General features: G+C 41.3%; 2 protein-coding genes across 3 annotated transcripts; one reads left to right on the top strand and one right to left on the bottom strand.

Moving 5' to 3' along the window:
• Positions 1-4,351: 4,351 nt before the first annotated feature.
• LOC308611604 (exonuclease GOR-like) lies at positions 4,352-17,211 on the top strand (the record flags this gene model as incomplete). Its single annotated transcript, XM_081260324.1, has 5 exons — positions 4,352-4,448; positions 6,770-6,832; positions 9,886-9,986; positions 12,760-12,833; positions 14,743-17,211. Coding segments are annotated over 5 exons (372 nt in total), but the record flags the coding sequence as incomplete, so codon positions are not given.
• Positions 17,212-23,786: 6,575 nt separating this feature from the next.
• Positions 23,787-90,389, bottom strand: LOC308611605 (angiopoietin-1 receptor). Of its 2 annotated transcripts, XM_081260325.1 has the most exons (22): positions 90,094-90,389; positions 76,505-76,615; positions 75,488-75,640; positions 72,103-72,234; positions 71,262-71,402; positions 68,431-68,559; positions 65,222-65,373; positions 63,110-63,254; positions 57,479-57,640; positions 55,560-55,694; positions 51,570-51,857; positions 49,549-49,848; positions 41,362-41,516; positions 39,622-39,832; positions 37,153-37,263; positions 34,657-34,847; positions 33,996-34,109; positions 29,279-29,349; positions 28,270-28,310; positions 27,285-27,381; positions 25,642-25,741; positions 23,787-24,793 (listed from the first exon to the last, which is right to left on the bottom strand). In XM_081260325.1, exons 1-22 carry the CDS (start codon positions 90,386-90,388, stop codon positions 24,719-24,721), a joined length of 3,309 nt encoding a protein of 1,102 aa, XP_081116451.1. In that variant the 5' UTR covers position 90,389; the 3' UTR covers positions 23,787-24,718. The 2 variants fall into 2 exon arrangements, with proteins under 2 accessions (XP_081116451.1, XP_081116452.1); XM_081260326.1 differs by lacking the exons at positions 76,505-76,615; positions 90,094-90,389 and having other exon boundaries at positions 68,421-68,559; positions 75,488-75,617.
• Between the last annotated feature and the right edge of the window lie 53,790 nt (positions 90,390-144,179).

Genomic DNA, 144,179 nt, shown 5'->3' on the forward strand with positions numbered 1-144,179 from the left:
CATATTTGTTTATAGTCATTATGTCTTTCTGATAGATTAACACTCTTATCATTATAAAATGTCTTTGTCTCTAGTGACAACTTCTGTTTTAAAGATTATACTGTCTGACATTAGTGCAACCACTCCAACTATCTTTAATTAGTGCTTACAAAGTATCTCTCTTTTCTTCCTTTTGCTTTCAACCTATTTGGTCTTTGAATTTAGTGTGTGTCTTGTAGACGGCATACAGTTGACCCATATTTTCCCCCATTCTTCCAAATGTAAATGGAGTGTTTAATCCATTTACATTTAATGCAGTGACTCATAACTAATAAAGTAGGATTTATTTATACATCATCCATTTTGCAATGTGACTTTTATGTCTTGTGTCTTTTTATTTCCTCTACAAGTATTGCTTTGTTTTGGGTTAAATATTTTCTAGTATACCATTTAAATGCCCATGTCATTTCTTTGACTATATCTTTTGAATTATTTTCTTAATGTTTATAGTAAGGATTACAATTACCATCTTAATTTGTGACAATCTGGTTCAAACTAAAACTAACTTAATTTCAATAGTTTTCAAAAATTTACACCAGTATATTTCTTTCTACCCCTCCTTTATACCATTACTGTCATATAAATTACATCATTATATATTATAAAACCTGTAATTCAATTTTATAATTCTTCCTTTATGTTATTATCTTAAAATAGATGAAAAAGAAATAGATTACAAACAAATACATATTTATTCTCTTATATATTTTCCTGTGAAGTTACATTTACCAGTATTCTTTATTTCTTCATGTGGATTCAAATTACCATCTAGTGTCCTTCTCAGACTTAAGGAATCCCTTTAGCAATTCTTGGAGGATAGATCTGCTAATGACAAATTCCCTCAGAGTTTATCTGGGAATGTTTTCATTTCTCCTCCATTGTAAGGAAAAATTTAGTTGAGTATAGAATTCTTGGTTAACAGTCTTTTTCTTTCAACACTTTGAGATGTCATTCCACTGTTTCCATGGTTTCTGATGAGAAATCAGCTTTTAATCTTATTAAAGATCCTTTGTACATAATGTCATTTTTCTCTTACTATTGATATTTTCAAGATTTTCTTTTTGTCTTTGACTTTCATCAGTTTGACTGTGACATGTCTAAGTGTGGCTCTCTGTGAATAAATTCTACTTGGAGTTTGTTGAGCTTCATGGATGTATGGGTTAATATTTTACATAATATTTGGGAAGTTTTGGGCAATTATTTCTTCAATATTTTTTCTGCTCCTTTCTTTCTCCTTTTCCTCTGGAACTCACATTATGTGAATGTAGGTATGTTTGATGGTGTCCCACAGGCGTCTGAGGCTTTGTTCATTTTATCTTTTTCTTTTTTCTTCTCCTGAAGCTGAATCATCTCTATTGATCCATCTTTAGGTTCCCTGATTATTTCTTCTGCTAGCTCATATCTGTGGTTGAGCCCCTATGGTGAATTGTTCATGTAATTTTTGTACTTTTTAACTCCACAACTTCAATTTTTTTTTCTATTTTTATTTCTCTTTATTGGTACTATGTATTTGATGAAATATCATTTTCACACTTTCCTTTAATCCTCTAGACATCATTCCATTAATTTTTAAAACATATTTACAATAGCTGATTTAAAGTCTGTGTCTACTAAGTCCCAAATCTGGACTTTCTCAGGAGTATTTTCTCTTGGCTGCTTTTTTTCTTCCTGTTAGTGGTATACTTTCCTGTTTCTTTACATGTCTCATGATTTTTTGTAGAAAACTATACAGTTAAATAATGTATCATAATAACTCTAGGGTCGGGTCAGATAGGTATTTATTTTGTTGCTAGGTTCTTGTAATTGTTTTTCTTGTTGCTACTTACTTCCTTACTGACTTTTCTGAACTAATTCTGTAGATTCTGTATTGCTTCCAGTGTATGGACACTTAAGTCCTCTGGTGGCATTTTTTTAAGTTCTTTTATTATTTATTTTAGGAGTCATCCTGTGTCAGTACAATTTAGTGCTCAGCCAATGACTTGTTAGAAAAGTATCTTAAATGCCTTGTCTGTATGTCTTCCACCCTTTTTATCCCTTCCCACAAGAGGATCTATGTGCCTTCGAACTTGTTGCAGTTTATAAGACAGCCTTAGCTTTTACTTCCTGGTTGTGCAGGGTTTCAAGGTCAGCCACTAGTGAGTTATTGGGAGCTTCTCTTTTCCCAGGTCTTTCTTGGGTCACCTTTTTTTTTTTTTAAAGAAGGTGCTGGGGGTAGGAGTTTATTAATTTACTAATTTATTTTTGCTGTGTTGGGTCTTCGTTCCGGTGAGAGGGCTTTCTCTAGTTGTGGCAAGTGGGGGCCACTCTTCATCACAGTGTGCGGGCCTCTCACTATCGCGGCCTCTCTTGTTGCAGAGCACAGGCTCCAGACGCACAGGCTCAGTAGTTGTGGCTCACGGGCCTAGTTGCTCCACAGCATGTTGGATCTTCCCAGACCAGGGCTCGAATCCATGTCCCCTGCATTAGCAGGCAGACTCTCAACCACTGCTCCACCAGGGAAGCCCCCTTGGGTCACCTTTTACACCCTAAGAATATGTCAGAGCTTTTCAAAGTTTCAAAATCTAGTTCTCCAAGATTTCCTTTTAAATTCCTAGTTAGGTTTTTGTTTACCCGCCTGAAATCATAGCCTTAGGTAGCTGCCATATTGCCACCCATTTACTATTGTTTTGATAGTACTCTGGGGATAGGTTGTTTTTTTTTTTTTTCTCCCATGATCTGAACTCTGAGTCCACAAATACCCATGGCACTCTGGGAATAGAGATTTTTCCAGGAACTGCTTGTTCGGACAAAATACTGACTGTGCTCTGGGGATGATGCCTTTAATGTAGCTCTAAAAGAGTTCTGTCCTTTCTGTGGGCTATCTGGCTGCCAATTTTTTGCAGCTATGGTGCCACTAAGCTGGGGAGAAAGGCGGGTGGGAATAGCCTCAAGCTAAAATGTTAGAGACACCACTGTCTTACCAAGGTTCAGTAGTTTCTCTTAGACAATTTTCAGTTTTCTTCTGTGGCTTTGGTTAATTTTCCGCATTTTGAAATGGTTGGTTTTAGTTGTTTTGCCAGTATTTGTATTGTTTTTGTGGGACAGTTTGTGAAGGTTCTTGTCCTACCATTCCAGAAGTCTGTCTCCTCTAGGATTCTGTATAAGTTAAAGAATAATGACAAAGCAAAGAAACAAAAAAGGAGCCTCTTAAAGAGAAATGTTACCCTTTTTCTTCCAGCTTTGTCTTTTTCTGTATCCCTGTCTTGTCTTCTGTACTGTCTTCCAACCTCCCTATGGCATTCACTCTGGGATGGTTTAGTGTAGTGAGGAGAGTCTTGGCTTCGGAACTTGGGCACACCTGGATTCCATTTCTAGCTCTGCAACAGTAAGCAAGATACTGACTCCTTTGGTCTCAGTTTCCTCATATAAATTGGTGATCCTCATAGAATCACAATAAAGATTAAATGAGAAAACTTTTAACGAGCTTATTCCAGACCTGTACCTACTAGGTGCACAATAAATTATTAATATAATATACAATTTATTATTCATTTGGTTCTCTCGTTTCATCCCTTTTTACTGACCTATCTTAATGAGTTTTGGTGTAAAAATAGTAATTAATGGATTTAGGAAAGTAACTTATAGAAGAAAGATAATGAAAAGAGAATCATGTCTTTTCTTTGCTGTGTGATCTTAAGAAAATTATTTAGCCACTTTGAGCCTTAGTGTCCTCACCCTTTTTTTTTTTTTTGCGGTACGCGGGCCTCTCACTGCTGTGGCCTTTGCCGTTGCGGAGCACAGGCTCCGGATGCGCAGGCTCAGCAGCCGTGGCTCACGGGCCCAGCCGCTCCGTGGCATGTGGGATCTTCCCGGACCGGGGCATGAACCCGGGTCCCCTGCATCGGCAGGCGGACTCTCAATCACTGCACCACCAAGGAAGCCCAGTGTCCTCACCTTTTAAATGAGAATACTAGTATGTGCCTCTGATAATGTCAGGGCCTTGCTTTGAGACTCACATGAGTTCATGACACTGTAGGCTTGTGGAGGCTTTGCACCATGCACTGTCTGCAAACATACAGTGGTCTCTAGTTTGTGAAGATAAGTGGCTGGTTCTTGGATTAAATTCATGGGATTAAGTTTGCTTTTTTTTTCTTCTCACAAAACATAAACATAGAATGTAAAATAAGTTGCTTATTATTTGTGGCACCATTTCCCCCATCTTTTGAGTTAGATAAGTATTTTGCCATATTTATCCATTATATAGCAAATGACATTTATTGTTCATAGACTTTGGATTTAATATTTTCATTTAATTATTCACTTTGTGATTTAGGCTAAAATAGAAGAAAAGGCCATTTATGAGTGCTGTAGCAGTCGAAATATGTATGTGAACATAGCAAGAAATACTCTGAAGAAGCTGAGAGACCAAGGTAATATCTTTTCAATTAAGTGATAAGATAAAAAGTTGTGATTAACACCTGACACTGAATGTGTTTTCTTCATTAGCAGGGTTGTTTTTAGATATTCAATGAAATGTATGTTTTAAATATTCTGTTGAGTCGAACATGCAGGTGGCATTTTTTTGTTGAAAGTAACAAGTTAGCCTTGAACTTAGATGTAAATATAACCTCACTGAAAGAGGTTATCACTGATATATTTAAATTTGATTTCTGGTTATAAAAGTAATTCACCTCCATGTGGAATAGTATCAGTACTTCTCAACTTTTTAAAAATCAATATTTTTCCCCTAATAAACCTATTTTTTCTACCTCCTTCACCCCCAGTAAAATGAAGTACTGAGGGATAATATTTTATCAGTTAAATTGGGTTTTGTAAAGCCACATACTATTGTAATAGCTAAGATTTTTTTCATTCCTCAAGAGCCAATTTTACTCCTCTGGGGGCAGTACCACCCCAGTTGAGAATACGTGGCATGAGTTCAAATAATACAGAAAAACATCTTTTAAAAAAACAGTCAAAGACAACTGTCTTCCACATCTCTTATATAGACCCTCCTTTACATGACTACAGAGATATATATAATATTCATGAATACAATCATTTTATATACAGTGTGTCTAACTTTTTTTACTCAGTAAGGTATCATAGAAGTCTTTTGTCAGTTAACCTGGAATCCACGTTCATATCTAGATCTGTATCATATTTTTTAAAGACTGCATGAAACTCTATTGTATACAACCTATACTATAAATATTCCAATATATGGAATCTATAATATAGATGAACTAAACGCCTTTGGGTATTTAGATTGCTTACATTTTTTTTTGAGTATAAATTCTGTGATAAATATGTGTGGGCATGTTAACACATTAACATTTACTTAAACCCGAACATATGTATCTTTAGCATAAATTCCTATACACAGAGAAGCTAGCAGAAAGGGTCTGTATGTTTAAAATTGGTAAATATTGGATTTTTTTGTTTTTTTGTTTTTTTTTTGGCTGCATTGGGTCTTCATTGCTGCGCGAGGGCTTTTCTCTAGTTGCGGCAAGTGGGGGCTACTCTTCATTGCAGTGCATGGGCTTCTTATTGCGGTGGCTTCTCTTGTTGCAGAGCACAGGCCCTAGGCTCATGGGTTTCAGTAGTTGTGGCATGCGGGCTCAGTAGTTGTGGCTCATGGGCTCTAGAGCACAGGCTCAGTAATTGTGGCACACGGGCTTAGTTGTTCCGCAGCATGTGGGATCTTCCCGGACCAGGGCTCGAACCCTTCTCCCCTGCATTGGCAGGCGGATTCTTAACCACTGTGCCACCAGGGAAGCCCTGGTAAATATTGTTAACTACCCCAGAAAGGGTTTGTCCATTTACATCGCCCACTAATGGTGGAGTATGTGGTTTTCCTCATACCCTGCCAAACTTTCTTATTTATCCTATTTCAGAGTATGAAGGTATATTTTTAAAAAGGTTATTTTAATATCTTTTATTCCTACGAAGTTGAAGATGTTTATTTCTCTCTCTTTTTAAGTTTGTTCGTTGTATCCTTCTGCCCCCCCTTTATAAATTGTCCTATTCATTTGGGACAGCCTTTTACATATTCTCTTTTAATATACTGCAGATATTTTCTTCAGTTTGTCACTTGCGCATCAGCCTTGTTTATACTTTTTTTTATAATATAGAGGTTATTTTCAAAGTGTAATCAATCTCTTTTTTATTGGTTTCTGGGTTTTGTGTCATGCTTTGAAAGTCTTTTCCATTCTCAAGAATATAAAAAGTGTTCATCTGTGGTTCCTTTATGGCATTTTTTTTAATGTACAGCACTTTAAGTAGACTTAAATACATGTATTAAAATATACGAGATCTCTTAGATTAGTATTTTCATGGCATTCTAGCTTCCCCCCCCTCTTTTCTCATACTAAATATAGCCCATGGAAATAGAACATGCAGGTCTAAGTACATATTTTAAATATTCCCAATGAAAATAGAAATGGTTTGCAAGCTGTTACAGTTGTGGTAAATGATGGTATAAAACTCAGTGACTCAAATTTAGACACACTTTATCCAGTAGTCAAAATGTATTAGTTTTAGCAAATGTGAAATCCTGATCTTTTTAGTAGTTGAGTAGATATGACTTTTTCCCAGTTTGGAATTGGTTATGAAGATGTTTGCCCTCACATGGATGTTTTAAAAGAAAAAGAAATATTTCATTATACTGTAGACCTTTTTATGTTCTGTATGTTTTTATGAAGTAGATAAAAATAGTTCATCTCAGGAGAAAAGTTCTTATATGTTTTAGATGTGTCTGGAAGCAGTAACAACAATAAGACAACTGGATTGAAAAAGAAGGAAAAGAAAAACGGTAAGCTTACTGTGATAATGATAGGCCCTTGCAGTTGTGACCTTAAAGGGGAAGTAAATTTGGTAGACTGCAGCTATTAAACTGTTGTGTTTGTGAAGGATCAGCTGCATACTTTGTACATGTGCTATCCTTTTTAAAAGCTTGTATAAATTGGAGATGAAAAAATGGACTTTGATTTAAGTAATATTTGGATAGAATTCTCAACTTTGTTTTTTCTTTTGGTAGTTAACATGTGTCTAGTCAGCAAGAGTAGTGCTGCTCAAATTTTCAAACTCTACCTGCATTGGAATTACCTGGAAATCTTGTTAAAAATGCAGATTCTGATTCAGTGGGTCTGGGTACAGCCTCAAAGTCTGAATTTATAACAAGAAAGAAGGTAGAGAAAACAATTTGGTTGTATTTTGAATAAAACCAGATGGTTGTGCTTCTCTTTAAAAAAAAAAGCCTCATGTAAGAATTGAAACAACATAGATGCTTTTAGAATCTCTTAATACTTCTCGTAACAAAGTTTTTCGTTTTACAAAAGAGTTTGCTAAAGCATGTCTAGTAAATTCTGCTAAAGCTTTTAATAATAAATTAGAGAAACTTTCTCCAGAGCTCATTAGAGTGAGGGGATCTGGGACTGGGTTACTGGTGTTGGGAAGAGATCTTTGAGCTATTTTGCCTTTGTGAGAGTCATCAGGGTTCCCATTGCCTCCTGCTTGTAAGACTTTGTACTTTTCTTATCTGAGTGAGTATTAAGAACTGTTACGCAAGATCTCGAACCAGAAGGCCTGGGTTTGTGTATCAACTGTGCTGTGTGACTTTGTTCATATGTCCTTACTTTTCTGAGCCTCATCTAATTCATCTGTAAAAGTGAAGTCAGTTCACTTGCCATTCTGGCTTAATGTAAAGTTTAAATCAACATGCTTAGAACAGGTTTTGGCCTGCTTAATATGCACCAGCTATTACTGATATAATTTTAACTTTCCCATCTCTCGCCCAAAGCTTAGGACATCACATGATCCAGGAAACAATATTGATTTGTTGTGGCTCTTATTGAAGGACACGAAGACTTGGATTCTTTTAGACTACTGTCATACTTAATGTTAGGCAGAATCCTAGCATTTCATATCTAAAAGGGTTAGTAGATTCTAACCTTACCACTACTTAAAAAGGAAAAAAAAAGCAATTTAAATTTTATTGAACAGCTTTTCTTTTTCTCTTAGTGCTCATAGGAATTATTCTCTACAGACATCTTAAAGACTACCTTCTAACTGAAGAACAGTTCCGTGAAAATAACTACCCCCAACCCAACCCTGACAAACCAGGAAATATTCTTTTAAACCCAGGCATGACAAAAACTCTTGTAAATGATCGTATGTATATGGGTCCAACAATTATCCTTTCTACACACTAAGACTGGAGCCCTAAAAGTCCCAGTGTTCTGGGACTTCCCTGGTGGTCCAGTGGCTAAGACTCCACGCTCCCAATGCAGGGGGCCCAGGTTTGATCCCTGGTCAGGGAACTAGAGCCCATGTGCCACAACTAAGTCCCATGCTCTAACTGAAGATCCTGCATGCGACAATGAAGATCCCACGTGCCACAACTAAGACCCAGTGCAGCCAAATAAATAAATATGAAAAATAAATAAAAATAAAAGTCCCAGTGTTCTGACATTTTCTAATGGAAAGAAGATTTGTGGCCAGCCATGGCCACAAATGATGGCCAGCATCATTAGGCTACAGGTAAAAAAGCATTGTTGCATTTCATTTTCTTTCCCTTTCCATTTCATTTTATTCCCAGTATCTAAGTGCTTTATTTATGTAATCAGTTTTATTAAATCTTAGCAGCCATTTCAGGTAAGTACTGTTACCACCTCCATTTATACAAATGAAGAAACTAAGGTTCGGAGAGGTCAAATAATTTATCAAAGGTCACTCAGAAAATAAGTGGTAGAGCCAGGATTTGAACCCAAGGAGTCTGACTCTGGAGCTTCTGCTTTTACCCCTAGACATATGTAGGCAGTGCTGTGTACTGTATACTTCATACCCTTTCACTAGGAATTCTTAGAAAAAGACTTACAGTTAGTCTTATTATTTTGCCTTTTCTCCAAATACTGGGCATAGTTAGTTAATATATTTATCCCACTCCCTCTCCCCCGAGAAAAGAGATAACAAGAGAATATTTAACATTAACACAACTGTCAAATGTTAGGTCCATCAGAGTTTGAAATGCAGTTATAGAAGTATTTTTCATTGGCTAGAAGATATTTAGCTTCATCTCTTGCATCTTTAGAACTTCTCTCTTGGGATTATTTTCGCCATTTGCTTTACCTTTCTTTAAATCCTCTCATTGGAAGGCAGTACACTTAACAGTTAAGAACCGGGGCTCTGAAGGAGAAAGGCAAATCTGGGTCGGGGTGCTGGGTAAGTCATGGGTCACTCTCCCAGTGTCGGCTTCCCCACTCTGAATAATGAGATGATGGTAGCTGCCCCATCAGTAGCTATGAGAATCCGTTAAAATAGTGCATCTGAAGTGCTTGGTGCAGTGCCTGCCTCATCATCGCATAACAGACACCCAAATAAAAGAGTTGCTGTCATCATCGTCCTCAGAGCCAGTTTGAGGGTCATTAATAAAAACAAGTATTCATAAACGGGTCTAGCGAAAAGCCCAGATACACTCTCAGTGACAATAAACAAACAGATCACTATGTGTCTAAAAGGAAGACATGGGTCCTAATTCAGGAGTTACTATGTACTAGAGTAGATGACAGATCAAGTTGGTGACAGTCAACTTGTGGTGCTAAAACCACAATTACCTGGCGTTGGGCTGACTCTGGAAGCAGGTGGGAGAATGCCTGTTTGAGCAGTGGCAGCCCTGATGCAGGAAGCAGTTCACCTGCACACACTCCTTTGCATAATTCTGTTCCTTTTCCTGTTACTTCGAGATCACACTGAGTGTGTGCTCACGACAGGATCAGGAATGCAAAGGCAAGTCTCTGCATTCAGGTCCTCATTTCCGCCCCCCCCCGCATCTATTCATGAATAACTCTACTTCGTGTTCTGTTTCAGCTCCTAGGAAGATGTGCTGTCGATGTGGGAAGATCTATGGCGTGGCTCCTGCAGGCAAACACAGCAGCAGAGAGGAATGTCACTACCACCTTGGCCGACTGGTGAGTCATAAAGGCAAGTATCTGGTCATTCCATTTCATTTACTTGACGAGCTGGTGCCAAAGCGCTGGGGAGAAAAGTGGAATAAAGTATTCAGTTCAGTGTGTATTTGTTAAATACAGCCCAGTAAAGAGAAACTGTATTGATTCAAAAGTTTCCATTACAAACACTCCCAACCATCACTTCTTAACTTTGGAGCTCGCTGGCTCAAGAAGTATGGCTGTGATGATTCTTCCGCCTTTTTAAGACCTCAGGTCAATCAGCTACCTCCTGACTTCACCTGCTTTTCACAGGCCAGCATTAGAATAATTGCTTACGGCTTCAGTTCCTTGGCCCCTGCCCTGCACTGAGTGAGGATGAATACCTGCTTCCTCACCCCCAACCCAGCCCCCATTTCTTCTCCAGCACAGTAAATTCCCTACAGTCCACTCAGATGGGTTTTTTCCCCTACTCAGACCAAAAAAAACCTGGGTGCAGTCACCACTGTCTCCCCTCGGTGCACCCTCCCCCACCCCCATTCAAGGCCTTTGTTTTGTTTTTCCCTTTTTTCTTTTTTTCTGCCTATGCCAGCGCCCTTAGTTCCCCCACCAAGGATTGAATCCAGGCCACGGCACTGAGGGCACCGAGTCCTAACCACTGGACCGCCAGGGAACTCCCTGGTGCGCCCTTTCATCTCAGCGGTGTCCACGTCCCATTTGTTCTGTTACCTCCAAAGTGTCTCTTCTCCACCTCTGCTGCCCCCCACCAGGGCCACAAGACCCTCATCTCCTTCCCAAGCTACTGCAGCATCCTCCCAGTCTTACACTCCCCTGCCCCAAGCTACTTCTCAGCCAACAACCCCCAGAATAATTTTTAAATCACAGTTCTGTTTACATCACTCCCTTGCTTTAATGAAAACTCTTCAATAACTTTGTCAACCCTGCCGAATTTGGCCTCTTTCCCCTATCTTGTACCCTTTCCACAGTTTCCTTCCTATCACACTGGCCAACTTTCTGGAACCTTCTAACCTGCTGTCTCCTCTCCTTTTCACACGGCTGGTTCCTTCTCATCCTTTAGGTCTCTCCTTAAATGTGACCTACTCAAGGTTCTTTCGCGACCCCGTGATCTAAAATAGGTCCTCCCTCTTCTGTCACAACCTTTGAGGGCCTTTGACTGTCACTGCCTTTGACAGCACCCAACTGCATTTTGTAATGATTTAGCGATTTATCCGCCATCTTCAAAAGACTGTAAGCTCTCGGAGGGACCGAATGTCTCCCCGGCACTTAGCATGGTACCTAATGCGTACAGGCTGTCAATATCTGCGTGGATAGATGGGTGAACAGATGAATTATTTATGCAGATACGGAAATGAATATGAAAGCTATTATAATAACTGCTATGAAGAAAATAAAGCAGGGCAGAGGAAGTAGAGAGGAACAGTGGATGTGATTGAATTATAGAATAAATATAAAAATAATGGATCAATAGTAAAGTAAATCAGACAAGTTTGACTTAAGTGTTTAGGGCTTAGTTTTAGTGGGTGGGGAGACTATAAATTCCAAAAGGGAAGAAAAATAGGAAGACACTGTAGGAGAATAAAAGTAGCAGATTAACTACTGTGTGGAATAACTAGACGACACAGCGTAATGAACAGAATGGGACTTTGGAGCTGGCGGACCTGAGATTTTGGGCTGTTTCACCACTTACTTTCTCTGAGACCTTGAGCAGGTTTCTGAAGCTCTCTGAGCTTTTGTTTCCATATTCATAGAATGAGCTTTGTGTGGCAGTTTAGTGAGCTGATGTGTCCAATTCCTGGCTTATAACAGATGCTCTGCTAATACTGGTTCTCAGCCTCCCTTTCTCATCACAGGAGAAGGTAAGATAAAGCCGTGAGATGTCAGGATTGGATGAGTAATAGAAGGTTGGTTAAGCAAGAGTCTTCAGTGCCAGCCTGAGAAATCGGCATTTGATCAGCAATGTACAAGTGAAGCATTTGAGGAAAGTGATGTAATGAAAAATGTGCTTGAGGAAGATTAATCTAACCACATTTTATAGGAAGACTGGTGCAAAACCTACTGCAGGCAGAGGGGTTTTTAGGGAGCAGTTGGGAGAATATTACCTTAGGCCAGAGGGAAGAAGGGCTTGGGGTAGGTAAGGGTACAGGTGAGATGGAAGGTGTGAGAGAGATAAAAGAGAGAAGAAGGCTTAGGCTTGTTGCTGTGAAAATGTGCAAAGTGTCTGGCCAAGGAAAATGGAAGAAGAGGGTGTCGGGATTTCAGAGGTCCAGCCAGGGTTGGAGACAACATCTTTATTACGGTCTCAGTCTACGTAACTGGGTGACGTTGCTCAGGTCACATGCAGGAAGGGAGAGGGCGGTAGCTGGAGCCCATCATCCAGGGGCTTCAGCAAAGAGGGAAGGTCAGGGAGGAGAATATTTTGAAAGGATGGTTGACATAGAGTTAAAGCAGAATAAAGAAGTGACATCAGGAGAGGAGCTGAGGGGCCCGGCCACGTTATGGGGAAGCAAAGGGAGGAAGGGAAGAAAGGCATTCAAGACACTGGTAATTATAATTCACCTTCAAAGTGCAGCCTCTGAGAACTCGGCTTCTAGGAGTCAGTGTTTCCTGTTTGTTACATAATAGCTAGAAAAGCAACCATGCAGAGTTTTAGACTTTACATCAGATCGCTTGCATGGTGCGGTCTTAAAGATGCTTGTGAGTGAGACGCTCTGGGAGTTAGCCACTCCGCCTTGTCAAGCTTGCCTGTTTTGATTTTTACTTTTCGTGTGGTTTGCAGTTCTTGGTGGCTCAGAAAGGCGGCACAGCTGTTGTGAAGGTATCCTTGGATCCCCCGGGTGTCAGGTTGCCAAGGTAGGGCTTGTTCCCCAGAATGCTGCTTGTTTCAGAACCAGAGTTGCTGCCTCCTGCGCAGACCTTGGGGATCCATAAGCATTTGGTATAATCCACTAATTTTCAGTTGATGAAATTTTTATGAGCTTAGTTGCTCTTGCCAAAACGTACAGTAACTTATTTGGCAGTGTTTGCTTCAGCTTCACGTTCATGACCAAAAAGAAAACCTAGAAGGCTTTGTGAAGACTTCTGTCAAGTTCCCACCCTGCAGCGGGAATCACGGTGTATTTGCCGTGAATTGTGAGGTGGTACGCTGGTGGTATGTTTTGCCTTATTTATGCATGTGTAAAGAACGTTCCCAGGCTCGCTCTCTCAGTCCCACACAGCGCTGTGATGTTGTTCACACATTTTCAGATGAAGCAACTGAAGCTGAAAAGAGTTAAGTGACTTGGTGGGATACCTGCACTTGGTGATGGAGCCAGGAGTTGGCCCATGATCCTCTTTCTTTTACTTATTAATTTTTCTTTATATATAGTCACTGCTTGTCCTACTCATTACATTGCTGAAATTACACCGGTGGAAAATGTTATGAGTACTACTGTTATCCCCCAAATCAGCATAAAAGCTTTAATTTTTAAAAAACTATTGTTTTTATAGAGACAGTAAAATATTTATAGGGAGTTATCTTCTTTCATATGAGAATCAATACTAAACAGTAGGGGAAAAACAGAACTTGGAATCATGAGACCTCGGAAGCTCCACTGCTTATCAGGCAAGTCTCCCGGATGCTCCAATCTGTAAATTATGAGGTTAATAACAATCCGACAGTGATGGTGAGAATCAGATACACTAATATATGGCAAAGTGCTTTGTATATGTCGAACATTATGTGAACAGTCATCTTTAACAAAACATAAAATTAAATTTTTGTTCCCTGTGGCATATTTGGAAAGCAGATTTGTGGAGTTTTTAAGCTTAGATTTTTAATTGCAGACAATGAAAGCTGCTTCTGGCTTAGAAATCAAATGATTTTTTTTTCATTCAACAAGGTTTATAACTGCATTGTCCACTATGGTATCCACTAGCAAACAAACATGTCGGTATAGAGAACAGAGTAGCAGTTACCAGAGGGGAAGCGGGGGAGGGCAAAATGGGTAAAGGGGGTCAACTGTATGGTGATGAATGAAAACAAAATTTTTGGTGGTGCAGTGTGCTGTAGTGTTTATAGAAGTCAAAATATAATGTTGTACACATGAAACTTATATAATGTTATAAAACAATGTTACCTCAATAAAAAATTAAATTAAATTAAAAATTTAGGGCTTCCCTGATGGCGCAGTGGTTGAGAGTCCGCCTGCTGATGCAGGGCACATGGGTTCGTGCCCCGGACCAGGAAGATCCCACATGCCGCGGAGCGGCTAGGCCCGTGAGCCATGGCCGCTGAGCCTGCGCGTCCGGAGCCTGTGCTCCGCAACGGGAGAGGCCACAACAATGAGAAGCCCGCGTACTGCAAAAAGGAAAAAAAAACAATTAAAAATTTAGTTCCTCAGTCATAGTAGCCATATTTCACATACTCAATCCCCACTTGTGGCTGGTGGCTACCATATTGGACAGGACAGAAATAGAACATTTCATCTTCACAGAAGGTTCTTTTGGATAGCACTGACCTCTAATGAAAATAATTGTAAAGCCTAAGCCAAGAAAATGAAATTATTTTTATTAGCAGAAATATTACCAACATTAAGGAAAAAATTAAAGCTTGGATCATCTTTTATATGACCATCAGATCCACACACTGGCTTTTGTTAGCAAAACTGAATGATAGGGTTAGATTGTATATTCCAGTTAGAAATATTCCTTTAAGATATCTAAGATGTTAAAATATGTTTGCCCAATATGATGTTTAAATTTAATAGTTCCATCTTTATAGTGCTATACAGCCAAAGGTTTGGAACTTACTCAAGTGACAGTGGTTGATCCCAGCCTCCAGGTGGACTATGATACATTTGTGAAACCAGATGAAGAAGTCATTGACTGTAACAGTAGGTATGCATTATACACAGGGGTTTGTTTTTGAAATTATAGAACATTGAACATGTACTTTGAGTTTTAGCCTAGGTACTTTTATTTGATTCAACTTTAGCGCATGAGTTAACACTGTTTTCTTTTAATTAATCTGTTTATTCAAAACTATTCATGTTCTGTTGAGTACCTTGCTAAAATTATGTAGACACTGTATTAGGCCCTGGGTAACAACCCTAAATTAGAGATACGGCCTCAGCACTCATGTTGTTTACATGTTGGAATGGTAGGTAGGAGGCTAGAGAGACAGACAAAAATATTGAACACGTTATTTATTCATTCAATCATTAATCAGTTTCTTCTGAAAATACCATACTATTCCCATTGGATGAAAATTTCTATAATCCTGTAAACGTGTCGCTGAGTATACGTAGCTTTGATATAGCATACAGAACACTGGTTCAGTGCAAATTCTATTTTACTGTTATTAAAGTAGGACATGTTTCTGATCCAAATTCAATGCTAACTTGAGATAGTGTGATATAGATGTGCCTTTAATTTTTAAAAAGCTCATATAAAACACCCGATAATATCATTGATTAATTGAATTGGATTTCCTAAAGGCATATAAGCCATATGACATGACATATTTATATATTTATTTAAATATATCTATTTAAATATAAAATAGAAGACATTGATCTTATTCTACAATGAAAATTTAGAAGTGTTAATTACTGGTGTGACTGTATTTATTCAATCTTCTTTAAATAAATTCTCCAATGGTACTTAATATGACGTGTGTGTGTATACATGCACACATATATACATACATTTGTATATGTATATATGAACAAATATGACTTGATACACATATACACGTGTATATTACATGCATTATATACTATAGTACATAGTTTATAGTATTATAGTATATATAGTATACATAATATATATTATATATGTGTACGTCCATAATTTTGGAGCACAGTAAGGCAAGGTGGTCAAGTGAATTAAAAGTTGTTGTGATAAATTTTGAGAATAATTGTAAAGAATTCTGCTAACAAGAATTTTTTAACCTGAATTTCCTCATGGTTCATAAAAATGGTTGAATACGTAAAAACTCAGTAAAAGTTGCTGTTATCAGAAAATGCATTTTGTTACTAATCTCTCTCCTGAGCTCATTTGATTTTTTTTCCTACTCATTTTGGCCATATCCTAATAGCCCCAGCTATTTTATATTTTACTCTTTTTTTTTTTTACTTTATTGAGCTATAACTGACAAAATTGTACTATATTTAAAGTTACTGTACTCTTATTGGTTCTTGTTCTTCCATGGGTTTAGCGGAATCTTCTAACTCCTTTTTGGAACAAGTCAGGAAATGCTTTGCTAATTACTGATACTCATAGCAACAAAATGAGAACTGCAGGTCTTGCTTTAAAAATAAAAACTTGAATCTTTAAAGAAAAAGTCAAAAGGGGGCTTCCCTGGTGGCGCAGTGGTTGAGAGTCCGCCTGCCGATGCAGGGGACACGGGTTCGTGCCCCGGTCTGGGAAGATCCCACATGCTGCGGAGCGGCTGGGCCCGTGAGCCATGGCCGCTGAGCCTGCGCGTCTGGAGCCTGTGCTCCGAGACGGGAGAGGCCAAAGCAGTGAGAGGCCCGTGTACCGCAAAAAAAACAAAACAAAGCTCTATGTGCTAATGTGGTAGTCATTATCATTGTGTTATCACTGTTGCTTGATTTGCCCTTTTAGACAAAACAAGATAAGAATCACTGTGCTGATGACTTTGTCCAACTCTTGTAAACCAGAAGCAGTATAAGATGCCCAAGTCATTTGGCTAAACAGGTCAGAAAGAAAGTCCATCATCAATTGTGATGAAACCAAAATCGTTGTTTTGACATGGTCTTAGATCATTGTCTTTAATATTCAAGTGGGTAAAACTACGTTTATCTAATAGGTTATTATAGTCACGTCCTGGAAGATAACTTTTTCATATTAAGTCAGGTAGACTTATAAAGCCTACCTATAAGGTAGGCTCAAAATCAAATGGCATGTTCATTTTTCTTGGCATGATAGACTTGAAAATCTCCCCCTTAATACTCCAGGTTAAAATGGTCTGTTCTTTGCTCCATGTCCTAGAACAGGTGTCAGCACACTATGGTCCATGTTAGCCACCTGTTTTTGCAACTATTTTTATTGGAACAGAGCCACCACACCCACTCACTGATGTATTTTCTATCGCTGCTTTCATACTACAGTGGCATTGTTGAGTAGTTATAACAGAAGTGGTATGGCCTGCAAGCCTAAACTATTTATAACTCGGAAGAGAGTTTGGTGGCCACCCCCGATCTAGAACAGTGCTCTGCAACAGAACTCTCCGTTCTACATGTTCACTATCCAATATGGTAGACACTAGCCACATGTGGCTAGTGAGCACTTAAAATGTGTCTAATGTGACCGAGAAAACTATTTTTTCATTTTGCTTACTTAATTTCAATAGTTACATGTGGCTGGTGGCTACCACATTGCACAGCACAACTCTAGAACTTTGGGGACCTTGACTGTTTGTTTCAGCCACCCCTAGGACTTACCTTCATGCTGAGAAGGGCTAGTTCTTCTTTAGTGTAAGAATGTAAGTAAGGCCATTTAATTTTCCTGAGTATCCACCTCTTTCCCTGCAAAGCTGGTACCATAGTATAGATAGTTGTTTCACACAGCACTGTTGTCTGTGCATGTGACAGATGAGACTGGAATGTGCTTCCACCAGACCCCACCCAAGTGTGAGCAAAGACAGCTGGGGACGTAAGCTTTCTGTAAGAAAGCTCTTCACAGGGGTGTCCTTCTGACACCTCAGCGACAGCTTGTCTCAGACTCAGTTTCTCACCATGACTTTCCTGTCTCTCATTTTCCAGGAACCGTTCTGTTTCACTTGTCTCCCAGACCAGAAAATTTGAAACCACTGTGTTTTTTTATTCCTTGTAATCAGTCTGTTTCTTTCACCCAGATTACTCGTAGATTTCTCTATTTCCCCCACCACCTTCTTTTATGTGCTCAGTATTCTGCAGCCAGGAACCAGTGTCTAGGAGGTGGCTGACACATTAAAAGTGAGAATTTAAAGCGTTTATGGATGGGGCGTAGTAGGTGCTAAACATTAAACTTCCAACCCCTTTCTTCTTCTTTTTTATTCATTTATTTAATTTTTGGCTGCATTGGGTCTTTGTTGCTGCGCACGGGCTTTCTCTAGTTGCTGAGAGCGGGGTCTACTCTTCATTGCGGTGCGTGGGCTTCTCATTGCGGTGGCTTCTCTTGTTGGGGAGCATTGGCTCTAGGTGCGCGAGCTTCAGTAGTTGTGGCATGTGGGCTCAGTAGTTCTGGCTTGCGGGCTCCAGAGCACAGGCTCAGTAGTTGTGGCGCACAGGCCCAGTTGCTCAGCGGCATGTGGGATCTTCCCGGACCAGGGTTCGAACCCGTGTCCCCTGCATTGGCAGGCAGACTCCCAACCAGTGCACCACCAGGGAAGTCCCAACCCCCTCTCTTCTTGATCAGTCTTTAAATTACTCTTGTCCTGAGGCTAATCTTCTTCAATGCTTTTTCAAAGTACAGCTCTTCTAACGAGGAATCCAAACTGGTAGCTGACAGTCCAGGCTCTCAGTTATCTGACCCCTCTCTTATTGTATCACTATTTCCTACTTTATTAAATCTCAGGAAAAATTTATTCACCTTCTTCCATGTGTAAGCAGAGGGGATTTGGACCTAGATGGGACTAATCCTTGTCCATGCCCCCTCCCCAGGGACAGACAAACCACTGAAATGGGCCTTGCACTAGAGTGAGGTGTGCCTGCACCTCCGCTGAGTCACAAGGTGGGAGGAGCCTGGCTCACCCTTTACCGCCCCTCACCCCGCCAGTAATTATTGGAACTGCTCTGAGCTCATGCTGCCCCCTGGTGGTGCTCCCTTGGTAGGAAAGTGGACTTGGAAGTCAGGCTGCTGAGATTGGATTTCCTTCTACCCTGCTGACTCAGCTTAGGCAACTTTCTTAACCTCTCGAAGCCTCAGTTTCCTTGGCTGTAAAAAGGGACAATAAAATACCTACCTTGCTAGGTTACTCTGCAGGTTGTAGTGAAATAATCCAAGTAAAGTGCCTAGTGACTGGCCTGTTGTAACTGCTCATGTCACTTGCTTTTGTAGCCTAGTTACTGCTGCTACAGTTACTGTTGCTGCCATCAGTTTCCTTATTCTTTGGGAAGAACGTCTAAAGAGTTTTCCTCTTTCCTTTGACAGTTAATTCATACTTCAATTGTGGACACGACAGTTGTGTTTCCTCATCGGCTAGGCTTGCCTCACAAAAGATCCCTTAAAAGCCTAGTGGCCGACTACCTGCGGAGAATCATTCAGGATGATGGTAAGAGCCTGCTTGTTCGTGATAAATATCAGGATCCTAAGTCTGACTTGAGTAAACCATGAGGTTCATGGTAAAGGTCTACTGTTTGAAATGCTGCCCTGTGGGTTCTCTTCTTGGGTAGAGAATCCCAAAGCTTCTGCTTAAGTAAAAAGTGTTCCATGCTCACTGCCTGGTATAGTCCTAGATGTTCCACAGGCATCAAAATAGCAATTAAACTGAGACTGGTGACCACATCATGGTTCAGCAAGTTGCCTGACCTTGGAATTCATGCATAAAACTTTTGTTGGGGCTTCCCTGGTGGCGCAGTGGTTGAGAGTCCGCCTGCCGATGCAGGGGACACGGGTTCGTGCCCCGGTCCGGGAGGATCCCACATGCCGCGGAGCGGCTGGGCCCGTGAACCATGGCCGCTGAGCCTGCGCATCCGGAGCCTGTGCTCCGCAATGGGAGAGGCCACAACAGTGAGAGGCCTGCGTATCTCAAAAAAAAAAAAAAAAAACTTTTGTTGGTGTAGATCTAATTCCATTCTAAATTTTGCTGTGTACCTCCTTTCATATGTGATTTTCGTTAAGCCTAAAGAGATTCTAAAATTGTTTGGGTCCAAGTTCTCTCACCCAGGGTAAATAGTGTGCATTGCGTAAGAAGAAGTATAGCTCAAATTCAATACATTCATGCGTGCACTTGCTCTGTAGTGGATTGGTACAGAGGTTTTGCTCTCAGAACTTTTTTTTCTTTTTGGTTTTTCTGATGAAAAATACCCAACATTAAACAAGTTAACCTAATACAACAAGTACAGCCACCAACTATCCTGTTAGTGGCATTGTGATATGCATGAGATATGTGTCTGGCTTGGAATGGAGGTTAGTTACTCTGTACATTTCATGTATACCCATATAGGCCCCACTTTTGCACAAGAGGGAGAAGAAAGTTAATTTTGAGTATGTTAAAATTATGTTATAATGCTGTATGTTTCTACAGATGCTCCGCTGATCATGCCATTTATTGTACAAAATACAGATTTTACTTTATGGTCTTTACTCTTTCATTCTCTGTTTATTAGACACTACGCAATACCATCTTGCAGAAAATCTTTAATTTACATTATCTGCTTTGTTAAAAATATTCATATCTCAAATTCCCAGAAAATGCTCTTATCAAATTTGTAATGTGTTCTACTGAAAACAATCTGGAACCATGGACACAAAAATATTTCACCTAACAAAAAATACCCTATGTAAAACAAAATCTTCGAAAAGCTATATAATACCACAGTTCTCTCAGAATAACACAAGTAAACAATAATATACCATTTTAGAATTGTGGTCCATATGATTTTTCTCATTTAATCTCGGATGTCATTTATTATTTTCACCAGAACTGTAGGCTTGATATTTTGGGTAGATTTCATCTACTTTTTAAAACCATGTCATTTTGTATCTAAGGTCACTCTTTGTCTGGAGAGGTGTACTTTTTCTAGCGTCCCTTATTTCTGGCTTCTTTTTTTTTTTAATTTTTTAATTTTTTTATTATTATTATTATTTTTTTTTTTTTGCAGTACACGGGCCTCTCACTGCTGTGACTTCTCCCGTTGCGGAGCACAGGCTCCGGACGTGCAGGCTCAGCGGCCATGGCTCACAGGCCCAGCCGCTCCGCGGCATGGGGGATCCTCCCGGACCGGGGCATGAACCCGTGTCCCCTGCATCGGCAGGCGGACTCTCAACCACTGCGCCACCAGGGAAGCCCATTTCTGGCTTCTTGTCAGATCTCTGTCGTTCAGTGGTACCTGTCACTTTGTTGTTGTATCTCCCTGGAAACGAGGTTCATGGAGAAAGTACTGATGTGCTATCCAGTCATAGCAATGTAGTGACCACATGACTGAGGACAGGTTACATAGAGAAAGGGAGATGCTTGTTCATCTGGATTTATGTAAAACATTTCTAAAGCAACCAGTAGGGGTTGTCCTAGGTATGAAATAATGAAATATTGATAAGTGGCCAGTGGTAATTTTGTTTCAAACTCAAGACTTCGTTTTGAGACCATCCGTGGGTAACAGCACAGAGTTGTCTATGTCTAATGTGCTATTTTATATTCTATACTATTTGAAGGTCACAATTCAAGTGAAAATGCAACCGCCTGCATGGAACTGGTACTCTGGAAGGTAAAAGACGACCTGAAAGGAAAGAAGTAACCACTTTGCCCAAGAATATCTTAAACCTCTGCATTGCTTCCGTGACTACTTGGCCTCCACTGCTGGCAGTAGAGTTTGGTCTATAATAACATGAGGTTTCTCCATGCTTTCAAAGAGAAGAGGAGAAGGACAAGCACTGTTGAGGTCTATTTATTACATTTTAAAGGTTAAATTTCCACAGTGATTTCTAAAGTTGTGACTGGGGACGAGCGGGGGAAGGAATTAGGTTTTCTGGAATTTGACTCATCTTTGTAGGCAGTGTACAAATAACAGTGGAAGATGGTTTGAAGTTGAAGTAATGGGTCCAGGACTTTCACAAAGGTCGTTTCTCAGGTTACTTAAATTCCTTTTTCTCTCTAAATACTTAGAACCATTATGCTGCTTGGAGATAGAAACATCTTTACCTAACAAAATTGTAAGTTTTCTTTAGATCATCTATATAGAAACAGAAGTGGAGATTTTCCTCACAAACTATATGGAAGTAAATGTAAACTTTTCAGTGTACTATTAACATAAAAGTTCTGGTCATTTGGCTACTGTGTAATGTGTTTTTAATCTAACTGGTGTATTCTTACTTGATATCAACAACTCACTGATTTTTTTTTTTAAGGCAGTGTCCTATGGCTCTTCTAAACACACTGAAATCTAATCTATATACCCAGTACTGGAATTGTCTAATTCCTTTAAGGCGTTGGTTCTTTCCTTCTTAATTGCTTTTTGATGATGTGGAAACTGGCCCATGGAAATGACATGACTTTATTCAATTTGACTATCGACCTTTGAGTAAGTATGAATCTTTAATATTAATGCTGTTAACATGCTACAAAACTACAAAGGTTTCTCTGCCAATGGTAGGGATGAGACCCAGAGCTGTCAATCGTATGGTCTCCGTGCCAGGAGTAAATTCAAGTTGATGGTGATGATGTGCCCTCAGTAAGAACACCTCAGGTTTGCTGCTTTGGTACTTTGAATTTACAAGTAAATCTTAAGTATCACTGAATTCGTTTTTCTTTTTTCTTTTTAATTATTTATTTTTGGCTGCATTGGGTCTTTGTTGCTGTGCGCGGGTTTTCTTTAGTTGCTGCAGGCGGGGGCTACTCTTCGTTGTTTGCGGTGTGCGGGCGTCTCATTGCGGTGGCTTCTCTTGCTGCAGAGCACGGGCTCTAGGCGCGCAGGCTTCAGTAGTTGTCGCGCACAGGCTTAGTTGCTCCACAGCATGTGGGATCTTCCCAGACCAGGGCTCGAACCCATGTCCCCTGCATTGGCAGGCGGGTTCTTATCCACTCTGCCACCAGGGAAGTCCAGTTCCTTTTTCTTGATACCGTAAGTACTTCCTTAGTCATCTCTTATACTTGACATGAAGTAAATTTGTAATGATGTAAATTTAAAGTATTTTAAATATATGTAATCAAGAAGGTCAGGCTGCTATAGAAAAAGCAGCTGTTATTATGTATTCCAAAGCCACATGCAAAATTTGAAGACATTATCTACATTTTTCAGATCATCCTTGTTCTTGTTCAGTTCCATGTACATGCAAACCAAGAGCTGTCAGGAGTATCTCCACAACATTTGGGTAAAAAGCAAAATGGAACTATTCACATATATATACATATATACACATATATCTATACATATATATGTATAGATAAATAGTGTGTATATATAGTTTATATATATGTGTGTGTATATATGTGTGTGTGTATATATATGTGTGTGTGTATATATATGTGTGTATATATATATATATGTGTGTATATATATATATATGTGTGTATATATATATGTGTGTGTGTGTGTGTGTGTGTATATATATATATGTGTGTGTGTGTGTGTGTGTGTGTGTATATATATGTGTATATATATATATATATATATATTTGGACCTACTTTCAATGGCTCTTCATTTGAGCCCCTACTTAGTTGATGCAATAAACGCTGCGACAGCCGTCTTGCTTTTGTTTTGTCTCCACTGCATATGCTGTTGTGGATGAAGAGCGTTTGGGACAAATACAATTTCCTGGTCATTGTTTCTGATGCATAAAGTTGAGCAGATGGCAGGAATATGGAACATTATGCGGTATGGCGAACTGTTAACATTGCAGCACAATTAAAAGGGATTCTAGTTCTAAGCCCTCAGTTCACATGGGAATACTACCAGAGGTGCAAGAAAACAGATTAGACAGTAGGATACTTCTGGAAGACATTTCTAATCTTGTGAGCTTGAGATACGTCTGGTGGCATATACCCACCAACTGCTCTCTGCATATTACCAACAAGGTAGAGGATGATAATTTAAGGTGTTTTTCTCAAAAGTATAATACAGACATTTGGCAATACCTATGAGACACATTCCTGGACAAAATGTGGGTAGGCAAGACATTTATTCACTTACTATATGATCTCAGTGTAGCATGTGCCTACAGTATAAATGGTAAACTCACAAATGATCAAAACTAAAACTTTTTACAATGTGTAATACAGGTAGGGATGTTAATCTGATATGATGTCACATGTCTCCCAAATATAACTAACTAACTCCAAGCTTCCTATTTTAATTTCTTAATAAACACATCAATGTTATCAAAGAAACTAAAACTAAATCCTATTAATTGATCAAACTTATACTTCTCTCAAAGTTCTTAGGCATCTAAGGAACGAGATTTAAATCTGTTTTTCAGGGTTAGCATTCTGGACTGACTTGTGGGCTCTGGAAACACCTGACAAAGTTGTCAAATTATGAAATGAAATTGGGGTGGCTTCCACAGGTGAGGGGGAAATTTTAGAGATAGAAGAAGCTCTTTTATATTGCTTAGGTACAGACTTAAATCCATGTCCTGTAAGAATTCATACATTTCCCCTACTTTTCTCACCTGTGCTATCAGGGTCAGGTTTACAATATTTTCTTCTACACAGCAAGACATAACATCCAATATATAGGTAAATATCAAAAATATCTGGGACAATAATGAGTTATGCACTACAGTAATTGTACTCTCACACCTTCCTGTAAAGTCCATGTTTTTAGAAAAATATATTATTGCATATGAAACCACAGGCATTCTGATTCCAGCACATTCTTACTCAAAATAGTATATATACAGTCCTAATAGAGGGTACTATAGATTCACACACAGGGGTCTTACGGTGAATGTCCCAGACAGACAGCAATCTATATACACGTCCATATTCTATGTCACCTCTCTTGACAGAGACTTGCTTGCTTGGCATCAAGTTCTCAAGGGTCTCTCATGCTGGTGAAGCGAAAACGGAATATACAGCTGAAGATGGTCTGTCCTAGGCTGCTTCTTCGGCAGAACAGTCGATTCCTGCGTAGGTAAACTTCTCATAAAGCGTGGTATTCACGTAGGTCTAGAAGAACAAGAGTGGTTCAGAGACACAAACTGGCTCAGTCCTGCCTCTGCCAGGGGCAGTTACAGTAATACCCCAGTTTCCTTAGCTTGTTTCAACTCAGATGCGGATACTTGGGGGGTAGTTTTCTATCCTTATTCCCTCTGTTGTGTTTAACAACTTTCTTCCTGAAAAGCATCCCCTGACTTCTGCAAGTAGGATTGCTTCCTCTCACCTGTTTCAGTCTCCGGCTTCTCTTTCTCATGGTCTCTCACTGGTCCCTCCTGACACGCCCCACATCCTCTAAGGCCCCTTCCTCTGTCTGCTTCTCACCTCCTGCTGTGTGACCTCACCCACATCTTTGGTTTAATTACCAACTGGGTTTTGATGACGTTCAACATCTACTTCCCTAACCTAGATTTGTCTTTCGAACCTCAGGTCTGTATAGTCAACTACTTTCTAGAAATTTTGATAGAATGCCTGACCCTCCCCATAGTAACCTGTAGACCACGCTATGTTGTCTACCTGCTGTTTGTCCTTGGGCAAGTCACTTTTCACCCTTCTACGTCTGTTTCTTCCTCTATAAAATTAAAGGGTCAGGCTGTATGACTGATGAGATTTAAGATTGCTTCTAGCTCGAATAAGCCAGTTGTATATGTTGTGCTACTGTGTGTGACTGTATCTTATATAGGAATCTTATGTCCTCCAAAATTGTAACTTCCTCAAAGTTGGGTCCACATCCTTATGTCCCTCTAGCACCTAGGGTCATGCTCAGGAGAACCTGTTGACTTGTATCAACTTTTTATTAACCACAATAGACACATGAGGAATTCCACTTAAAGAACCCCTGCTTTGATCTCCATACTCACCTTTCGTTCTTCTAACATCCTGTTTAAGGACACCAGGATCTGGGCAAATGAGGGCCTTTCATAAGGCTTCTCCCGCCAGCATTGTCTCATGAGATCATACCTTTTGAAAACAGTGAAAGGGTTAAGTCTACAACTGTGCTTCAGGCCTGCGCACAGCCAGGTGTAGGGTATGGCAAAAAAGAGAATGTAGCCACCCAACGCATGGTCATCACGCTTAGCCAGCAAAAGACAAAAGTACGGCACCTAGGAAGATTCTGTTAGGCCTCCCATCTCCCCATCCAAGTCCCCTTTCTTCTCCCACTAGATCTAGTGCCTGCTTTAGTTACCACTCCCATGGGATCTTGGTCTCAGCTATTCTGATTATCTGGAAAGAACTGAGTTACATGTCTAGGGCAGCATGTCCCTTGGAATACCACACCTCTCAAAATGTCAGGGTTTTATTTTTTTTAAATGGCCCCATGCTCAAATAAATTTGCAAAATGCCACCCATGGCATCTTCCTCTTAGGGATCGACCCAGGAAAATCTTGAGAAGTCATTCCATTAAAAACAAGCTACCTTTTTAACCAGGTTTAACCTAGAAGCTTCCCAGACATAACTGATCACAGAACTCTGTGTCATTTATTTACGTCTCACACTTTCCACCTAGCTTAGGAAGTGCTGGTCTAAGTCAGTACTTTCTCAAATGTGGCCAGAACTACTTGTTAAAATGCAGATTCCTGGGACGCACCCTAGATGTACAGAATCATGTCTGGGAATGGGGCTCAAGATTTCACATGCTGACCAGGTGACTCAGGGGACCTGTAGTGCACAGAGGGCTCTCAACCATCAGCCTGGGGTGTTAGAGATTCTATCAATAGAACAGTTTGTACTTTAACAGAAGTTTCATAAGGGCTGAAAATATCACTCCTTATGGAATGAATCTCAAAAGATGACATTTTAGGGACTTTGTCCAATGATGGTTCAGGTACATCCAGGTTTTCCCAGGATGGTCTAGTTTTATATCTCTTGTACCATAACAATAACAGCACCCTATTTCACTCTTAGAAGTGGCTTGGTTTGGATGATAAATTACTTGCTCAGCCTAGAGCCTTGCACTCTTCAAATCATGCCAGTTAGGCAGCAACTACATTGGTTAGTTCTGGGAATGGCAACATCGCTAAAGATAATCATTATTCCCCTGAGAAGAATACTTATTCCTGGAAAATAATCCTCATAGAAGTAAGATTTTATGAAGAAAAATCTGTCTTTCTTAATATAACAGCTCTGAAATCTCTGTCCCCAAAGTTAGTCTCAAGGTTTCATACATTTAATTCATGGATAATTTCATGAATTTATTTCAGATCTTTTCTGCCTTTGTTGCCCTTTCTCCTTTCAACCTTAAGATTCAACCAAGAATCATCACCTTAAATTCCTCCTGGATTTCTATGCCTAGAAAGCTGTTATTCCCTGCCCATTGCATCACAGTCTTAGTTTCAAGAACCCCCTTGTTTCTGACTATATGGGGTGTGCATGTGTGCGTGCGTGTGTGCACATATAGGTAAACATACGTGTATGTATCAGATAGCTCCTTCACTAGAGTCAGTCCAAGAAAGGTACAGGGAGAAAGTCAGGATAAAATGGCCCCGGGTGAGGCCTGACTTACACCTCATCATCACAGTTTAGCGGCTTCTCCAATCTGTAGCCCTGGGGCAGCTTCTCGTAGAGTTCTGCACACGTCATCCCACAGTAAGGGGTGCCACCTGGAAGACAGGAAACGGTGCACCCTAAGCCCCCTCGGATGCAGAAGTCAGCATCTCCTGCCCTGAGGCTATACAGCCAAGGGGCTGGGAGAAAGACGGGGTGTGTCAAGCGATGCTGAGCACCCGTGGTGATCTTCCTCCGGAGCAAGCCTACCGCACATCACAGCTGGACTTCGGCTACAGACCGTGCTTTCGTGCGGCCACTCCTTAGTGCAGAGATCCACCACAGTCTCCTTCCTTCTGGTGCTATTCCTCTTCCCCAAGTCTGTCTACACACAGCACGTCTATTGTACCAATGACATGGATCTTTTTCCTAATTGGAAGTCTGTATTTATGTTATGCAATTCCTATTTTATCTATCAATGTTAATTAGAAAAGCAATACATGTTTACTGTGGAAAATACAAAAAATAATGCAGAAAAAAACTACATTTTAAAAAATCCTTCTGTGTGGTCCTCCCAGTTTTTTTCATGTGTAATATTTATAAAACCGGGATTATGGGAATTTTTTCTGGTTTTTGGCATGCACATTTTCACGTGGTATTAAATGGCCTTAGAAAATGTGACTTTTCATAATATACTGTCTTCAAGTTGTAGAAGTAAACTTATGACAGCTCTGTGACATCTGTGCACAAGCAGAGACAACTCAGAATGAAGTTCTTGACCACCAGGTTATTAGTATTAAATATGACATTAAACACAGGGCTTTCATAAAGAGAACCATGGGAATAAACACACTCAAACATGGAAACCCGTAAGGTTCTTTTCCCAAGTGGCGTCTGTTGGCACTGAGTACACGTTACCCATGAGATTATACGGTAAAGGAGTCCGGGAGGGGCCCACTCGCTTTGCCTAGAGCCTCACCTGGTAGGTAGACATGGATACTCACCTAAGCTAACAATCTCCCATAGTAACACGCCATAGGACCATCTGCAGAGGAACAAAAGAGAAACCAATAACCAGCACGTATGTTGCCCAGTCAACTTTCTGCCCAGAAAGCCAGGGCGACTAAGCCTAGGTCAGAAAAGGAAAAGTTACATGTCTGTTTCCTAGGCTAGGGCCTTGCACACAGCATGCATTTATCTCCTCTTCGGCCAGTGGAAGGATTATAACAGGGAAAGAGTGTTAGCTCTGCCAGAGCTCCCACTCGCTTTAGGTAGCGAATGCAAGGTGGAAAGCTGGAAAGCAGGAGATTCTAAGCCAGACAGACCTATGTCAGATCCCATCTCTGCCACCTGATACTTGTGTGACCTGAGACAAGTGACTAGAACTCCTGAGGCCTCTTAGTGTATTCTTCCAAAAGTGAGGACACCAATTTCTTAAAGTTATGCAGAGATGATGTGAGATAACATATAAAGGCACACACTGAAGACACAGGAACACTCGGGGCCTCAGTTCTTCCTCCTGAAAAGAGGGAACCTGAGCAAGAGGGCTCAGGCCTCAATCCCAACCCTTCCTTCCCCCGCCAGCCTGAGACTTGTCATGCAGGCTGCAAGCAGAGATGGTTCCCACTGTGTCTGTCTGCTTTCCATCCCTGCCACCTCTGATCCCCAGCAGCTACTGTGGGGCCACCTCCTCTGATCTAGGTCCTCGTGCTGAGGTCAGTCTGGGGAGTGGAGCCATGGGAAGGCTGGGATGCCCCTTGCTCCTCTGGAGATGAGGGATTCACCACTTGAGGTCACTCCTCGACATGCAGAAAGAAACCCAAAGCCTGCCACCAGGGAAAACTGTCCCCTCTGTGGCTTCATTTAGTCTGTGATTTCCTGGGATTAGTGATTAGCTTTATTCCCCAGACGGATACAATATTTCTGCTTCTCTTTAAAACCTCTGTCAAATGGATATTTTTCTGGGACAAAAAAAGAAAAAAAAATCCCTCAGCAGTGAGAGGCTTTACTTACACGTCACTGTTGGTTGTATACACGCTGTAATTTAGTGACTCGATCGCCATCCAGCGCACGGGGAGCCGTCCCTGGAGAGAACGAGGTGAGATGCCGCTTAGGCTGGACAGGGCCCCTTCCCAAGGCTCGCCGCTGGCGTGAAGCTGGGACTCACCCAAGTCCCCGGGGAGGTCCCCAGACAGAAGGCGTGGCAGACTCAGGAACTGTTTTGCACATGTCCCACCCACAAGTGTGCTTTTAAATTCAAAGACTTGCAAATTGTGTGAGTCCCACTTACCTCAAGGGGCCCCTACCACAGTTTCACATAAAGAAAAATAACGATGTGTGCAGACGTGTGTGTGTGGATGTGTGTGTCCTTTCGCTAGTCACTCAGTTATTCCCTTTGTGGCTGTCAGAGGCACTCAGAGGTGTGAAAGGAGAGACAGGCCTAGGAAGTAAGCTGTAATGCAGGAAAGGCTAAAGTGATGGGAGGAGACCGCGTGTGCCTGGAGGGGATTGTGCAGGAGTTTCCAGAGGAGGGGACACATGAGTTCGGTTCTGTAAGATGTGTAGGCACCATCAGGTGTATGGGGGAGGAAAGAGCATTTCAGGCCAAAGGGAAGAGTATGCCCGTGATTCACAGAGAAGGTGATGACTTCTAGCCAGTGCCACGTGCATTGGGTTTGGAGACAGGATGAGAGACACTTGCCCACCCTTTGGGTGCCTGGCCCCGACTCCCTCCAGGTTTGCCCCATTTCTTGGCTTATTGAGTCCAGGCTGGGGAAAATGAGATGTGGACTGGAAAATGTGAAGTTTGACTTCTGAGTTTTATTCCTAGTTTCCTCAAATTTGCTATGAATTTGGGTTCCTTTCCTCTCGACCCACCCCAGGAATACATGAACCCTACTGAGAGATGGATCCCTCCCTCCCAGAGATCTGTCCAAGCTCTAACAGTGGCATTTCAGCTTACATTAGCCAGTGGGTGGGGCAAAATCAGGAGTATTTAGGGGATCTTTCTCAGCCCCCCTCAAAACCAGAGCAGGCATTCTCCCAGACTCCCCTTCCATGAGACCAGCCCCGACCTGGATCCCAAGGATTATTCCTGAATGTGAAATTCTCTCCCAGTTCTGTATTTACTGGCACTATTTTGAAGCTCTTTCTGACCATAAATCCCAAATGGTTGTCCTGTACTTTAAGGTTTAAATATAAAAGTATCCTTTCTCAAAAAAGATCCATGGTTGCTAGGGGTGGGGTCGGATCTGGGGTCTGAATAGGCAGAAAACAGGATTTTTAGGGCGGTGAAAATGTGTAAGATACCATAATGAAGGACATAGGTCCTTATAAATTTCTCCAAACCCATAGAATGTACAACACCGGGAGTGAGCTTTGATGTAAACTATAAACTTTGGGTGATTATGGCATGTCAATGCAGGTCCATTGGCTGTAACAAAGGTACCTCTGTGGCAGAGGATGTTGATGATGGGGGAGGGTATGCATGTGTGGGGTAGGGAGTATATGGGAAATCGCTGTGCCTTCCTCTCCATTTTGTTGTGAACCTAAAACTGCTCTAAAAAAAAATAGTCTTCTTTTAAAAAAGGATCCTTTCTCACATCTACATCTTCAGTGTTCTCCTCAACATCCACGCCTCCCTTCTCTCTATGTCCACCCCACCCCATCTGTCACCTGTTTTTCTCTCTTCCCCTTCACAGCTATGGAACGGAAAGAGTTGTCTCCATTTCCTGTTGGGTCTTTGCTCTCATTTACTCCCAACCAGCTGACCTCTGACCTCGTACCTCCTAATGACTGATTTCCATGCACACTTCTTCCTTTCTGTTTTATTTGACTGCTTTTGGATCTGCCCACATGTGTCTGTCCCTACTGCTATCACCTTGGTGCAGGCCACCATCATCTCCTGCCTGATGAAACCACCACCTCTCCACGGATCTCCCAGCCTCTAGTTTCACCCCGATGACCTGTTCTCCACACCACAATCACTCTAAATGGCAAGTACAACCATGTGGTTCCCTTCCTTAAAGTTCTTTAATGTCCCAAGATCCCCAATACTTAGGTGAGTCCCCAGATCCTTAGCTGGCATCCAAAGCTCTTCAGGACCTTATCCCCACTTGCGTTTTAACTCCAACCTTGCATTTTATTTTTTACTTATGGCCTTCCACAAGCATACACTCTTTTCCATAGTTACAATCACAGTGAACCTAACCATTCTGGAACTTTCCACACTCCCTTGGAAAGTCCCAGCCTTGCATTTTAACTCTCCCTTTTTTCTGCATCACACTCCAGCCATACTGAATTACTTAATGGCCAAAGGTTCCATGCTTTCCTTTGCCTCTCGATTTTTATATATACCACATCCTCCAGGTCATCCACTTCATTCTGACATCTCCAATATCTATTTGACATTTACTGTAAAGCTTCAGTGTGCTTCCTCTGAGTTCCCATGGCACTGGCACTTTCCTCATCCTCAGCCTCATCCACTGTGACGATTGTTCATTATGGGTCTCTGAGCTCTTTGAAGGAGAACACTGTGTCTGAATTATATTATCCCCAAACCTAGCACAAGCATGAAACATTATAGTAATAAATAAATCCATGCTGACGGGATCGATATATTAATCAATGATAGTAAAACCCCAAATCACTTAAGTACGTTAGTTTGCTACACTTCCAGTATTAGCATCGCCTGGGGGAATTTAAAAAAAAAAAACTGATGCAGGATGCCCTCCCCAGAATAACTGAATCAGAATATCTAAGCCATAGGACTCAGCATCTGTATTTTTTTTAATTTCCCCGGACGACTCTAGGTACAATAGGAATTGAATCTCTCTGACTTAAATAATAGGCCAGAGAAAGTGGCTCCTCTGCCCTCTGGTGGTGTCTTGCTATACTGCACCCTTCTTGCCGGGAGCTTGCTCCTCTCCAGTCCCTTCTCTTTTCTTCCCCTACCCTCACCCTGTCCTTTTCCTCCCCAGACCCCATGCTGCCACTGCACACTTTGCCCTTCCACTGGGAGATAGACTTGAGCCCTACCTGTGCTCCGCCCCTCTAAGCACTCCTCCTAAGCTCCCCAATATACAGAAATCCCTACCCTTGATGAAATGTCGAGCAAACCAACCTTAGCTTTGGGGGCCTAAGGAAAGCAACCAAATAAAATGCGTGGATTACGGGGCTAACCTGTGTTAACCTCTCTTGCCCCTCATCTGGGGCAAACCCCCGCCCCGCCCACTCCAGAGTGAAGGAAGGAGAGGGATTCTGTGATGGAGATAAGAGGATTCTAAGGAGGATGCTCCCAGGAGGAGTGGGGAGAGCCAGAGTAGATGGGTGAGTGGTGGTAGGTCCTGCTTCTTTAAGACCAGCCCAGCTCCTTCCCAGAGAAAAGTCTGCTTTGAGTGGGGCAAATCTGAAGAGTTTAGGGGAAAAAAAAATATTACCTGGAAACCAGCCCTCAGGGAGGCATCTCTGGCTTCCAAAAAGTGCTGATGTTAATAAGTATACAGGACCAGGGGCATGGTGGTCTCTAAGAACCAAAGGAGACTAACTTCAAAACCTCATCCAAAAAGAGAGTGGGAAGTTCCAAAGTGGTTAGGTTCACTGTGATTGTAACTATGGAAAAGAATGTATGCCTGTGGAAGGCCATAAGTAAAGAATAAAATAAATTAATCGTGTCCAGGTTGTGAACTGTGGACCATTTCCTCTTGAAAGCATTCTTGAGTATTATTTCTGTGTTATCTTGTCAGTAACTAAAATAAGTATGTTGAAGAGAAAGGAAACCTGAGCTTGAGGATAAACACAGAAGCCTGAGCCTTGCTAGGAGGCAATTTGGTACCCACAAAAGTAAAAGGACCCTCTATATGTTATAAGAACTGGAGTCATCCCAAGAAAGCTGAGCCCAGGTAATGCTGGGAGAGCCAGGCCAGTGGAGTGGACCTACCCAACACGTGCAAAGACTACAGGGTGTGTCACCCCCAACGCCCTACATTGCCCACCCGCTCAGGGAAAGCAGAGGGTGGTGGCATGTTGTCGGCACAGCACTAATGTCCAGGAATGTGGCATGTCCAGGGCTTTATGATTCTAGGGTGGACAAAAGTAGCAGAATGAGTCCAGCTTCTCTCTTCTAACACTGTGGTGAGGTTCTCCCAGGAGCTTGTATTTGAAGATAAAATATGAATGTTTAGGAGACTAGGTATCATTAGGTGAAAGTGGATTTGATTGGGGCTTGAAGAGTGAGCAGAGAACTTTTGGCAAAGAGGGAAATTTTGTATGAGCATTTAGAAGTTATGAGTTTCTCTCTAGAGCATCCTTGTGATTTAGGAACCTCATTAATTGATTTCCTTGATGTTTTAGAAGGTATATTAAGTGTCTTTTCCCCCCTCCTAAGTTTGCTGTGCAAAAGGGGACTGTGGGAGCTCTCCAGAGGTTTCTGAGTGAGACCAGACCTCAGGGTCTGGGCTGGATGTAGACCTGAGTCCCTGCAGCACTAGGCTTGCACGTTCAATTACTTGGCCACATGTGACAGGGCCTTCTTCATTGGTAAATGTCGACCCTCCAGTCATTTTAGGAATCAAAAATGAGAAAGGATGTTTGCTGGGCCAGGGCATTATCCAATGGGGAAAATGGTCAGAGGCCTCAGTCATCACAGAAAGATGGTATTCTAAGAGAAACAACATCAGGAGAGGGAGGGGTGCCCCAGAAAGGATCTCATCAGTGTCTGTTCTGAACTTACCATCGTCTTTTTCACATACACTTCTTGACCTCGGGACAATCCAAAATCGGCTATTTTGGCTACATAGTTTTCACCAACTAAAATGTTCCTGGCAGCCAGGTCCCTGTGAATAAACTGAAATTTAAAAAAAAAATCATGTATTTTCAGCATCGCATTTGCTTTTTCACTCCATTTTGTTTCTTGCGTAGGGGCAAGAGCTTTGGGAAACAGAGAGGTCAGTGTGAAAAGGGGTTTTCAAAAGTCACCAGAATCCAGTTCCCTTAAAGTTCCTCTCCTAAATGCTCAGTGAGTGGATTCTGCCAAATGACCCACATGTCTCTGGAGGAGCAACCTGGAAGAAAAACCAGGTCATGAAATCTTCCAGTTGCCGTGAATGGCCTCTGCTACTATGCATTATTTAGAGCCACACCAAGCTTAGATCGGTGAAGGCACCTCACCAAATATACATGATAAGAGTCACTAGATAAACATACCGTCAGTGTTGGGCATTAACTTCTATATAAAGAGATGACATATTAGCAAAGATATGAAAGTTAGAAGATTGTAAGAAGGAATTAAGGAAGAGACAGCGACCAAAAACAAATGTACAAACTTATCTAAACTCTGATTCCAGAGAGACTTTCAGAGGAAAGATGTCCAAAGCAAGATCCTCAGGACGAACCTGTTTTTGGCTCAAGTAGTCCATTCCCCGGGCCACATCTGCTGCAAAGTGGAGGAGCTGCTGGGAGGACAGCGTGGAGGCGGTGCTGTTAGCGATGGCGAACGCAGGGTCCGTCTCCAGCACGCGGCTCTTGCGCAGGAAGTCAAGGAGGTTGCCGTGGGGGGCATACTCGATGGCCAGGTACAGGTAGCCTGGGCAGGAAGGGAGACAGCACCACTTTATCGGTAACCCTAAGCTGCCGTGATATTTCTGAGATGTGCTATGATTCTCAGGAACCGCTTATACACCTCTGTTTTATCGTAAAGTTACACACCTAGTGGTACCGACCTCGGTAATGCTGGGGCCAGGAGGAAGACAAGTGACATCATTCCTGCAATACTTAAAGTGCTTGCTCTCAGGGTTCCCCTCCCCACCTCTACCAAACATAGAGGGCTTCCTGTCACCTACTCGGTGACACTAGTAGAATGAAATCAAAGCATTTGCTTCCAGACGATCTAAGACAGCTAGTCCACATCACCTGTCATTTTTTTATTCAATCAATATTGAATATCAAGAACCTAATATGAGCCAGGCATGTTATTCCAGTATGAATCTAGCTTTTTTTTTTTTTTTTTGTGGTACGAGGGCCTCTCACTGTTGCGGCCCCTCCCGCTGTGGAGCACAGGCTCCGGACGCGCAGACTCAGCGGCCATGGCTCACGGGCCCAGCCGCTCCGCGGCATGTGGGATCTTCCCAGACCGGGGCACGAACCCGTGTCCCCTGCATCGGCAGACGGACTCCCAACCACTGCGCCACCAGGGAAGCCCGAGGTTATATTTTTTTAATCAAAAAACAATGATAAAATATCCATAGCAGAAGAGGACCCACACCAGGTAACTTTCTCTCTCTCCTGCCTTCTGCTCCTCCCTAAAATCTGGAATAAGTCACTATATTGCTGAGTAGGTCACTAGTCAGCAGAGCCTAGTGTCAGGGATTGCATTTTTGCTTACAGAAACCAGAAAACTCAACCTTTTAGGAAAAAAATAAAACAAAATAGTTCCTAGAGGAAACTATGGTGCAGTGTCTTATTTTTATTCCAAATTGCTTTCTCCTTTTCCCTTTTTAATAAAATGTAAGCTGCTTTGATAAAAACATTGATCTTTGGAGCCAATGAAAAGTAAAGTGGTTTTACTGTCTTTTAAAGGTGAATTATTTGGTCTTTTTTTAATGTTGAAGGAATTTAAACTTCAAAGATATTCTAAGGAAGTGAAATTCTCAAAAATTAAAAAAATCTAGCACTGAATCCTGTTGTACTATAAGGAAAGATATACTTCAATTCTGGTATGAATGTGCTTTCTCACTTCTTTACTGAATTATAAATTTTAAGAGCCAACCAATAATGTGACGATAGAGCAAAATATTAAAAGATATACATTCTTCTGTTGTTGTCGGTTTCTTTTTTTTTTTTTTAACTTTCATTTACTGCTGTCCCATGCTGATTACTGTTCTCAGGAAATAGCTCAAAAATAAATGTCATTACTTCATTATCTAACCTAAGAGACATGATCTGGCTTTCAGAATTACACCCTTATTGGATCACAGAATGATACATTGTTTGAAGTACCAGTATTTTTAGTTTAATAAATTGAGGAAAAGGAAGGAGTCTCTTTTCCATTGTTGGTATTTGTGCTGCAAAGTCAACAAGAGGTTGTCAAGTCTGTAAATAATTACTGTGTGGAGCTTTTTTGTTGGAGCAAATTTTTCCACGAGAAATTAAGATTAAGCATAGATTTAGACCTACAAACCCAGGTAGCAAGCAGAGGTAAAGCCATGAAAGATTTCTTGTTACCTACTCATTCACAGCTAATTACATGCATTACAATAGGAAATACTCAATAAATACTTGAATTAATAATGTAAGTTGGACTTAAGAGTATGTGTGACATAGGATAGTTGTAAAACTTCAGTGTTATTGTACAGGACATTGTTTTGGATAAAAACAAAGTATTGATACTATTAGATATAAGCTTATTATTATTATTTTAACCTAAGCATCACCAGTGCTTTCACATTACAGTAGATTAATGGCATCCACAGATTTAACATTCAGAATATCAGTTCCTTGGGTTTGGAGGGAAAATGAAAAGGTAGGCAACTAACAAGAACCAATCTACTTCACTCTTCCTGGTGCTGAGGGCTGCCTCAATCCACTTAGTAGTAGCTGAGAAAACCTCTGGATTAGCAAAGGTGGAGGCATGTAGGAGCCATGGATATTTTGGGGCAGTACTAGCTGAACCACATCAGAGGCCAAAAGATTCAGCCTTGGGATCTACCTTCAAAAAGGTACTAAATCTCAGCATGATCTATTAATGGGACCAGACATTCAGACTGAAACTGCAACTTAAAAAAAAATAGATAACAATCTTAGATGACTGTCTTTCCTAATTTCAATATGGAATGTGCCTGTTTTAAAAAAAAAAAAAATCTGGCAGGAAAGACAGGAAAAGAACATCTTACCACGATGTTCACACGCTCCCAAGAGATTGATGATGTTTGGGTGGTGTCCAAGTTTACAAAGCACCTCCAGTTCCCCAGCGAAGTCCCTGTGGTCATCTTTGGAAGCATATTCTGGGAAGAAAGTAAAGAGTAGTGATCCCTTTCTGTTACACCTCTTCAGAAACAACTGTCCCCCCTCTGCTTCCCAGAACCTTCAGGTACACTCAGCCACCATTAGGTCTGGAAAACTGTATAGAAATCAGAGATGACTATAATGCAGATGCTTCTTTATTGTTGGGGGCTGTCCTGTACAAAGTAGGATGTTTGGCTGCACCTCTGACCTGACCCACTAGATACCAGTAGCCCAACTGAAAATGTATCCAGAAATCACCAAATGTCCCCCCTGGGGGAAAAATCACCCCTGCTTGAGAACCACTGCTCTGAAGTTTTCCTGTTGAAGCTCTCAAATATCCAGGGAAATGATTTGGTCGAGATGGAGCTGCATCCATTCTTAGACTCTGGCTCTCCCAGCTAACTCTACCGTCCAGAGACAAATATGCTCAGGGATAAAAACAAAGTTGTAGTGAAACATCAGCAGTAGTGTACACACCTTGCTTTATTATAATAACTTTACTTTTTTCATAAACCAGTCCTACTGAAAAAATTCAAATCTCAATGTCATTTTCATAGAAGTTGCTTGGTAGTCAGGAAACAGTTGCATTTATTTCTGTTCCTTTCATTCCATCTGTCCACTAGCACTTTGATCAGAGGGAGAACCACCAGTCAGGCTGAAGAGAAAGCTCTTTGGCTGATGCACAACTGGCTGATCAGCCTTGAGTCAGTGACAGTATACTATTATGGCTTTTTGAAGAAATAACATTGGGGGAAAGGGTGAGAAGGGAGCTGGTAGCCATGTGAATGCCTGAACATGCTTGGAAATTATGGGAATGTTTCATATGGGCTAAGGGTACCCATAAGGCTGATAAGTAGGCAATTCCAAGTCGAGGACCCTGTTTATACCACAGGGACCTGAGGGTCAATACCTTGGAAGCATTTAAAAAGCAAAGCTCTTTATAATAAGGTTGTCAGTAGCTGCCCTCTTTGCATGCATGATTTTTCCTGCAAAAATTGTCTGCCCTGGTGCCCTGTTAAGCTATTCTACCTCTTCACATGGGCATGAGATAGACAATCAGCTCAGGTCAGATGCCAGTAAAAACTGATGCTACAAAGTTCTACACCCTCTCTCCTCTCACTATTTTTACTGCTTCCTAAAGCTCCCTGTAACTAAAGTAGCAAAATGAAAAAGGGATTTCTGGATGCTAAGCAAGGGGTGTGTGTGTGTGTGTGTGTGTGTGTGTGTGTGTGGTTTGAAACATTACTGTCTCTAAGCATAAATAATACTGTGTTTATTTTGTTTTGTTCATTTTCTGACATAGTGTTTTCTAGCAATGTGGAAAACAGCGATGATTTAAAAAGATTTAGGGTTAATTGTCATCTTAGGCTTAATATTGCAGTCAAAAAGAAGGAAAACCCATCAGCAACCTCAGAGAGTCCTTACAATGGAGCTGCCCAATGCAACTAGTAATTACATTGCTGGCTCTAATACGCCACTTTTCAAGCCTGTGTGCTGTAAAAGCAACAGTGCAGCTTCGCAATCAAGTCATTTCTAAACTGCCATTTCACCTGGAAGAGAAGACAGCTAGTATTGCCAGGGAACAAGTCATTCTGCTTTCTCAGAAGATCTGATTAAATGGATAGGCCCCAAGCAGTCTTTTTTTCTTTTTCTTCCCCCAAGCAGTCTTGAACACAACTGGAAAAGATCTAGTTCCTGTGACCATACATCAAGGGTTTTCAAACTTGAGTGTACAGAAGAGCCACTGAGCAAGCTTAAAAACATAGATTTTTCATGCACCATCCCAGAAATTAGAATACAGTAGAACCATGAGAAGGAGAAACCCAAGTAGATGCATTTCTAACAATATTTCTAGGAATGTTGATGCAGATAATCCATGAAGATAGTGGTTTGCCAAGTGTGGTCTCCCAAGCCTCAGAATCAGCATCACATGGGAACTAATTAGAAATCCAAGTTCTCTGGCCCTGCGCCAGACTTACTGTATCAGAAACTGTGGGGTGGAGCTGAAGAATCTGGTTTTTTAACAAGCCTTCCAGGTGATTCGGATGCATGCTCAATTTTGAGGACCACTGGATTAAGAAAAATAATGCTCCCCCAAAGTCAGCAGGGTATGACAGAGAATCTGTATTCTCACATCCCAAGGAATCAAGACAGTGGTATCTAAATAGCTTATGCCTTCATGTTTACACCCTGACCCTCAAAGGAAACATCACCTTCAGTTGCACATAACAGCTCTATCTGACACCACGCCAACTTTTTCTTTAAAGAGCGTAAGACCTTAGAGGAAAGATTCAACAGGAAGTCAAGCTGTCCCCCCACCCTAATAAAATGCTGACTCGAGCAGTCCAAGCACTGACCTTTCATTCTCTTGATGGCAGCGTCCATCCGTAACCCATCCTTCTTGATGCGAGCTTTCAGAACCTGGCCAAAATTACCCTCCCCAATCACATCTTGAAATTTGATGTCATTCCAGTCAAGCACTGGATAAATTGTAGGATCTGGGTTGTTTTTGGCCTTCCTGTTCAGGGCCAGAGTTCCTGAGTTGAACTGCACAGCTGGTTCTTCCCGCTAGAAAAATAATGGTTTTGTGTCAGGATTTTTCGTAATTTTAAGGTACATAATACCTCCTGATTTGTACCCACACTGGGTGAAAAAAGAAATACTGTATCCAATTCTAGAATGAAAACGGAAATAGGGTTCATTGAACAGGCCCACTCAGATGAAGTGGCTGCCTATAGAGCTGCATGGGCACGATCACAGGCCTCAGTGGCAAAGCACGCCACAATCAATTAGTTATGTCTGCAGAGGTGAGGGAGGGGAGGATAACAGCATGTATGCCACGAAATAGCATATTCCTGAGTTAGTCACACTTGAGTTTCTACTCTGCTGTGGAATGAGCAGGCGTTGAGTTCTGATCTGGAGAAGAACTCAGAGATCGATATGAGTCAATCACAGGACACACCTCTGTGAGAGCTTTGTTTCCTAGCGTCATCTTGGTCTATTCTTGGCTCTTACTCAACTTGTCCTAAAGCTCAGAATCTCTCAAGCCCACTCTGGCACAGACACTGGCCCCAAGATGACTGATGCTTAGAGTAAAACCCAACAGGGTGTCTCCTTTTCTCCTGAGTTTCAGTGGCTGCTGATGGTATCAGAACAAAGCATCAGTAGTACCATGATGCGCTCTAGCACTCTCTACCACCTTGTTGGTCCTTCCTCTACAGGGACAGCCTGAGTTGAGCCAGCTCTGGCAAGGAGTCGGATTACAGAGCTTCCCTTGTTCTGTACTGGAGGGAATCTCAGGGACTCATGTACAGGAAGGTATACTTCATTTGGAATATGTAATTGTACTCAATGTTTCATATACAGAATCAATAAAGTTGGGTACAGATTAATTTTACAGGGCTTGAAACCACAAACTAGAGAAATGTTCAGGCTGTAGTATAGCAAAGGACTCAAATGGGGTGCCTATAGGTAAAGTATGATTTTCTAAACTTTTTACTGGTCAAAATTCCTAGATGAAAGAAAGAGGCCGTGCCAAGCACCATGAACTATGGCTGCAGACCGAAGGGTGCACAGGAATGGAGATACACACGTATAGGTAATCCATACATATAGGAGGGATAATAGAATTGAAAGAGATATTAGAAGTACAAAATGGAAACTGGAAACAGGGAAACGTGGGGAACACTGGTCTAGTGCAAATCTTCATTACCTATCACTCTGAGGTCTGGTTACCCTTCTGCCATTCATTACCAAAAATGTTCAGTTCTTTATATTACAAGATTACCCTTGCTGGTGACTTATTACTAGTATGACTGTATTCTCTTTCTGATGGGGCAGTAGTCCTGCTTTAGGCTTGGTTTCCTGCATACTTATTAAGAGCAGCCTTTTCACTCTTAGAATTGTTCTGATTTGGACAAGAAATTATATAGTCATGCTATTTATCTCCCATTTCATAATGGAAGACAAAGAAAAGACGAAACTTGCCTAAGGGAAATATTTGCTTTACAGGTAAAATTTTTGACCCACGTCTTTAAAATGAAGGTTCTGCATATATGTGGAATTGCACTTATTACTATTAGGAAGATGAGACATACCACGTTTTGGAAGGCTTGGGCCATTCTTCTTTGGACGTTTGCCCTCTTCAACTGCAACATGATCAGAAAGGCCAACAGCACCGTCAGGCAGGTCATTCCCGCTGAGCCAAGGATGGCAATCAGCAGCATCTTCCCGCTTCCGAGGTCTGCTGGGGCTGTGCCGGAGAACACAGGAGAAGGAGCAGGTTAGTCTAGGTAGAGAGAGAGGCCAAGACCATCTGCAGGAGAAGTCACAGTGTAATGGGAAAGTAATGGCAGCCTGAGCCCAGCCTGAGCCCTGCTAGGTGACCTTGGGCTACTCATTTATTTTCTGGAGCTCAGTGGAGATGAGTCTGACTCACAGGGCTGTTATAAGTTCAAAGAAATGTGCAAAAGACCTTTTTAAATGGCAACATGCTAATCACTAATTGTTGTCCTTTGTTCAACTTTCACTTCCAAGTACAGGCCCAAGCAGATGAATATTATCAAGTAATAGTGAGAATGACTAACTAGATCTATGACTTTGGGTAAGTGACTAAACCTCCCTGCACAATTTAACCACCTAGAAAAGCTTTAAAGCTCTGCAACTCTAAGGAGCATAGCGTCTGTAAGATATTTGGCTTTGGCTTTTTTCTTGTTTTAAAGAGCTAATGGAGATTTTCTTACTACGCACTCTGATCTGAAGTGCCAGATGCAAGGCCTCTGCATGAAGCACCCTGTGAACAACTGAAACTAGACGAAGCACAAAGGAAAACAAAACAAAACAAAACAAAAAGACAATCTGCAAAACCTCTGAAAAAAAAGCCTCTGCACCTCTAGCTCTTGTGGAGGTTGGCATCTTCAGTGGAGGCTCCTATTGCAGGGGGACCTTCAAGATGGTGGAGGAGTAAGATATAGAGATCACCTTCCTCCCCACAAATACATCAAAAATACATCTACATGTGGAACAACTCCTACAGAACACGTACTGAACGCTGGCAGAAGACCTCACACTTCCCAAAAGGCAAGAAAATCCCCCCCATACCTGACCACGTGGCTGACAGGGTCTTGGTGCTCTGGCCTGGTGTGAGGCCTGAGCCTCTGAGGTGGGAGAGCCGAGTTCAGGATATTGGACCACCAGAGACTGCCTGGCCCCACGTAATATCAATTGGCAAGAGCTCTCCCAGAGATCTCCATCTCAACGCTAAGACCCAGCTCCACCCAACAGCCAACAAGCTCCAGTGCTTGACGCCCCATGCCAAACAACTAGCAAGACAGGAACACAACACAACCCATTAGGAAAGAGGCTGCCTAAAATCATACTAAGTTCACAGACACCAGAAAACACACCACTGAACATGGCCCTGCCCAACAGAAAGACAAGATCCAGCCTCATCCACCAGAACACAGGCACCAGTCCCCTACACCAGGAAGCCTACACAAGCCACTGACCCAACCTCACCCACTGTGGGCAGACACCAAAAAAAACCAGGAACTACGAATGTGCAGCCTGTGAAAAGGAGACCCCAAAAACAGTAAGTTAAGCAAAATGAGAAGACAGAGAAATATGCAGCAGATGTAGGAACAAGGTAAAAACCCACCATACCAAACAAATGAAGAGGAAATAGGCAGTCTACCTGAAAAAGAAGTCAGAGGAATAATAGTAAAGATGATCCAAAATCTTGGAAATAGAATGGAGAAAATACAGGAAACGTTTAACCAGGACCTAGAAGAACTAAAGGGCAAGCAAACAATGCTGAACAACACAATAAATGAAATTAAAAATACTCTAGAAGGAATCAATAGCAGAATAACTGAGGCAGAAGAATGGGTAAGTGTCCTGGAAGATAAAATAGTGGAAATAACTACCACAGAGCAGAATAAAGAAAAAAGAATGAAAAGAATTGAGGACAGTCTCAGAGACCTCTGGGACAACATTAAATGCACCAACATTTGAATTATAGGGGTCCCAGAAGAAGAAGAGAAAAAGAAAGGGTCTGAGAAAATATTTGAAAAGATTACAGTTGAAAACTTCCCTAACATGGGAAAGGAAATAAGTCCAGGAAGTGCAGAGAGTCCCATACAGGATAAAGCCAAGGAGAAACATGCCAAGACACATATTAATCAAACTATCAAAAATTAAATACAAAGAAAAATTATGAAAAGCAGCAAGGGAAAAGCAACAAATAACATACGAGGGAATCCCCATAAGGTTAACAGCTGATCTTTCAGCAGAAACTCTGCAGGCCAGCAGGGAGTGGCAAGACATATTTAAGTGATGAAAGTGAAAAACCTACAACCAAGATTACTCTACCTAGCAAGGATCTCATTCAGATTCAACAGAGAAATTAAAACCTTTACAGACAAGCAAAAGCTAAGAGAATTCAGCACCACCAAACCAGCTCTACAACAAATGCTAAAGGAACTTCTCTAGGCAGGAAATACAAGAGAAGGAAAGACCTACGAAAACAAACTCAAAACAACTAAGAAAATGGTAATAGGAACATACATACTGATAATTTCCTTAAAAGTAAATGGATTAAATGCTCCAACCAAAAGACACAGACTGGCTGAATGGATACAAAAACAAGACCTGTATGTATGCTGTCTACAAGAGACCCACTTCAGACCTAGGGACACATACAGACTGAAAGTGAGGGGATGGAAAAAGATATTCCATGCAAATGGAAAGCAAAAGAAACCTGGAGTAGCAATTCTCATATCAGACAAAATAGACTTTAAAATAAAGACTATTCCAAGAGACAACGAAGGACACTACATAATGATCAAGGGATCAATCCAAGAAGAAGATATAACAACTGTAAATATTTATGCATCCAACATAGGAGCACCTCAATACACAAGGCAAATGCTAACAGCCATAAAAGGGGAAATGGACAGTCACAATTTAATAGTAGGGGACTTTAACACCCCACTTTCACCAATGGACAGGTCATCCAGAATGAAAATAAAGAAGGAAACACAAGCTTTAAATGACACATTAGACAAGATGGACTTAATTGATATTTATAAGAGATTCCATCCAATAAAAACAGAATACACTTTCTTTTCAAGGGCTCATGGAACATTCTCCAGGATAGATCATATCTTGGGTCACAAATTGAGCCTTGGTAAATTTAAGAAAACTGAAATCATATCAAGTATCTTTTCTGAGCACAACACGATGAGACTAGATATCAATTACAGGGAAAAAACTGTAAAAAATACAAACATATGGAGGCTAAACAATACACTACTAAATAACCAAGACATCATTGAAGAAATCAAAGAGAAAATCAAAAAGTACCTAGAAACAAATGACAATGAAAACACGATGACCCAAAACCTATGGGATGCAGCAAAAGCAGTTCTAAGAGGGAAGTTTACAGCAATACAATACTACCTGAAGAAACTAAAAAAATCTCAAATAAACAACCTAATCTTACAACTAAAGCAATGAGAGAAAGAAGAACAAAAAAAAAACCCTCAAAATTAGCAGAGGAAAAGAAATCATAAAGATCAGATCAGAAATAAATGAAAAAGAAATGAAGGAAATGATAGCAAAGATCAATAAAACTAAAAGCGGGTTCTTTGAGAAGATAAACAAAATTAATAAACCATTAGCCAGACTCATCAAGAAGAAAGGGAGAAGACTCAAATCAATAGAATTAGAAATGAAAAAGAGGTAACAACTGACACTGCAGAAATACAAAGGATCATGAGAGATTACTACAAGCAACTATGTGAATAAAATGGACAACCTGGAAGAAATGGACAAATTCTTAGAATAGCACAATCTTCTGAGACTGAACCAGGAAGAAATGGAAAGTATAAACAGACCAATCACAAGCACTGAAATTGAAACTGTGATTAAAGATCTTCCAACAAACAAACGCCCAGGACCAGATGGCTTCACAGGAGAATTCTATCAAACATTTAGAGAAGAGCTAACACCTATCCTTCTCAAACTCTTCCAAAATATAGCAGAGGGAGAAACACTCCGAAACTCATTCTAGGACACCACCATCAGCCTGATACCAAAACCAGGCAAAGATGTCGCAAAGAAAGGAAACTACAGGCCAATATCACTGATGAACATAGATGCAAATCTCCTCAACAAAATACTAGCAAACAGAATCCAACAGCACATTAAAAGGATCACACACCATGATCAAGTGGGGTTTATCCCAGGAATGCAAGGATTCTTCAATATATGCAAATCAATCAATGTGATACACCATATTAACAAATTGAAGGAGAAAAACCATATGATCATCTCAATAGATGCAGAAAAAGCTTTTGACAAAATTCAACACCTATTTATGATAAAAACTCTCCATAAAGAGGCATAGAGGGAACCTACCTCAACATAATAAAGGCCATATATGAAAAACCCACAGCCAATACCATCCTTAATGGTGGAAAATTGAAACCATTTCCACTAAGATCAGGAAAAAGACAAGGTTGCCCACTCTCACCACTATTATTCAACATTGTTTTGGAATTTTTAGCCACAGCAATCAGAGAAGAAAAAGAAATAAAAGGAATCCAAATCAGAAAAGAAGTAAAGCTGTCACTGTTTGCAGATGACATGATATTATACATAGAGAATCCTAAAGATGCTCCCAGAAAACTACTAGAGCTAATCAATGAATTTGGTAAAGTTGCAGGATACAAAATTAATGCACAGAAATCTCTTGCATTCCTATACACTAATGATGAAAAATCTGAAAGGGAAATTAAGGAAGCACTTCCATTTACCATTGCAACAAAAAGAATAAAATAACTAGGAATAAACCTACCTAAGAAGACAAAAGACCTGTATGCAGAAAACAATAAGACACTGATGAAAGAAATTAAAGATGATACAAACAGATGGAGAGATATATGATGTTCTTTCATTGGAAGAATCAACATTGTGAAAATGACTATACCACCTAAAGCAACCTACAAATTCAGTGCAATCCCTATCAAACTACCAATGGCATTTTTCACAGAACTAGAACAAAAAATTTCACAATTTGTATGTAAACACAAAAGATCCTGAATAGCCAAAGCCATCCTGAGAAAGGAAAAAAGGAGCTGGAGCAATCAGGCTCCCTGACTTCAGTACAGGTAAAAGCTACAGTAATCAAGACAGTATGGTACTGGCACAAAAACAGAAATATAGATCAATAGAACAGGATAGAAAGCCCAGAGATAAACCCACGCACATATGGTCACCTTATCTTTAATAAAGGGAGCAAGAGTATAAAATGGAGAAAAGATACCCTCTTCAATAAGTGGCACTGGGAAAACTGGACAGGTACATGTAAAAGAATGAAATTAGAACACTTCCTAACACCATATACAAAAATAAACTCAAAATGGATTAAAGTCCTAAATGTAAGGCCAGACACTATAAAACTCTTAGAGGAAAACATAGGCAGAACACTCTATGACATAAATCACAGCAAGATCCTTTTTGACCCACCTCCTAGAGAAATGGAAATAAAAACAAAAATAAACAAATGGGACCTAATGAAACTTCAAAGCTTTTGTACAGCAAAGGAAACCATAAACAAGATGAAAAGACAACCCTCAGAATGGAAGAAAATATTTGCAGATGAAGCAACTAACAAAGGTTTCATCTCCAAAATATACAAGCAGCTCATGTAGCTCAATATCAAAAAAACAAACAACCCAGTCCAAAAATGGGCAGAAGACCTAAGTAGACATTTCTTCAAAGAAGATGTACAGATTGCCAATAAACACATGAAAGGATGCTCAACATCACTAATAATTAGAGAAATGCAAATCAAAACTGCAATGAGGTATCACCTCACACTGGTCAGAATAGCCATCATCAAAAAATCTAGAAACAATAAATGCTGGAGAGGGTGTGGAGGAAAGGGAACCCTCCTGCACTGTTGGTGGGAATGTAAATTGATACAGCCACTATGGAGAACAGTATGGAGGTTCCTTAAAAACGAAAAATAGAACTACCATATGACCCGGCAATACCACTACTGGGCATATACCCTGAGAAAACCATAATTCAAAAAGAGACATGTACCACAATGTTCACTGAAGCACTATTTACAATAGCCAGGACATGGAAGCAACCTAATCAACAGATGAGTGGATAAAGAAGATGTGGCACATACGTACAATGGAATATTACTCAGCCATAAAAACAAACAAACTACAGTCTGTCATACAGAGTGAAGTAAGTCAGAAAGAGAAAAACAAATACCATATGCTAACACATATATATGGAATCTAAAAAAAAATCGTTTTGATGAACCTAGGAGCAGGACAGGAATAAAGACGTAGACGTAGAGAATGGACTTGAGGACATGGGGAGGGGGAAGGGTAAGCTGGGGCAAAGTGAGAGAGTAGCCTTGACATATATACACTACCAAATAGATAGCTAGTGGGAAGCAGCTGCATAGCACAGGGAGATCAGCTTGGTGCTTTGTGACCACCTAGAGGGGCGGGATAGGGAGGGTGGGAGGGAGACGCAAGAGGGAGGAGATATGGGGATATATATATATACATATAGCTGATTCACTTTGTTATACAGCAGAAACTAACACAACATTGTAAAGCAATTATACTACAATAAACATGTTAAAAAAAAAGAGCTGATGGAGAAAACCTGAGGACACCAATGGGACAAGGAAAGAAGGAAGGAAAGAAGAGAGAGAGAGAAAAACCATTAAGTTTTGGGCTCAGGTCAAAATAAACTATTAAAGACTATGGTATAACCTCTCCACTTCTTTCCCTTATTTAAATTCAAATAAAGATAAATTCAATGTATTTTTATGAGAAATAGCATGTAGAGCATGATCCTATCTTTTAACAATTATTCTTTTGTGATTAGCTACCTTTCCTTCTATCTCCGTTTTATATGTGCATAAAGAGATGTCTGAAATGGGATGATAAGGGCTTTCTAGTTTTGTTACATCTTGTCTTTAAATTTTTCTCTTTGTGTTTTATTTATAACTTGGATTTAGGGCCTGTACATGTTTTACCAAAACACAAGTAACTATAGAAATTATGCATTTATTAAGAGTGTCATGTGAAAACTACTGCATACAAGTCTCTATAATTGGCAGACCCATCATTCCTTGCAGATTTCAAACATGTTCCAAAGAATCATCACTGAGAACAGGGCTTGCTTGATTTTATTTCTTAAGCCCTAGGGAGGCCTCAAGAGAACCAAGAAGTTTTTAGTGCTATAACATTTTCTGTAAAAATACTCTGGTCTGAATTATAAATTTGCAGAAATCACCATTTCCTTCTAATGTCCCTCTAGGTACATTGCCTTGCACAAGCTGTATAGTGCAGAGCGCGAGGAAGTGCAATTTCAGACAGAACTCAGAGGGAAGGCTCTCCAGGAGCTGCAGTTCTTCCCACCCCCCGGGGTCCTTGTTCACTAATTACATTCAACAGGTTTTACCAATCACAAACACTGGAGAGGATTAAGAGGTACAACCCTCCAGTTATGAAATAAATAAGCCACGGGGATGTAATATACAGCATATGGAATGTAGTCAATAATATTGTAATCACTTTGTATGGAGACAAATGATTACTAGCCTTATTGTGGTGATCATTTCATAATATATGCAAATGTCAAATCACTATGTAGTGCTCTTGAAACTAACATAATATGGTACATTACATCAACTATATTTCAATTTCAAAAAATCTCAAACACTGCGCCTCGTGTGCTTGGCACTCTGAGCGATTTCTATCTCAAAGGGCTTATTCTCTCTGGAGTGGGGGTTAGCGGTGGACGTGGAGACATCATAACCTGGATCTGAAAAGTAAAAGAAAACTCGGACTAGCATAGTGTCATCCAAGCTAAAAGAGGGTTCGTTCTGAGAAAGAGTGGAGTGTGGTTCCTGGAGTGCCCACTGAAGCACCACGCAGGGCTGTCTCCACTAAGCTGGGTCCTCTGTCTTCCTTCTGCATGGAATCACATTCATATCCCTCAGAGTTTCAATTGCTGGGTGGGGAGTGCTGATGGGCTAAGTTCACCTAAGTTTTCATGATAGATAACAGATCAACGGGCTATCCTTCCAAGGGGCATTTTCATTCCAAGGACCTCTTTAGAGATGGTGACGCCTACCAGCCCATTATGTCACATGATGCGAATATGGGGTAAATATCTAAGACAGTGGGGCTTTTCTGATACTCTCCAGAAATAATTCTATGTAAATACCTGTCCACTCTACCAACCTTGAGATTCAGAAAGAGTCATCAGTTCATGAGAAAAGGTTGGATTGCTTGACCCTATGTTGTTCTCTGCAAAGATGTCCACCTGGTAAGCTGTTTGGGGCTCTAGGCCCTTGAGCTGATACTGGGTGATGGTGGCATTCTTGATCTTCACATCAATGTGCTGGTCTTCATTCTTGCCCTGAACCTTGTAACGGATGATAATAGAAGAAATAGAATAGCCATCCAGGATTGTCCAAGAGATCACAGCTGAGGAGTCTGTGATGTTGGAAATCTTGATGTTTTCTGGTTGAGGAGGGAGAACTAGAAATTTAAAACAAACAAACAATATTTTACTTAAGATATATTACCATCTCTATGATTAATATGCTTTTGAGAGAGAGTTAATATCAGCTCATAAACCATGAATGGCTAGTAAGTGTTATCTCAGAGGGTAACTCCAACCAGTTGGTAGTGGACTCGACGCAGACTTGACAAGTGGCTGCAGACAGGAAAATGGCAACACACACACATCACATATTTGCCATCCTTAAACTAAATTAAGACCTCGGAAATTCTGTTACTCCACAAACTGCTATTACACTGTTTTTGATACTAAGGAAAAATGTTGAGAGCTGACATTTATAGAGGCCCTTCCATATAGTAACTCATTGACTCCTCATAACAATCTTACTGTAAGTATTGAGGCTCAGAGAGATTAAGTGACTTGGCTGAGGTCACACAGCTTTTAAGAAATAGATTCAAGTAGAAGAAATAAGATTCCTGTTAGTCTGCAGTTAGCCACTGGTCCATAGGGCCTATCCGTATTAAGCACTTGTTAGAAAATATGTTAAGCACTTAGCAGACATATTCAAAAAGCAAGATGGAGACTATATATGCATATGCACACTTATGGATGTACTTAATGTATTAAAATTATACAACATTGAATGGAAAGATACATAATAAACTCATAATTTTGGTTGTCTCTGGGGAGAGGGGAGAGAATTAGATTGGGGATGATGGTCAAAGAGGATTTTGATATATCTGTATTGTGGAATTACTTCCACAAAAAGGCTGAAAGCAAATATGACAAAATGTTGAGTTGTTAATTCTGTGTGGTAGAAATGTAGGTTTTTGTTGTATTATTCTCTGCATTGTCCTATAACTTCTAAATGTCAGAATTTTTTAAAGATGAAGAAGACATCCCTAAACACAGACAAAACCGTTGAGACTTCCCCATGTTATTGATACAAGAGAGTGCCTGGAAAAACAAGAGCCAGTTTACACACCTGTTACTGGCGAGGTGGCAACTCAGCTGCAGAAAAGAACCTCAGACTTTGGGAGTTGACAAGAGACCACAGGATGCTAGCATAAGTGACGGTTGGTGTGACCCAGAAACACCTAATCTTTCCAAGGACTCCAAAATGCACAGACAGTTCTAATGCAGTGAATCAAAATAGAACTCTCTGGTTCATGATGAAAAAGCTTTCAATTCTACAAAGAAATCCTAGAAGTTCCAACTAATTTTTAATGACCAATATGAGATTGAGAGAAGCCTGAACTGAAGAATATTTTGAAAGAAAAGTTGTTTTATTACTCTCAAATATAGACTGTAATGCCAAGAATTGTCTGTTTTGAAGATTTTTCAAGCAGAGTTCTTTGGCTTTTAAGATTAGATGAATTAGATGAATCATCATCTGTGTGCAACAATCCTAAAAACTGTCATATAACAGACTCAACAAGCCCTAGAAAACCTTATTCATGTTATTAATTTACTTAATAAGTAACTCTATAGAAAGGAAAGGTAAATTTTAGCACAGTCCTGCCTGAATTATCACAAATCCAAACACATGAAGAGTTGGTATATATTGCAGGTTGCTAAAATGATTTGATGTGTTGGTGGGGGGCACTAATGAGCCTCCATTCACAACTAACTACCTTTTATGGTTTCTAAGAAGCAGACTTGAAGTGACGGGAGCTAAGTCTAAACAGCAGCAGCCAAGTGTCATTCAGGCAAGGCTGGGGCATCATGAGGTACTTACTGTCGCTAAGGGTCCAAGCGATGAGATCTTTGCTCCATTCCCCCTGGGCCTTGGTGTTGACTCTGGCTCGGACTATGTACTGCTCCCTGGGCTGTAAATTGTTAAGGAGCACTGAAGTCAAGTTGCCTGGCACTTTAATATTCTGCTGATCACTATTCATTAGCACAGACCTCCTCTCAACTTCAACATAAAAGTCATCTTCTGAGCTTGGAAATATGGGTTGCCAGGTCAAATTTAGAGTGGTCTGACTTTTTGGCAGGAGACTGAGACCTCTTGGAGGAGGAAGACCTAGGAGAAACCAGAATAATCATTGTTTTTATATAGGGTGAAGGTAACAACAGCCCCGAAGGACAGCTTTATAGGATAACCTTGGCTCCTAGAATAATATAGACTTTCACAAGCTATCAAAGAAACACACGCTACCAGCCAGGTAATACTTTTTCTTTTTCCTACCAGAACAGCAAAGCTTTAAAATATTCTAGGATGTAGCTTGAGTAATTGTAAGACAGGAATACAACCCCTTTGAAGGACAACTTGGGAATATTTTCCAAGAACTCTAGAAATGATCATATACTTTGGGAGAAGAGTCTGACTACCAAGGATTTATCCTGAAGAAACAACTCAAAGGAAGCGAAAAGCTAGGTGCATGAAGATGTCCATTACAACATTGTTTATAATAACAAACACTCATAAGAAACCAAAATGCTCAAAATAGGAAAATGCTTTAATAAATTATGATATAGCCATCCAAGGGATTAAAAGTTTATTGGAAAAAGTACAAAAGCCTCTCCAAAACTTATAACACACGAGAAAAAACTCTGCTTACCACTTGGTAAAAGCCATGTCTACAACTGGTGAAAAAGGAAGGAAACTGATGAAAATGGAAACACTGGATTTGCCAAGGTCCTGGGGTTGTAGGTTCAGTGTTTCTGTTCCCATTTTGAGTAATATATTGTAAAGCAATTTCAGGGTTACTTCCCCTTAGCAAGGACAATTTCAGACATGACAACACTGTGATGGCTGGGCCAGGCTCCACACTGCTCTGATCACAGCAAGGTTTGGCTCTGACCACACGCCGTGTGGCCATAATCACCCCCAAGAACCTGGGCTACCAGAGAGGTAACTGAATGGAAACAATATGGGTTTTGAAATCAAGGAGGCAGGATCATGCCCCTTTAGTTTTGTGACCTTGGGAAAATTCATAACCTCTCCGAGTTCACATGTAGCATGAAATGAAAATACTCATCTTCCAGACTCAGGAAGAGAAATGAGATAGTGAAGGTGAAAATGCTTGGAAGGTGTTAGGGGCTCTGTCAACATTTTCTCTCTCTCTTCCTTCCTTCCTTCATAAAATATATTGGGCCAATGGACAGTGGAGGAATCTGTAAATTTTCAGCTAATAATAGTATATTGATATTTTAAACTTCAGATATAAAGTATTTTCAAAACATAGAATAGTGATCCTCTACTCATGCATTCTTGGTGGGGACATTATTGCCCCTAAGGGGGCAAAAATTGGTTCTTGGGGTATGAGAAAATTTTAGATAATGACAATTGTTTATGAAGGGCCACAATATATAAACAGATCTGTGGTATTACAATTCATGGCAGAAGAGACATTAAGACAAAACAGAGATTTTGTCTTAAGGACAAAACTATCTAAGAAGCTCTTTAGAGGGTGATAATTTAAAAAATTACAATAAGGTAAAGAATCTGAAAAAGAATGAATATACGTATAACAATCACTTTCCTGTACACCTGAAACTAACACAACATTGTATATCAACTATATTCCAATAAAATGAAAAAAAAAGTTTAAAAAAAATTAAAAATAAAAAGGTTGAGAAACTTGGTTAGAGGTGAGAGGAAGGGTCTGTTTCCACCCAGTGGGAGAGGGACTCTCACTGGCCAGTTCTGACCACCCTTAGATGAGGGAGAACCAGCAATCAGGTCCTGCCACCTGCTGGGCATTATGCTACAGGTCTTATTGGTCTTTTCTCCATAACCTTTGCAAATTGAGAGAGGTGATGTCACCTCCTTTTGCTCTTCTCTAAAGTTGAAGTTCCAAAATAAGCCACCTGGAGTGGGTAGATAGGCTTACGATGACAGCAGACAGAGGGCGGACTGATGGTGTGCAGCAAACATGTAAACCTTCTAAGCCTGTGCCTGGTACAGAGAAGCAAGCCCATAAATGGTCATTTCCTTCCCTTTGGGAGCATGACTTACCCTTCACCCCTCCCAACCTGCCCTCTCTCTGCCATGTGTTCAGAGTATCTTCTCTCCCCTCCCCTCCTGGCCTTCCCAGCCTTTATCACTCAACCAACACATTTATAAATAGTGCAGCTGCCAAATGAATTTAAAAACAAACATCAGCAAAATTCAAACGCTGGGAAAAGATGAACCTTCAAGAATTCCCTTCCCGCCCACCCCTGAGAACTACTTTGAAATATATTCCAAGACATCTCTAAATACATCCTGGCTGGAACATATTCTGAGAGCTGAAGACAGCACAGGACGGGTCTGTGAAGTGTTTGATGTTCTGTTCCATAAACACTTTCCATCTGAGTCAGATTATGGCCTTCCCCTTTTGATTCATCAGCACTGCTCTAAGAGAGAATTAACTACTATTTGCCTTTTAGCAGCAACCTGATGACATATTAGGGGCCCCTTGGATCATAGTCATGGAGATTCCTTTATGCTCTAAGTCATACGTAGTCTCCAGTGTTATTTTTGGTATTTACTACCTGGTGGGTTCCCAGGAAGCCATTCCTTACTTGTGCAATGCTTCTACAAGCATCAGAGTAGCTACTGAGTTTCATTTGGTTCTTTAAGGATGCTGCTGGTCAGATGCACCCTAGGTGGGGAGTGTGGAGGGGAGAGTCTCTGTTAGGGATACACAACCCCTGCAGAAGAGCCTGATGCTCTTCCTAGCTTCTCAGTAAATCATTCCATATCCTTCTGCTTTTAGTAAATGGACTAAAAATAGGAAAACTCATCAACTGGGATAAGGACATCGTGCCTTTGGACTCCCAGGTAAAAAATACCTGGATATTTTGTTTCTCCCAGGAGAAACAAAAAGATATCAAGTCTGAAGATCTAGTATGGCAATGTACCCAATGCATTACCATGGGCAAGTTATTAACCACTCTGGGACTCTACTTTCTCCAGTTGCGGCGAGGGGGGGGCCTCTCTTCATTGCGGTGCGTGGGCTGCTCATTGCAGTGGCTTCTCTTGTTGTGGAATGCGGGCTCTAGGCTCATGGGCTTCAGTAGTTGTGGCACGTGGGCTCAGGAGTTGTGGCACACAGGCTTCAGTAGTTGTGGCTTGCAGGCTCTAGAGTGCAGGCTCAGTAGTTGTGGCACACGGGCTTAGCTGCTCCGCAGCATGTGGGATCTTCCAGAGCCAGGACTCAAAGCTGTGTCCCCTGCATTGGCAGGTGGATTCTTAACCACTGCGCCATCAGGGAAGCCCAGAACTGCTGTTCTACAGGTAAAAGCCTTTCATTCTATTTGATGTTTTCACTATGTGCGTGAATGACTTCGAAAAACTAGAAATTCCTTTTTAAAGTAAATAAACTGGGATTTCTGGAGTACGTATGCGGCAAGAGCCTGTCTTGGGCCCTTAAGATGGAAACAGGAAGCTGGTGGTAAAACTCGGGAGCCAAGACGGAGCACAGTTGCTGCTAAGTAAATCCCAACTCCTAAGGGATGTCCCTGCCTTCCTGAAGGGTCATCTGCTTCCTTCTCTGTCCCAGTGGATTGCTGCAGACCCCCTCCCCCAGGGAGACAGACCAGGAGTGCAGCCCAAATAAAGGACCGGTTTGGCTCCAAGTTGCTAGCCTTCCTGTCACTTTCCCACCCATTCAAAAGCAAACCCCTTTCCACCACCATCCCACTCACCCACCACCACCCTTCCTGGTCTTCCTTCCTCTTTCCCCTTCCTCCCCCACCCACCCAGCTCCTGAATAAATGCCTGTTTGCTTCAACTGACCGATGGAAGCTGTTGTGAACCGCCTCACGGGTCCAGGATGCCCTTCCCCGCCCTCTCCACGCCGGACCAGCTGCACGCAGAGCTCGTATTCTGTCCGAGGTTCCAAATAGTTGAGGGTAACAATCTCATTTGTCACTGAGAAGAGGGAAAGTTCAGGAAACTTCAGTTGGCAATCTTTTACATTCTTTAAACTGGAATGTTGTTATTGTGAGGTGAACTAATGTTTGGTTTTTAAAAATACAATGTCTGAGTAGAACAGAGAGGCAATCCCATCTTCAGGGCCTCAGTGTCCCTAATATAAGGAAAATAAGGCTTTTTCATGTAAGTATCTCTGTGCCACTTACACATTTCTGCTCTAGTGTGTTTGTCTTTTCATTTGTAGAGTAAAACCACGCAAATCTTCAACTATATGGAATACCAATCAGATTTAGAGGAAAAACTCAATTAGAATAATATTAAATAACTTCTGTTTTCAAGTACTTACAGTGATGGCAATCAAGCTATCAAGAGAAGAGACCCTTGACGGTATGCTTACAAGGACTAGACAGTGAACTTGTGACACTCATGTCATAACAAATGAAGCGTTCTGAAGTACTTGAAAATAGATCCCATAAGCAAATGACATATGCTTCTTTTCTCCTTAGCTATTCTATTTTGCCACCCTGTTTCTCCGTGGATATTGCAAAGGTAGATTTTTGCCTTACCATATGATAAATTCCTAGTCGGTAAGAAAACGTATTGGACTGTGTTTAAGGTTTTTTAGAAGACCACTTCATAGATGTCCACAAAGAGATGATGGATTATTAACACCATGTTTTTTTAAAAAGACCTAGCCATCCACAACAGAAACAGCAATCCATTAAATTAGCCTTATGTTGCTGGGATTCTGAATTTTGGCTGAAGCTTTAAAAGAATGTGAAGAGCTCAGTAATGATACCAAGACATTATTCAATATACCCAAATCAGCTAGTATTATTAAGCCAAAAACCCTCTTTTTCTTCTCCTTTTTTGTAACTTTGATTATCGACATCTCATGGGTAGAGGGCGCTTTTTAGGAAGTCACAGGCATAGTGAGACTAAAGTACTGGTGGAGGGCTGCACATTCCCTACAAGCATGACAGTGGCAGGTCTCGCTATAAGATGGTGCAATTAAAGCAGCTGGCTCAATAGATGATGCTCAGCTTTCTTTTTTTAAAAAATGTGATTTTTACATCATCATGCAACAAACAGAACTGTCATTTGTGTTTCAAAATAAATTTAATTTACAAATAAATAAATTTAACTGCATGAACTTTTGACATTTTATTACATTTTGGGGTGTTTTTCCCAAAAGTTGGGGGAGGGGCATGTACCTCTCTTTGCCCACATCCTCTCCTCTTCCTGCCACAGCCCAAACACTCTGGTCCAAAGTCCTCTCAAAACCTCTGTGAGTTAGGAGCCTGCAGGCAGGGCAAGACTCAAATACTAAAAACAATAAACTTGATACAGCAGGAACAATCACCCTTCAGATGTAAGCAAATTAAGTCTCTGCCTTTCCAGCAGGCCCTGGATTTTCCTCTTACCATATTCATGGCATAAGCTTGTATCTTTCACCGTGACCAAGCAAGATAGAGTCAAAAAGGGATTAGAGATCCAGAGAAGCCTGGAAAGAAAATATTGATGCAGATAGTAACTCCTGACACAGGCGTGTTCTGTGTCCCATTTTACATCATGACTTCCGAAAAGATAGCCCCAGAACTCAGAGGACCACCTCCTGCCCCCCAACTCCTTCTTGAATACTCTGAAATGGAATCCACTGCTACAGCCCCTACCTTGGGGTAGAGGGTTGAGACTGGGAGAGAGGATTTCTATATTTGGGGAAAAATTAGTTTTTCGTGGTGCCCCATCTCCAGCTGGAGCCTTTCCTTTCCAAACCTTACCTTGAATATGCCGCCAAGCCTCATAATGATTAACAGGTTTGTAGAGAAGCTTCTTGGATTTGATTGGTCCATCCCCAAAGTAAGGCTCAGAGCTGATGTTGATGACAGCAAAGTTATGTCCGGTGTCAATCACGTTTGGGGCATTCAAGGGCTTTGGAAGAACTAAATAAAGTGTCAAGAATCAGATCAGTCCTTACACTTTGGGGTTTTACTGCTGTTCTGAGATGGGGGTAGAGGATGAGTACCTTTACACTCCCAACAAAGCCCTCTTAGCGTTCTCTGCTCAGGTTCCATGTAGTTGCCGTCTCTGTGATCTCCTGGTTTGCTCTTGCCCCTCCAACTCACTATCCACAAAGTGCTTTCTTAAAATACGAGCACTCCTCTGCTCAAGACCTTTCAATGGGTTTCCACTATGTTTCAAATAAAATCTAAAATTCATACCAAGACCTGCCAGGGACGATAGAGCCCCTGCCTCCTCTTCAGCTTCCTCGTTCCCTCACCTAATACCCTCCAGTCCCAGTGACCTTTCAGTTCATTCAACTAACAATGCACCAGGCTCCTTTCTGTCTCCGGTTCTTTGTTGAGGCTGTTCTCCTGCAAGGAATGGTGTAGACTTCCCATGATTCTGCAGTTAACTCTTACTCATCATTCATCTCTCAGCTCTCATGTGACTTCCTCACAGGGGCTATCCCAGAACCTTGGTTAGGCTCACGTGTCACACCCTTCCACAGAACCTTTTCCTTCACTGCAATTTTCAGAATTTATTATTCTTAGTGATTTGGTGTGATTATTGAATACCAGTCTTCCTACTAGGCCACCAGACTAAGTCTGTCCTTCTGTCTGTCTGTCTCTCTCTGCTTAGAACAACATCAAGTTATTCTCTTACAGCTCCGGAGGTCAGAAGTCAGACATGGGTCTCACCGGGCTAAGATTAAGGTGTTAACAAGGGCTGTGTTCCTTTCTGGAGGTTCTAAGGGAGAATTTGTTTCCTTCTTTTCAGCTTCTAAAAAACATCTGTATTCCTTGACTCATGGTCCCTTCCTCCATCTTCAAAGACAACAAAGTCATGTGTCTCTGACCCTTCTTCCATTGTGAGATCACTTTCTGACAGTCTTTAAAGACTCCTGTGATTAGAGTGGGTTCACCCAGATAATCCAGAATCATCTACCCATCTCAAAGACCATGTATTCCCAATGGGACTGAAAAAGCACTCCCAACAAGGTGAAAATTGGTTCTTGGGGAAAGAAAAATTCTTGGATATTACAATGGTTTGTGGCCTTCCTAAGGGCCACAGTATATAAATAGATTTATAGTATGTCCACAATATTAAGCAAGTTCTGGTTTGAAAGGAAAGGACATCTTGTCAGGCTGTCAGTATCCCCATTTATTCAATTGTAGAAGTAGCCCAACTAACTTTGTACTTGCTTTGAGTCTTAACTGAGCTCCTGTGAATCAGAGGTCCACCAGAATCCTGTGCCCTGGGTCATCAAGAACACTTATGGGAATGGGGTGGCCAAGAAAGAAGACAGATAGTGAGTCTATCTCTTCTGCTCATGCGCACACTCCATTGTGTCACTGGACTTCACTTACGAAAGTCAAAGATAAAATTTCAAGTTGAAGACAACAGAACATTAAACCAAGTGCGGGGCCCTGTGTGGACAGGTCATAATCCCATGAAGCCAGCCCTGCACATCACTCTTCCTGTATGAGAGGAGGGTTGCTGGGTCCAGCTCACATGCAAGGGGAAGCGGTTACACAAGGTCATGAATTCCACAAGGCAGGGGTCATTAAGGGACACGTTAGATACTTCCTACCTCATCCAATATCACTTTTCTCTTTTGACTTGTTCCCTTCTCCCTTGCACTCTATAAACAGCACCTATATTTGGAGATAGGGTCTTTAAAGAAGAAATTAAGTTACAATGAGGTCTACAGTCATTCCTAATCCAATATGACTGTTGTCCTTATAAGAAGATTAAATTAGGACACACACACAGAAGGAAGACCATGAGAAGATACAGGGAGAAGACAGCTGTCTACAAGCCAAGGAGCAAGGCCTCAGAAGAAACTCACTCTGCCAACACCTTGATCTCAGATCAAGGTCAGATTACCTTGATCATCTAGCCTCCAGAACATCGAGAAAATTAATTTCTGTTTTTTTGGTTTTTTTGTTTTTTTGCGGTACGCGGGCCTCTCACTGTTGTGGCCTCTCCCGTTGCGGAGCACAGGCTCCAGACGCGCAGGCTCAGCGGCCATGGCTCACAGGCCCAGCCGCTCCGCGGCATGTGGGATCTTCCCGGACCGGGGCACGAACCCGCGTCCCCTGCATCGGCAGGCGGACTCTCAACCACTGCGCCACCAGGGAAGCCCCTAATTTCTGTTGTTTGAGCCACTCAGTCTAGGGTACTTTGCTACAGCAGCCCTAGCAAACTATTACATGTGAATATAACACAATTTACTTATCCTTTCTAACGTTGATGGATATTTGGGCTATTAGGAATAAAACTCCTCAGAACATTACTGAAGTGTATTTGCTTTTAACATATGCACTCATTTCTTTTGAGCATAAACCTAGGTGTAGAATTATCAGGTCACAGTGTAGGTGTATGCTTAGCTTTAATATATATTGCCAGTTTTCCAAAGTGGTTGCTCCAGTATGTACTCTGGTAGTAAAGTCTAGTACAGTCAGCCTTCTGTATTCAGGTTCTGCATCTGCAGATTCAACCAAGAGCAGATCAACATTCAGGGGGAAAATTTTAAAAAACTCCAGAAAGATCTAAAAAGCAAAGCTTGAAATTTGCCATGTGCCAGCAACTATTTACAAAGTATTTACATTATAGTTACTATTTACATAGTATTTACATTGTATTAGGTGTTACAATAGTCCCCCTTATCTTCAGTTGATATATTCAAAGACCCCAGTGGATGCCTGAAACTGCAGACAGTACCAAACCCTATATACACTATGCTTTTTCCTATACATACATACATATGGTAAAATTTAACTTATAAATTAGGCACAGTAAGGGAATATTCAAATTGCCAGCATCACATTAGGTTAAATAAACGTTACTTGAACGTAAGCACTGTGATACCATGACAGATGATATGGTAACTTAGACATCTTCTAAGTGACTAATGGGTGGCATGCACGAGACAAAGGGAGGATTCACATCCCTGGCAGGATGGAGTGGAACAGTGTGAGATTTCATTATGCTGCTCAGAACAGTACACAATTTAAAACTTATGAATTGTTTATTTCTGGAATTTTCCATTTAATTTTTTGGGCTGCAGTTGACCGTGGGTAACTTAAACCGTGGAAAGTGAAACCACAGATAAGGGGGGACTATTGTTTAAGTAATCTAGAGATGATTCAAAATATACAGGAGGATGTGCGTAGGTTGAACGCAAATACTATGCCATTTTATATAAGGGACTTGAGCATCAATGGAGTTTGGTATACAGGGAGGTCCTAGAACCAATCCCCTACAGATACTGAAGGGCAACTGTATCTCTGTATCTATATATTTTTTTAAATACTATGATTAAAGACACTGCTTAATTTACCTAATGGCTATTTCCATTTTATATGTCAATATGACAGTGAAGAGGCATCAGTGACTTAGAACTAGAGAGGTTTCTGTGCACTGATGTTGTGTGCTGTGTCTTTTATTTAAAAAATAAAAATTAGGGGCTTCCCTGGTGGCGCAGTGGTTGAGAGTCCACCTGCTGATGCAGGGGACACAGGTTCGTGCCCCGGTCCGGGAGGATCCCACATGCCGCAGAGTGGCTGGGCACGTGAGCCATGGCTGCTGAGCCTGTGCGTCCGGAGCCTGTGCTCCGCAACGGGAGAGGCCACAACAGTGACAGGCCCGCGTACGGCAAAATAAATAAATAAATAATGAATAAATAAATAAATAAAATTAGAATCAGTACCTCTTCTGAATCTTAGCAACATGGTTTTTTACTTATTATTATTTACTTTCTATGGGCAGCAAACATTTCAAGAAGCTTAAAAATAACATAATTTGTCTTGTCTGTATATCATTTCCTTTCTTCCAAGAACATGTATGATGTAAGAAATTATTTTGATCGTGTTAATGTTCTACTGAATAAAATAGATTTGGGATTTTCCAGTAATCCAAAAAAATATTAAAGATTCTGAGGTGTTTTATATGGGTTCTCAGGGCAGAGAATCCAACTCTATGAGGCTGTATTTATGCTCCTACTATTCTTGACCTTTTTTTAAAAAATTATGCTCTGGGTGATTACATTCAGTTCATTTACAGAAATTACCTCTGGGATCACCCAAAGATTCCTAATCAGGTAGTGAAATAGTTTACATACTAATCAGCTTCTGTTATCTTGCTTCCTTATCTGTAACACAAGAGTCTCAGAAGGCAAAATGATCTACAAAAGATGATGCAGGGTTTAGAGTCAAGACCAGGTTCAAAACTAAGATTGGCTGTTTGCCAGATGTGTTACCTTAGACAAGTCACCTAAACCTTCTGAACCTGTTTATTGAAAGATAAAGTGGGGATAACAATACTACTGTACATTGTACTCATAAAATTTAAATAAGATGAATAAGCACTTAGCTCAGTGCCTTCCTAGAGTATATACCACAGAGTTGTTAGGTGTTTTTGTCTAAATGGATTAAAAAGTAACTTCCAAATTTAAAATTCTTTGTTGTATCTTTGTACACCAACCAAGCTAACTTGGATTTACTTCCACTTTATTTCTTCCCTGCACGCCTCAAAGGTACACGCATCCACTTAGAATAACTCTGAATTTTGAAATACTAATTCATAGTAGGAAGAATATTCAGAACTCTGAATATGGGAGAAAATCATTCATGTTAATTGTATAGCATAGCCTGGGCTTCATATTAAGTGAGTAGTCCTCAAAATGAAGATTCTCCAAATTATTCTCTACAGTGAATAGGAAGTCACGACAATGATAAGGTTAAACTTTTTACAAAATAAAATCACTACCAGACACTTTATGCCAGACACAATTCCACTATTTAACAAATCTTCTCAATAACCCTCAGTGGTAGATAAACTAAGCTGTGTTTACAAATAAAGAAAGGCTCAGAGAGGTCAAATTCATTTGCTCAGGGCCACACCCAAGTTTACTAGCTGTTAGCAATGAAAATCAAACCCAGGTCTATGTAACTCCAAAGGGCATAAACTTAATCCCTCCTTTCCATTTTAATGCACACAATTTTTTTTTTAACTAAACTTTTATTGTTTGTTTGTTTGTTTACTTTTTTTTTTTGCGGTACGCGGGCCTCTCACTGTTGTGGCCTCTCCCGTTGCGGAGCACAGGCTCCGGACGCGCAGGCTCAGCGGACATGGCTCACGGGCCCAGCCGCTCCGCGGCATGTGGGATCTTCCCGGACCGGGGCACGATCCCGCGTCCCCTGCATCGGCAGGCGGACTCTCAACCACTGTGCCACCAGGGAAGCCCCGATAATTTTTTTTTTTTTTTTTAAGGCTTAGTATCCTGGAGAACATCCAAAAGGCATTTTAGTGGTCAGAGAGCATTTCTGTTTAGAAGCAGCACCCAGTGATACATAAACACAGCACCATCAAGTTTACAACCTCTTTCCCTGGAAAATGGACCTTACCTTTAACAGAAAGGTTGAAAGGCTTTTCCACCATCCCAGCCACCGTGTTCACACTGCAAACCCAGACTCCTGAGTCAGGGGGCAGGATCCGGTGGATCGTGAAGGTGGCCACTGAGAGATGACCCGTGTGGTTAAAGTCTTTTGGCTGGAAAGGTCAAAAAAAAAAAGCTTCTAGATATGTATAAACACAAAGGTTCTTAACACTGACCCCATCGCATTGTTAAATAAGGAGTTTTCTAGGGGAGATCAAGAAGATCATTGCAATGCTTGTATAAGCATTGGCTTATTTCCAAAGCTATTGTAGTAGCCCTGAAAGTTTACGTTGGATTGATGCCCTCGCAGATCCTGCTGTTGTATTTATGTGTTTGGGAGTGTGGGGCAAACACTTCCAAGCAAAGAGTCTAAGTCCTTCTAAACTGCTTCTGGTAACATTTGTTCCTTTCTGGTCCAATACAGAGATGGTTGGGTGAGAAGACAAAATGGCTTCTTAAAGTGTTTGAGGGGCTGCCGAGTATGGTATTGTGGAAAAAGTCAGGGCTCGGCAGACACACAGACCTGAGTTCACATCCCAGCTCTGCCACTTTTGACCAATTCCTTAGTTACTTAACTTCACGCAGCCAGTTTCCACTTCTGCAAAAAGAGGACAGGTAATGTAAAGTAAGATGTGTATAGTATGGTCAGCCCTCACTAGATGGTAGCTGTGACTTCCACTGACGCGTGGATACGCCAACAAGACTTTGGAAGCTGTCAGTTGGCTTCTACTACCTAATGGATTATTTGAGTGGAATCAGGGACATCTGATGTGTGAACATTCTACATATCCTGCCCTCAAGAGGTCATTTGGATCTGCCTTCTGGTCAAGTTGATTTTCAGTCAGCTTTGAGAGAAAAATAAGATGACTATTTCAAAATCTTAGATAAGAAAATACATCCATTTCCTGAAGATCACTTGTGACACAGAGAAATTTGAGGTAGTTCCTGTCTCTGCTGCCTTTGGGATTGCTGGGACAGGGAAGGGAAACGTACCGGAAGAGTAGCTTGTTCCTTTCCAGCAAAGAAGACCGCTGTGATAGCACCCTAACCAGTGGTGGACACCAACAGTGAGGACAAAGTGCAGAGGCAGAGACCCAGGGTATGTATTCAGACCGAAGGGAGTCTGTGGGTCACAGGTTCTGGAGTGGAGGTGTGGGATCAGGTCTATCTAGAGTCAAATGGATTATGCTGAACTCTCCTCTGCTTTCTGTCAAAGCTAACAACACCCTAGCTTAGGAGGATGCAAGCCATGAATGGAATCCAGCCTTTAGCAGGGTGAGTGCTACACTGAAAATATCTAGTAGTCTAAGGAGGTCAGATTAAGAAAACAGCCACTACGTAGAACAGTATGGAGGTTCCTTAGAAAACCAAAAATAGAGCTCCCGTATGATCCTGCAATCTTACTCCTGGGCATATATCTGGAGAAAACGACAATTCGAAAAGATACATGCACCCCAATGTTCATTGCAGCACTATTTTCAGTAGCCAAGACATGGAAGCAACCTAAATGTCCATTGACAGATGAATGGATAAAGAAGATGTGGTATATTTATACAATGGAATATTACTCAGCCATAAAAAAATGAAATAATGCCATTCACAGAAACATGGATGGACCTAGAGATTATCATACTAAGTGAAGTAAATCAGACAGAGAAATACAAATATCATATGATATCCCTTATATGTGGAATCTAAAACATGACACAAATGAACTTATGTATGAAGCAGAAACAGACTCATAGACATAGAAAACAAACTTATGCTTTAGAAAACAAACTTATGGTTACCAAAGGGAAAAGGGGGAAGGGGAGGGATAAATAAGGAGCTTGGGACTAGCAGATACAAACTACTATATATAAAATAGATAAACAACAAGGATTTACTGTATAACAGGGAACTACATTCAATATCTTGTAATAACTTATAATGGAAAAGAATCTGAAAGAAATATATATGTATAACTGAATTACTTTGCTGTACACCTGAAACTAACACAACATTGTAAATCAACTATACTTCAATTTATAAAAAGGCTATAATTTGTTCTACAGAAGAAAAGAAAAAGAATAACTCTTACATGGAGCACTGTCCCATCTGGCTTCACCAGGGTCATTTCTTCATTAGCAGGTAGCGGCCAGCCAGATGCTTTGCAGATGGGGTTAAATTTACCACTGTTTACTTCTATGTGATCTGGCAAATCCTCTATCTTTGGGGTCATCCTTGGCATGCCTGAATGAAGGAAAGAGCACTGTGAAATCTAATCTTTAACACAGCAGAAATAGAAATAATAAAAGTAGCTACCGTTTAGTAAGTCATGCACTGGGCAAGAACTTGGCAAATATTATATTGTTTTATCATCACATGATAAACTTGCGGGGTGGGTGCTATTCCCATTTTAAAGATGAGGAGACTGAGGCTCTGAGTTCAGGTTCAAGCTCAGATCTTTATGACTCCAGAATTCACACTCTTTGGCCATAATGATGTACTTTCTCAGTGGACCTAGGAGATACAGTCTCAATATTGAAAAAATCATCAGCACCACATCTCTGCAGATCTTACTGTCCACTCCCCCTCTTGCTTTTTAAGGGAATTTTTTTTACAAAAACAAAAACTAGTTCTTCCTTCACTCTGCAAGCCCCCAATACTGCCGATCAACAATATGTCAAGTTTTGATATCTGAGGGATGTCTCATTAATTGGGAAGTCTGCAAGTGGCCGATGATTAATTATATTCACATTTACATTGAAGAAGTAAAGTGGAATAAAACTCCCCCAAATCAATTTCCCATCAATAGCCAAATAAAAAATACTGCTGCCAACATGGAAAGGAAAAAATGTCTCTGGTATCAACAAAGGTATCAGGAGCCCTTGCTTATTATCTGCAGAGTAGAGAATGAATAATCCTGAAATGTAACAATTTTATTCTGAACTGTAAGGTCTTAGAGAATTTTGGAACATGTGTAACTAAATGTAAGACGTGACTGAAAACAGTCCAACACTTAGTAAAGAATGTAGGAGACGGAGATGCACTTAAAGCAAATAAGGGAAACATTGGAAAAGTGGCTTAGTCCTTTCCAGCAAAAAAGAACAGCAGTCACCTACATGCTGTTCCATATCAGCGGTGGGTCAAGGTAAACACATCAATATTGATATTTTATATTGATATCCTATTTCTCAGGCCTCGAATGAAACAGGTGAAGTGTATGGAACAGGAGGGAAAAAGATCTAATAGCCACAAAGATAATTCCTTGATGTATCTGCAGACTTGGAGAGATTGTGATTAGAAAATTTGCCAGACTGTTCAGCCTACATAATTATTGCCATCGGAATTCTTCAACGTGCTTTGACATTTTCACACCATATCTTTCCTTCATTGTCCCCTTGCAGTTTCTGCAGCTGGATGGGGGTGGAGGAACAGCTAGAGGGTGGAAGAGGGTGTGAGGGAAAGGGAGCTGCTCCCCAGAAGCCCGGAACCTGGTTCTAAGTTTGAGATTCTCACACTTTTTGTAACATCAGCCTTGGAACAGAAAGGAGGAAGTGGTGCAGAAAATCCAAATCATTAAGCTTGTTTATTGCCCACTTTCAATCCATGTTCTGGCCCATAGCCTTTCCTTCCCTTCCTAGACCCTCCCAGATTCCCGCCCTGTAACAAAGTCCAAACGCTGGGGAAGAGGAGAAAGTATAAAGCTGACAAGCTAAAGCCTTTGAGAAAACAGTTGCTATTTCCCCACATATTTGTTCTGAGTTTTAAAACTCACAGGCAGAAGACCATAAATGTCTTATTACTCTGAGTGTAGATTTCACTGGACATATGTTATTTATATTTGACTGAAAAAGTAATATATGTTTATTATTTTTAAATTTTGAAAGTATGCTTCTTCAGATTTTAAAAAGTATATTCTAGGGTAAGCATTAGCAAACTTTCTTGAAAGGACAAGATAATAAATATTTTCAGCTTTGCAAGCCATATGTTCTCCGTGGTAACTCCTCAACCCTGTTGTGTAAGAGCAACCTTACACGATATATTGTAAACAAATGGGCATGGCTGTATTCCAATAATTTTTTTTTATGAGAACAGATAGATGGTTGGGCAATAAAAAGGAATGAGATACATACTGACATGTGCTACAATACAGATAAACCTCAAAAAAAGTATGGTAAGTGAGAAAAGCCAGCCACAAAAGACTATGTATTGTGTGATGCTATTTATAGAATAGGGAATATCAAGAATAAGTAAATCTGTACAGGCAGAGAGTAACTTAATGGCTGCCAGGTGCTGGGAGGAGGAAAGAATGGGAGTTACTGCTAATAGGTACACACTTTCTTTTGGTAAAATGAAAACATTCTAGATTATGGTGATGGTTGCACAACTCTGTAAAAGCATCCAATTTTACGTTTTAAAGGGATGAACACTTCATGGTATAAAAATTATACCTCAATAAAACTGTTCAAAAAAAAAGTACGCAAGGGACTTTCCTGGTGGCACAGTGGTTAAGAATTCGCTTACCAATTCAGGGGACATGGGTTCGAGCCCTGGTCCGGGAAGATCCCACGTGCTGCAGAGCAACTAAGCGCATGCGCCACAACTACTTAACCTGAGCTCTAGAGCCAGGAGCCACAACTACTGAAGCCCACATGCCTAGAGCCCATGCTCTGCAACCAGAGAAGCCACTGCAATGAGAAGCCCATGCACCGCAACAAAGAGTAGCCCCCGCTTGCCTCACATGCACAGCAACAAAGACCCAGCACAGCCAAAAATAAATAAATAGATAAAATAAATTTATTAAAAAGAAATTGTACACCAGATTTGGTCTGTGGGTCAGTGTTTGCTGACTTCTGCCCTACAGTAATTCTGAACTAGAATTATTTAAAACTTCATTTTGAGGATAATACTTTTCATTTTTTCCTTTCATTATATCTTTCTTTTTAAAAATATCTTTTATCCAAATCCATTCCACATAATTCTTCCACTGTTGTGGATATCCAGGGAAAAGGCTGGTCCTAGAGAAGAGAGCAAAAGCAAAAGGCAGAGTTCTCAGCTGGCCAGTTATCACTTAATGTGCTACAAAGAACATATGGTTTATTCCGTAGTGGAAAGGCCAGTGTGAGAGTCCATAGAAAAGATTCAGAAAGCTGTCCTTTAGAACATGGTATATATTCTTCCCTACTTCAGGATGGAAACAGAAGGAGTTTAAGAATCTTGGGCTAGTGGGGCAAGAATTATGCCAGGAAAGCTTGGTTCAGACATGCTGAACCTGGCCCTGACTACCGTGTTACCTTGCTTTACCTTCTTTCTCACACTGGAGCCCTTGGTGTCCTGGAGAGCAGAGGCATCCTTGGAACCGATCACACATCTCCCCATTGGTGCAACTGCACCTAAGCTTACAGTCTGGTCCATAATAACCAGGCTGGCATGCTGTAAACAAAGACATCAAAAACCAGCGTTAAGATAGGGAAGGAGGAAAACTCAGGCTATAGGTGGCTAGTTTTACTTCTTTTCTCCAAGCTACCAAGTAGTATTATTTATCTGAATTACCAAGAAGTTAAAGGGTTGAGGAATTCTGCTTCCAGGACAGTTGAATAAGCTCCTATCAGGTCACCCTTCTCAAAAATAACAACTCTATTTTAAAAACAACTACCTGAAAGCACTGAAGAGTGATGGGAGGAGGGACAGAGGGGACCATGCAGGTTCTGAGGGGAACTGAAATTTGGAAGATGGGAATGGTGTGCTCCCCATTTTTCAGCTTTTAGTCTAATGGTTGGTACAGTTGACATTATGTGGGGAAGCTAGGACCCCAAAGAAAACCTGTAGTCTTACAGACAGAGGAATCTTAGAGGACAGAGTCAAAGCAACTACAGCCTCTGGAAAGTGAGAGGGAAAATCTAGAAAGGAAGAGCCAGAGGGAGGAAGTCCCAAATCTTTGGCTGACCCCAGAACCACACATGTTAAGTGCAGACTTGAAGCAACCCAGCTAAGGCTAAAAGGAATGAACTGGGTTTGAGTTGATGCCTGAGAGTCAGAGTTTGCAGTTTGAGTCTTGCCAAGCTGATTGCCTGATAGGACATAATGAAACAAAATCAACATTCTTCAGAGAAATATATCATATTCCAAGTCTCCTCAATGTAATATTCACAATGCCCAAAATACAATCAACATAAGAAGAAATGGAAAAGTCTGACCCATTCCCAAGGGAAAAGAAAATCAACAGAGACCAACCTGGATGAACCAGATGTTGGAAATAGCAACTACAATAACTATGCTCAGTGAAGTAAAGGAAAATATGCTCACAACAAATGAAACAATTAGAAATTTCAGCAGAGAAATATAAACTCTAAAACATAACCAAAAAGGCACTCTAGAATTGAAAAACATAATATTTGAAATAAAGATTTCACTGTAGGGATGTAGCAACAGAATGGAGATGACAGAAGAGTCAATGAACTTAAAGCTAGATCAGTAGGTATTCAGTCTGAAGAATACAGATAGGGAAAAAGAAATAAATGATTGGAACCTCAGGGACCTAAGGGACAATATCAAAAGGTCTAACATACATGTAATTGTAGGTCCAAGGAAGGAGTCTGGGAGAACACTAAAATATCTCAATTCATAAAATCTTAGTGATTTCTTGAGCCAGATGTGGGCTGGGATGTTAATAAAGGTACTCCTATAAATCTGGGTCTAGAGACATATTCACCATGAAGTTAATGAAGCTTATGTTCTAGACTCCTCACGTGCATGTATCCCTTCTGGGGCCTAGCAAAGTTTTCATATATGCACATGTTTTTTAAAATTTGTGTATGATTTTTTAATAGTCTTTAAGGAGGAACTGGATCTACCCCTACTCGGAGGCACCTTTTACTTTAAGGTGTACATTTCTGAGACCATGTGGGATTCCTCTACAGCTAAGGCTCCCTCAGTGTTCCACAGGGGGCAGATACAGCATTTAGAAGGAACTGAGTGAGGTTTTGCAGGTAGTTGAAGCTTACTTTTGTGTAACTCTCCTCTTTGTCCTCTTACTCTAAGCCCCTAGAGCTATGCTGTCCAGTATGGTAGCTGCTAGCCATGGATGGCTATTGAGCTCTTAAAATATGGCTAATCCAAATTGAGATTTCAAAGACTCAGTATGAAAAGAGGAATGTAAAACATCTCACTAATATTTTTTCTATTGATTACATGTTGCTATGGTAATATTTTTGATATATTGGGTTAACTGAAATATTACAATTATTTCAACTGAAATATTACAATTATTTCACCTGTTTCTCTTACTTTTTTAATGTGGATACTAGAATAATTTAAATTACATACGTGGTTTGTTTATATTTCTACTGAACTGCTCTGTCCTAGTGCACTGTTATCAAGTGGCTGGAGACCCCATCACAGCTCCCAAGAATGCCAGATGTGGAAAAAGCTGATTTTGTGAGGCAAATACTGAAACACCATTGAGCTCTGCCTAATTCACCAGATTAGCATTCATTAGGGAAGGTCTAGCATATTTGGCCACAGGTTCATGTTAAGTTACTGTGTGATAGTTGATGTGAAAAGCTTATTGGAAAGTAGATGGGAAACACATACCTCTGAGCTTCACCAAATGGGAAAATATATATTAAAAAGGGTAGAAGGAATCTTCGAGTAGGTGAAGTTAGTACTGCTTGTGTAAGGTCCACGGAAGATAAGACCTTAACTTCCTCGATTTTCAAATCCCAAATCCTACCTGGATCTGACCTAAAAGCAATGATATTTATGATGCACTGAAGATAACAAATCTTCTATGGGTTTCCAACTCAAAGTGTGGTCTGAAAACCAAGAGCATCACCTCGGAGCTTGTTAGAAATGCAGACCCTCACGCCCCAGTCCAGACCTATGAAATCAGAATCTGTTTTAATAAGATCCCCAGGTGATGTATATAAGGAGCACTTTCTATGAGGTCCAGAGTCTTAACATGAAAGCATAATTAACTTTGGATGAAGATATCTTTGATTCAAAACCCTGTAATTCAGCAATAGACAGTTGAGTGAGCAGTCCAGGTATGTCCTAAACAATGATTTCCAGCAAGCTGGATCTCCTTGATATACCTGCTAGAACCTTTTCTCTTTAGGGGTGTGACTGGTGCCTACCTTCATTGCACTGCAGACCCTTCCAGCCTGTGGCACAGGAACACCCATAGGGGTCTGGGAGACAGAACACATAGGACTTGCATCCCTCTGGTCCACTACACCTTTCTTTACAAGTTCTGCCAAACGTGTGCAGTTCACAAGCTGTGGGTGAGAAAAAGATGATTCAGAGGCAAATAGGCAGCCCTTTGAAATGCAAGATTCTTCTTTTTAAGGGTCTCTCCTAGACCAGTGAACATGGAAAATAATCCAATGTAAGCTGTGGAATTGTCAGTGTAAACACACCCTTATGGCCCATTTTAGAGATAATGAAACTGCCTCACAGAGAGGACACTGCAGGCACAACCCCCAGTAGTGCAGTTTGCGTACTGCACAAACCTAGGGAGTGGCGTTCACATCATAGATGTCGTAGATTTGTACACTTATTACAACTTTTCAGTGGTTGACAATAAAGAGCCTTTAAGAAAGGGCACCTTTTTGGAATTTACTCAAAGGTACCATATGGGCTCACAGAGGCCATTTAGCTTCCATTCTCAAATGCGTCCAGATCTAAAAATTCTAGCTCCGGCAACAATGGCTTTTTAAATCCACAGGTTACTCATCAAGCATTTTTGTGTGTGTGTGTGTGTGTGGTACGCGGGCCTCTCACTGTCGTGGCCTCTCCCGTTGCAGATCACAGGCTCTGGACACGCAGGCTCAGCGGCCATGGCTCACGGGCCCAGCCACTCCGCAGCATGTGGGATCTTCCCGGACCAGGGCATGAACCCGTGTCCCCTGCATCGGCAGGCAGACTCTCAACCACTGTGCCACCAGGGAAGCCCCTCGTCAAGCACTTTTGACTTACCCTTCTCACATGTTCTCCCCATGAACCCAGGAGGGCAAATGCATTCTCCAGTATCTTCGTGGCAGATCCCATTGTTCATACAAGCAGTGCAGACACGGTTACATTCACGTCCCCACTTCTGAGCTTCACATCCTTTTTTTTAAGGAAAACAAGACTATGGTGAGTGGAGCAACTTCATTCCCCAAAGCTTTATTGAGCACCTGATACATGTTAGTCATGTGAGTGGGCACTGGTGAACGAAGATAAATAAAACACAATCTCTGCCCTCTAAAAGCTAAGAGTCCAATGTGGGAGACAGACATGTGATAGAAAATAATGATAACGACAAAGACAGAAGTACCTAATTCTGCCTTAGGGTTGGAATAGGGCATAAATGAGGGCTTCTCAGAGGAGGTGGTATGTGCGTTGAATCTGCAGGACCCACTAAGTGACAAAGAAGATAAGGTTGGAGAGCGTGTTCTGGGCAAAGGCTAGGTCGGGAGGAAAACACGGCATGTTTGGAGAGCTGCAGTTACGTTAGAGACAAGAGCAGTGGTTTTCAAAGTGTGACCCCTGACGAGTAGCATCACTATTACCTGGGAATCTGTTAGAAATGCAAATCCCAGACTCCCATCAATGACCTACTGTATGAGAAACTCTGGAGGTAGCCTAGCAACCTATGCTTCACAAGTGTTTCAGATAATTCTGAGGCATGCCAGAGTTTGGGAATCTCCAGTGTAAACAATGTGGAGAATAACCCAAACGGGAAAAGAATTTGAAAAAGAATAGATCCATGTATATATGTAACTGAATCACTTTGCTGTACACCTGAAACTAACACAAAATTGTAAATAGTTCAAGATAAAATAAAGATTAAAAAAATAAAGAATGTGGAGACAGAAGACAGCTAAAAGGGGAAGCAGGAGCTAGTAGCCCCCAAATATTTTTCAGGTAGAAAACATATAAGAAATGAAGCAAGATACAAAATTGAAAGTACAAGAATGGTAAAATGCTTCTAGATTCATATTTCCTGGCTCTTTCTCTCCAGCACTTGGTGATTTCAGATTGTTATTTAGGATACCTTCTGATAAGGAAAGCCCAGGAGGAGCGGGGTAGGGTGACCCTTTGTGGTCAGGAATTTAGTTTAATTTTTCTTCTGAAAGGAACTAATGTCTTTGTCCCTGAATATTAGTCTCACGGTGGTAAACTTGGACCTGTGCCTACAGCTTATAATATTTTTGGCAAGAACTCCTAGTTATCAGTATTTTCTCTAAAATAATCAGGAAGACTGTCAACACAGACCCAGGCTTACAGGCAACCACTTAATTGATAAAGCTACAAAATGTCTCAAAGCTAATATTTACATGCCTTAATATATAAAGGGAAAAATACTTCTTCACAATTAGTGATTTCTTGAGACCAGACCACAGATTATCTTCACATGATGAAAACTAATGATAGCAGACACTGGAGATGAAAGGGGTTCTCCTGTTACATTAAAGTATGTCTCTAACCCGGCACCGATCTGAAGACCTGTCCCAGCTTCACTCCTAATCCTGGGAAAGAGGAAGGGATTAAGCTCAAGGAAATACTTAAGGTGATCTCTTAGGGATGCAGAAGGCAGGAAAAGAGTTCCTTGATAAGCAACAAGTATGCAGTTAGGCTTCTGTTATTTTCTTCAAAAGCCTCGTGGTTTTGTATTTTAGGAAACCATAGATCCGTGGCATACAGAGAGAAATCTTATAAACTTAAATGTTTTCGAGAAATCTTTTGCCATGGAGAGAATTTACGCCGAAAAGAAATCCTACACATATAACCAGTATGATTTTTAATACACATCTTTAAGCACTGACTATTCCTAGGGTTCAAATGTACCTGGAGAGATACCTTACAGCTATGAGAAATGGACAAATGCCTTCAACTGTACCTCATTTTTTAGTAAACATCAGAGGTCAAATGGAAGGAAGTACTTTTAAATAGGATGGTTGTGGCCCAACTCAAACTTTCTTAGAATGATTTTAGATATTAGCAGTGCTTCTCAAACAGTTTTATTCAAATAAGAGCCAAAGAGAATAAATATGCTTCTGGCCATCTGAAAAGGAGACAACTTGGAGATCAAAATGTGTTTGAAGTCTTTTGCTTTATCTTAAAACTTCAGGGAAATTTAAAATTCTAATCTATGATAAGTCATGTTTGTTTTGTCATTTAAAAAAAAAAAAGCTTTAAACCTTTTACCATATATCGACATTTGATGTTTTTGATATTGTTGGAAAATCTGCCAAGTTAGCCCAGACTCTGAGTGCCCCTGGTACATGGCGCTATATCACACTGGAGAGACCATCTTAATGAAATGAATGCAAATTGTGTCCTTGCCAGTCTGAGAGTAGAGAGGAATGAAAGGGGATTTCACCTGCCCAAACTAGATGAACCACACTTTTCATATGTCTATTGTCATATCGCAGTATCTGTTTATCTATTTATGTATGTACCTGCTCTGCTTGGGAATTACCCCAGGGACAGTGATTCATCTTATTATCCTTGTATTCTCAACACCAACACAATGCCTGGCAGAGATTTATAATCAACACGGATTTGTTGCATGCATGAATGAATGCATAAATATAATGCAAAGCAAAATAAGTACTCTTCACAAGTTAGCGATGCTAATCATTAGAGGAATGACAGGGCATCCCTAGTACTTAGACCTGAAGGCCTGAACATTTAATCTCATGAATACCTAACATAATCGGAGAAAATTCAGGGCAAATTTTTTGCTTTCTATAGATCAATTTTTTGTAAAAACCACTGGTGACAGTTACTACCCACTTTGATAGTTATAATGGGGGAGAAGTTTACACCAGTTCTAACTCTTGCATTTTCCAAACCTGAAAACAGAAATCACATTTGAGAGTTAAACGATCTGGAAAGTTGGGATTTACAGGAGACTTAATGTTTAACTAGATATTAGGCCAACCCAGAAGGCCCAACTCATCTCCCTGTAGCAGACACCTTTGGGGGACACTGTCCAGCTCACAGTGATTACCATTCTGTATGTAGTATGTGGCTCCACCCTTGTCTATAGCTCACTGGTCTAGGCGAGTAGATACCTGACACGTGTCTGGCCAATCTGATTGTTCATCCTGAGAGTTCAGCATTTAGAAGTAAAAGAAACATCACTGAAGCTAAGTTAGGGTCATGGTAGCATCCTAAAGTCCACCCTCCCTCCCCGGTGCTGAGCCCCAGATCTTCCCTGGAAGATCTTTTCTGGAATTTGCTTATCAGCTTTTCCATCAATTTTTTAAAGTCTTCAGTATACTTTCAACTAATCCCTGGTTTTTGCTTAAGTAGCCAGAGTCAGTCTCTGCTACTTCCAACTAAAAATCCTAACAACCACACCATCACTTACTCCGGACTATTAGCCTGGTGAAGGCCGAGGTGAAGAGGTTTCCTCCTATGTACCTGGCCGAGTACACTCCAGCATCCTGGGGCTGAGCATGAGGCAGATGCACTTCTAAAATATCAGGTACTTCATGCCGGGGCACTGAATGGATGAAGGAACCTGTAAGGGAGAAAAGTGGAGAACAATGGGTCACACTCAAACACTGCTGTTTCCTTGTCTGCCCCCTCCACTTGATCAGCTTTCCCTGGCCTGATACAGAAAATGTGCTCTAGCATATTAGATGGGGGGAGAAGAATGAAAAGGCTGAACTATCGAATGCGCTCCCAAAAGTTGAGAAAAGTATGGTGTTGGAGCAGATAGGTTAGTCTATAGGATCTACCACCAAACAGATGAAGGTGAGGGTAGCCTAAATTTTCATCTTCTGCAGGGAAAGGCAAACCGACAAAGCTGGGGAAAATGTCAGGTAAACTTGCCAACTAATCAATTGAGAGATAACTAGAATCACTACTCCAACCTGTAAGTCATTCATCCACAGAACTCAGAAGAGTCTCCATCAGTATTTCAGCGGCATCAGGCAACAGCCACCAGGTGGTGCCAAACCGTAGTCAGACCCAGACAGATTTTGGGCAGAACCACTGCCAATTGGCTTTCCAGGCTCACTCTGGTCATTTCCTTAGCCTTGCAATCAAACAGCATCCCATTTTACATGGCAGAATTTGAGACCCCACGTATTACATCATGATGGGATTTTCTTGTACGTTCATAGTTCATATTGTGTATTTGTAAATGTACAATGTAGGTAGGTGCATTCATATATGTATAAAAATCTCCACTTTAATTTACTTAAGTAACCAAACACGTTACCTAAGACAGTTTCTATCATAGAATCTGATTAGCTTGCATCATAATAGCTTTACTTCAAATATCTGCCCCCAAGACTGCAATAAGATAATGACCCAGTATGTTTTATGCTATCTGATGTCTCATACAACAGTGTTGGAATGACACAAAACACATACTCACCGTTTTTGTAAATCACTGCATCTTCTTCTTTAATCAATACCTTTTTGAAAGATATGTTCACATTATCTCCTCTGTCCACAGTCATAGTTAAAGTAGCTGGTAGGAAGGAAGCTTTTAAAAGAGAGAGAAAAAACAAATGAGAAAATGAGGTTATATATCTTTTCCAGGAACAAATGAACCTTGAATCAGAAGATGAGGCCTATTGCTTGGCAAGAGTCAGCTGGTTTTCATGAGAGCTTAGAGAGCTACCCTGTGAAGGCAGAAGATGCCTCTGAACCATGCTCAGAAGGACCTGAGCTTTAGGTACATCTGCTTGTTTTCCTCAGCGCCTGCTGACCTGGGCACAGTGCCATGGAAGACTCTCACACAGATACCGTGGTGCAGATAGTGACATGGGGCGGACCCAGGAGAGTGGTGGAGATCAAAGAGCACCGTGAGCCCTGGAATTAGACAGTCCTGGGCTTAAGGCCACCCTCTGCCACTTACTGAACCTTTTTTTTTTTTTTTTTTTTTTGTGGTACACGGGCCTCTCACTCTTGTGGCCTCTCCTGTTGCGGAGAACGGGCTCTGGACGTGCAGGCTCAGCAGCCATGGCTCACGGGCCCAGCCGCTCTGTGGCACGTGTGATCTTCCCGGACCGGGGCACGAACCCCTGTCCCCTGCATCGGCAGGCGGACTCTCAACCACTGCGCCACCAGGGAAGCCCTACCGAACGTTTTTGACCCAGTTATTTCACCTCTGAACACCTCAGCTTCCTCATCTGTAATTTAGGAGTAAAAGTATTTACCTTAAACGGTTGTTAGGAATAGTAAATGATGTATGCCAAACCCCTGGGTGCTTAGAAGAGGTTAGGATCCTTCCCAAATATAAACAAAGGCCACACCGCTGTGGTGACACGTGCAGTGTGGCCATGAGTGGCAGGGAAGGCAGGCAGGGGACCTCAGGGGCCACTTTCCGGGGCTCCCTCTCACCTGAGGAGGCGCTTCATTTAGCAATCTAACCGAACAGCTCTTGCTCTCTGCGACATGCCCTTAGGCTCCTGTGAGAACTATCTGACCATTTCAGGCTGTTGTTCCTTTCTCTGTGGTTTGTTTATATTTTCTGCTCCTTTGTGTGAAGATTGTTTAGCTGACCGTGGGACTTCTCGCTCAGCATTGTATTCTGAAAAGGAACTGAGATTCTCCACTCGGCTCAACTCCAGTGTGGCTTTACTTTTTCCCCATTCTGTGGTTTTTTATTATTTCAGACTTTGCGCCTCTTAAGCTCCCTGTTTTGGGTGTCGGAACACAGTCACACCAGAGTTCCCCTGCCGCCCAGCTGGCCACCTCCCACATTCATGACTCTAGGTGTATCGTTCTCTGCTGAGGACTAACAAAGCACATCCACAAGCCAGCCTTGCACCTTGGGCTTCCTGATGACACAGGAGTCTGACTTGTATACACAGTACGCATAGACTGATAGTCATGTGACTCAACTGGATCATGAAAACAATAAGCCCCTATTGACCAGGCATTGTTCTAAGCACTTCACACATATTTAATTTTCATAATATCTCTAGGAGATAGGCACTACAATTATCCTACTTTTACAAATGAGGAAATCAAGGTCCAGAGAGGTCAAGTAACCTGTTCAAGATTACACAGCAAGTTCACAGGAGAGCCAGGATTTGAAGCAGGTAGCTCAGCTCCAGAGGCCTTTCATAGGTGATATAACACCTTCTTTTATAAATGAGATAGCTGAGGCCTAGGTTAGAAGATGACTTGCTTGAGATCATTTGGATTGATTAATTAACTCACAGACCTTAACTATGAACACAATTCACTTATTCCTTAAACGGTGGAGAAGAAACTAGAAGGTAGTAAAAGTTATAAACAAAGACACTTCTCATGGATGAAAAATAATTGAGCTAAATTTCGGTTATCTCCTTTAATTTAATGATAATTAAAAACTGAGAGTAATAATGTCATTTTATGTCCATTGTTATTTTGTATAATTTCATAACAGCCCTGTGAAGACCAGATATCCACAGTCTGTCAGTGTGGAGATGGAGTTAAGGGTGACCAAGTCCCTTCCCAGTGCCTCCTAACAGTAAGTGTGAAAGTTGAGACACAAACTCAAGAGCTCCACACTTGTTCCAGACATCGGCCATCCAGAGCCATCCTACTCTGGGCCCGGCATTCTTACCTCTCACTTCCAGCCATTCTGAACTGTACTCAGTCCCTCGAACAGATCACGTGATCACTCACGTCCAAGTCATGAACTTTCTCCCTTCTCTTCTGCTCCTTCCTTTCCCCTGTGTCTCACCAAGTCCTCCTCATTCATTGGTCTCCACTTAGATGTCACTTTCTCCAGGGGCCTTACACAATCCTGGAGTCCAGGTTAAGTGCTGTCATACTGCCCTACATATACCCTGCCCTTCCCCATTACCGCCCCACTCATACTAGGCTGAGCATTCCAGGAGGGTAGGCTCATGGCGGTTTTGAAAGGCAGCACAGGGATCAGACCCAAGTTTACCTTCCCAGGTCCAACACGGGAAACCAGGGATATGAATGCTTCTAAGTTACAATAGTTATAAGACTTACCTATTAATATGAAATCATAATAGTCCTCATCAGATATGCATTTGGTAATGACTAAATTACATAGCAATGTATAGAAAATTGCTTAGGGAGATGTCAGGCACATAATAAGTATTCAGGAAATGTTAACTTCATTGTGTTGCCCATGTGTGGCACGAACAGAGGTTTAAGAATACTTGTGGAATGAAAGAATAGATGAATGAATCTGATTTCAAATTTTCCTATTTTCTTCATACATTTAACATGCTCATTTGAGTTATTTAGATACAAATGGCTCCTCTCAGTCAACTTCACAAATCATGTTTGGGAAATTGGATGTTCTTAAAGCAAAGTCATTTCTCAAACAAAAAGAGGAAGAAAAATAACCTAGGTTTCTTCTGATGGAACACTCTGTAATAGATCTTTGGATGTGAAAACGTTCCACACTTCATTTATACCTCCCTACCCCCAAATGCAATGTGCAGGGAGGTTTGAAAAAACTGCTTCTGACTTTTTTGGATGATGCCATTGATAAAAATCCCTTTGGCCATTTGGAGTATGTGAGCCAATTTAAGCTGTGTTTTGGCACATCTCAAATGGATTTTCCACTTCCTCCCCAGATGCACGAGTCAGCAGCAAGCAGGGATATAGTGATGTTTATCCTATCCTGCTGTGTCCCTAGGCAGGCACTCCTGAGTTCCCATGATGTTTTACCAGGGAATTAAGAGCGTCATGAAGACACAGTGTTGGAGGTTTTCTTGACTCACCATAAAGAATAGCACTTTCCTTACACCATATTTCAGCCATTGGATGGTCAACAAAAGAAAATCAGTTCAAGAGCTTGAGATGATGCTGTTATTCAAGTACAGGAGAGAAGGTACTTCCTATTTTTCTATTTTGTCTAAACCTCCATAATTATGTTAAAAGATGATATTAACATTTTCCACAGTTGAGTAGCAAAATTAATAGTCCCGCTAAATTACTGCTCATTCCAAGGCACTAAATAATGACAATTACTGAACATTCACTGTGAGCCAGATAATGTTGGTGATTTCATTTGATTCTCAAACGTACGTGGTAAAATCTCTATCTCCATTTATTTTTGCAAATGAGCAAACTATGATTTCAGGTAAGTAACTTGCGCTGGGTTATACCAGCGGTTGCAGAGCTAGGCTCAAACCCATGTCTGACTAACCTCCACTGCCATATCTCTGTGCTCTAGGTTGCTTTGGGGGGCTTCAACTAGAGTTGTTGTACTTTATAAAACAAGCGCTCAGAATTGGGGTGGGTGGTTAAAGTAAATGAGAGGGTATAGAGAGGGTAGTGCAATAAATACAGACTCTGAAGCCAGACCACTTGGCATTAAATCCTATTCCCACTATTTACAAACTGCTATTGTTATTATTATGTAAATTGTCCTGCAATGCCTCACTTTACAGTGAGCTTTCAGGCACATATCTACTGTGTAAATCAAATCTTACACTCATGGGAGCTGGCTTCTTGTATATACCATCTTACTCTTATTTAAAACCTAGGATGCTTTTGAAGATATTATTATACCCATTTCACAGATGATGAAAAAGGAGACCAAAAGAAATTGAATAACTTGCTGAAGGCCGTACAGCTGCTAAGTGGTAGAGAAGAATTAAACTCAGGTGAAGTTGAGTCTAAAAGCCATCTTCTCTTCACTGTTCCTCACTATCCATGCCTGCCTTAGCCTCATTTAACTGAACTTAAACTATGCTTTACCTGTGCTGACCTGGGCTCTCACTTTGGAAGGATCATTACGGTTGGTTTTTGATTCCCAATATTCTGTTTTAATTTGCTCTACGGATTCTTATTTATACATTTTCAGGACAGCCCAGAAAGGGCACTTCTCATGTCAATCCTGTGGGACCATTGGGGCACAAATCTCAGATCATCTTCATTCAGAATGTGGGCATATCAGCAGAAGGACATAACTCTTTACACAAGTCAGATCCCAAATGACACATGTGAAAAATAACAGAGCCGACTTTTCAGCCACGATAGCTTTGGCACACCTCACATCCCTTTGTTCAACCTCTCTTCCCTCATCAGAGAGCTGCATTCCTGGGAATTTCTGTTGTGCACTGTTCCCACTCGCCTGATGCCATTTAAAGGTGAATGTTATAGTTTTGCTAAGAGGGCCTTTTCCCTCATTTGTGAGGAATAATGATTTTATCACTTTGATCTTAAAACGAGCTTGCTGCCTTCAAATTTTTAAATTACACCATTAGCAAATTCAAAGAAATATTTTCAGGTAGACCCCAGCTAGGGGCTGACTCTAACCCCTTGCTACTCAAAGCTTTTGTGGTCCTCAGCCCAGCAACATCTTATCCCCTGGAACCTTGTTAGAAATGCAGAATCTCAGGACTCTCCCCAAGGATCTATTGACTCAGAGTCTGCATTTTAACAAGACCCTTAGGGTGATTTTATAAGCATTTTTAACCTTGAGAACCAGTAATCTAAAAAACCGACAGATTCCTATATAAAAAGCTGACAATCAGGATCCGGAGGAAGATGGCGGAACAGTAAGACGCGGAGATTACCTTCCTCCCCACAGATACATCAGAAATTCATCTACACGTGGAGCAACTCCTACAGAACACCTACTGAACGCTGACAGAAGACCTCAGACCCCCCAAAAGGGAGCCTGTGCAGCCCGCCACTGCCAGGGTCCCGGGACGCAGGGACGGTTTCCCGGGGAAAGCGCACGGAGCTCCTCGGGCTGGTGCAACGTCACGCCGGCCTCTGCCGCCGCAGGCCCGCCCCGCACTGCGTGCCCCTCCCTCCCCGCACTGCGTGCCCCTCCCTCCCCTCGGCCTGAGTGAGCCAGAGCCCCCGAATCAGCGGCTCCTTTAAACCCGTCCTGTCTGAGCGAAGAGCCGACGCCCTCCGGCGACCTACGCGCAGAGGCGGGGCCAGGTTCAAGGCTGAGACCCGGGAGCTGTGAGAGCAGAGAAGAGACAGGGAAATCTCTCTGTACAGCCTTGGAGGCAGCGGATTAAAGCTCCACGGTCCGCTTGATGTGCCCTGCGTCTGTGGAGTGCATGAATGGACAGCGAATCATCCCAAATTGAGGAGGTGGACTTTGAGGACAACATTTAAGATCTTTTCCACTTTTCCTTTTTTTTACAACGAATTATCCCAAATTAAGGAGGTGGACTTTGAGAGCAAGATTTCACACTTTTTCCCCTTTTCCTCTTTTTACAACGAATTATCCCAAATTGAGGAGGTGGACTTTGAGAGCAAGATTTTCGATTGCTTTCCCCCCGTTCTCTTTTTGTGAATGTGTATGTGTATGCTTCTGTGTGAGATTTTCTCTGTATAGCTTTGCTTCCACCATAGGTCCCAGGGTTCTATCTGTCCGTTTTTTTTTTTTAATAATTACTTTTTTTATTTTTAATAATGCTACTATATTTTATACTTTATTCTATTTTACTTTATCTTCTTTCTTTTTTTCCTACCTTCCCTTCCTCCCTCCCTCTGCCCCTTTCTTTCTTTCTTTCTTTCTTTCATTCCTCCCTCCCTCCTGTCTTTCCTCCCTCCCTCCCTCCCTTCTTTCTTCCTTTCACTCTTTCTTTTTCTTTCCTTCCTCCCTCCCTCCTTTCTTTCTTTCCGTCCTTCCTCCCTCCCTCCCTCCTTTCTTTCTTTCTTTCTTCCTTCCTTCCTTCCTTTCTTTCCTTCTTCCTTTCTCTCTCTCTCTTTCTTTCTTCTACTAATTCTTTCTTTCTACATTTTCTCCCTTTTATTCTGAGCCGGGTAGATGAAAGGCTCATGGTGCTGCAGCCAGGAGTCAGTGCTGTGCCTCTGAAGTGGGAGAGCCAACTTCAGGACACGGGTCCACAAGAGACCTCCCAGCTCCACATAATATCAAGCGGGAAAATCCCCCAGAGATCTCCATCTCAACACCAGCACCCAGCTTCAGTCAACGACCAGCAAGCTACAGTGCTGGTCACCCTATGCCAAGCAACTAACAAGACAGGAACACAACCCCACCCATTAGCAGAGAGGCTACCTAAAAACATAATAAGGCCACAGGCAGCCCAAAACACACCACCAGACGTGGACCTGTCCACCAGAAAGACAAGATCGAGCCTCAACCACCAGAACACAGGCACTAGTCCCCCCCCACCAGGAAGCCTACACAACCTACTGAAACAACCTTAGCCACTGGGGACAGACACCAAAAACAATGGGAACTACGAATCTGCAGCCTGCAAAAAGGAGACCCCAAACACAGTAACATAAGCAAAATGAGAAGACAGAAAAACACACAGCAGGAGAAGGAGCAAGATAAAAACCTACCAGACCTAACAAATGAAGAGGTAATAGGCAGTCTACCTGAAAAAGAATTCAGAATAATGATAGTAAAGATGATCCAAGATTCTATTTCCATGATCCAAAATCTTGGAAATAGAATAGACAAAATGCAAGAAACAGTTAACAAGGACCTAGAAGAACTAAAGATGAATCAAGCATCGATTAAAAACACAATACATGAAATAAAAAATACTCTAGATGGGATCAATAGCAGAATAACTGAGGCAGAAGAACGGATAAGTGAGGTGGAAGATAAAATAGTGGAAATAACTGCTGCAGAGCAAAATAAAGAAAAAAGAATGAAAAGAACAGAGGACAGTCTCAGAGACCTCTGGGACAACATTAAACGCACCAACATTCGAATTATAGGGGTTCCAGAAGAAGAAGAGAAAAAGAAAGGGACTGAGAAAATATTTGAAGAGATTATAGCAGAAAACTTCCCTAATATGGGAAAGGAAATAGTTAATCAAGTCCAGGAGGCACAGAGAGTCCCATACAGAATAAATCCAAGGAGAAATACGCCAAGACACATATTAATCAAACTGTCAAAAATTAAACACAAAGAAATCATTAAAAGCAGCAAGGGAAAAACAACAAAAAACACACAAGGGAATCCCCATCAGGTTAACAGCTGATCTCTCAGCAGAAACTCTACAAGCCAGAAGGGAGTGGCAGGACATAATTAAAGTGATGAAGGAGAAAAACCTGCAACCAAGACTACTCTACCCAGCAAGGATCTCATTCAGATTTGATGGAGAAATTAAAACGTTTACAGACAAGAAAAAGCTGAGAGAGTTCAGCACCACCAAACCAGCTTTACAACAAATGCTAAAGGAACTCCTCTAGGCAAGAAACACAACAGAAGGAAAATACCTACAATAACGAACCCAAAACAATTAAGGAAATGGGAATAGGAACATACATATCAATAATTACCTTAAATGTAAATGGACTAAATGCTCCCACCAAAAGACACAGATTGGCTGAATGGATACAAAAACAAGACCCATATATATGCTGTCTACAAGAGACCCACTTCAGACCTAGAGACACATACAGATTGAAAGTAAGGGGATGGAAAAAGATATTCCATGCAAATGGAAATCAAAAGAAAGCTGGAGTAGCAATTCTCATATCAGACAAAATAGACTTTAAAATAAAGACTATTAGAAGAGACAAAGAAGGACACTACATAATGATCAAGGGATTGATCCAAGAAGAAGATATAACAATTGTAAATATTTATGCACCCAACATAGGAGCACCTCAATACATAAGGCAAATACTAACAGCCATAAAAGGGGAAATCGACAGTAACACACTCATAGTAGGGGACTTTAACACCCCACTTTCACCAATGGACAGATCATCCAAAATGAAAATAAATAAGGAAACACAAGCTTTAAATGATACATTAAACAAGATGGACTTAATTGATATTTATAGGACATTCCATCCAAGAACAGCAGAATACACATTTTTCTCAAGTGCTCATGGAACATTCTCCAGGATAGATCATATCTTGGGTCACAAATCAAGCCTTGGTAAATTTAAGAAAATTGAAATTGTATCAAGTATCTTTTCCGACCACAATGCTATGAGACTAGACATCAATTACAGGAAAAGATCTGTAAAAAAGACAAACACATGGAGGCTAAACAATACACTACTCAAAAACGAAGTGATCACTGAAGAAATCAAAGAGGAAATCAAAAAATACCTAGAAACAAATGACAATGGAGACACGACGACCCAAAACCTATGGGACGCAGCAAAAGCAGTTCTAAGGGCGAAGTTTATAGCAATACAATCCCACCTTAAGAAACAGGAAACATCTCGAGTAAACAACCTGACCCTGCACCTAAAGCAATTAGAGAAAGAAGAACAAAAACCCCCCAAAGTTAGCAGAAGGAAAGAAATCATAAAGATCAGATCAGCAATAAATGAAAAAGAAATGAAGGAAACGATAGCAAAGATCAATAAAACTAAAAGCTGGTTCTTTGAGAAGATAAACAAAAATGATAAACCATTAGCCAGACTCATCAAGAAAAAAAGGGAGAAGACTCAAATCAATAGAATTAGAAATGAAAAAGGAGAAGTAACAACTGACACTGCAGAAATACAAAATATCATGAGAGATTACTACAAGCAACACTATGCCAATAAAATGGACAACCTGGAAGAAATGGACAAATTCTTAGAAATGCACAACCTGCCAAGACTGAATCAGGAAGAAATAGAAAATATGAATAGACCAATCACAAGCACTGAAATTGAAACTGTGATTAAAAATAATAACACTATATGAAAATAATTGTCTTTTGGTAGATTGTCCTGTCAGAGTTCCTTTAAGTGGTGGTATGACCATGTAAGCAGTGAATACAATTAAATTAGCCTATTTAAAAAAAAAAATCTTCCAAAGAACAAAAGCCCAGGACCAGATGGCTTCACAGGCGAATTCTATCAAAGATTTAGAGAAGAGCTAACACCTATCCTTCCTCAAACTCTTCCAAAATATAGCAGAGGGAGGAGCACTCCCAAACTCATTCTACGAGGCCACCATCACCTTGATACCAAAACCAGGCAAGGATGTCAAAAAGAAAGAAAACTACAGGCCAATATCACTGATGAACATAGATGCAAAAATCCTCAACAAAATACTAGCAAACAGAATCCAACAGCACATTAAAAGGATCATACAACATGATCAAGTGGGGTTTATTCCAGGAATGCAAGGATTCTTCAATATATGCAAATCAATCAATGTGATACACCATATTAACAAATTGAAGAAGAAAAACCATATGATCATCTCATTAGATGCAGAGAAAGCTTTCGACAAAATACAACACCCATTTATGATAAAAACCCTGCAGAAAGTAGGCATAGAGGGAACTTTCCTCAACATAATAAAGGCCATATATGACAAACCCACAGCCAACATCGTCCTCAATGGTGAAAAACTGAAACCATTTCCACTAAGATCAGGAACAAGACAAGGCTGCCCACTCTCACCACTCTTATTCAACATAGTTTTGGAAGTTTTAGCCACAGCAATCAGAGAAGAAAAGGAAATAAAAGGAATCCAAATTGGAAAAGAAGAAGTAAAGCTGTCACTGTTTGCAGATGACATGATACTATACATAGAGAATCCTAAAGATGCTACCAGAAAACTACTAGAGCTAATCAATGAATTTGGTAAAGTGCAGGATACAAAATTAATGCACAGAAATCTCTGGCATTTCTGTACACTAATGATGAAAAATCTGAAAGTGAAATCAAGAAAACACTCCCATTTACCATTGCAACAAAAAGAATATAATATCTAGGAATAAACCTACCTAAGAAGACAAAAGACCTGTATGCAGAAAATTATAAGACACTGATGAAAGAAATTAAAGATGATACAAATAGATGGAGAGATATACCATGCTCCTGGATTGGAAGAATCAATATTGTGAAAATGACTCTACTACCCAAAGCAATCTACAGATTCAATGCAATCCCTATCAAGCTACCACTGGCATTTTTCAGAGAACTAGAACAAAAAATGTCACAATTTGTATGGAAACACAAAAGACCCCGAATAGCCAAAGCAATCTTGAGAACGAAAAATGGAGCTGGAGGAATCAGGCTTCCTGACTTCAGACTATACTACAAAGCTACAGTAATCAAGACAGTGTGGTACTGGCACAAAAACAGAAAGATAGATCAATGGAACAGGATAGAAAGCCCAGAGATAAACCCATGCACATATGGTCAACTTATCTTTGATAAAGGAGGCTGGAATGTACAGTGGAGAAAGGACAGCCTCTTCAATAAGTGGTGCTGGGAAAACTGAACAGGGACATGTAAAAGTATGAGATTAGATCATTCCCTAACACCATACACAAAAATAAGCTCAAAATGGATTAAAGACCTAAATGTAAGGCCAGAAACTATCAAACTCTTAGAGGAAAACATAGGCAGAACACTCTATGACATAAATCACAGCAAGATCCTTTTGGACCCACCTCCTAGAGAAATGGAAATAAAAACAAAGATAAACAAATGGGACCTAATGAAACTTCAAAGCTTTTGCACAGCAAAGGAAATCATAAACAAGACCAAAAGACAACCCTCAGAATGGGAGAAAATATTTGCAAATGAAGCAACTGACAAAGGATTAATCTCCAAAATTTATAAGCAGCTCATGCAGCTCAATAGCAAAAAAACAAACAACCCAGTCCAAAAATGGGCAGAAGAGTTAAATAGGCATTTCTCCAAAGAAGATATACAGACTGCCAACAAACACATGAAAGGATGCTCAACATCATTAATCATTAGAGAAATGCAAATCAAAAGTACAATGAGATATCATCTCACACCAGTCAGAATGGCCATCATCAAGAAATCTAGAAACAATAAATGCTGGAGAGGGTGTGGAGAAAAGGGAACACTCTTGCACTGCTGGTGGGAATGTGGATTGGTACAGCCGCTATGGAGAACAGTATGGAGGTTCCTTAAAAAACTAAAAATAGAACTACCATATGACCCAGCAATCCCACTACTAGGCATATACCCTGAGAACACCATAATTCAAAAAGAGACATGTACCAAAATGTTCATTGCAGCTCTATTCACAATAGCCCGGAGATGGAAACAACCTAAGTGTCCATCATCGGATGAATGGATAAAGAAGATGTGGCACATATATACAATGGAATATTACTCAGCCATAAAAAGAAACGAAACTGAGCTATTTGTAATGAGGTGGATAGACCTAGAGTCTGTCATACAGAGTGAAGTAAGTCAGAAAGAGAAAGACAAATACCGTATGCTAACACGTATATACGGAATTTAAGAAAAAAAATGTCATGAAGAACTTAGGGGTAAAACAGGAATAGAGACACAGACCTACTGGGGGTGGGCTTGGGGATATGGGGGGGTGGGCTGTGACGGGGCGGGGAAGAGGCATGGACGTGTATACACTGCCGGGCGTTGGGTGGATGGATGGTGGGGGGTGGCCGCGTGGCGCGGGGGGATGGGCTCGGTGCTTTGTGGCCGCCTGGAGGGGTGGGATGGGGAGGGTGGGAGGGAGGGAGACGCAGGAGGGAGGGGATGTGGGAACAGATGTATATGTATGACTGATTCACTTTGTTGAAAAGCAGAGACTAATAAAAAAAAAAGCTGACAATCAGAAATGTGCAGAGGTGCATTATTTATCTGGATCAGTTTTACAATTAAAAATCAAATCCTAAAGAGCTCACAATGTCATTGTCTCATGAAATGACACATCCTCAGGCCACAGTCTCGTGTGGTTATGATGATGTTAATTTGGTGAGGACCCCTTCATTTTAGTTATAACCAACCCAGAGAAAGGGACTGAGGGTGAGGGGCCAGATCATTTCCATCAGAACAAGGAGAGGTCATTTCTGCTGGAATCTGTACCTTCTTCCCAGTAGACAGCATCAAGAGCACCAGAAGTCTACCTGCCTGTCCACGCTTGGGAGCCTTAGGGCAGAACAGAGTCATTAAATAATGTTTACAATGACATTTCCTCCAACTGCCATGAGTGTGGTGGACTGGCCTAAAGATACAGCTTAGGACCCACTTCTATTTTGGGAGAAAGGTTCCATCACATCACTGCTTTGTGAGGCATAGAAAGGAGTAATACTCTTCCTTTACAGAAGGCTCTCAAGGTCCTCCTTCAAAAGTTCTGGTGTTCTGTGAGCTGGGCCTGGGTACTCAACTTCTAAAATTAAATCATGTAGCCTGAAAAAAGGGCCCCAATTCTTCATCCCTCCCTGTATCCATACTCTTGGCCATGTAATTGTGTAATACCCTCCCATTCTGACTTTAGGCTCAGCTGTTCAACTTGCTTTGGGCGATAAAAGTGAGGCAGAAGTGAGAGTATACAGTACTAAGGCTAGGTTTCAAGAAGCCGTGTGTGTTTCTGCTTGTTCTCTTGCACCCCTGCTGTCTCCATGAGAACATATCTACATTAGCCTGCTAACAGATAACAGTCACGTGGAACAGAGCCAAGGTAGCCCAACCAAGGCCAACCTAATAAGCCAATATCCATACACATGAGAAAGCTGCCCAGTCAAGATCAGCCACCTATCAACCCAGCTGACTTAGGCTCACAAGCTATGAAGGCTTATCACTGTATATCACCGTGTACATCTTCTCACCGTGGTTTTAGTTGTGTGTTACACAGCATTACTATGTCAATAGATAACCACTATGCCAAGTAACTAATTAAATTGAGAGATGTTTCCCTTAATTTTTTATTTCTACCTTATTTTTCCTCTGAAAACATTAACTTCCGTTAAGAATACTCAGAGGCCAAGAAAACAAATAAGGAATCAAATGAAAAATCAATGGGAAAACTCCAAATAGCCCATAGTTTGGTGGTGGACACTTGTCTTCATTGCTGTGAATCATATTATATATACGTAACATGTTCATACCTCCATCAGGACCATGGAGCCCTTAGTAGAACATGTGATATATTTCATTTCATCTCATGCACTAGGCACAAGGTCTAGTGAAAGGATTGTATGTGAGGGAGTTGGACTAGATGATCTCTTATCTCTAATGCTCTCAGGCAGCTCATACCCAGCCTGAGTGAGCAGCTGCCAAGACAAGGGGCGGGTGTCTGCGGCTCAGTGGACCTCACCTGCCCACAACCAAAGGGCATGTTACCTTGTTGGCGCATCTTCATGGTCCGTATCCTTATTGCCTCTCCTCGAACTCGCCCTTCACAGAAATAAGCACCATTGATTTTACTGGCCTTTTCTCTCTTCCAAACAACTTTTTTAGCCCATTCTCTGGTTGCATCTTGAGTAACTTCCAGTGGATCCTGGTGCTGGTTCATTAAGGCTTCAAAGTCCCTTCCTATGATGATGGGCTCATGGGGGTGCCATCCAGAGGCGATGCAGGTGAGGGATGTCTCAGCGTCAGACACGAGAGGTAGGGAATTGATCAAGATCAGGTCCATGGCACCGTCCACTGTTGCTAAAAGGAAAAGAGGGAACATAATGTATGAGGAAGGTTATTAACATGGCCCCACAGGATAAGCTGGTGTTTACAAAGCCTTGTCTAAAAATAACTGTGTGAGCAGTCTTTCTAAAATGCTACTCTGATCATGTGCCTATCTCTCATTGGACAAAATCCAAAACTCTTTAGCATGGCATCAAGACTCTGCATCACCTAGACCCTGCTAACCACTCCTGCCCCATTGCACACCCTAGCTGTAATGGACTATCAGTTATTCTCCATTCCCAAAACAAGATGTGCACTAGCTGTCTTTACACACTACAGTGCCTGAGACATAGTTAAGTATTCAGTGTTTGCTGAATTGAGACAAATTCATGATAATGGCATTATTATCATTACCATGAACTGAATAAATAATTATCATTATTTATCATTAATTATTGATCAATTAATGATAATGTGGTTCTATCCCAATAATAAACTATTCTAAATAAATATGTCAATGACATACACCATATGCTAACTTTATAGACTCTCATCATTATCAAAGTATTGCCTGATTCCATATTAAATTCCACAAGGTAAGAGAGGGACTGAGTGAAGTCTACATTTCCCTCTGACCCTCATCTTTGAAATGAGCCTAATAAGACCTGTCTTGCAGAATTCTTGTAAAGATTAAATGAGGTAAACTACATAACCTGCCAAGCACTGTGTCTGCAATATACAGGGTACTCAATGACCATCATTTCATTTCTCTTTATTCTGTTTTCTGAACACCTAGCCCCAAACCTCAAATCTTCCCAAATGTAAAAAGAAAATGCTACCTGACTTTTAAGATTTATTTCCTAAGTGATAAAGCACATTTACAAAAAGAAAACCCTCTCATTTCACTTTCTCTCTCTCTCTCTCTCCCTCTCCCTCTTTCCCCTTCTCTTCTCATTTCCAAAGTTTCAAAGATAAGCAAATGGAATCTGTGGCTATTCTCTCCTCTTGGTGAATGTGGAAATACCAGGGATGTAGGTTGTTTTCTGGCTCCAGTGACGGTTGATTCTCAAGTCTACGTAAAATGATCAGGAGACTAGAAAGGTCAAGCACAGCGGGTGATGAGGGCTACTGGAGTCTCAGGGACCTTTATGTAGATGTAAAGTGATTCAAGTAGGTTCCATGTTATCTCATTTAATATTTATCAAATTCTCTCCTGGGAGTATGCACCATTATCTTATTTTTAAATAGAAAGAAATTAGGGCTCAAAAGATTGAGTGGCTTATTCTATCTTCCACAGCTATTGAAGTCAGAGCTGGAATTCAAATTCTCACTGGTCTTTCAGTTCCTTAGCTATACCATGCCCTTTCCTACCTCAAAACCTTTGGACATGCTGATCCCTGTGCCTGGAATGCTCTTTTCCGCTCTTTTCCATACTTTTCATGGCTAATTTCTCTCATCCTTTGGAGTCTTAGCTTAAATGCCTATCTTGTGGAGGTCTTCTTTACCTGTCTTATCTACAATGTCTACACACTCTCATCCCACCACCCTCAATTCAGCCTCCTATTTGTTTCCTTCATAAAGATTACCACAATCTGTGATTATTTTATTTGATCTCTCTCCTCCTAGATGATACATTCCATTAGGATGAGAATTGAAGCTGTTTTATTTGCATTGATTTACATATGAATATTCTACCTATTCTCAGCATATAGAGGACTTAATAAATATTTGTTGGCTAGATGGATGGATGGACGGACATATGGACACATTTTATACCAGATCTAATTCAATTTCACCAATTCACTTGGCTCCCACTTATTGAAAAATGAGGTTAAAAATGAAAGTTCTCTCCTATTTACAATAGCCAAGACATGGAAACAACCTAAATGTCCACTGACAGATGAATGGATAAAGAAGATGTGATATATATATACACACACCCCATGGAATATTGCTCAGCCATAAAAAATGAAATCATGCCGTTTGCAGCAACATGGATAGACCTAGAGATTATCATATTAAGTGAAGTAACTGAGAAAGAGACAAATACCATATGATGTCACTTATATGTGGAATCTGAAATACGACCCAAATGAACCAGTCTATGAAACAGAAACAGACTTGTGGTTGCCAAGGGGGAGGGGCGGTGGGAAAGGGAAGGATTGGGAGTTTGAGGTTAGCAGATGCAAACTACTATATACAGGATGGATAAACAACAAGGTCCTACTGTATAGCACAGGGAACTATATTCAATATCCTGTGATAAACCATAATGGAAAAGAATATGAAAAAGAATATATATATGTATAACCGAATCACTTCACTGTACAGCAGAAATTAACACAACATTGTAAATCAACTATACTTCAATAAATTTTTTTTAAAAAATGAAAGTGCTCTTCTGAGTCTAAACTGACCCCTTTGCCCATATTTAAAAGACTGTTTTGATAATTACTGAGTTCATGAGGGGGGAAAGCAAATGTTACGCTTTTACAAAATGCTATAGAAAGGTGATCAGTGGTTGCTGAGGATTTGGAGCTGACTGGTATTCATTTACCAGACCTTCTTATGCCAAGCACTGTGCCTGCCATGAAGTCCTCATACAATTTTTTTTTGATAGCATTTGCCAATGTTTGATGTATACAGTGATGTTTTGAGGATGATCCTATTAGGAGCTACATTTTTATCTGATTCACTAGGAAGAATTTCAAAGTCAAGTCTTAATGTAAGTAGGAGTTGGTGTTGCAATATTTTTCTTGTAATATTAACTCAGTATGCTGAGGGAAGAAATCTTGAGTAGAATGGGTTCCCAAGCCTGAACCTCAAGCATCTATCTTGCTTCTAGCCTCATTGGTTTAACTTTAGGATTTCAAGAGAGGGAACAGAGGTTAGGATAAGAAAAGCATCACAAGAGAGAATGAGCCAGGAAACCTAGCTGTGGAATTATTTTACAGCCTCCAAAAATAACACCACAGCACAGTTACCCGTACACACACACACACACACACACACACACACATCCAGCCCTGCCTCTGAGTAAGCACCACCTCATCTCCCACACTCACTCCTTCCAGGCATGTTCCCAGAGAGAGTCATCAAGAGGAAGGAGACACTGTAATTCTTTCAGCTCCGGTGGGATCCACCCCCATTTCTAGGGCCAGCTGAGTGATTTGCCAAAACCAAGGGCTCTGCTCTGAACTCACCAAACTGCATTAGCACTGGCTGTGGTTTATTTAATGACTTTAGGAAATAATAGAAAAAGCAGTTGATTTGAAAAGACAACCACACTGCATCTGTAAATTATTTCTAGGTATGGGTCTCGTTTCTTTTTCCTTTTGTTCCTCCCAGCTCTCTCCCTTTACTTTCAGGGATAGAAAGGGAAACTGTATACTCTGAGAGTCTGGATCTCACTACACTTTGCTACCCTTATTCAGCATGTCAGTTTCAGGAAGCACTCTTCCACCCATGAGTTCTCTGACCTTTGTACTGCCACTTACACTAAAATATCAGAAGAATTTTGTACATGAGTTTTAGATACAGGAAGAAATAGTTACCACGTTCCTGGAATGAATTTTAAAAAATCATCTGTTTAGCTTTCCTAAAACAAGAACCAGTATTTGTTCTTGTTTGCATATGCTCCAGGGAATTTCTGGAAGGTGATACAGGAAGCTAAGAACAAGGGTGACCCATTAGGGGAGAATGAGGTCATTGGGGGGATAATGATGGGAGGAACACTTTTCACTGTATACGTAATGTATACAATGCTTTTGAACCATTGGAATATTATCTACACATAAAAATTAAATGTAAAAAAGTAAATGTTAACTGCTCTTCCCTTAAAAAGGTGCATTTGTAAGGGAATCTAGAACCAGAGAAATATATATGTCTCTCATCATTTATCCCTACACTCACTCCAAATCTTTTTGGATCACATCCATATAACGCATTTTCTTTTTCTCTCAACTTTGGACTAGTAATAGAAAATGTGACATCACTCCACAATGCTGAAAAAAAAATTGGTTAAAATAAAATATAAGAAAAGGGAGGAGGAGAGTGGCCAAACTTCACCTTTCAAAAAGAAGAAAGAAGCAGAGGCCCTCCTGCCACAGGTACAATTTTAGCCTGTGGCTTCTCAAAAGGGTTCTGCTACTGGCACAGTGAAAGGTGTAACTGCTACTGCGTGACTGATGCTACCCAGGAATCTGCTATTGGGGACATTTTCCTGAGAATAAATGCCAAGAGACAGAGCCCACCTGGGCTTGCACAGCTATCCATCCCCAAACCAACACCTTTTCTTCCACTACAAAACTATCCTCTCCAAGTCCTACTGCAGACCAGTTTTGAGTTGTTTCACCACAACCACAGCCTGAAGAGCTTGAATCAACTTCATTAATTAGTTCAATTCACACTTCTAACATCAAGACTAAGAGTCTGCTGTAAGTAAGACGCATATGGAATTTCATACATCTTAACGTGCTTTGGGGATTGATATTATTTTTCCTCAGCAAAGATCTCACAAACACTTTTCAATATTTGCATAAAAGTGTCTCTTGTTTGTAAGGAGATACTGGCCAATGTAGCACAGCATCCATTGGGTTAACAAATGACTGTTCATCACAGTTGAAGCATAACAATATCCTACAACATTGTTCTGCTCATTATGTTTTCTGTGTGCTGTACTGAACAGCATCTAACATTTTGCAGTAACATTTTCTCACTAAATCTCATTGTGGTGAACACAAAATGCTGCTTAAATCTTCTTTTTGAGTATAGATTTTCTTTCTTTTTTAACTTTAGTAGCTTTTTTTTCTTTTTTTTTTTTTGGCTTCATTGGGTCCTAGTTGCGGCACGCAGGATCTTCATTGAGGCGCACAGGCTCCTCTCTAGTTGTGGCGCGCAGGCTTCTCTTTAGTTGTGGTGTGTGGGTTTTCTCTCTCTCATTGAGGCGCGCCAGCTCAGTAGTTGTGGTGCGTGGACTTAGTTGCCCCGCAGCATGTGGGATCTTAGTTCCCTAACCAGGGATCGAACCCACGTCCCCTGCACTGGAAGGTGAATTCTTTACCACTGGAGCACCAGGGCAGTCCCTGCATATAGATTTTCTTATACTCAGTATTGCTTCTGTAAAACTAAAATAACACCCCCTGAGGAAACGTAAAAATAAGAGAAATCCCCTAAGAAAGAATATAGAAAATGGACCAGGTGTGGCTGACAGGGACCAAAAATAAAACGGAGCCAGGCAGTCACGACAGACCTGGGACTGAGTCACGTAACTCCTTCTTAGAAAACACACACAAAAAAAACCCTATAAGGACTTCTGATTCTGCTAAGGTCCTACCTGGAAAAGCCCCTAATGAGAAGCTTGGATGACAGCCAATCACACACACTCTCACTGAGCAGCTCAACTTTCATCTGTTTGTTTTATATTTCGGCTCCACATAAATTTTCATTTGGGAGAAAGGAATTTGCTTAAATAAAACATATAAAACCTCAAAGGTCATCACTTTTAACAATTTTACTTTTACAGATGGAGAAAATGAAAGGTTAAATGAATAAGTATCAATGAAAATACATGTCCCTGCCTCACAAGGTGCTGACTCCAATTAGTCTGCTGTGCCCCTCCATCCACATTCAAGTTCAGCACAGCTGCAGAGGCAAGTTCTGATTAACACAGCTCCCCAACCTTTGAAGCACTTGCCAGCTAAGCAGAAAAAGCAGGTTAAATTACTGCAGAGTGTGGCTATTCCCTTGTGCTTCTTATTACCGCAGAATTGTGGTGTTGGGTGGAGTTTCACTAATATGTGTTTGGAATAAGGCATCACATCTTCGGAACGACTGTCTGTATGATTTCTTGGAAGTTTAGTACTGACTATGTTTCAAATTTTTCCAAGGTGTCCTTGGTTGTCTCACCTTCCCAACAGCAGCAGATATCTTAGAGTCTAAATATGTAAAATGGCAATGAGCACTAACTTGGCCAAAAGTATTTTTGAAATCAGGGGATTGGCAATGAACTGATAAGGTCTTGGCCAAAAGCATTTCTGAAATCAAGGCCCTGACAATGAGCAAAGAAGCAAAGACATCCCCAAAACTATCCAAGATTATTTGGTGGAACTGTTTGGATTTTAGTTTAGTTATTTTTTATGGTGTCCAGAAGAGGAGAATTCTCTTCAGTTAAAAAAAAACAACTCATTAAATTATTTATATGTCTATTCATCCGTTAACAAATTTACTGAGCACCTCCCATGTGCTAAGGTACTATATTTGACCCTGAAGACACAACAATGAATAAAACAGATCTGATCTCAACCCATACGTAATTTACAGGCAAATGTAGAAGACAGATATGGCAAACCAATCACATAAATAAATATAACACTGGAACCATGATAGGTACCATGAGAGAGAACTATAAGGTGCTATGGGATAGCATAACCGTGAACTTAATCAAACTTGGCTGGAGAGGAGAAATGGTTTGTGAATCAGGTAAGGCTCCCTGAGGAAGCGACATTTGGCCTGAAGGAGAGTTGGAATTACCAGGACAAAGCGAAAGGGATATGAGAAGAGAGTCAGGAAAGTTTTCCCCCAAAGGGTAACTACTGAGCAGGATTTTGAAGAATGAGTAAGTGTTTAATAGGACTCACCACTAGAATGTCCTCTCTTGGTTAATGTCAACATCCTAAAGTTGACACTAATTTCTTTTTATTGGATTCTAAGAACTACTGGCACCATTTCTATGTGTCAACTCTATGTTAAAGTATTTTTCGCGTCTCCTCTCCCTTCTTGTGTTCCCAGAAGAAATCCCGTTCCCAGGCATGTTTCCAATATTTTAATCTTTTGTTTGTTTGTTTGTTTGTTTCTAGGATACTTTTATGTATGTAATAAGTCTCTGAGCAATAACTTCATCCTCAAATTTCCTTCCCAGAAGATAGTGGGCAATTAACGAAAAGATACCAACATGCACAAGCCTGGAAATAACCAAAGGAAGTTTCTAACTTTTTACATGCACAGTTGGGAGTTAGACAAGGACACCCTTGATATGACTAGGCTGGGTCTCCCTCACAACAAACTGCTCTCACTCAGGAGTTGCGCCAAGCCTGTTCGCCCCAAGGGCATGCCCATTTCCCATCCCCGCCCCCCTGACAAACAGGACCCTCGTCCAACTGCTGGAGGAGACAGCATCCCACCCCCCCACTCCGTGAACGCCAGAAAGTTTCCATCCAGGATAAATGCCGCACGTTCTAGTTAGAACATCAGGATGGCCACCAGTCAGTTAGCAAGCAAGTTTTTATTTTACACAGGAGTAGACCCAACATCCACAGAGTGAGACTTCACTAAATGCCCAGCACATATGCACACTTACATGCAAAACTCCATTTCTGTAAGGTGGGGCTGGAGGAGGCATGGCACCATCAAATCAAGGATTGTTTAAACTGGAAAAGACTTTAGAGATTGGCTGGTGCAAGCCTCACACTTTATAAAGGGCAAACTGAGGCCCATGGAAAAGAGACTGGCCACGGGTCACACAAAGGCTAATGGCAAAGCCAGCCCTCAAGTGTGAATTTCTCCCCAGGGCCTTTTCTGTCACCCCAGGGTAGCAGGGTAAATGGACAAACCTTTAATGTGAGGGAATTTGGAATGTTCATCATTTTGACAGGATGGTACCTGAAGAATCCTGGAGCTTGGCAGAAACTGGGCCAAGAGAGAAAAGACATTGAGGAGAGGCAGCCAAAAAGCTGGGAAGGGTACAGGACAGAGAGAGTGGGAATTCCCAGAAATGAGGTTTGCCCACCTCATAAATCCCCGCAAGCCTTACAATGTTGCCTTATAATCTTTCCTATCATTTTGCCCCGAGAGAGGGATGCTCTCTAATTGAATCGTATTTGTCCACTGCCAGCAAATTTTTCTGGTGTGAGAGGAATCCATCTTTGGAGCCAGGCCACCTTCTCTTTCTGGGTTCTTCTGCTTCAATCACCTGCCAAGTTCCCTTCTCCCTTCTGCTGCCAAAAGATGTGCACAGACGTACATACTCACTCCCACAACCAAATATCTCTATCGTCCAAGACAGAATTCAACAAGCTCTTTAACTCCTAAGTTCCCTGTTCTCCAGATCCCAATAAGGAAGGCAATTTGGGTTGATTTGCTTGCACAAAAAAGAGAATAAGAATAAGAATTTAAGAATAGCTTAAAGTGACAACTCTGAGAACTATCAGAAGAGCAAACCAAAGAAGTGAGTCTGTAATGGGAGAAGTTCAGGACTATGATCATTTCTAAGAGACTGACAAAGAAAGAGGGCGAGTGTTCTCAGCAGGCTTCAGATTATACCGTGTCGGGAAGAAAGACAACATTGTTTATTATAGACTACGTAACAGGTACTATGCAAGGTGTTTTACAAACTTTGTGCGCTTGAATTCTTTGTGCACTTGAAGGAAGGGATTTATATTCCATTCTATAGGTTAAAAAAAGAAACTCACAGATGTTCTGTAATATGCCCAGCAACAGACAAATAGAATTTGAACCCATGTCTCACTAAGTTCCATTACCAGTCACAATGTTTCACTCTAAACACCACAAGAGAATTCTATTTTGCCCTTTGTCCACTATTGTATCTCTAACAATTAGCACAGTGCCTGGCATCTAACAGCTATTCAATAATCGCTGATGAAGGAATAAATAAATAAATAAGCAAGCAAGCAAGCCTGGTCTTCGATGAGTGAATTTATTCAATAAGCACTGACTTAATATGTACTATGAGCTGGGCCCTATGCTGCCTTCCATGGATGAAGAAAAGAATAAAATATGGTTTCTGCCTTCAAGAAGCTTACAGTCTGGTCATCCAAAGGCATGAATATACACAAATCCATAAAGGAAAACACTGACAGATTGCACTATAGAAAATTCCAAAATCTTTTATAAAATAAACAGCCAACTGCAGTAGATTGAAATATAATGGTCACAATAATTTGCATTTCTTTCCATTGAGAAGTGAAATCTACTTCTTTACCCCTTGAATCTAGGCTTGGCCATGAGACTATCCTTGATCAATGAAACATTCGCAAATGTGACAAAAACAGAAACTTTAAAAGTGCTTTTCCCCTGGGCCTGCCCCTCCTACTGCTCTATAGGACCCTGAGACCACCATGAGGAAAAGCCCAGACTAATCTACTGGAGGATGAGAGACCACATGATACAGACATGAGCCATTCCAGCTGAGGCCCAATAGACCAACTGCCAGATATGTGCATTAACAATCCTAGACCATCCAGCCCCAGCCAAGCCATCAGCTGACTACAGAGATCAGCCAATCCACCCTAGATCAAAGAACTTTCCAGCTGACCTACAGAATCTAAGATATAATAAATGTTTGCTGTTTCACCATTACGTTTTCAGATGACTTGTTACTCAACAAAAATTAACTGATACAATAATTACCATATGAAATGATAATTAACTTGACTACAAATCTCGAAACACAAACTAAAAGGACATCTCATTATTTGTCTATCAAATTAACTAACAATAGAGAGGGTCATAATATCTAGTGCTAGCAGATAAACAGGAAGGTCTACACCGTTGGTGTAATTGATAAAAAGGCCAAATGGGAAAAATATTGTTATAGATAAAACTTAAAGAGTTAATATATATAATACATAAGTAAATTCTATAAATTAATAAATCAGTAGTAATTCACAGAGGAAGATAAACAAATAGGCAACTGTAATAAATTGGAAAAAATGATCACAATATTTCCAATATTCCTTGGAAATGCATTTCTGGGACATGCTTGCAAATCTACAGTTGTAAAGTTACATAAAATCTAACCCTATTTCAGCATTTATTATATGTCAGGCACTTTTCCATGTGTGTAACATGTAATAACTTAATCCTCGTGGAACCTTATGGAATAGGCACTATGATTATCTTCATTTTACAGAAAAGGAGACTAAGACAAAAAGAGGTTAAATACTTGGTCATTGTCATACAAGTAATTAGTGGTAGAACTGAGATTCAAATTTAGGCAAACTGATTTCAAAACCCACTCTTTTAATGATTAATCTATACACATATTACACTGGTTCATATCAAAAATGTATCTTCTGGGCTTCCCTGGTGGCGCAGTGGTTGAGAGTCCGCCTGCCGATGCAGGGGACACGGGTTCGTGCCCCGGTTCGGGAAGATCCCACATGCTGTGGAGCGGCTGGGCCCGTGAGCCATGGCCGCTGAGCCTGGCGTCCGGAGCCTGTGCTCCACAAGGGGAGAGGCCACAACAGTGAGAGGCCCACATACAGCCAAAAAAAAAAAAAAAAAAAAAAAAAAAAAAAAAAAAAAAAAAATGTATCTTCTAACAATTCAGTGAAGAAAGATTAGTCTCTTCAACAATAGTGTCAGAACAACTGGACATCCATATGCCAAAAAAAAAAAAAATAGAGCCCTAAACTAAAACCTCCCACCTTGTATAAAAATTAAATGAAAATGGACCATGTAAAATGTAAAAATACAAAACTTTTGGGATATGGGAGAAAAATCTTCATGATGTTGGAGTTAGGCAGTGAGTTGTTAGCTATGACACCAGAACTGTGATCTGTAAAGAAAAACGTTGATAAATTGGATTTTATCAAAATTTCAAACTTTGATCTATGAAAGGCACTGTTAAAATCAAAATACAAACTACAGACTGGGAGAAAACATAGCTGACAAACAACTTACATCCAGAATATATCTTAAAACTCTCAAAACTTCACAGTAAGAAAACAAACAATTCAATTTTTTTAATGGGCAAAAGATTAGAGACACTTTACCAAAGAAGATATGTGGATGGCAAATAAGTACACAGAAAGATGGTCAGTATCATTATCCACTAGGAAAATGCTAATTAAAACCACGTGAGACACCACTGCACACCTATTAGAAAGGCTCAGAAAAACCCTGACAACACCAAGTGCTAGCTAGAATGTGTAGCAACTGTAACTCAATCACTGCTGGTGGTATGTAAAATGGATGGTCCAGTCACTGTGGAAAATGGTTTAATCTTTTTTTATAAAGTTAAATATACATTTATCACATCACCCGGCAATCCCACTTCTATGTATTTACCCTACAGAAATGAAACTTTATGTTCATACAGTGAATGTTTATAGCAGCTCCATTTATTCATAATCACCCCTAACTGGAGAAACCCAAATGTTCTTCAACAGACAAATGCATAAACAGCCGTTGTACATCCAGACAATGGAATACTACTCAGAAATAAAAAGGGGTAGACTATTAATACTTGCAACAATATGGCATTATGCTGAGTAAAAGGACCAATATAAAAAAGCTACGTACTGTATGAATGCCTTTATATAACATTCTGGAAAAGGTAAGCCTATAAGGATGAAGAGCAGATGAGTGGTTGCCAGGGATTAGGAGTAGGAGAGATGTGACTAAAAAGGGCAGCACAAAAAAGATTTTAGGGGGTGATGGAATTGTTCTCTATTCTAACGTGGTGGCAGTTGCATTAAAACTCATAAAGCTGTACACACAACATAACTTAACTGTATATTAATTTTTAAAATTATAGTAAAAAGGTATCCTCCATAATTACCAATAAAAATATGCAAAGAGGGGCTTCCTCAGTGGTGAAGTGGTTGAGAATCTGCCTGCTAATGCAGGGGACACGGGTTCAAGTCCTGGTCTGGGAAGATCCCACATGCCGTGGAGCAACTAGGCCCGTGAGCCACAACTACTGAGCCTGCGCGTCTGGAGCCTGTGCTCCACAACGAGAGGCCGCGATAGTGAGAGGCCCGCGCACCGCGATGAAGAGTGGCCCCTGCTTGCCACAACTAGAGAAAGCCCTCGCACAGAAACGAAGACCCAACACGGCCATAAATACATACATACATACATACATACATAAATAGCCAAGCATTTTAAAAAAATATGCAAAGATATGGCAAGAATATTCACTGCAGCCTACAGCCTCAACTGGAAACAACACAAAGTTCATGATTGGGAGCACGGCTAAATAAATGATGGTTCATACATTTAATTGAATATTATGTTTCATGGAATTATACCTTTGATATATTAAGTGAAGAAAAGATGCAGAACAGTATGTTTGATCTCATTTTTGTCAAAATATTGAGAAAAGCCTAGAAGTCACACACCAGTAGTGGTACTTCTGGCTAATGAAATTGCCAGGCTTAGGGATCAGGGTGGGGTGAGGAGGAAGGCAGATGTTCACTTATTGTTTTACATATTTAGTATTGTCTATCTTTTATAATATTAAAATGAAGACTTTTATTTATTATAAAAACACATGCAACTAATCAATCTAATGGCAGTTTTTTGCTTAATTATTTACACATCTGTCTCCTTCCTTAGACAGTGAGCTCCCTGAAGAAAAGACCTCTATTTTGTTCATCTCTAGCTCCTAGCACAAAGAACTGTGTTTGACAGACTGTGCATATTTTTAATATATTTAAGTTGAATTTGAAGAATTCAACAGTAATTGAAAGTAGAGCATCTTTTTTTTTCTTTTTGGAATTTTAATTATAAGTCCAAGAATGCTCCTTTGACTAAATTTTTTCTTTTTTTTTTGCGGTACGCGGGCCTCTCACCGCTGTGGCCTCTCCCGTTGTGGAGCACAGGCTCCGGATGCACAGGCCCAGAGGCCATGGCTCACGGGCCCAGCCACTCCATGGCATGTGGGATCCTCCCGGACCGGGGCACGAACCCGCGTCCCCTGCATCGGCAGGCGGACTCTCAACCGCTGTGCCACCAGGGAAGCCCCCTTTGACTACATTTTGATATAAATTTTCTTGAAAAGATCTTTGTTTACTGACTCTTTTTTAAATTAATTTTTATTAGAGTATAGTTGATTTACAATCTGGTGTTAGTTTCAGGTGTACAGCAAAGTGAATCAGTTATATATATACATATATCCACTCTTTTTTGGATTCTTTTCCCATATGGTCATTACAGAGTATTGAGTAGAGTTCCTGTGCTATACAGTAGGTTCTTATTAATTATCTATTTTATATATAGTTAAAGTAGTACATCTTAAACTCAAGTGACAATTCTGTCAATTGTTATTAGCCTGGCACCATCAACAGGATAGTGGAGTAGTTAAGAGCTTCGGTCTTGATGTTCTGTCTCATTTTCCTCATCTGTAAAATGGGAAAATAACCTCTAAATCATTGACTTTTAAAAAAATTTATTTATTTTATTTATTTATTTTTAGCTGTGTTGGGTCTTCATTGCTGCACGCAGGCTTTCTCTAGTTGTGGCGAGTGGGGGCTACTCTTTGTTGCGGTGCGCAGGCTTCTCACTGTGGTGGCTTCTCTTGTTGCAGAGCGCGGGCTCTAGATATGTGAGCTTCAGTAGTTGTGGCACGTGGGTTCAGTAGTTGTGTCTCGCAGGCTCTAGAGCACAGGCTCGTTAGTTATGGCACACGGGCTTAGTTGCTCCATGGCATGTGGGATCTTCCCGGGCCAGGGATCAAACTCATGTCCTCTGCATTGGCAGGCGGATTCTTAACCACTGCACCACCAGGGAAGCCCTAAATCACTGACATTTGTGTAAAGGGTTATTTGTATTAGCATGACATGAAGCCAGTTTGATCAAGTGAATCTGTATGAAAAGATGGTCTGTGTCAGCCCCAGAGGAAGGATTTTAATTTTTTAATTTTTAAGTCATCTTGGAGCTAAGGCACCCAAAGAAGGAAGAACTTCTAATGGCTTTGTGTCCTGCTGTGTGACCACCCTCCCACACACTTCAAACCCACATGAGCAGGAAACAGGCTGATCATGAGCTAAGGAAGATTCCCTGTGTTTCCTTCTAAAATCCTTTGATTGCTGCCCCCTTTCTTACAGGACTGACCTTAACAGGAAACCAAATCTCTGCACATGCAAGTGATTCTGGAAAAGCAGTTTCACAACCAGCTTGGTGGTGTGGAGGGAGCCTTGGAGAGAGAGATGAGGGGGCTCCTCAGAGATGGACACAAGCCATCACTCCATGGGCCTCTGCCAGCTAACCCTCGGGAAGACCACTGACATAGCCCAAAGGCCTCCCGCTGTGTCCCTGGACAAGAGAACCTTCCTTACATTTTCTTCCTCATCTTTCAAAGTGAGAACTAGGGACTTCCCTGGTGGCACAGTGGTTAAGAACCCGCCTGCCATTGCAGGGGACATGGGTCTGAGCCCTGGTCCGGAAAGATGCCGCGGAGCAACTAAGCCCGTGCACCACAACTACTGAGCCTGCGCTCTAGAGCCCGCGAGCCACAACTGCTGAGCCCACGTGCCACAACTACTGAAGCCCGCGTGCCTAGAGCCTGTGCTCCTCAACAAGAGAAGTCACCGCAATGAGAAGCCCGTGCACCACAACGAAGAGTAGCCCCTGCTCGCCGCAACTAGGGAAAACACCACACACAGCAACAAAGACCCGACGCAGCCAAAAATAAATTAAATAAATAAATAAATACATTGATTAAAAAAATAAATAAGAGTGAGAACTATACTCCAATAAAATTTTTTTTAAAAAGTGACCCTCTGCACAGTCTATAGTTCTTATACTTTGCTTCACTTTACTCTTAGAGCAGGACAGTAGCTCTGCATTCTGAAGCATCACCCCCACCACTGACTAACCAATGGGGTCATGATCTTAACTCAGTAGTGAAAGAGGGCTCAGGGACCCTCTAGTCTCATTTCATTTAGTTTAGGAATTCCTTTATTACAATTCTGGAATCTATTGTCCTCTGGGCATTACCTGAATTATTTCTGTGATTGGAAGTCTCCTACTTGGGAAGCAGCTTGTGAAACCATATTCCCTCCCCTCCATCAAAAAAAAAATCTTGCATACTTCCAAACTACAGATGCATTTGCCAGGTAGAATTCCAACTATAAAATTTATGTCAGTTTTTCCCCTATCGAACTGCAGGCCTGAATGTCTCAAGAGGTACTAATCTATGTGTCTTTGTTAAGAGAGGCTTCTTGAGAAACCCTGAGTATCATAGTTAGTGTCATCTCTTTGGGCCACAGTGGCAATGACATCATTCCAAACATGTTGGGAGCTCTTCTCAAGGAATCGTCCTTGGAATCTGAACAAGCCATACTCCTTATCTGCATTGCATGAGCCCTCCTCCAATGCTTCTTTTATTTCCCCGTCAACTGGCGAACACTTGCTTAGCCTCCAAGGCTTGGTTCATGCTCTCACACACCCTGGGGAGCCTCCCAGATGCCACAGGGCAGAGGCTGTTGTCTTACAGACTGCACAGATATCTAGTAGGCATGGCAGTGTGACAGGCCACGATCCTACATACAGCAGCTGCCTGGGAGTTTATCACTAATGGCTTAGGAAAACAGCTCCTCCTTTATCTTCCCAAGTAGACAATCTAAGATCGACTGAGACTTTTCTGGCAGCAAGGAGACAGAGCCTGTCTGTGCAGTCACTTGAGGGAAAACAGTCCAAAACCATGAAAGCCAAGAGGGAATTTCATTACATGTTTGTGTCAGATACTCTTGGCATAGGCTGGGTCCATTTTCAAGTCAAAGTTAGTATAAAATGTAAATGTCCTCGGGTAAGAGTCTCGCTTTCTAAGCCCAAGACATGCTCCATTTCTTCTCTTCATTTTGACAAGGGGTGCCCTTTGCCAGCTGCTCTCCAACCTCCTCCACCCAGCTCTGGGGCCAGGGAGGTTACCTGTGACCCGCTGGGTTCAGCTACAAGGGGGATCCAGATGGAGACAGGAGGGTGGTAGGTGAGTGTGATCAGGGTGTTTATTCTCCCAGGTCTCCACCACCCCACTGAGCCATCTACAGAAGCCACAACTTGGTGGGGAGTCTTCTCATGCTACTGCTCTATCAGGGTTTGAGAACCACTCCTTCCCCTTGTACCTTCTGGTCTATACACGTTTCAAGAATCGCTCATGTTTCAGTCATTCCCTTTATGTAAATGAAATTTTGTGTTGAGGTCTGAGAATTAACCAGATAAAACCATGCTTCCTGTGTCTCGGCAGGGAGACAGGAGCCCAGCTTGGTATCTGCTCCCCCGACCCTTGACACAGCTCCTCAGGCACCTCCCTAGACAGGCTATTTCTTTAAGAAGCACAGTTCGCAAATCACTGCTATTAAGTATTTGCTAGTTCTGCTTTTCAACAGCAGTGTGTCAATTACACATAAATAATTCCTAAAATTATTAGTCGTAATATAAGAGCAATAAATTATTAAGGACCTACCACCTTGTGGATACTTTAAATACATTGTTGTACCTCATTTTCACAATGACCACATGAATTATTCATTTATATCTCATATCACAGATGAAGAAACCGACTTAGACAAAATAAGCAACAGTGATGACTAAATGAGATCTTAAATGTAAAACATCCGGAACAGTGTTAGAACTCATGTCTTCCTCTTCCTTGATAGAGAGCCTGACACAGTAGGTTCTTCATATGTATGTACTGTTTGACTGAGTATACATTTGCCTTAGTACCTTGATCATCCCAGTAGAAAAGTGTAAGCCTATGAATCTCAAATAGAAGTTTTCCTTTGGATCTAATTTCCCATTCATCTTCCTTGCCAAGACTCAGCAAGTGGCCATGGCCTTAGCCCAGAGACTATAGCTTGACCAGCACTATGGAAGACTCCATTTCTGTTTTCACAGTGATCTCACCAACTCCCAAGACTTCAGTTATCACCTGTTCCAAGTCTCGGTCTCTAGTTCCAACCTCTTCCCAGCTATAAAACAGGTTATAAACAGGCCTCCTGCTCACCTACGTAGGCGTCTCAACTGCGATATGTCTAGAATGAACTCGGCATCTTCCCCTCTCTTCACCTTCTCTCTCTCCTGATCTCTGATGTCTCCATCTTTCTAACCACAGATGCTTGAAAACCCCGAGTTATTGTCAACAACTATCTCTCCCTCACTGTTTACAGTGGTTGGATAATCACCATATTCTGCCCATTCTAGCTCAGTACTATCTCCCACATTCAACTCCTTTTCACGCCCTCATTCTCTCTCACTTGAACTCCTGCAAAATTTTGGTGCCATTGTCTCTTTAGCCCCAAACGCTCTACAGGCTTTCCTTTCCTAGCCGTTGATGACATTGTTCCTTCTGCCGAGGATGACCTTCCCTACATATATTTATCTGTTCAATTCTAATCTCTTCCAAGGTTCAATTCTAATCTCTTCCAAGATTCAATTCAAATCTCAATGGTAATAGGAATTTATGTTCTATTATTTTGCACAGTTCAAAAAATGAAGTTCAAATTGGCAGACTGTTGCAACTGAAAATTCAAACCCACTACACCTGTTTTTTGTAGTGAACAAAATGAAACAAAACGAAGGAATTTAAGATACACCAAATGTGAGGTGATATTTAATTAACTACATCATGAAATGGAAATGTATATCTTAATAATGAAGTCTGGATCTCAGCTTTAAAATGACGTCTGACTAGCACCTTTGATGTAGCCTTTCTCAACTTTCCCCTAAAGACATGGGGGAAAAAAAAAGAGAGAGAGAATTGCAAATACCTACAGTGCTAACCAAGATTGTCAATCTACCTATTGTCAGTGCCACAGGTCAGTGCTCCAGTAAACAGATTCTGAGACCTGCGATTTGCATGTAGGGGATTTATGGGGAACTGCTTATGACAACAACGCCTGGCAAGAGAAGTGAGAACAGCAGAACTGGGCAGAGGGAGAGGTTGACCGTGATGCACGAGGGCTCTGGAACTGGGCTGCACTAAGGCAGGGGACCAGGCCTTATGTCCCTCCGTCAACTAGGCACTGGATGTGCTCTGCTCAGACCCTAGCCAGCAACTCCCTCCAGCAAGGTGGCTCTAACTCCCTGTAATTCCTGAAGAGGCTGAGAGCTGGCAGCCTCCAACACTCCCTTGGAGTGTTGTGGGAATAAATGCTCCCGCCCTAAAGGCATCTGGGCAGCACATTATAGGGTCCACTAAATGATTAGCCTACGATTCTGGTGCCACCAGACAGCCAAACTCTAGAGGGGTCTGATCACTATTTTTAGCAATGCTCAAGTCGGAATCTGGGGCAAAGTAATCAGGAAGAAGAGACCGAAGCACGGGAGAGCTCTCAGGCTGCTGAGCCAGGGTCGGGGCTGCTGGAGGGAGCAGCAGCCTGCTGGGCCCAGTTTGCCTCCACTTGCATTTTCATTTATGGTAACTTGCCAATTTGAGAGAAGTTGAAGTCTTGTTCTAGGCTTGTTTTGGCCTTTTAGGGCACTTGGACTCTGAATTGGAGCAGACGGAGAAAATGACAAAAACATGAAATAAAAAGTTGCTGGGTCTGACATTCTGTGGTCCATTTTCCCTCTAGTAAAATGTAGGTACCTTGTAAAGAAAAGTGAAATTTGGTCAACTCCCTGCTCCTCCCCTGCCCTCCTTTTTCCTTTTGATTCTTAGGCCGCACACATACATCAGGTTCTCTCTCCAGTTTAGTCACCCCTAGCTCTTTATTCATAAACCATTAGATGCCTGGAGTCTGGCTCCCACTTCCCTGAATTGGGAAACAATTCATTCTCATTCTCTGAAATAGATTAAAAAAAGGAAAAGGGGCTTCCCTGGTGGTGCAGTGGTTAAGAATCTGCCTGCCAATGCAGGGGACACAGGTTCGATTCCTGGTCCGGGAAGATCCCACGTGCTGCGGAACAGCTAAGTCCATGAGCCACAACTACTGAGCCTTCGCTCTAGAGCCCGCGCGCCTAGAGCCCATGCTCCGCAACAAGAGCAGCCATCACAATGAGAAGCCTGCGCACCGCAGCAAAGAGTAGCCCCCGCTCGCTTCAACTAGAGAAAAGCCCAAATGCAGCAACAAAGACCCAGTGCAGCCAAAAATAAAATAAATTAAAAAAACCCAACACCATTCACTTTTAAAAAAAGAGAGAGAGAGAGAAAAAGAAAAAGATCTGTGCTTACTTCCTTGTGATGTTCTCCTTAAAAGACTGAAGATGTTCCTGGCTGTAATAAGGATTTAGTTTTTGCATCCTGGTGGACTGAGGGTTTGGGGGCCACCTGACAAAGGCTTTTCATCCAGAGAACCAAGTCTGACCCATCAGGAGCAGTGGCCTGGAGATGCTGAGTTAGGGAAGATTCTGAAAGAGCCTCTGTCTGATTGGCTGATGGCTTCCCTGGCTGTGCACCGGGAGAGGTGTGTGTTTGGCCATCTCTGGACTAGAGTTTCCACCAACAGCCCTCATTTGGATGAAGGGTGGCTTTTGTTTGTTTGTTTGTTTTTTGTTTTTAGAAGATATTCAATAGTTACCTTTAATCCAGTGGGATGTACTGAGTTATTCAGAGGTGAAATGCTGAATGTAGCATGGTAAGTTAAAGAGGTAATTGTCTGTCTAGACCCTATACTTCAGGAAGAAAATGAAGGACAGTTAAATCTCCAAACAAGCATATTCTTGAATGGGTAAGAGATGGTGGAATTAGAATGTGTAAATATTCTTTGGTTTTGATATTGTATAGGAGACACAGACCAGTAACTCCACCAAGGTAGGTCTAGGTCCTATATGGCTAGACCTGCTGATATAAAGGTTGTTTTGGGTTTGAGGTGGAGAATTCTCTCATTACCTCATTTGACCTGATGGCAGGCAGTGAAGTATGAAAGAAGAGCTTACAACAAAATGCTTAGCAAATGATGATTGGAAACCAGAGATGTACCGACTCGGTAGGGGAGGGATGGTGTGTGTTTGGAAGAAACAAGAGAGCTGAACTGGTGGCAGAAGAGTAGAAGGCAAACGGAGTTAGATTCCAATCTTTGTCCTTTTGGTTGAGGGTGTGCATTTCCTGAAAGAGCCTTGGGGGCTAAAGGTAAAACTTGAACTGCAATTTTACAATTTCCTTTTGTCTAGCAGCATCTCTTTTTGTAAAGCAAAAAATGAAAGGCTGCCCTAAAACAATCAATTCTCTGACACTTTCCCTTGCTGGAAGTAGATTACTTTGCTCAATGTGGAGTCCTTATCTCATAAATAGTGCCTTTTTTTAAAAAAAATAAATAAATTTATTTATTTATTTTTGGCTGCATTGGGTCTTTGTTGCTACATGCGGGCTTTCTCTAGTTGTGGCGAGTGGGGGCTACTCTTTGTTGCAGTGCACGGGCTTCTCATTGTGATGGCTTCTCTTATTGCGGAGCAGGGGCTCTATGCACGTGGGTTTCAGTAGTTGTGGCATGCGGGCTCAGTAGCTGTGGCTCGCGGGCTCTAGAGCGCAGGCTCAGTAGCTGTGGGGCAGGGGCTTAGTTGCTCTGTGGCATGTGGAATCTTCCCGGACCAGGGCTCGAACCTGTGTCCCCTGCACTGGCAGGCGGATTCTTAACCACTGTGCCACCAGGGAAGTCCCAATAGTGCCTTTTCAATAGAAAGGTCCTATTGCTGTAATTGGAGTTTTAAATGAGGACTCTTTCCATGTGTTCAGTAAGACACCTGTTTGTGCTTTCTGTTATTTGGATTGCATAATAAGGCAGCTTTGCAAAGAACTTGGCATTCCTTGCAAGATACCTTATAGGTAAAAAGTCACAGTTTTGTTCCCAGTACAGAGAATTTGAGACACAGAAAGGCAGAAACTAAAGAAGGTCAACCAGACTCAGTTAAAGGGAATTGGCAACTCAGTTCTGGATGTCTGGTTTCTGGTATACTCCCTTTAATGGTGATTTTTCAATCACTGGAAGTTCTCCATAATCCTGAGTTCAGGTCAAGTTATGCCACAGCATTTCAGAACAAGATGAAGTTAAGTTAGGTGTAAATAAACATAAATCTAACATGAGACTGTCTTAAAAGCTTGATTTTCGATGAAAAATTTATCAGCATTCAGTGATAGCTGTATGTTATGAATCACTTCAACATCCAACTTAAGGGCAAAATTATAATTCTGTCCAATATAAGATGGTTCTGAAAGTTGCAAACAATATTTAGAAAAAAATGATGCCCCAATGTTGAGATCGTTCAGTATTAGAATACACGGTTTTCCTGTACTGACACCAACACACACACAAAAAGCCAATCGTTTCCTGCTTCGATTCGTCCCTCAGAAGGTGGGATAGTGGCCCAGTATGACTCATTTCCCTCACAGACCGGACGTCGCCTTTCTAATGAGAAATGGCATGAGTGGAAAGCAAATTTGTAAATAATAACGTGTCTGTCCTAGGAAACTGAGAATGTTTATTAAATTGGACAGTGTTTGAGTTACTCATCTTAATATCACTTTGGATTAGATGTGATTAATATTCCAGTTATTAAAGACAGATAAAAATGTCTTAACCTGACACATTTCCTTTCCATGTGTTTTAAGTAAGGACCTGAGTTTGTCTTGCCAAGTCAATTAGAATACTACTTGGTTGACATGACGACTTGTTTCATGAACCTAGAGGGTTAATAGGCTTGCTTTCTTACTCATCCCCTTAGAGAAGGTTCTTTTTTTAATTTTACTTCTTTTTTAAAAAAATTTTATTTTATTTATTTATTTTTGTCTGCGTTGGGTCTTCTTTGCTGCGCGCGGGCTTTCTCTAGTTGTGGCAAGCGGGGGCTACTCTTGGTTACAGTGCGCAGGCTTCTCATTGCGGTAGCTTCTCTCGTTGCAGAGCACAGACTCTAGGTGCACGGGCTTCAGTAGTTGTGGCATGCGGGCTCAGTAGTTGTGGCTTGCAGGCTCTAGAGCGCAGACTCAGTAGTTGTGGCACACGGGCTTAGTTGCTCCGCGGCATGTGGGATCTTCCTGGACCAGGGCTCGAACCCGTGTCCCCTGCATTGGCAGGCAGATTCTTAACCACTGTGCCATCAGGGAAGCCCTAGAGAAGGTTCTTAATTGTTGAATTGTGAGGAGACAGAACTCCAGTCTCATCCCTTGGACTCTATGTGATTTTCCTTTTTTCCTCCTTTTTTTAAAATACCCAAAAGAAGTAAGTTATTAGTAGCTCTGAGGTGTAAAAATAAATGCATTTGCTCTTGTAAGTTCTCGGGTAAAATATTTAAATTGTAAAACCTTAGTACGCTACTCCTATTTTTGTGTGTGTGTGTGTGTGGTACGCGGGCCTCTCACTGTTGTGGCCTCTCCCGTTGTGGACCACAGACTCCGGATGCGCAGGCTCAGTGGCCATGGCTCACGGGCCTAGCTGCTCCGCGGCATGTGGGATCTTCCCGGACTGGGGCATGAATCCTTGTCCCCTGCATCGGCAGGCGGACTCTCAACCACTGCGCCACCAGGGAAGCCCCATTACTCCTATTTTAATAAAAGGAGGAAAACACATACCAGAGGAATTTAGGAACTTGATTAGGGTAAGTTGGTCAGGCAGTTTAGAATTTAAGTTCATGATTTTTTTTTTCATGATTTTTTTTTTTAATTTTCATTTTTTGGCCGCACTGCACAGCATGTGGGATCTTAGTTCCTGACCAGGAATCAAACCTGTGTCCCCTGCATTGGAAGCACAGAGTCTTAACCCCTGGACCACCAGGGAAGTTCCCTCGTGATTCTTTTTTTTTTTTTTTGCTGTACGCGGGCCTCTCACTGTTGTGGCCTCTCCCATTGCGGAGCACAGGCTCCGGACGCGCAGGATCAGTGGCCATGGCTCATGGGCCCAGCCACTCCGCGGCATGTGGGATCCTCCCGGACTGGGGCACGAGCCCGTATCCCCTGCATCGGCAGGCAAACTCTCAACCACTGCGCCACCAGGGAAGCCCCCTCGTGATTCTTTTCTAGTCTGTTCATTGGATGGTCATTTATACATATACAGAGAAATTTAGTATTATGCACTTTAAAAATCCTATGTTAAGATCTTGTTCTTTGGAATCAGAAATTGCAAACTGGCAGTGCACAGGCCTATTTTGGTCCTCAGAGATGTTTTGTCTGGGCTTAGAAAGCATTGATTTTTCTTTTTAGTTGTCAACCTGTAAAAATACACAGATTTTCCATAAACATTTGAATTTCCAGTTATTCTTGGAAAATCAGAAGATCCAGCAATTCTAGGTCTTTATCCCCACATTAGCAACTGCTGCTGGTACTGAGTCCCTGCCCCTTTTAAGTGGCACATGAGCCCTGGCACTGTTTGTCCTTTATCTGTCTGACGGCTAAAAGCATTTGAGTATGAGACCCTGCTCGTACAAATCACAGTTTTCTCTGTTGGCTTAGATGAGAAAATTCTGGCATTAAGAACAAATAATTCAAGCATTATTAAGTGGTATTTGTATTCAAAGAGATTGGGTACCAGAACAAAAACTTAGGGTACTGCTGACTTCAACAGTTTTTCGTAAGAAGCGAATTCTCCTAACTTCCTACTTTCTCTTAAGTTTGTCCAAAGGTGCGTTTGCAAATGGTTTCCCAAGACCGGGGCCTAACTGGCCCTCTCCTCCCCAACACAGGCATCACACACTTATTCCTACAACTCCTCTAATTAATGGTCTAGCACAGCTCGTAAGATTCCCGAAGCTAATTAAACAGGGCTCACCCTTGTACTCCTAGTAGGTTGGGGGGTAGCTTGGCAAATGCTGTGATTGATATGAAAAGTAGCAAGGTATTCTTAAGCACTTTTAGCACTGTTGTTACTCTCTGAAGCACAAGCTTTCAACACTGTGGCCTTTTATCCTCTGTGCTTTTGGAGTGGAGACCGCCACAAAGGCTACAAGCACCGCAGCATACTTATGGGCTGAGAATCAAGGCTGGGAGGAGAGGGTGGGCAGCAGGGGAGTGACAGGCGGGGAGAGGGAGCTGGCAGCTGCCATCTGAATAGCATTTCCCTCCTCCCATTATCTTGTTGTCATGAAAGCTCCGTCCATTCATATTCATGGTTTCCACCCCTCTTCGTTCTGCCAAGGCCAGCTTCCTTTGCACGTTTTATTTCCTTGTCTGTCTTGAATTTACGAAGAATCCTTGAACTGCTTCAGAAAAAGGATGAGCTGTTAGAAATTGGAGCTAGTTGGTAGAGAATCTACAGGGAGAAATTTATTTAAATATAAGAAGCAGTACATGTCTCTTTTTGAATTATGGTTTTCTCAGGGTATATGCCCAACAGTGGGATTGCTGGGTCATATGGTAGTTCTATTTGTAGTTTTTTAAGGAACCTCCATGCTGTTCTCCATAGTGGCTGTATCAATTTACATTCCCACCAACAGTGCAAGAGGCTTCCCTTTTCTCCACATCCTCTCCAGCATTTATTGTTTGTAGATTTTTTGATGATGGCCATTCTGACTGGTGCGAGGTGATACCTCATTGTAGTTTTGATTTGCATTTCTCTAATAATTAGTGATGTTGAGCATCCTTTCATGTGTTTGTTGGCAATGCAGCACTATTTACAATTGCCGGGACATGGAGGCAACCTAAGTGTCCATCAACAGATGAATGGATAAAGAAGATATGGCACATATATACAATGGAATATTACTCAGCCATAAAAAGAAACGAAATTGAATTATTTGTAGTGAGGTGGATGGACCTAGAGTCTGTCATACAGAGTGAAGTCAGAAACAGAAAAACAAATACCGTATGCTAACACATATATCTGGAATCAAAAAAAAAAAAAGGTTCTGAAGAACCTAGGGGCAGGACAGGAATAAAAACACAGATGTAGAGAATGGACTTGAGGACACGAGGAGGGGGAAGGGTAAGCTGGGATGAAGTGAGAGAGTAATACTGACATACATACACTACCAAATGATAAATAGGTAGCTAGTGGGAAGCAGCCACATAGCACAGGGAGATCAGCTTGGTGCTTTGTGACCACCTAGAGGGGTGGGATAGGGAGGGGGGGAGGGAGACACAAGAGGGAGGAGATATGGGGATGTATGTATACGTACAGCTGATTCACTTTGTTGTAAAGCAGAAACTAACACACTATTGTAAAGCAATTATACTCCAGTAAAGATGTTAAAAAATATATATGTAAGAAGCGAATGCCAAATCTATATAGTTCATTAACTTCATTTCACTTTTATTTATTCCCGTTTATTTCCTACTAATGTAGTGATTAATTTATTTCACATGTATGAAGGCTATAGTCATGCTGATAAGACAACAAAATGAGGAAAACATTTTTTATTTTAATTAACAAAAGTATTATACAATAATACATATTTAGTGTAAATGTTAAACTACAAAAATTCATGAAAATCAAAGAAATTTAAAATCACCCTACCTTACTGTTTAATTATTGTTAACTTTTGCATTTATTTCTTTTCAGTCATATACATATGTACATCTTTTTAGGAAATTGAGATAATTCTAGATATGCTATTTCATTATCTACTTATTTATGTGTAATACGAAATCATACATATTTTCATATCATATATTACATTAAAGCTTTTTAAAAGTCTTTATAGAATTACACTGTATGGATACCCTATGACTGATCTATTTTTGGAAAGATAGGTTTTTCCAAATTTGAGTGATAAACAGTGTTGTGATACAGACATTCATAATCTTTCACATCCAAGCTCTCTGCACATCTATGATTTTTTCTGTGGAAAAATACTCAAAAGTGACTTGTGAGTCAAAGGGTGTAGCTGGGCTTATGGTGACCTCCAGAAAGGTTGTAGGAATTTAATATCCCAGTGGCATTTTATGGGAGCCCTAAATAGGGAGCTTTTCTAAGGATGTCTAATGGGAGGCTGCTCTGAATATTCTTTGAATGCTTTTACCTAGATATTTCTACCCCATGAAGAAGAATAACCACTTAGGTTTCTTGGCTTCCAGGAAAAGGAAAGTGGAATGCTGCCAACTATGAAAATGTTTGGAAAAAGTCTGGGCCCTCTTAACCATCATGCTACTTAGCATTTGTTTTATATTGTGCATGGGAAACCAACTCTTCTGTAAGAAAACATAAATGTCTGCTGGGGAGCATGTATTTGCTGTGAGAACTCTTGGGACCAAGAAAATCAAATGCTTAATAACAACAGCATAATGAGGTCACAGAGGTGCTGAAAGCATTAATTAAAGAATGACTTAAAAGTTCTCCAGTAAGCTTAGGGAGAGTGTGTGCCGTAGGCTCCCCAGGAGAAAGATTCAGTTTAGAATAGGTGGATTCCTGTACTGACAAAAACTAGTACCTTTGACAACCTGGGGTGAGTTGATTACATCAGAGCTAAATTTTAAAGATGCATGTAATTACAGTTTTCCCTATTGTAAATGTAATGTACCATATTTATAGAAATCCTATTATTCTATTGAGAAGATGAGTCACAGCTTACCATGCCCAATTTTTTGAACATTTTGGCTGTAGAACTAAAATTTTAAACATATCTGGAGACATTTAGAAGTAGATATTGTACCAACTGTACACACACACACACACACACACACACACACACACAATGTCTCAATTTGCAACAAAAGAGACATAAGAAGACAGCCCTGAGCTGACCAATTGAATTAGAACTTGAGGCTCTGATCAAAAAAACCCAAAAATCAGTTATATAAATACATCAAATTTGGACAAGTGCTTCCTAGTGTTGTCTAATGAAACTTAAATTTTTAGTGGTCCTTCTGGTTTAATGAGGTTTCTAACTCCTAGCAAGAAAACCAGTTTTTGCTACAGTAGTTTCCTTGGCAAATCTAATCTCCAGTTATCTGTGCAGTAAGATAAACCATGTAAAGACTACATGACTTGATTGTACAAGCTGATACTGATGTGAAGCCCCAGTTGGAAAACTTGTTGTATTTTGTAATAAAAGCAATGCAGGGTTTTTGTTTGTTTTTAGTGATCCTTAATTACTTAGAAAACCTATAACCTAAAGTAGTAGAGGTATAAAGCTATTACATGCCTTAAAAGAGAATGTAGGCTCATTATAATAGAATGTGTTATCAGCATGATGGTTTTGTAAGAGGTGTTGTCCCATTGAGGTGCTCGGAATTGTAGTTACTCTTCCTGGAGGACAGGAGACTTCCCTTGAGAGAGGGGAGTTCTGGATTTTTCTTTTCTATCGTAAAGGGAACTCTTTAAACTTTATATTTCTAGGGTGAATGCACAGGATTAATCTTTCCTGGTGGTTCTTTTGCCTGACTATCAAACTAGATAAAGTACTTAATCCCAACAACATTAATTTTAAGTGAAGTTAGCCCAGCAGTTAAGAAGTATGAAGTTCAGACTCATATAGACTTTTATATATTAACCAACAGCAATTTCCTTGAATTTCATTCATTCACCACATTCATGGATCCATTCACTTATTGATGCATAACTGGATTGAATATCTGAATTGAGTGCAGCAACACTTGAGGCCGTAAGGATGGGTGCTCTCGACCCATAGAGCAGACAGGAGAATCCCAATGGTGTGCTCAGTGCTACAGTGGAAGTGTGCTCAGTGCTACAGTGGAAGTGTGCTCAATGTGTACAGGCACAGGGATAGAGTAGCTAATACTGCCTCAGAGTCGCTCCCATCTCCCTCAGCTTAATTTATTTTATTTTAGTTTATAACTGCTTTACCCTAGAGCCTTGCTACTCCAATTGTGGTACCCAGACCAGCAGCATTCACATCACTAGCAGTTTGTTAGAAATGCAGCTTCTGAGACCCCATCCAGACCTATTGAATAGTATTGGGTTGGCCAAAAAGTTCATTTGGGTTTTTCCATAAGATGTTATGGAAACACATAACATCTTATGGAAATGTTCCATAATATCGTATAGAAAAACCCGAATGAACTTTTTGGCCAACCCAGTATTTTGCATTTTAACAAGATCTCCAGGATCCAGATTTTGTCACATGATTTAAACTCGAATGTGAATGGGGACGGGGAACCATTACAAATGTGTATTCTTAAAAGTCTGAGCAGAGAGAGCCCACACTAGATCAGTGAGTGATGGAATCATTTAGTAATATAGCTCCCTTTCTTTTGTGTCTATGGCTTGCCAGTGTGACTGTTAAGTGACTTAAGTATACGATCTTACTTCTCTCTACAACCCACGAGAAAGGAAAACTTATCCCTGTTTTGCACATTAGAAACAGAAGCTCATGAGGTCAAGGGATGTGTCCAAGGCCACGCAGCAAGTAGTAACCGAGCGAGAATGCAAACCAAGGACTGCTTGATTCCAAAGGCTTGCTCCTTCCCCGGCAGGACCCACAGACTCCCCAGTACTGTAGACACACCTCCCTGAAAGCGTGCGTTACACTTAGTTTTTTTAATCTGTCAGTTCAGTTTCATAATAGAAATTTGGTACACTTAACCCGAACAGTCTAAAACTCGAGTTAATACTCTTCCACTCCAAATACAATTAATAAGTACTCTAAACTTGCAGTTCCCAAATGCAGTTTGGGTCAGTGGTTGAACCCCACTGGTCTGCTTACTTACGGGGCTAGATAGTAGATGAACTATTTCTCCAGAAATCTTCTGGTAGGCTCCACCTTGGGGGTCATTTGGGTGGTATTTGGCTGGCAGATTACCTGTCAGATACCTGGGCCTTAAGAGACTATTTGTTTGCTATGGGATACATTTTACTCAGGGAATGCTAATTGAATCAACTTTTTAAAGACTTTTTAAAAAATCCATGGGCTCTATTTTTCTTTCCAGTTTTTTTCTATTCAATTACAAGAAAAGTATGACATTTTTTGACCATTGTAACAAGTGTGAACATTATGAGGATACAAGAAGAAAAGTTAATAATCTCTCTTCTAATTTTCTTTCCCACTTCCTTCCTCCCATTTCCTCCATGGACTGGCCCGAATTGTTCCACACCTTTCTCCTTCCTCATGCAAACATACAGAAACAGATATGCGCACATGCGGTGTTTTCAGTTTTACAAAACAATACTCTGCAATTTGCCTTTGAGAGGTCAAGGGCTTCCCTTCCTCCACTCTCAAATCTCATTTGCAACGTTCTTTTTTCTTCACTGCAAGGATTCTCAATTGGAGTCGGGGTGGTGAGGGGCAGGGGGGTGAGAAGACAATATTCAGTTTAGGTATCTCAGACTGGAGTTTAAGGAGGTATGCCTATAAAAGTGATGATGTGAAATAAAAGATACTTATAAAATATAAAAATGCTTATATTGATCTTTAAGGAATTACCTTTCTAATCTGGCATATAGAAAAAGAATGGTTGATCCTGATACATGTCTTTTCCCCCACTCTCCAAAAGCAGGTTGATGGACAGTGACTATTTTTAGAAAGAAAACATGCCTTACTCTGGCAAAATTATAGTGGGACCTAAAATGTCCTAAAAAGATGCCGCAGTTATTTTTCTGAGCCTGTTGCTGTGCTCTCTTGCACAACTTCATTTGAGAGAAAAACATTCTCTTCCTTAATAAACAGCATAAATACACTTCTGTTTTCTGTTTTTCTAACCTTCTGGTTTAATTGGAGTTGGTGCCAAATCTCTCAGCCTAAAGGCATCCGTTTTATATTTTCACAGCAGTGACAGCCTCAAATGAACAGTTATAAATAATATATCTAATATATCTTCTTTTTGTATGGACCACATATTAATTTTGTTCATACTATATAATGAGCTTATTCTTGTGATGAAATAATATAGGTAAAAGAGGATTTTAAAAGTGTAAAGTACAAGGAATATTTGTTGCAATTATTATCATTATTATTATCATCTTCCTCTGCCCAGGTATTCTTAATTTTCTAAATTAAAAAAAATGGCTATATGATGTGCTATTTGGGACTTCGATAAGTAATCTTTTTGTTCTGGTTGTTGTCATTGTTGTTATAATCCTCCTCTTATTTCACTTTCTGTGCTTCCATCTGGCCTCCCCCTTGAGCTTCCCATTGTGCCCACAGCATCTGATGGTATTTATTAAATATGATCGCAGTTTCAGATGGCTACATTTCATTGGTAGTAAAGGCCTCAAGGTCCAGTGAAAAGACCCCTAGAAGGAGAGTCAAGAAACCAGGTTGGGTGGGCCTTGGAGCTATTCTACTATGAAACCTTAGGGCCATTATGTAATCTCTCTAAACCTCCTCTCCCCACTCCGTACTGCCATCCAGTAAGTCCACTAGCTTCTCCCCCAGCAGATCAAGTGCTTTCACACTGTGTCTTTGTCTATATGCTTTTCCTTCTGCCCTGAATGCCCTTTCTTGTCTCCTACCAAACTCCTACTCATCTTTAAATGACGAAGTTCAAATATCATCTCCTTTGGGAAGCTTTTCTTGAGTCCTCTTGAATACTCTTAGTTGCTTCTTCCTCTTTGAGCAAACTCATAATTCTGCAAACACACAAGATAATACTTTCAATGTGTCATTGTGATTGTGATTGTGCACGTGTGTGTATGTGTTTGTGTTTAAACCACCCTTACTAAACCATGAGCATCTTCAGGGCAGGGATTGTGTGTCTCATTCATACTGTCTCCCCCGGGCCTAGAACGTCTCCTGACACATAGTAGGTCTTCTTTACCTGTTTATTCACTAAGAGATGGGCCTCAGTTTCATCATCTGCAGTAGGGGGATTGGACCAGATGGTGTCAAAGCAATGCCCTGGAATTCTGTGTTGGTCAGAGACCTTAAATAAGAGGACCCAGGTCTGCAGAGGCCCAGCCAGGTGATACTTTTTATGTACAGCACAGAGGGAAAGTGTGTCAGTGGCATAAGTTTGGCTGCATTGCTGTTTCATAATGGTGAGCACAAGAGACACATTCCCTCTTTCGAGCTTTAGCTGTGCTGTTGGTCCTGATGTCTTGTTACATTACCATAAAGAATTAGTAATCACTGGGAGGTTATTATTATTATAAATTTGTAAAATGTTATCTTATTCTTTGCCCCAATGTCTACCAGTTTTGAATAGACTTTGCTTTGAATAATCCTGTGATAGCTTTTAATCTAGCCTGCTAGATTTGATTAACTAAAACTTGATCATTTTAAGAAAACAAAAAATGGTTGAAAGATTTTCACTAAGATTTTTATGTTGGTCCGAAAATGAACCGATTATTGGGCCCTTTGACACTGGGTTGGAAGTGACTAGGAAAGCTAATTAGTCCCATTTCTAGATCCATTCATTCATCCAGTCACTCATGCACTCTCCCACTCACCAACAAATATTTACGGACAATTCCTGGGTGCCAGGCATTACGCCATGTGCGAGACATACAGAGGACAGCAGAATACAGTCCCTGTTGACGTGGAGCTCTCTCTCTAGTGGGAAAAGAGACCGCCAGGCAGTTGGCTTCCATTGTGATAAGAGTTATGATTTGGGAAGTACAGAATAAAGTTACCTAATTCAGATTTGGAGAGGCAGGGGTAGCTTCCCAGAAGTGGGTCTTATCTCAGAACTGAAGAGTGGGTGGGAGGGAACCAAGGGCAGCGGTCAGGGAGTGCCAAAGGAGGACAGTGCTCAAGGCAGACAGAGGATGCTGCATGCTCAAATGCCCAGGAATCAGAGAATGGTGCTCTGCCGGCACCTGAGAAGTATATTCTGACTGGGGTATTGAGTTCAAAGGAAAGGATATGGTGGCATTGAGTTCAAGGAGGGGTGAGCAGGGTCCAGATCAGAAGAGGTCCTCTAGGCCATGGCGACATGCTTTGGAAGGCAATAGAGAGCCCTTGAGGACACTGAGCATGGAGTCCTGATCAGATTTGGACATGAGGAAGAGCACTCTGGGTACTCTGTGTGCAGGATGGCTCAGACCGTTCCTAAATAATTTTTTTAAAATAGATCTTTACTGGAGTATAATTGCTTCACAATACTGTGTTAGTTTCTGTTGTACAACAATGTGAATCAGCCATATGCATACATATGTCCCCATATCCCCTCCCTCTTGAGCTTCCCTCCCATCCTCCCTATCCCACCCATCTAGGTCATTGCAAAGCACCGAGCTGATCTCCCTGTGCTATGCTGCTGCTTCCCACTAGCTAACTGTCTTACATTCAGTAGTGTAAATAGGTGGATGCTACTCGCATTTTGCCCCAGCTTCCCCCTCCCACTCTGTGTCCTCAAGTCCATTCTCTGTCTACATCTTTATTCCTGCCCTGCAACTAGGTTCATCAGTACCATTTTTTTCTTTTTTTTTTTAGATTCCATATATATGCGTTAGCATACAGTATTTGTTTTTCTCTTTCTGACTTACTTCACTCTGTATGACAGACTCTAGTTTGTTTGTTTTTATGGCTGAGTAATATTCCATTGTATATATGTGCCACATTTTCTTTATCCATTCATCGGATGATGGACATTTAGGTTGTTTCCATCTCCGGGCTATTGTAAATAGAGCTGCAATGAACATTTTGGTACGTGACTCTTTTTGAATTATGGTTTTCTCAGGGTATATGCCCTGTAGTGGGATTGCTGGGTCATATGGTAGTTCTATTTGTAGTTTTTTAAGGAACCTCCATACTGTTCTCCATAGTGGCTGTACCAATTCACATTCCCACCAGCAGTGCAAGAGTGTTCCCTTTTCTCCACACCCTCTCCAGCATTTATTGTTTCTAGATTTTTTGATGATGGTCATTCTGACCTGTGTGAGGTGATACCTCATTGTAATTTTGATTTGCATTTCTCTAATAATTAGTGATGTTGAGCATCTTTTCATGTGCCTGTTGGCCATCTGTATGTCTTCCTTGGTGAAATGTCTATTTAGGTCTTCTGCCCATTTTTTAATTGGGTTGTTTGTTTTTTTGATATTGAGCTCCATAAAATAGACTTTAAAATAAAGCCTGTTACAAGAGATAAGGAGGGACACTACATAGTGATCAAAGGATCAATCCAAGAAGAAGATATAACAATTATAAATGTTTATGCACCCAACATAGGAGCACCTCACTACATAAGGCAAATGCTAACAGCCATGAAAGGAGAAACTGACAGTAACACAATAACAGTAGGGGACTTGAACACCCCACTTACACCAATGGACAGATCATCCAAGCAGAAAATAAATAAGGAAATGCAAGCTTTAAATGACCCAATAGACCAATAGATTTAATTGATATTTATAGGACATTCCATCCCAAAACAGCAGATTACACTTTGTTCTCAAGTGCACATGGAACATCTCCAGGATAGAACACATCTTGGGTCACAAATCAAACCTCGGTAAATTTAAGAAAATTGAAATTGTATCAAGCATCTTTTCTGACCACAATGCTACGAGATTGGAAATCAATTACAGGAAAAAAACTGTAAAAATCACAAATACATGGAGGCTAAACAGTGCACTACTAAATAACCAAGAGATCACTGAAGAAATCAAAGAAGAAATAAAAAAAATACATAGAAACAAATGACAATGAAAACAGGACAACCCAAGACCTATGGGACGCAGCAAAAGCAGTTCTAAGAGGGAAGTTTATAGCAATTCAATCTCACCTCAAGAAACAAAAAACATCTCAAATAAACAATCTACCCTACACTTAAAACAACTAGAGAAAGAAGAACAAAGAAAACCCTAAGTCAGTAGAAGGAAAGAATCATAAAAATCAGAGCAGAAATAAATGAAATAGAAATGAAGAAAACAATAGCAAAGATCAATAAAACTAAAAGCTGGTTCTTTGAGAAGATAAACAAAATTGGTAAACACTTAGCCAGACTCATCAAGAAAAGATGGGAGAGGACCCAAATCAATAAAATTAGAAATGAAAAAGGAGAAATCATAACTGACACTGCAGAAACACAAAGGATTATAAGAGACTGCTACAAACAACTATATGCCAATAAAATGGACAACCACAAAGAAATGGACAAATTCTTGGAAAGGTACAATTTTTCAAGAATGAACCAGGAAGAATTATAAAATATAAACAGACCTATCAGAAGTAATGAAATTGAAACCGTAATTAAAAATCTTCCAATAGACAGAAGTCCATGACCAGGTGGCTTCACAGGCAAATTCTATCAAACATTTAGAGAAGAGCTAACACCGATCCTTCTCAGACTCTTCCAAAAAATTGCAGAGGGAGAAACACTCCCAATGCATTCTATGAAGCCACCATCACCCTGATACCAAAACCAAAAAAAGATATCACAAAAAAAGAAAATTATAGACCAATATCACCGATGAACATAGATGCAAAAATCCTGAACAAAATACTAGCAAACAGAATCCAACAGCACATTAAAAGGATCATACACCATGATCAAGTGGGATTTATCCCAAGTATGCAAGGATTCTTCAATATATGCAAATCAATCAATGTGATACACCGCATTAATAAATTAAGGAATAAACATCATATGATCATCTCAATAGAGGCAGGAAAAGCTTTTGACAAAATTCAACACCCATTTATGATAAAAAAGCTCCATTTGTTTATTTTTGTTTTTATTTCCGTTACTCTAGGAGGTAGGTCAAAAAAGATCTTGCTGTGATTTATGTCAAAGAGTGTTTTTCCTATATTTTCCTCTAAGATTTTTATAGTATCTGGTCTTACATTTAAGTCTTTAATCCATTTGGAGTTTATTTTTGTGTATGGTATTAGGTAGTGTTCTAATTTCATTCCTCTACATGTAGCTGTCCAGTTTTCCCAGCACCACTATTGAAGAGGCTGCCTTTTCTCCATTGTATGTTCTTGCCTCCTTTGTCATAAATTAGGTGTCCATATGTGTGTGGGTTTATCTCTGGGCATTCTATCCTGTACCATTGAACTATATTTCTGTTTTTGTCTTGATTACTGTAGCTTTGTGGTATAGTTTGAAGTCAGGGAGCCTGATTCCTCCAACTTTGTTTTTCTTTCTCAAGATTGCTTTGGCTATTCGGGGTCTTTTGTGTTTCCATGAATTGTAAAAATTTTTGTTCTAATTCTGTGAAGAATGCCATTGGTAGTTTGATAGGGATTGCATTGAATCTGTGGGTCCTAAATAATTTTTGAAACAGATGTGTGCCTATTTCTGTCTTTTGTTCTCTATTACATTTCAGTGAATGTGATTTCATAACTTTCTCTATCGATCTCATCTTCCAGGGCTTAACGGGAGGTGTGTAATTTGGGGAATGCCACTGTACAATCCCCGTTTCTCGTGTTTTAATTATTTATGTCATGAAGTATTTCAAACAAACAGAAATATACAGAAAATAATATGCTACACACCTAAATGCACACGGCCTACATCTACAGACATAAACAGTTTGCTGCAAAAGCTTAGATCTCTCTTTTTATTAAAGAAATGAACCATTACAGATACATCTAAAGCTGCACCTCCATTCTTTATTACTCCTCTCCAGAGTAGCAACTCTTGCACTTGGTAAGCATCGATCCCCTGCATTTTTTTTTTGTTTTTTACTTTTAGTGTATATATGAATGAGTCCATAAACAACATAAAATCAAGTTTTATATATTTCTTTGAATTTTCATGATTGTTTTGGAGATACATCTGTGTTGATAGTATAGAGAATCTAGTTTGTGTATTCTTTTACAGGTGGACATTACTCTTATGATATTGAGCCTTAATGCCTTCATGGACAAAGAGGAAATAGATTCTCATCTGGTGTGGCATTGTTCCCTCTCCAGGGCCTGTTCCCAGCTAGGGAAATATGTGCTTTTACCTGCAACTCTGGCACCCTGCAAAGAACCCTCCAACTCCCACCCCACCCACACATGCAGTTTGCATTTATCTGCTGATTAGGGAAATCCATGCCACCTCCAATGTAAGCAGTGTTCTGTACCAGCAGCATAGTCTTTCTCTCCTCCCATGGCGAGAGAAATGAGCTTAGTGTTTTTGGAAAATTTCGAGGCAAGAGTGGCTTGAGTTCAAGATGAGAGAGTTAACCTCCAGCACACTTGGTTTTGACGGAAGTCCATTTTACTGCTTTTTAAAAAGAGTGAGACGAAATTGAGCTATTTGTAATGAGGTGGATAGACCTAGAGTCTGTCATACAGAGTGAAGTAAGTCGGAAAGAGAACGACAAATACTGTATGCTAACACACATATATGGAATGTAAGGGAAAAAAAAGGTCATGAAGAACCTAGGGGTAAGACGGGAATAAAGACACAGACCTACTAAAGAATGGACTTGAGGATACGGGGAGGGGGAAGGGTAAGCTGTGACAAAGCGAGAGAGAGGCATGGACATATATACAGTACCAAACGTAACGTAGATAGCTAGTGGGAAGCAGCCGCATAGCACAGGGAGATCAGCTCAGTGCTTTGTGACCGCCTGGAGGGGTGGGATAGGGAGGGTGGGAGGGAGGGAGACGCAAGAGGGAAGAGATATGGGAACATATGTATATGTATAACTGATTCACTTTGTTATAAAGCAGAAACTAACACACCATTGTAAAGCAATTATACTCCAATTAAAAAAAAAGTAGTGAGAGCCCAGGATTAGCAGCTGCTGGGTATAGGTCTAAGGTCCAACCGAAGCCTCTGCAGGGGCACCTGTTGCTTTCAGAACTGCCTGCGAGGGAGGGAATCCCCCCACACAAAAGGCTTCTGTTGGGTTTCTGTGCATAGCTGAGAAAGCTTAAATGACAAGGGAGGAAAATCACAAGTGAAAGAGGAGGACAGACCAGGAGGAGTAAAAGGGAATACTGTTGACAAGAGGCTGTGCTAGGGCAGAAAGATACCCGTGAGTATGAAACAGCAGAGGAAAACTGAAAAACACACCGAAGATGGCTGGAAAGGAAACCTGGTGGCAGCATCTAAATTTTCCAAAACGAAGATGGGAATCAAAATTATCTAAAATCCCCACCAGATGTTTGAAACATCATGGCTCGCCCCTTTAGTCTGTGCAAGTTACCAATCTTTCCAGAATAAGTAGGAATGATTTTGAGCCCCTGCCATAGGATGGCTACAACCCTAGGCTAGTCCTCCTTCTAACCCTGGTGCGAGTAAGCGGGCACAGGCAGCCTTGAAACGTACATTCTGTAAGCTGGGCTTCCCCTGGTGTGCCCACCACGATGTCATGCAGTTCTGCTGGGTATGCAAAAGAGCGCCCTGTGGGATTAAGTCAGTGCCACTCAGTGGGTGTATTATGAACTCTCTGTAGATGTGACACCCATCTTGAATCTCTGTGTAAAAAATCATGTTTGCACGGTACCCTGATAACTGCTGGGCTGACTATTGAGCCGAGTTAGGTGGGATGGCTAGAGTTCTGAATCACCCTACTCTTGCTGCTGTTCCAAGAGCTGCCACCCTGTAAGAGCTAAATTCGGGAAGATGTTGTCTTTATTCTACCTGATGCTCTCCCTCCTCTCCTCCCATGTTTACAACATAATAGGAAACCAGTGGGTGAGGGATTTTGGGAAAGTCTTTTGCAGACTTCCAGCCCCAGGGGCGATACAGAGCAAAGGAGGGCAGTTGTGAGGCTGAAAGACAACAGATAAATAACCGTCACCTGACTCAAGGGGAGCCAGTTTGCATATTAACAGACCTATGGACTGGCCTGGCTTGAAAATCTCTGTCCCATCAGAGACAGGTTGGTGCAATAGGTTATTTTCCTCAGAAATTTGGTATTGGAAATGAAGATTATCAGACAGCTGTGAAAGCTGAAAGGATGCATCTAAAAGGCCATAAGCAAACCAAATTAGAGAAGACAGAAACCGTGATTTGGCAGAAACCACGTTATAAGGCAGAGAAAAGATACACAGCATCGAGGTGAGAAAGATGTACATGGAGAACCTGTGGAAATAGTTGAGTCATTAACAGCAAATACAAGAGTGGAGATCTTCAAACTCGTGCTCGTAAGGGTCAAGTGACCAAGCAGTCCCTAAGGAGCAGGCTAGAGAGGGGAGCTACTAGATCACGAGCATCTAGGTAGTTTACGACTCGTGGTCCCTCAGGCGGTGTGAACTTCCTGTTCACATGAGTTCCCCTTGCCCCTCGAGTCCCATGGGGGTGATGCGGATGTGGGCCCAGGTGGGTGCTGTGCACACAGGGGCCTGTTCCCCAGCTCAGCAGCACTGAACTTAGGAAACCCCCCATTTTATAGGGGGACCCACCCATCCTCCCCTCCAGAGACAGTGCCATTATCTTTATTACCCTGGAGTGTAGACAGATCTTCTCTGGGCTGGGGTTGTTCCCTGTCTTTACTCTGCTGACCAGGAAACAAATGTGCCCTCTGATCTGGAGGGGACATTTCTCTAGCTTCCTAGGTTGTCTGCTAAGGGGAACATTCCAGAAGAGATAGTCTGGGGATCAGACTTGCAGAAACAACATGGAGAATTGTCTCCCTACACTGAGGACTCTCAAGCTGCCTTGGCTCTCGTTCCAATTCAAACAGACCAAGTGCTACGTTTTCCTTATTGCTGTTATATGCTTAAAAGCACCACTCTCCTCTTCCACTAGCCCGGTTGGCTTTCTGCTCCTTGCCTTTAGAACTGCAGAACTGGCACAAAGCTGGAAAACTAGGTTGTAGTCAGAATGTGGGACCTTGAATGCCAGGTGAAAGGTATAACCAAACATGAAATCCTGATGCTTGGATGCCACGGGACTAGCACCAATTATGCTTGGTCCAGTTCTGCTTCTGTTCATTTGGGACGTGACTGCCCATGATACAGAAAATTATTTCTCTTCATTGCTTCCAGGATGCTTAGTGGAGCATTGACTTGGAAACCAGAGTTCTGGGCCCAGCATCTAAACTAGCCCTTGCCCCACTGTACTCTCTTTGTAACACTTGCTCTGTCATTCTTGGCACACAGCACAAGTTGTAATTATGTATCGTGTGTGTGTGTGTGTGTGTGTGTGTGTGTGTTTAATGGCTTTTCCCTCACCAGATTATAAGCTCCATTAAGATAAGAATTATGTTTGTTTTGTTCACCCCAGCAAACCCAGCCTGACCTAGCAGGTGCTCAAAAAATACTGATTGGACAGATTAAATGTAGGTTTTGGACCCTTTTATTGTAAAGAGGCTTGAATAACAGCTCAGGGAGTTTGCACTTTTATGGTTAACAATAGTTAATAATATAGAGTAAGTGATATATAGGAGTATTGACTATGATTCTTATTGTTATTGACATGTTATCAACATGTGGACTGGATGCCAACGAGACATCCCGCTGAAACTGTCCACCTGGCAATGGAAAATGCCACTCTAGAGCTTGGCTGAGTGGTCTGTTCAAAAACAGCAGCAAGGGGCCTCCCTGGTGGCGCAGTGGTTGAGAGTCCGCCTGCCGATGCAGGGGATACGGGTTCGTGCCCCGGTCTGGGAGGATCCCATATGCCGCGGAGCGGCTGGGCCCGTGAGCCATGGCCGCTGGGCCTGCGCGTCCGGAGCCTGTGCTCCGCAACGGGAGAGGCCACAACAGTGAGAGGCCCGCATACCGCAAAAAAAAAAAAAGAAAAAAAGAAAAAAAAAAAAAAAAAAAAAAAAACAGCAGCAAGGCTGACTTTCCAGGGTGGTTCATGTGTTGTTAAAGGCTGAGTCAAGTTTTCATGGACTGAGGTGTATGGTCACTGTCACTGTATGTCTCAGAGTCCCAGGCTAGCCCTTCCAAGGTGGGCACCTGGATCTGGCTGTGTGGATGTATTGATAGTTTACTGGCTGGTCCCCTCGTGAGCCCAATACCTGGATATGAGTGCCTGCAGACAAAGCCCCAGGATGCATGGGATCCTGAGTTCTGAGAGGGCAAGAGAAGAAATGTATGGAGGGGGCATAGGGGTTGATTTGTGCAGGCATCGAGCCCACAGGGCAGGTACAGGGCTCAGGAGGTGGGCAGGCCTGAAATGCAGCAGGAACAACCTCTGGACCAAACAAAAGGGAATCCTCCTGGGACTGCTGCAGGGGAGCCTTTAGGGTGGCCCTGTAATGTGGATGGGTTAGAGTGACTTCGAAGTTGGAGGCTAACAGCAAATAGTTTCCCAAGTTCTTTCTGTTTTTTATTTAAAGTAAAAATAAGCTCACAATAATGGACTTTGGTCTACTCTGTTTTCTGCTTCCCACCCATCAGCTCTGCACAGGGAGAAACATGCACTTCCTATGGTTTCCTGCCCCACCCAGGTTTTTTGTTCCACTTTGGTTTTAATATCGGTCCATTCTAACTGGAAACATGAAAGCCGCCTCCTCAGCCCGCACCTGGTAGGCAGCAGGCCTCCGTGGAAGCCCTGGGAGACCTTGTTGGATCAAGGGCTTCTGTGCTGTCTAGCCCCTCCCCCTTCTCTCTTCATTAGCTTGACTCTCTGAAGGTGAGCCCTTATGAAGGACGCCTGATCACTTTTATTTCCAGTCTGTCTTTAGCACCAGACAATCTTGACTGGTGGCGCTTTTTCAGAAGAGCATCCATCATGAAATGCAGGTAACATGTCTCATTGGAGCACTCCTGCCCCTCAAAGGCTTAGGGAGAACTTGGCCTGAACCCCAGTTCCTGGTGCTGTGAGTTCAACATGGCCCTTTACCCCTGCTCTGGCCCCCCTTTTCCTTCTCTGCCCCTGCTGCTGAATCATGCAGCCTCCTCACTTTTACTCAGAATCCGACCTGGATTCTGAGCCTTAACCTTGTTCCATTTCTGCAAGAAATCCAATGGAAATCAGCATTTTCCTGGGCCTGTAGTTTTATTAATGATTTCATGAGAGGTGGGGGGCAGAGGAGGGGCCCACCTCAGCCATGACCAGCCCTCTGCCATGCCCCCTGCACTGCTTCACACCCCATCAGCCCTCCGCGTCCCCTCCAGCTGTGCACGGGACCAGGTCTTCATGGCCTTCTTTCTGAGGCCCTGAGTCCTCGTCTGCCCACACACATGCCGAACATTTCAACTTTTGCCCACAGCCCACGTTAAATATAGTTTCTGCTGCAAGAAATGAAAAGCGTTCTTATAATTTGGCTTTTGAAACTGACTATAATGAACTCATTCAATTCATGATTGCTCTGATTTTTCAGGAGTTAGACATTCACGTGTTTTTAAAAAGTGAGACAATGTAGTTTACCATATAGAATAAAGTATCTTGGGATATTAGATTTAAAAATTAACAAGTAAGGCCTTCCCTGGTGGTGCAGTGGTTGAGAGTCCGCCTGCCGATGCAGGGGACACAGGTTCGTGCCCTGGTCTGGGAAGATCCCACATGCCGCGGAGCAGCTGGGCCCGTGAGCCATGGCCGCTGAGCCTGCGCGTCCGGAGCCTGTGCTCCGCAACGGGAGAGGCCACAACAGTAAGAAGCCCGCGTACCACAAAAAAAAAAAAAAAAAAATTAACAAGTAAGCATCATATATTTATAGACATTTACTTAAGCATTTGTTAATTTGTATGCTTTTCTCTTTGTATTCTCTCTCTCTTTTTTTTTATTTAGGTCTTGCTGAATTTCTATCTATCTATCTATTTATTTATTTATTTTTGGCTGCATTGGGTCTTCATTGCTGCGTGTGGGCTTTCTCTAGTTGCAGCGAGCGGGGGCTACTCTTCATTGCGGTGCTCGGGCTCGGTAGTTGTGGCGCACGGGCTTAGTTGCTCTGTGCCATGTGGGATCTTCCCGGACCAGGGATTGAACCCGTGTCCCCTGCATTGGCAGGCAGGTTCTTAACCACTGCACCACGAGGGAAGTCCTGTATTCTCTTTTAAGCCTTAGAATATTTAGGTACAGCCCATAGAGATTAGACCATAGGCACTGTAGCTCTGCTTTCCAGTTAGTGAGACAGCTTCAGCAGGAGGCCTGTCCACAGGCAAGAACCTCTAGGAAAAGAGTCCAGTCCCAACCATAGTGGCATCCCTTGCTGGGAGGAGCCCCATCAGGCCAATCCATTTACCCTCAGGCCTTCTGGAATTATGACGAACACAATTGTCTTTGTCTCATTACACATATTTTTGCAGAGCCCGACTAAGTTTAAAAATAGCCATGAGATGTATTCCTCATACAGGGATTTCATCAGGCACCTTAAGCAACCTTTAGAGAATGCTTCACTTGGGAGTGGGTTTGGTCTGAAGTGTGGACGGGGAGACTACAGGAATCCTGGCAGAGGCAGCAGCCTGGGCAAAGGTGTGGAGACAGGGGCTGCAATAAGCCAGGTCTGAAAGGCCTTGGAAGCCACACTGAACATTTGGGACCTTACCTCACAGGCCATGGGGAAGAACTGACATTCCAGGAACTGGCTCAAATAACAGACTCAGAGTCACATAAGGTGAACATCCTTGATTCTTCTTTTCCCTTCTCTGCTTCCTCCTCCATCCTTTCAGGTATCTTTTAACATCACTATTTTTATTACCAGGTAGATGAGCCCAGGTATCCAGTAAGCCCCAGAGGAGACTTGGTGTAAGCAGAACTGATGGAATAAACATCCAGACATTATTTGGAGTTTTCAGTCACCACTGGTGCTCTGTGTACTTTATGTTTGGATTATTCAGTGTTTTCCCCATCCTTTAATGTTAGGTCTCTTCAGCCAAATGATAAGGTTGAACAGGGTGGAAATTACAGGGTGTGGATCACAGTGGGTGTTTAGTAGAAGCCATCACTTCCATTTGTGCTGCAAAGGCTTCCAGAGGTGGCTCTTTTTTTCTTTTGTTTTATGTCTTTGTTTCTTCATTTTATTTATTGTGCTTTTTCTTTGCTTTGTTGCTTGTTTCATTTTATTTCCTTTCTTCCATTCACTGAATGAATAGGATATTCTTTTTTTTTTCTTCAAGGATTGCTTTGTTAAAAAAGTAATAGCCTATGTTTAAAAATCAGATTTCCCATAAAACTCAGAATTTCCAGCTCTGTTTGAAAGTTGACATACATAGCACTGGGCTGTATTCCCACATGGCAGCAATCCGTGAGAACAGCCTTCTTCAGACAGATATTCTCTCACCAGTTTACCCCAGGCCCCACTATACTCTGTTGTCTCCCCTGCCCTGAGGAGGTATCAGTTACCCTTTCATTTGAGCTGTCGCTTTCCTGTACCTGCTGTTTACTCATTTATGTGACTTCGCCTGCCCCAGGAGTTGTTCAAATTTACCATTTTTTTAACTGGAAAATGTAATGGCTTTGCATTTGTCATCGTTACTGATATATTTTAATTCATGTCTGCCAGAGTCTTTTGTGCTTTCTATTTGTCCCCCAAGTTCTATGTTTCTTTTCTCTTTTCTTGTCTTCTTTTGGGTTGACTGAGTTTGTTGTCTCACTCCACTTTTTTTTTTCTGTACCACTCTGAAAATTATACCATCTGTTTTTTATCCTTTTAGTGGTTAACCTAGTAGTTATAGTTTGTATCTTTTACTTACCAAAATCTGAAGCGATCAATATCTTTACTTTACTCTGAACGACACCTTTCCCATTTCCGCCCGCTCGTATGCTAGTTGTTTTGTATATTTTAAGTCTATATATTTCTTTTCTTTTAAAAATCCCACAAGATATTGCTTCTTTTATTCTTCTATAGAGTCAATGCTAGTACCGATTTGCCTATATATTTACCACTTTCTGTCCTCTTAACTTTCTTATAGCTTGGGATCTTTTATCTTGTATCTTCTTGTATCCGCTCAGTTCCTTCTTCTAGCTTCTTTTATATGTCTTTCATCTGTGATCAATTTCCTTGGCTTGAACTACAATCTTTAAATTTCCTTTAATGAGGATCTGCCCATGGCAAATTCTTTCTGATTTTTATTTATCTGTACATATCTCATATGAGTGTTCTTTTTTTTCCTTTTCCTCCCCACTTTTACTTTGGAAGTTATACATTACATTTCTTCTGCCCCATCCCCACTCTCATTTCCCCTAAAATTATAACGTGCATGCTTAGCTTTAAAAACTTTCATTCTTCAAAATTGCTATTCTTCTACCAAACAACACAAGGACCTTAAAATACTTTAAGGTAATCATACTTCCATATTATTGCTATCTAATATTTTAGTTCCAAGTTGTTTATAACTTCTCCCCTCCATTAATCTTAAAAAAATTTAAATAGTATGGGTGTTTATAAATTTATTATTATTTTTATGATCTTCTTTGCTCATTGTTTATCTTACTTTGTTCTTAGTTTAATTTACTTTAAATTGAAATGTACTATTATTATTTAATATTTTCTTTCAAGGAGCCTCTGTGATTTGGATATTCTTTTCTTTGTATAGATATGTCTTTATTTCACCCCCATTTTTGAGCAGGAATTTAGTTATAGAACATTAGTTTGGCATTTATTTTCTTTTACCACTTTGAGTGTGTTATTCCAGTATCTTCTTGCTTCTGTGTCATTGATGAAAACTCCTGTGCTAATCTAATTGCCATTATTAGGCTGGTAACCTCTTTTTCTATCTGGTTGCTTTCATGACTTTCTCTTTGGTTCTGAGATGTGTGTGTGTGTGTTTCTTTTGAATCCTACCTGGGACTTGTGATGGTTCCAACGAACATCACAGGTATTACTTTAATTCTGTTAAATTCTCAGCCATTATCTTTTTAATATTGCCTATTTTACTTCTTCCTCCTGGAACTCCAATTAAAAGGATATTTTATTTTCTCAAATATAATACTCTCCATGTCTTATACTCCCCATGTCTTATTACCTCTCTTTCACATTTTTCTATTTCTTTTTTTTTCTCTCTCTACTACATTATGAGTACTTTCCTCAGACCCATCTTCCATGATACTGGTTCTCTTTTTAGCTGTAACTAATATTCAACCTAGCACTGTATTTTTCATTTAAAAAATTCTATTTAGGGGCTTCCCTGGTGGCACAGTGGTTGAGAGTCCACCTGCCGATGCATGGGGACACGGGTTCGTGCCCCGGTCCGGGAAGATCCCACATGCCGCGGAGCAGCTGGGCCCGTGAGCCATGGCCACTGAGCCTGCGCGTCCGGAGCCTGTGCTCCGCAACGGGAGAGGCCACAGCAGTGAGAGGCCCGCGTACCACACACACACAAAAAAATTCTATTTAGTTCTTTTTTTCCTCAAAGCTCTCCTTTCTTTTTTCAAAGAGGCTGGTTCTTTCATTATAGTTTTTATTGCTTCTTTTACTTTAAAAATACCTTTAAACGTATTTAGTTTATAGTTCCATCAGATTATTCTATTACCATCAGTTCCTGAGGTGCTAATCACTCTGCTTGTTATGTATGTGGCCTCTCCCTCTGACTGGTTTGTTTCTTTGTCTGGTTTGTTCAGCAGGACTTGTTTATTCTGAAGGAAACTTGAAGGAGTCCTGAGTTATGAAAACATTTGTACAGGGCAATTTGAGTTTTGCTTCTGCAAAGGTTTCTCTGGTCCTGGGAACATTTTTATTGTAATTTATCAGCTCAGGATTCTTGCACAATTTAAACAGTGTATATCTGGGTATCACACTTGTACATGACACATGCTTGATGTTTTTTTTTTTTCATGAGATGTTTTGTTTTTTTCACCCTGAGACTAGGGCAGAATACACACTTACTGGCCTCTTTCCTGAGTTACTAGGGAGTGGTGGTAGTTTTTCTGGTCCTACTTTCATGTAGAGGCAGGTTTTCAAGAATTCTGACTCTATGCAGTTATGTCGGTTCCAGTCCCCTACCTTGCTTGGGCCCAGGCCACATTACCTGTCCTCACCTGAGCATTAAAATTCCAGCCCCAGGCCGCTATGCAGCTGTATCCAGATTCAACCCCACACTGGGTGAGTGCAGCATTTGCTCTCATGCCTACTGCTTTGGCTTTGGATTCTCTCTTCATTTATGGCCTGTGTTTTTAAAGAGTTCTATTTTATAGGTCTGTGAAATACATTCTCAAGATGGTCACACTAGGTTATGTTTTATATATGTTTGGAACTGAAAGAAGATCTAGGTGATTTTTATATGATTTTTAAAATATATTAATTTATCACAAACTATTTTTGGCTACCTATTACAAGCCTGGCTTTGTTATAGGTGTTGGGGTACAACACTAAACAAAACAAGTCTTTGTGTGGTTTACATTCTCAAGGGGAAGACAAAGCAAACAAATAAAAAGATACAGTAAAATCAGAGGGAGCTATGAAGAAAATAAAAGCAGGATAATGAGAGAGAAAGAGAGACTGGGTTGGGTGGAGTGTGCTATATTTAGGACAGCAAAGGAAGCCTCTCTGAGGAGGTGACATTTGAGCAGAGGCTTACATGAAGTGGTAAAGAGTCATGCTGATATCTGGGGTGTCAGTCTGGGTCCTCCAAGAAGTAGACACTAATGCAGGATTAGCTGTGCAAGAGATTTATTAAAGCAACCCCTGTGAACAAGACCAGTGTCCAGTACAAAGTGCAAATGTGAGTCTCCTTTTTCAAAAACTAACTTATGAAGGATTTAAGTCAGGTACAGCAAAGCATTTAGTCAAGTTCAGGGCCTTTTTGAGTGCTCTGTTCAGACTAGGAGGGAAAATGGGGAGGGACTTGGTGAGAACCTGGGAGCGCTGTCAGATTATGATGCAAGTCTGAGACCAGGTGAAGAGGAGTGGGGAGGACAGAAGGTTGAGGGGAAGCCTCCTAGAGTTCTGTGCTGTTCTGAGGGAGTTTGGCAAGGCTGGGGGAGAGCCCTTGAGCCAAAGTCCCCTATCAGGTGAATTTTTCATCTCCCAGGAATAGGCTTGCCTTGGCAATCTTGCCCTGCCCAGTCACTGACCAGGAGTAGCTTGTGGACAGTATGACTTTATCACAAATGCAGAGATGGACTTCAGAGCACAGTAGCCATGACTCCTGGTCAGTTATGCTCCTTGTAAGTTGGATGGCTGTGAAGCACGTCCTCATGGCAGCCACACTGGGTAAAGAGCTTTCCAGGAAAAGGGAACAGCCATTGCAAAGGCTCTTTGTTATGGGTTGAATTATATGCCCCCAAAACTCATATGTAGAAGTTCTAAGCCCCAGCACCTCAGAATGTCACCTACTTTGGAAATAAAGTCATTGCTGATACAGTTAGTTAAGATGAGGTCATACTGGACTAGGGTGGGCCCCTACTTCATTAAGAATGGTGTTCTCGTAAAAAAGAGGAAATTTAGAGACAGACACGCCCATGACAAGAACACCATGTGAAGTTGAAGGTAGAGATCGGAGTGATGGTGTCTGCAAGTCATGGACCACCAAAGATTGCCAGCAAACCACAGAAGAAAGGAGAGAGGCATAGATGAGACCCTTCCCTAGTGCCTTCAAAAGGAGCATGGCCCTGCCAACGTCTGGATTTCAGACTTCTAGCCTCCAAACCCATGAGACAATAAATTTCTCTTATTTAAGCCATCCAGCTTGTGGTACTCTGTTATGGCAGCCCTAGCAAACTAATACAGCCCTGAAATGATAGTGAACTTGGTGTGTTGTAGAAACATCAAGGATGTCAGTGTGGACACAGCAGATAAGTGAGAGGGAGACTTGTAGAGGAAGGAGAAATATCCAGGGCCCAGATCTGTAGATCATGACTTTGTGAACCAACATAACAACTCTGGTTTTTATTTTGACTGTGATAGGGAATTTTACAGGCTTTAGAGAGGGGAGTGGCCTAATGTCATTCATATTTTTTCAGTGTCACTCTGGCTATTGTCTGGAAATAGATTGCAGAAGAGCCAGGGCAACGAGTCAGGTCCATTGCAGCTGCCTGAGAAAGAGAGGATGGTGGCTTGGATGGGAGAAGTCACTGTGGAGGTGCTGAGAAGCGTGGGAGGGGTGGAAATTTGAAGGTAAACTGTGTAATTTACTGATGGATTAGATGAGCAGTTAGAGGGAAAGAGAAGAGTCAAGAATGATCTCTCCTTTTTTGCTTTTGTTTGTTTGCCTATAGCGACTAGATAACTACAGTTGTTATTTTCTGAGATGGGAACACTGCATGAGGAGCTTGTCTGGAGATTACAGGAATCAAAATCTAGATCTCTGCTATGTTTTAGAAGTCCCACGTTGTTTTGCAACTTGCTTTTTCCTTTTCGTGGACTTCTTTCCATTTCAATACAGATATATTGCCTCGTTACATTTTGAGGGCTGCCCAGTATTTCTTGTATGGATGTTTCATTCCTGACTGAACTAGCTCCCTCAGAATGGACTTTTGGGCTGTTTCCCTTTTTTGTGTGTGATTGTAAACGATGATGCTTAAAAGTCATATTATTTATCTCTTGCCGCGTAAAAAGAAACCCCCAAACTTGGTGGCTTAAAAACAACTACGTGTATTATCTCCCAGTATCTCTGGGTCAGGAGTCAGAGCACAGCTTAGCTGAGCTCTCCAGTTCAAGATCTCTCTCAAGGCTGTAAGCAAGGTGTAGGCTGGGGCTAGTCATCTCAAGGATACACTGGGGAACTATCTGCTTCTGCGCTGACTCAGTGGTTGTGGGGAGGATTCAGTTCCTGATGGAATGTTGGCCTGAGGGCCTTCTTTCCTCACTGGCTATTGACTGGAAGCCACCCTCAGTTTCCTTGCCGTGTGGTCCTCTCCAAAGGAGAGCTCACAGCATGGCAGCTGGCTTCGTCAAGGTAAGCAGGCAGAAGAGAGTGGAAGAATTTGCAAGCAAGACGGAAGTCACAATCTTTTATAACCTAATCTCAGCAGCATTCCCCATGCCTTTTGCTGTATTCTATTCACTAGAAGTAAGTCAGTAGGTCCCTCACTCAGGCAAAGAGGATTATTCAAGGGCCATGGATACCAGGAGGCTTACTTAGATCGTTGGGGGCCACCTTAGAAGTCTGCCTACCGCAACAGCCCCCATATTTGTCTTTTGAAAGATTGTTAAAGGTGGGTTTGCTGAATGAAGAAGTATGCATATTTTAAAATTTCAAGCATAGGGAGTACCCTGGTGACCTAGTGGTTAGGATTCCAGGCTTCCACTGCCCTGGCTGGGGTCAATCCCTGGTCGGGTAATGAGATTCCTGCAAGCCACATGGCGTGGCCAAAAATAATAATAAAATAAAATTCCAAGTATAACACTATAAGATTTCTTTTCAAAAGTGTTACTCCAAAGTTCATTTTGATGGGACTATTTGCTATTGCCTGAGAGGGACAGGTTGTAAATCCTCAAAGAGCCTTTGCCAGATTTTGTCAGGAGTCTCTCTTCCCTTCCTGTCTTCCTTTTTCTTGCCCCTCCAAAATTTCCCACAACAGGAAATAGCTGTGTGTCTTGTCACATAAATGATAGGAAGGGTCTAACCAGCAGGTACATGCCATTCTCATCATCATGGCAACTAGTCTAGGGTATGATGACCTGGGTATGCTGCCATTGAAAAACGTCATTGCCTTCACTTGTTTGCTGGCTTGAGTGAGGTTGTTTTCAGCCAGCCTTGGTGAGAGAGATGAAAAAGTGATAGACAAGGGGAGGGTTGATGGGGCCAATGAGGACTACGGAAACTCCACTTGAATCATTTCTTCTAACTCCTCTGTCCTCAGGAGTTTCTGGTAGGCCATGGAATGATGAGGTGTACATTTATTTCTTCATTAGTCCGAAAGCACCTTTACTTAAAAGGACCCTCTTATGTTTACTTGGATAGGTTAGAGGGAAAGTGGATATCAGGAGAATTGCTTTATCTCCTTCCCACACAATTTTAGGTGGCTTTATAAAATTAAGTACATTCTAAACTGAGACTATTATAAAGACCAAACAAAGGTGTTCCAGGTGTGGATGGCTGCCATCAGGGCGGGTGCCCCCGTGGAAAGCTTAGGTTCTCTTGGCAGGTTCCCAAATGCATGCGGAGGTGCCTTCCTCCTGTGAGCAAGGTGGGCTGGGGTGCGGAGCTGGGGGAAGTACCAGACCTCTGATGGTGTTAGGGAACATCTTGATGGGGCCATCATTGACCTTCCCTGTTTGTGGTTAGCCCCTTGGCTGGAGAAGGGACTGGAATTCCCCATGCTCCGGCCTGACTTTCCACTTTCAGGTCCCCACAAGCCACGAGGCCCTCTTTGGATGTAGAACAGTTTAGGGACCTAGCTCTCAGGGCAGCAACTCCATCTCTGCTTGCGCTGCCCGCTTGGAAAGCTTCTCATACTGGACAAATTGAGAGCCAAAGCCCTGCCTCCTTCCTGTCTGGGCCCTCCTGCGAGCCCGGTGCCGCACGAGCAAAGCTTAACAAACTTGGAGCGACTCCTAGTGCTGGGGCAACTGCCCTGCCCCTCTGCCCTCCCCCCAGGCGCCTGCGCAGGATGTGATCACATTTCCCAAGATCACTCCGCGAGATGAGAAAAACGTGTGGTTGACTCGGTACAGCGAGCCCGGTCCTGCGGATTGCACTCCCTGCAGAAATGAGAACCCGAGTGGAGCGGCCTTTCAAACTGAAGAAAATCAGGGCTCCTTGGCCATCCTTGCCCTGCTCTGTCAGGTTTTGTCTTTTTCTAGAAACTCCGCTGGGTTCAGGCAAATTAGGGGAGAGGAAATTAGGCCCGGCTCATTGCGTATCACTCTCAGTTTCTAGGGTTGGGACCAGCCATCTTGTGATTTAAAATATAAATACTTGCCAACGGTTTCTATCTTGATCAGTTATGTAAAAATCTGCGTTTAAGATGTGCTGAAGTGGCTGTCAGATGTGTTTCCTTTTTTAATGTGACAGTCTTCTTTTTGTGGAACTCCATTTTTCAGTCTTTGACTATATTAAGACTTTTATATATATATATATTTAACATCTTTATTAGAGCATAATTGCTTTACAATGGTGTGTTAGTTTCTGCTTTATAACAAAGTGAATCAGCTATACATATACATATATCCCCGTATCTCTTCCCTCTTGTGTCTCCCTCCCACCCTCCCTCTCCCACCCTCCCTCTCCCACCCCTCTAGGTGGTCACAAAGCACCGAGCTGATCTCCCTGTGCTACGCAGCTGCTTCCCACTAGCAATCTATTTCACATTTGGTAGTGTATATATGTCCATGCCACTCTCTCACTTCGTCCCAGCTTACCCTTCCCACCTCCCTGTGTCCTCAAGTCCATTCTCTACGTCTATGTCTTTATTCCTGTCCTGCCCCTAGGTTCATCAGTACCTTTTTTTTTTTTTTAGATTCCAGATATATGTGTTAGCATACGGTATTTGTTTTTCTGTTTCTGACTTACTTCACTCTGTATGACAGACTCTAGGTCCATCCACCTCACTACAAATAACTCAATTTCGTTTCTTTTTATGGCCCAGTAATATTCCACTATATATATGTGCTACATCTTCTTTATCCATTCATCTGTCGATGGACACTTAGGTTGCTTCCATGTCCTGGCTATTGTAAATAGAGCTACAGTGAACGTTGTGGTACATGACTCTTTTTGAATTATGGTTTTCTCAGGGTATATGCCCAGTAGTGGGGTTGCTGGGTCATATGGTAGTTCTATTTTTAGTTTTATGAGGAAACCTCCATACTGTTCTCCATAGTGGCTGTACTAATTTACATTCCTACCAACAGTGCAAGAGGGTTCCCTTTTCTCCACAGCCTCTCCAGCATTTATTGTTTCTAGATTTTTTTTTTTCTAGATTTTTTGATGATGGCCGTTCTGACTGGTGTGAGATGATATCTCATTGTAGTTTTGGTTTGCATTTCTCTAATGATTAATGATGTTGAGCATTCTTTCATGTGTTTGTTGGCAATCTGTATATCTTCTTTGGAGAAATGTCTGTTTAGGTCTTCTGCCCAGTTTTGGATTGGGTTGTTTGTTTTTTTGGTATTGAGCTGCATGAGCTGCTTGTAAATTTTGGAGGTTAATCCTTTGTCAGTTGCTTTATTTGCAAATATTTTCTCCCATTCTGAGGGTTGTCTTTTCATCTTGTTTTTGGTTTCCTTTGCTGTGCAAAAGTTTTTAAGTTTCATTAGGTCCCATTCGTTTATTTTTGTTTTTATTTCCATTTCTCTAGGAGGTGGGTCAAAAAAGATCTTGCTGTGATTTATGTCATCGGGTGTTCTGCCTATGTTTTCCTCTAAGAGTTTTATAGTGTCTGGCTTTATTTAGGTCTTTAATCCATTTTGAGTTTACTTTTGTGTATGGTGTTAGGGAGTGTTTTAATTTCATTGTTTTACATGTAGCTGTCCAGTTTTCCCAGCACCACTTATTGAAGAGGCTTCAAGACTTACTATATATTTTTTAATTGACTAAAATTAGTGGGAGAAATGTTTGTGGTTATGCTTATCAGGGTTTTTATAGATTGCTACATCACCTTCTTCCAAAAGGAGTTTGAGTCATTTAGCTCTTACGTAAAATCAAAAACTGTTTAAACTCAGGGAGCTGCTTTTGGCTGTTTTTTTTTTTCCTTAAGTATAAAACGCAGTTTAAAGAAAATAAAATGCAGTCTAAGGCAATAGTATCAAACACCTGTTTTGGTCTCTTGCTGGGCGGTAGGCGGGTGCTGTTTTTCTAGGAGTGGTGGCTGTGTTTCTGTTTTTCCTCTTCTTTCTTTGAACAAATAGAGGAAACCTCTAATGGAGGGTTTCTCAACGAGACATACTGGTGAATGTAGAATCTTAAATGAAAAAGGAGTCAGTGGATGTGGCTTCTTGGCCTCTGTGCTTGGACCAGAAATAAAGCAAGTCCTCACCGCAGGCATTTGGCTCAAGGCCTTTGTTTTCCGCAGTTGGCCTGAGCAGCACACGTCTCCGAGCAAAAGTTCCCCATGCCTTTGGAGGTTTTTAAGGGCTTTTTTTTTTTTTTTAAACCTGCGCTTTCATTGTTTTCAAGAAGAGTGGTGTCACCCTCACTTGTCATTAAAGAATAGTGTGGGAAAAATAAATAAACCTACCCAAAAAATAAAACAGGAAGAACAAAAACCACTCTCCTAAATGAATGAAAAAATTTATACCCGTCACCCTTTTGTGGGGTAACTGTTTCCATGCAAGTTGGTTTAGAAACTTCAAGACGATTTTTTTCTTTTGATTTTTTTTGGGGGTTGTCTTCTATTTTTATATTGTTGGCAAGTCTACACATTATGGTTACATAAGAAAGTCAGAATTAAGATACTTGGTATTGAAACAGCACCCCTGGACTCAGGATGAGTTTTTCTGGTACTGCCCTGAGAGAGTTCGAATTCCTATCTTAATAGGCATAAATGTCCAATCAACACAGGCTTTCTGGCCGCTTTCTCCATGTGGTCCCTGGAGAAGCCTCCTGAACAGGGCTCCTGCCCTCCTGAAAGGCTCCTGTGCCTAGTGAGTGGAAGGAGGTGTCAGAGCATCAGACCTGAGGAGGAAGTTCCTGCTGTCCCTCGCTTCCAGAACTGGTCAAGGTGGGTCAGCCTTTTCAATAGCCACTGCCATTACTGAGTGCCTACGGTGTGCTAGACCCACTTCAGACATCTTTTCACCTCCTGTCTTATTCCATTACCACCACGATCCTTCGAGGTGTAATCTAGTAAGAGTGTGTTTATAAGAGAAGGAAGGTGGAAAGCCTATGGAGTTTGCTGTCCAGAAGTGGGGACACATGTCTATATGAATGAGGTCAAGAAAGCGTTATGTTAATGATAAGAATTAAAAGCTAGTGCTTATTACAGACTTACCTTGTGCCTGGTGCTGGGTCAAATGCTTTCTTTGGATAATGTCATTTAGCTCTCATAGCAACACTAGATAGAAAATAGATAATAGATACAATAGAATATATATATATATATATATATATATATATATAATAAGAAATAGATAATTTTATGAAACTGAAGTTTAGCAATGTTATATAATAAGCTCAAGAGCCCAAAGCTCTGAAAATGATAGTCCTGGGAGTCAAACCCAGCAGTCTGATCTCAGACTCACTGACTTCACCACCAGTCTGTACCATACGGGGGCCCATAGACACAGAACACAGGAGGTGGTGAATCTGAGCAGGCTCGCCATCAGTGTGTAGCTGGTGGACCAGTCAGGGGGAGAGCCGCGCTCTCCGTGCTCAGTGTGATTTCAGCTAGCCCTCCTTTCCCCTAAGGACTTTTACTGTCGCTCTTATTGCTGGACCTTCAGTGCTTCAGGTGACCACATTTCTGTCCTACCCATTCTCCTCAATAAATGGCTGTTGACCCATGTGGACTCCATGGTAAGCCAGGCCTAGTGTGTGAAACTCCCCAGCTCAGGGAGTTCTCAAACACTGAAGTGCATCAGTCAGTATATGCAAAGTGAGGGGTGGGACCCGAGGGTCTGCATTTTAAACAAGCACCCAGGGTTATCTTGGTCTTCCTGTTCATTTCTGAGGGTGCCCAGGAGGCCCAGGGAGAACTGAAGAGT

This window comes from Mesoplodon bidens, assembly GCF_964165515.1.
Source record: "Mesoplodon bidens genome assembly, contig: HAP1_SCAFFOLD_618, whole genome shotgun sequence".
Classification (NCBI taxonomy): domain Eukaryota; kingdom Metazoa; phylum Chordata; class Mammalia; order Artiodactyla; family Ziphiidae; genus Mesoplodon; species Mesoplodon bidens.

Bases quoted from the DNA above. Each gene is read 5' to 3' on its own strand.
- LOC308611605 (XM_081260325.1), bottom strand. From the start codon at position 90,388: ATGGACCTGATCTTGATCAATTCCCTACCTCTCGTGTCTGACGCTGAG. The intron at 57,641-63,109 runs GTAAGGTCCATT...CACTTTATTTAG, and splicing joins TTTCAACCTTTCTGTTAAAG to TTCTTCCAAAGCCCTTGAAT. The intron at 28,311-29,278 runs GTAAGTAAAGCC...GTTCCTCTGCAG, and splicing joins TATACAACCAACAGTGACGT to ATGGTCCTATGGCGTGTTAC.